Source organism: Antechinus flavipes, chromosome 1 (genome assembly GCF_016432865.1).
Source record: "Antechinus flavipes isolate AdamAnt ecotype Samford, QLD, Australia chromosome 1, AdamAnt_v2, whole genome shotgun sequence".
NCBI lineage: Eukaryota > Metazoa > Chordata > Mammalia > Dasyuromorphia > Dasyuridae > Antechinus > Antechinus flavipes.
Genome location: NC_067398.1, coordinates 43260726 through 43404904, shown reverse-complemented (window position 1 = coordinate 43404904; position 144179 = coordinate 43260726). Strand labels below are relative to the sequence as shown.

At 37.6% G+C, this 144179-nt stretch overlaps 2 protein-coding genes across 2 annotated transcripts; both read right to left on the bottom strand.

The window, feature by feature from the left end:
* Nucleotides 1-38630: 38630 nt before the first annotated feature.
* Nucleotides 38631-72256, bottom strand: EDEM1 (ER degradation enhancing alpha-mannosidase like protein 1). Its single transcript, XM_051981307.1, has 12 exons — nt 71384-72256; nt 64395-64467; nt 60260-60363; nt 56209-56380; nt 54514-54697; nt 53318-53492; nt 51929-52049; nt 49231-49401; nt 46660-46733; nt 45943-46039; nt 43374-43577; nt 38631-42803 (listed from the first exon to the last, which is right to left on the bottom strand). The coding sequence occupies exons 1-12, from the start codon at nt 72226-72228 to the stop codon at nt 42714-42716; spliced, it is 2310 nt and encodes a 769-aa protein (XP_051837267.1). The 5' UTR covers nt 72229-72256; the 3' UTR covers nt 38631-42713.
* An 8819-nt stretch (nt 72257-81075) lies between these two features.
* ARL8B (ADP ribosylation factor like GTPase 8B) lies at nt 81076-130058 on the bottom strand. The gene is made up of 7 exons (XM_051981294.1): nt 129707-130058; nt 92317-92397; nt 91472-91545; nt 90532-90625; nt 88014-88081; nt 87260-87330; nt 81076-83390 (listed from the first exon to the last, which is right to left on the bottom strand). Exons 1-7 carry the CDS (start codon nt 129827-129829, stop codon nt 83341-83343), a joined length of 561 nt encoding a protein of 186 aa, XP_051837254.1. The 5' UTR covers nt 129830-130058; the 3' UTR covers nt 81076-83340.
* Nucleotides 130059-144179: the final 14121 nt, after the last annotated feature.

Genomic DNA, 144179 nt, shown 5'->3' with positions numbered 1-144179 from the left:
AATAGTAGTAGCAGTAAGTAGGAATAGTAGTATTAGTAGTAGCAGTAGTAATAGTAGTAGCAGTAAGTAGTAGTAGTAGTAAGAGTAGCAGTAGTAGTAATAGTAGTAATAGTAGTAGCAGTAAGTAGTGTAAGTAGTAGTAGTAATAGCAGTAGTAGTGGTAATAATAGTAGTAAGAGGAGGAGGAGTTATAGTAGTGGTGGTAGTAGTAGTAGTAGTAGTAAGAGTAGTAGTAGTAATAGCAGTGGTAATGGTAGTAATAGTAATAGTAGTGAAGTAGTATTAGCAGTAATAGTGGTAGTAATAGTCCCAGTAGTAGAGGTGAGAGTAGTAGTAGTGGCAATAGTAGCAGTAGTAGGCGTCAGTAATAATAATAACAGTAGTAACATTTATTTAGGAGTTTAAGCTTCACAAAGTGTTTTACTTATTACTCATTTGATCCTCACAGCCACTAGAAGTAGGAAGAAAGGAAGCAACCATTTAATTAGTGTTTTTGATGTTTTGGGAACTTTCATACCATCCTTATCCTGGTGTTATCTTTATCCCCATTTTACAGTAGAGAAAACTGAATAAATGACTTGTCCAATAGGCTTCTGAGGCTGTATTTGAATTCACGTTTCCTGATGACTCCCGGCCCTCTCTCCTCTTCACCATTTCATTGCCTTTAACAGGAAGGGATTGAATCAAAGGCTTTCTGATACTAAGACAAGCTTGAAATTCCCTGAGCTCTGCCATTTGTGTGGGGGTATACATACATATATCTATATTAATTGGCAAGAAATGTGGCAAGTTCTCCCTCACTAAAGAGCCTAATCATTTTTGCCATTTAAGAAAGATCATGCTGAGGCAAAGTATGTGTTTTTATGAGAATTTTTATTAGGTGCATTTAAGACTCATATTTACTCATAGAGTCTGAGTGCTAACAACTTCAAGATTATCTCATATTTCTATCCTAAGTACACTGGAATTTTAAAATGCCTAAGGACTTTCCTGACAGATAGTGATAGCTTTAAGAGCTGTTACATTGGCACATTCTTTTTATTACACGGAAAAAAAAAGCAGTGTCATTCCAGTTGCCTGGGCGGGGGTGGTGAGAGAGACCCCTCCTTTTTTCTCTCTCTTCCCAAAGTCACCACTCAACCACCAAGGACATAGCACTGGCCAAAGACAAAGCAATTATCCCACAAAATCTGTGCCCGGGAGATGGGGATTAGGGGAAGGGAAGCTGACCACTCTATTGAGTAAGAATAATTAATATATATATATAGACGGTTAAAGTTTGCAATCTGCCAGACATGTTATCTCATTTAATCTCATTTAACCAGGAAGAGGGTAAATAATTGCCTCTGTTGCCTTTAATGTGTGTAGAGATAATTGCCAGGCAAAATCCATTCTTAAACACACACATACACACACACACACACATATATATATATGGAGAGAACAAATTGAGTAGACTAAAGCAGGGAGGAAATTTAAATCCTATTAGATGGGCATTCCACTGGAAGCTCTCTTATGTAAGTTTGAAGACAGCCTGAGTCTTATATGATTAAATTAATTCTAACCTGTTTATTGATTCCTTCAATAAATATTTATTGAGCTCCTGCTATGTGGCTGGCACTATAATAGGCACAGTGGTGTTTCAAGCCTGCCAGCTCAACCATCCTCGGTAATATTGCAGTTAATAACTGACACCAAATTACCTTCTAGTTGTTTGAATTTGGGGATGGGAGGACAGGAGAAGAAGGGGGACAGAAAAACCTATGTTTACTTCTCTTAGCTCGAGGCAAAACAAAAAGATCATTAAAGAGTTGTTGTTTGGTCATTTCCGTGATGTCCAACTCTTCATGATCCCATCTGGTACCTTCTTGGCAAAGGTGCTTTAGGAAGATCAATTTGACAATTAAGTGAAGGATAGACAGAAATGAAGAGAAATTTGGGACAGGGAAGTGAACCGGTATAGTCTTGCGATAGTCCTAGCCCAGAGTGGTGGCCATATCATGGGAGAGAAGAAGCCATATACTAGAAAATGTTCAAATGGTAAAATATACAAAATGAGGCAGTTGCTAACTTAGGTAAGGAGAATGGGATGAGCAAAGATGAGCACTCACTGATCTGAACAGAACAAAAAAAAGACCACTTGCCACTTACTTCTCAAGATCATTTCACAGATAAGGAAACTGAGGCAAATAGTATTAAGAGACTTTTCAAGAATCACACAGCTAGTGTCTACTGCCAGATTTGAATTTAGACACGAGTCTCTAGACCCAGCACTTTACCCACTGCACTACATGAAAGAATAGTTCCCAATAAACAAAGATTGTAGAAGCAGCTTTCGGATTATTAATAGAGTAAGATCTTCTTGATTCAAAATCTGTCACCAATTCACTACAAATACTGTAATGAGGAATGGCTTTCTATCACAAATAAAGAGGGACTCTGTTGGTTTTACAAAGAAAAAGATGTCACCTCCAATGAGCTGGATTGCTGGTAAGATTAAATTAAAGAAAGTAATATAGTGTGTCACTCTCAAGAATGTCAGTGAGAAAATCCAGACCCTCAGAAGTACCAAAACTAGTAAAAGCCTGTGATCCACTCAAGGAAAAATAATAGATGGGTCTTTAAATAGTCTTCTTTTTGTCTTTTTTTATTCTCTCCTGTTCATCAGGATCTTTCCCTTCTCCATACAATAGTCAAGAAAGTTTTGTCAGTGCAAAAAAGTTTACAAAAATCTGGTAAGCACTAAGGATTCAAAAGTATATATATATATATATGATTCAAAAGTATATATATATATAGGATTCAAAAGTATATATATATATATATATATATATATATATATATATATATAGGATTCAAAAATATATATATATATATTCCTTGCTCTCAAGAGGCTCAGTCTTAACAATTTTGTACAAGAAGATATACAGAAGTTATTGGAGGAAGTCTCCAGAGATGGTGCTAAAATTAAGGAAGACTAGGAAAGGCTTCTTGCAAAAGTAATATTTTAACTGAAACTTGAAGATAGCCAGGGAACCCAGGAAGTGATGAAGGAGAGATATCAGGCAGAAGGGACAGTCCAGGAAAGGAAATGTTTGAAATGTCTTATTCAAGAACCACCAAGAAGGCCATTGCTGGGTCACAGAATAGGGTAAGTAGGTAGAGAGTAAGATGGAAGAAGATTGGCAAGGTAGGAAAGGACTATTATGAAGGGCTTAAAAAGCCAAATGTGGGTTCTTTTTTTTTTTTTTACATTTGACATTCATATGGAAGTAGAAGGGAGCAAAACATGGTCAGACCTGTGCTTTAGGAAGATCAATTTGACAATTAAGGATAGACAGAAATGAAGAGAAATTTGGGACAGGGAAGTGGACCGGTATAGTCTTGTGGTAGTCTTAGCCCAGAGTGGTGGCCATATCATGGGAGAGAAGAAGCCATATACTAGAAAATGTTCAAATGGTAAAATATACAAAATGAGGCAGTTGCTAACTTAGGTAAGGAGAATGGGATGAGCAAAGATGAGCACTCACTGGTCTGAACAGAACAAGAAAAAGACCAACTTAGCTACAGCAGAAGTCTTCTGTTTGAGAATATTGCAGATAAGATGGCAGAGACAGGTTGGGAGAAGATTGAAGATTGACTTACTCTTGCCACTTCCTTTGGGATGTAAATTTTATCTCCCTGAGCTTCTATTTCCTCAATGTAAAATAAAAAGTTAAATTGGATGATCTCTGCGGTCAGCTCTAAATCCATGATCAATCTATGAACATCAAAGCTAAAAATAAATGAACTTTCTCCTGCAGGTTAAAAAAAAAAAAAGGAACAATTAGAAATTGACTCTGTTCCAAATTCATTATTATGTTTCCCTTTGACATGATTCCCAGGCACAGATCAGATACTGTAGTGAACAAGTTTTCCCACATGAAGTCTGCTTTAATTATAACATAATGACAAAATGTTAGGATTTTGAAAGCAGGGTTTACAATGAGGAAACAACCCAGTATTCAGATTGTCCCATTGGGCAAGCAGATACAAGACAAATGCTAAGATTACACACCAAAAACAGCATCCAGAAGAGCCATTTTTAATGTTTCCCCCTACTGATGTTTTATTAAATCCCAGCAGTTTTTCCTCCCTCAGATAATTTACTGGTTAATTATTTTTATTGTCTTCCTTCCTCCCTCTGCCCCTCCTCGAATTTGCTCCCTCTCTTTAATCTTGGAAAGTTAGAGGCAAAGGGAACAGGGATATATGGCAAAAGCAAAAGGCAATAGTGGAAAGCGTAACTCTGAGATCAAATATTTATGCTGCAGCAGGCAAGCAAACTGATGGTAATATTCAAAGAACCATAAATCATTTGGAGAGGAAGGAAAAAGTGATCGATGCATAGAATATAATATGCCTTCCATCACGTGCTGGCTGCCGAGATACAGATTCTTTGCTATTCTAACTATGATCGCTTCAGAATCTGTTTCTCTCTGACCATTTCCGTCCCTCCCCAAGCAGCAGAGATGGACAGGGTCATAAGACTTCCACAAATCGATGACACTGTAGGAATGAGTATGAAGGCTGGTTTCCAACACCCTCCTTGGACTTCACACAGGAGAGAGCAGAAACAGCATTTTGTATCTCAGCCCCAGCACATGAAGGGCCCCTGCTGCTGTAACATGATTAAGAAATTGATTGAAGTCTGAGGGGATGGGGCTTTTCAAAGGCTATACATGTTCAAATTACAGATTTCAATAAGTGAGCCTTATGAAAAATTAAAGGCAGCCGACTGACTAATATTTCACATCCACAGATTACCCAGCTAACAGGAATAGCAGGTAACTGGCATCTATTACACAAAGAGAGGAAAAGATCGTGAAAGCTTTGACATCTCTTGACTATTAAGGTTTCTGAAAATCTGGCTTCAGAAAGTTTTAAACCATACATTCATCCAGACTGATGGAAAGCTTGAAACCTCAGCTTCTTAGGGTACTCTAGGCTTATAGAACAAGCATCTCTCAGGATAAGTCTGCATACAAGTTGCTAAGAAGCAGGAGAAAAGTCAATTCTGGTTTTCCACCAGATCCTTAATTTTCCCTAAAAATGGCCTGTTCCTTTCTGAGTGAATATGTCACATAAAAACAACTAATCCTTTCACTGCTGTTCTTAAGTCAATAGGTCTCTTTTTTTTTTTCAATCACTTGATTTTTCAGAGCCTTTTAAAATATTTGACTGTAATGGAGGAAAAAATCTAAAAGAAGTTTTGGTTAAATGATTTGTGTTCAAAGGAGCAAATTTTATCCATATGTTTACAGAATCCTCTGCCTTAATAAGCCTCCACTTTCACAAGCTTTTGCCCTTGGAATTGAAACCTTTTATGTTTCATGTTAACCCAGAGATGGTTTCATTATGTGTAAACTTTCCAGGTCTTCTAGAAGACCATGCTGGAATTCTATGGCTGAGGATTTTAATTCTCCCATGTTACCCCTTATTCTTCCTCATCTGCATTTTTGTGGACAACTCATTACCCATTAGGCTCTATGGCATCAGATTTGGTCAAGGCTAATGATAGATGAGAAACATTGTCTACATGTACTCATGATTGGCAAGAGGGGAGGAGGCGAGGTGGGGAACTGCAAATATAGGTAGAATGTTGAGACCCTTTAAGATGTCAAGATCAAAATAAATAAATAAAAATTAAAAGGGGCAGCCAGATGGCACAATGGACAGAGCGCTGGCTGAAGTAAGGAGTTCTTGAGTTCAAATCTGGCCTCAGATAGTTAGCACTTCCTGGCTGTGTGACCTTGGGTAAGTTACTTAGCCCCAATTGCCTCAGCAAAAAATAAATAAATAAATAAATTTAAAAATATATATATCAAAACCATAGTGTTAATTTTCTGACACCTGCAAACATTCATACATACACAAACCCAGGTGGGTAGTCCCACGCTGCACCAAAGTCACAGATAAATTTCCATAATCTATTTCTTTTTTTAGAAAGAAGGAGCTAAATAAAAGGAAAAGCCCATATTCCGTGCTGTTTTCAAACTTATTCATTCAGAAAATGTGGTCTTTAAGACTCACAGTAAATAATTACTGAGTATTGGGGGGTTTATTGAGGAAAATAAGTGTGATATGATCCAAGGAATATGGTTACAAAGTCAAAACTAAAGACAATGAAGCTCATCTTCTATACCCTAGCATCCCCTCTTTATCTTTGTGCTGTGTCCCATTCATCCTTCCTCACCCTCTACCCCCATCCTCTACCCTTGGAAAGGTACAAACAGCTGACAACATAAAGTGCTTCCTCCCCATGGGTTTCTCTGTTGTGGAGATGATGGCACCTGAACTGACCCTTGAAAAAAATTAGTGGTTCCAAGAAGCAAGAGTTTGACGAGAGGTTTTGAGAAAGCTAGGGATGTTTGGCAGAAAATATCATGTTTGGAGAATGGACAGTGGCCAACTATGCTTAAATGTGAAGTCAAACAAGGGTAAATAATGTATAATCTGCCTGGTGAGAGAGGTCAGAGTCAGATTGTGAAGAGCGTTTGAATACCAAACAAATCTTTATCCTAGAGGCAATAGGGAGTCACTGAAGTTTCTATTGCAGTAGAGAGACATGATCAGGGATGGACTTTTAGCAGTTATATAAAGAGTCAGATGCAAGAAGAGCAAACAGGAAGATCTGATAAGGGACAAAAATAGGATGGTGGCTACTTGAGTAAAGAGCAGGAAATAAAGGAGAAATATGTTAAAACAACAGGTCATCTCTGTTTATAGAAGGGCAAAATATGCGGATCTGTTCACTATGTGTTTTCTTATTGTCTTTTTGGTTATTTGTCACATTAACATTTCCCTATTCAGGGGAATATGATACTAGCAACAGAATCTAGGTGTTTAAATGGGATTTTTGCAGTAGGGAACAATGTGGAATCATTGGAAACACTATGTGATCTCCAAAAGGCAATTCAACCTGATCATTCCTTTAATTCTACACTTGGTTTATCTGTTTTCAATATATACAGGTTAATGGGTGAATATGATAATTTGCCCCCAAAAGTGGATGTTATAATCTAAATAACCTAGATTTTTCATCCACTCTGTTTTTCCACTTTAAATGGTTCAACTAATCTTTTTTGTACTACTTCAGATCTCATGAAAGTTTTGCAGTGTTCTAGGGCTATAATGTCATCTGCAAGTGTGTGTGTATAGATAACCTCAACATCAACAGAAAATCTATATCCTGCCTAGATCTTATACCAGACACCTTCCATGAAATTGGCAAGCACTTTTAGCAAACATTAATGTCCCCATTAAACTTCTCATTAATTACAAATACTCAGAAGGTCATTAAACAAAATCAGATTGGTAAGTGCACCTATTGTAGAGTTTTGTATGAGTTTTATGTACTCAGAAGAGGCATCTTGACTGGAGAAAACCTTCAAGACTGCATTTTGTTTTTTGTTTGTGTATAATGTTTTCCTCAAACCAACAAACAATAAACAGAGCAGGCTCTTATATTTTCTGTACCTCTCTACCAGTTGAACAGTAAATAATGGACCATAAAAGTGTAGTCCATTACAAAACTCTTTTGAAAGCCTATAGATTTGCTTTTTGTGTTTTTTCTTAATGGTATCTTCTGCCCAATGGCATTCATAAAAGTAATGATGGTATGAGAAGATACTGAGTTTAAAATACACATGAACCTATGAAACCTAAGACTATAAAAAAAATTGACTCCTCTTTTTGTTTAGTTCTCAGCCACAATCAAATCACCCATTCTTCCTTTTCCCCTCAGACTTTGTTGTGAATTCCTAGGTTTAACACTGTTCATTCCTCTTAAACTTCCCCCAATAGCTGACCCTTTCCCACCCATTAATTTGCCATCCCGGTTCCTAGCATTGGCTTTGCTTATTGGGATGCTTAACTTCCAAATTGCCTACTCCGGGACAACTTTGCTAACCTTATCTTCACTCCCCCAAGAAACAGAAGCTGTGATCAGCACCATGAACAGCATTCAGTCAGAACTGACCATGGGTATATGGCTGAAACAACTTTTTGCATGCCAGGAAAGACCTCCAATCCTACAAATTAGAGAGAATCAATAAAAACTTGCTTGTGATCTCCACCAGAGGCTATCAGAACTAATCTCCCAGACTTTTATAGTAATTTGGTAACTTAAAAGAAATTTCACAATAGAGACAATGCTCAAAGAGTAAGAGGAAATTTTAAAAGATGCCATAGGTAGGAATTGGCAGTGGGGCAAGAGTAACAAAGGAAGGATGCTACCAGGGCAGCAATTGACATCTCCAAATTAAGGACAAGAAGAATGAATATACCAATGCTCAATGTGACAAGTGAGGGTTAAGGATTATATAAGGAGGAGCAGGTTCTCCTTAAGGCAGCTGAGCAGCAAATAGAAAGAGTACTTTGGAACCCAAAGTTCTGAGTTCAAAATCTGAGTCTGCTATTTACTCTATGACTTGGGGCACTCACTTAGCTTTCTAGGCTTCAGTTTACTAATCTATAAAATGAAAGGATGGGACTGGATGATCTCCGAGGATTCCTCTAATTCCAAATCTATGATTCTGTGATGGGTTTCATCTCTGCAGTCACAAGCAGGGAAACACTAAGGATTGGCTGGCAAGGCCAAAATAGAGAATAGAAGTTTGTAACATGGACATTTCCAATATTGAAGATTCCAAAAAAATCAGGGCATATTTAAGGGCAGGTCCAGAGTGTAAGTAGAATCTTGGTCCAGTAAATCTCTTTACAGAGTCTAGTGCAGTTTACAGTTGTGACTGTAGATATAAAACATCCAGATTAGACAGAGAGACAGACAAAGCCTGACTAAGATCCCAATCAGAGGATGCTAGTGATCACCTTTATGAATTTCTCCAACCAGGCTATGAGCCTGTCTAGCCTCAAGGATTCCTTTCTCAGCATATCCAATGAACAAAATTTGAAGACTTCCCAAACAAGCTGAAAAGTGACTATGATTCACTACACACCAATCCTACCAATCAAGGAACTGAATGATTCCAAGAGAGATGATACTCCATTGTAATAACTTTTCAGGTACTTTCACTCAAGACATCCAGTGGAACCAATGAGTTCTGGTAGATTGATTTGTAGAGCCCAACATATACAGACTTGGATGAGCTGTCTGGAGTCAGGGAACTTGAGTTTAAAATTTGAGCAAATTACTTAGCCTCGTAGGACATCATCTTCCTCATCTGTAAAGGAGTTAGACTAGAAGGTTGCCTTCTAACTCCATACTCACAATCCTATGATCAGGAATCCGGTCTGCAGCTGATTTCTCACAGCTCATTAAATGGTGCCCCCAACCCAAGATCAATCCCAACACCCAACCAGAGAGGCAACTGATTTCTTGGGAGCTATATCCACCTTTACCTGCTGAGTCCTGCTCTCATTCCCCCAAAAAAATCCTTAAAACTCGTATGAAGCTATGACCCAAAAGTATGACCCAAAGAGTATAATTGGTCAGAGGACTAAGCACAATCAGTCAGAGCTCTGTGGCAATTAATTCTCAGTATACTCAGTCAAGGGCTCCAAAGGGCAAAGGAATAGCAGAGTTCTATGCTGAGGGAACTACTGCTACAATCCCACCTATATTAAAGTTCTGTTCCTTCTCCTTGCCATGGAATCACCAGGATGTCAGGTACTTCAAGTATAGACTTTAGCAAACTCAAGGGCTTCCTTCACATCTTGCACATGACTGTCCCAGAGAGCATAGGAATCTCAAAGGTAGCCAGAGGTCATGAAAACCCTCAACAACCCCCAACTCAATTGGGACCAATATTCCAAGATACAGAACCTTTGTGATTTACAAATGGGAAACGTGACAAATGCTCCCACACCTCCCAGACAAGATCACACTGCCCTTTCACTACTAAAAGCATATCTTCAGTGCTATCTCTATTCCCTCCACCAGCCCTGGGATTGTGTGATAATTTGTTTCTTACAACCCCCAGGGCCCTTGAGTCGCAAATGTTCACTGACTAAGACTACGAACTAAGCACTCCAATGATCCCTAGTGGGGAGGGACTTACAAAGAGGATTCATCTCCCCATTGTATCTTTATAACCCCATGGAAAAGCACTGAGTAATGATCTTTGATAGCTAGCATTTCTACAGCATTTTAAAGATTGCAAATCTTTATCATATTTGATATCATCACATTTGATCTTCAAGATAACCCTAGGAGACAGACATTATTATCCCTCTTTTTACAGATGAGAAAACTGAAGCAGGCGGAAGTTCAGTCACAGAGCTAGTTAAGTTTCTGAACTCGTCTCCCCCTTATTCTAGGTCCAGAATTCTATTCACTGCACCTTTATCATTCTTTTGAAAACTTGTTCTTTTCCAAGTATCTTGAGAACAAATAGTACAATCATCACTGGGCTTTGAATCAGAAGATTTGTTCTTGAATTCTAGCTGTATAATTTTTATTATGGAGATAGGCCACTTCAAGTTTCAGTTTCTTCATCTATAAAATGGGGATAATAAAACTTAAGTTGCTTACTTCACAGGATTATTGTACCTTATAAAACACCATTTAAGTATGAGCTAATGATATTATGATTCCATTTATTCTTGAGTGCCTTTAAAATCATGTTTCTTCCAGCATGGATTTCTGCTGCATGGACTTGGCCAGTTCCAACAAAAATTTTGACTTCATCTTCTTAAGTTCCAACAATATTTCTCCACAAAATCCATTAGACAAATAGTTGGTAGAGTCCAGAAGTGATATTCTCACTGTTGCTATTGACAAGAATAGATCTTTGTCGAGGAAAAAAAAAATGAAACAAAAAATGAAACACCGCCATCCCCACCAACAACAAATCTATTCTATTTTACATCTGTGCAGTATCATCTACAGAAGTCCTCGTTTATCTGGATCACACACCATAATTCAAGATTCTTCAATCACCTTATTTCTGATGTTGAGCCTCTCTACACTTAGGTAGACTGGTCCTTGGATGGCAAAGAGTTTTTCACCATCTGGTGTTCAAAGGCCCCACCAAAACTTGTATTCCACTGACAGATGCTACAAGAATTCAGGATTAACTCCACATCACAATTAAGCATAAGGTCAGAATTTCATTTAATAGGAAAAGCAAAATTAACCTTGTAATAAACTAGATCATCAAAGACTTAGAACTAGAAGGAACTTCTATACTCCTATCCTATACTCCAATCCCCTTTTTTACAGATGAAGAAACTAAAGTCACAGAGATCTTTAAAAGCATTTTTTGTAGTCTCAGTGCTTAGGACAGTATCAAACCAGCTCCCTTTCCACTGCACCATACTGTTTCCCTTGAAGATGTGCCCTAGTAGAAGGAAAGTTGTTCCCTTAGAGAAACCTAATTAGGTCAATGTTATTGAGAAATATATTGAGTAAGGGCAGCTAGGTGACAACAGTAGATAGAGTGTCAGGCCTGGAATCAGGAAGACCTGAATTCAAATCCTATCTCAGACATTTATAGCTGTGTGATCCTGAACAAGTCACTTAACTCTGTTTGCTTGAGTTTCCTCCTCTGCAGAATGAGCTGGAGGAGGAAATGGCAAACCATTACAGTATCTTTGCCAAGAAAATCCCAAATGGGTCCATGAAGAGTCAGACACAACAGAAATGACTGACTAAACACATTCTGGGAAACAAGGAGTAAGTGAAAAATGGTGAGTATAGCCTACTTCCTCCCTGACTTTTCTGTAGACTAGAATTTCTCATAGAAATTCTCTAAGGAGAAATTCTCCAAAAATCAATAAATGGACAAATGATTCAGGCTCTCCCTGCAAAGAAGTTGTATTTAATTCAACAAATACATATTAATCACAGCCCATGTGCAAGGTACCGTGTAAAATTTGAGACTATAAGATTTTTTAAAATGGCATAATATGTATCTTCAGGAAGCAAAGCAGCATGGTAGAAAGCAAAATGAGAAAAATGGAAAGACATCCAAAAAGCAAAGAGAAAATAAGAGGGTGATCATTTTCATCTGCTATAAGGAAGTGTGGGAGACCAAGGAAAACTTTATATAAAGAGTAAGATTCATGAGCTAGGCCTTTCAAGGAAGAGAAGTAAAAGGAAACATGGAGATGACATGGAATCAAAGGGGAAATAATAAAATCAAAGGACAGCTCATAATGAGCATACCTGGTGCACAGAATGACTGGAAGGTGTGGTGCAAAACAAGGCTAAAAAAATAGATTGGATCTGGCCTCAGACACTTAAAACTTCCCAGCTGTGTGAACCTGGGCAAGTCACTTAACCTCAATTGCCTCAGCAAAAAGAAAAAGAAAAAAATAGGTTGGAACTAAGTCATGGAGGGTCAGATTGGGAGGGAGGGGGGAGTTAAGCTAGTAAATTTTTAATTTACCCAATAGTAATGAGTAGCCACTAAGAATATTTGAACAGGAAAGTGACATGTGCATTAGAAATATTATTTTGACTCCTATGTGAAGGTTGGATTAGAGAAGAAAGAGCTCTAAGAGAAAAAGACCAGTTAGGAAATTATTACAACAGTTAGAGCAAGAGATAAGATATCTGCACTAGGGCAATGACTATGGGAAAGAAAAGGCAGGAACCGATATGAGCAAGTGTTATGCCTGAATAAAATTATTATAGCCCCTCCTTTTTCTTTGCCATTAGGACTGGGAGAATTGAGTCAGAAAAAGAAGCCTTATCTCAATCTTTAATGAGATAATTTCCCATCATTTTGCAGGGGTCCTCAAACTTTTTAAATAGGGGGCCAGTTCACTGTCCCTCAGGCTGTTGGAGGGCTGGACAATAGTAAAAACAAAAACTTTGTTTTGTGGGCCTTTAAGTAATGAAACTTCATAGCCCTAGGTAAGGGGGATAAACATCCTCAACTGCTACATCTGGCCCGCAGCCCTAGTTTGAGGACCCTTGATTTTGAGTATTGTCCCTCACCTCACTGTCTCCTGCCCTCGACCTTCTTATCTTGACCCTTATCCTGTCAGGACTAAGTTATGGTCCTCTCCAAGACTGGCTTGTCTACTCACCCAATGTCTTTGCCCTCCCCCCTTATCTGCCTTTGTTCCCCTACAAAATTGTATACTCAGGCTATATATCCTGTTTAGCTAAAAATCCTATAAAAAGTCCCTGCTTCAGTCCCTCAGGACCAAATGCTTTGGACAATAGTCCAAACTCTCCACATTAACTGTGAACACATCCAACCACTCTGGAGAGCAATTTGGAACTATGTTCAAAAAGTTATCAAACTGTGCATACTCTTTGATCCAGCAGTGTTTCTACTGGGCTTATATCCCAAAGAGATCTTAAAGAAGGGAAAGGGACCTGTATGTGCCAAAATGTTTGTGGCAGCCCAGTTTGTAGTGGCTAGAAGCTGGAAAATGAATGGATGCCCACCAGTTGGAGAATGGCTGAATAAACTGTGGTGTATTGTGGAATATTATTATTCTGTAAGAAATGACCAGGAGGATGATTTTAGAGAGGTCTGGAGAGACTTACTTGAACTGATACTGAGTGAAATGAGCAGAACCAGGAGATCATTATACATGGAAACAACAAGACTATACAATGATCAATTCTGACAGATGTGACTCTCTTCAACAATGAGATGATTCAAACCAGTTCCAATTGTTCAGTGATGAAGAGAACTATCTACACCCAAAGAGAGGACCATGGAAACTGAGTGTGGAACACGACATAGCATTTTCACTCTTTCTGTTGTTGTTCGCTTGCATTTTATTTTGCTTCACTTTCTCTTGTGCGGCACAATAATTGTATAAATATGTATGTATGTATTGGATTTAACATATTTCCACCATGTTTACCATATATTGGACTACTTCCTGTCTAGGGAAGGGGCATGGGGGAAGAGAGGGAAATTGGAACACAGGGTTTTGCAAGGGCTAATGTTGAAGAATTGTCCACTCATATGTTTTGAAAACTAAAAAGTAAAAAAAAAAAAAAACTTTCTACATTAAAAAGATTAAAAATCAATCTCTGCCTTGCTTTAGTTTCTCAGGCATTATGCAAGTTGGGGGAAAAGAATTGACAGGACTCAGTAACTAATTTTGTGTGAGGGAATCAGAAGCATGGAAGATGATGAATACCTATTTCAAAGCAAGATATCTGGGAAGATGGCAAAATCTTCAACAGAAAAAAGGAACCGTAGGAGAGAAATCGGTTTTGAGATGGCAAGTGGGTTTAGTTTTGGAAACCCTAGTTTAGATGTTTTAAGAGGAGAGAAGTGAAGAGGAGACAAGAATATAGTAAGAGAGGAGAGGAAAAGGGAGAGGAGGGAGGCTGAATATAGAATATTTTCACTTTTGAAATAAAAGAAATGTGAGCCAGTGATGGAGTGGTCAGAAAGGTAGACAGAGATTCAGGAGAGAACATAGTGATAAAAGTCAAGGAGAAGAATGGAACCTCCTAAGAAGGAAGTACTTGTTCCAGTGTCAGCTATCCCAGAAAGGTCAGGGAGCATGAGGACTGAGACAAAGGCCCTGGGTTTAACAATGAAGAGATTCATCAGTGCATGGCCTGAACCAGAACCATATCCACAAGAGCATTCTTTTCCTTCTGAAAGATCAAGCGACCCCAGGCTCTTCAGAGCTTGAACTCAATAAGCTAGGACTGGCCCACTGCCCCTCACCCTTAGAGACCAAGGAGCCGCAAAGATAAGACACTAGAAAAAGCAAAGCTCCCACGAAATTTCACTCCAGCACAAGGAAACTTAAGCATACATTTAATTTTTTTTAATACAGCTCTTTATAGGCCACCAGGTCTGGAGAAAACATAGTGAAAAATGAGTATATTGTATTGCATTCCTGATCCTACTGCTGACTCTAGTGGGATTAGAGGTAATAAACCTCTGAGATGGAAGATTGAGTTGTAGTTGCTGAAACCCTCATTTTATTTAGTTACAGATAATATGTACTCTCTCAAAGTCACTTTATTGTTCTTCCGACATCTTTTATCCAATTCAGGAAAAGGTAATTCCAGATCTGAAATGCAGTGACTTAGGGCCAAAGTTGCCCTCCCCAGGCCTCCACACCTGGGGCAGCCAGTCAAATGAGAAGAAGTCACTGTGCAGAAAGAAAGTGGCACGGTATTTGGAAACTGGGCCTTCCCATAAGTGGGGACACTGATTTGAGATGAAACCTTTCATTCCACTTTCCAGGTAAGGCATTAAAATGTAAAGCCTCCTGGGAGACATAACAAATGCATTTAAACTCCCATTCAAGTACCAAATGCTGACATAGGTTTTTCACTGAGGAAAGGAAAAGGATAAAGACCCTGGGGGAGGGATGAAAGAAAGAAATAAAAAGGCACAGAAAGGAGAAGCCGTGACTATAACCTTTAGTCTAGAGAAAATCTAGAGACATAATGCTGCTGCTGTTGTTCAGTTATGTCTGACTCTTCATTACTCAATTTGAGGTTTTCTTGATCTTTAAAGATATTGGGATGGCTTGTCATTTCCCTCTACAATTCATTTCCCAGATAAGGAAACTGAGGCAAGACAAGGCAACGTACTAGCTGTCTTCAAATATCTGAAGGGTCCTTGTTAGGAAGAGGGGAAAAAAGTGTATTTAAATCATGGACTGATTTTGATTCGATAAATATTTATTAAATACCTACTATGTGCAAGGCACTGGGGGTTCAAAGACAAAAAACATGATAGATCCTGCCCTCAACAAACTTCAAGAATCATTGTACTAGAAGAGGGGGGAAAGACATGGATTTAGAAATGGAAGGCTCCTGAAGCAGAAGGTGCTGGAGCCAGCTCAGACTGGAGCAGCTCAAGGGTAAATTTTGAAAGTGAGCACTTTACACCTCATCATTTTGTTGACTGTCTCCACTTAATAAAGTGAAAAATATGCTTTTCAGAGAGTTGATTGTTAAACATTTACCAGAATACTCTTGTTTTAAATTTCTATTAATTCAACCCTTCTACTTTACAGAAAACCAAGACCAGAGAGACTAAGTTTCAGAGATAAGTAGAAGCAGAATCAAGATTTGAGCCCAGCTCTTCTCATCTGAAAGCCAGTGTTCGGTCCATTAAAACATACTACTTTGTCGAATGTGGGAATATGTCTAGAAGAATGGCACATGTTTAACCTTTATTGAATTGCTTGCTGTCTTGGGGAGGAGGGAGAAAGAAAAATTTGGAACACAAGATTTTGCAAAGGTGAATGCTGAAAACTATCTTTGCATGTACTTGGAAAAATAAAACACTATTGAAAATAATAATAATAACATACTGCTTTGCCCCACACATTAGAATAAAGAACAATGATTAGAAGCTGCAGAGAAACAAATTTCTATTTTGTATAATGAAAAACTTCATGACAAGTGGGTCTTCCTTAACCCCTCTTAATACTAGCTTTTCTATTAATTCCATGTATATTGTTTTGTATATATTTCTTTGTATGTTGTCTCTCCCAGTAAGTTAGTTACTTAAGGATAGGAATTGTATTTTGCTTTTCCTTATCCTTAGCACTTAGCACTTAGGCACCTGACACATAGGCACTTAATAAATGTTTATTGATTGATTGATTTACCAATCCAAAAGCAAAATGGACTATCTCAGGTCTGCTGCCAGAAAACAGCAATTTCCCCCAATGGCTGTGTCTTATACATCCCAAAATCTATTGGGATATCTAGATTCCTAGAATCATTTTAGGATTTGATCATAGTATATCTACAAAGCTGAACTTCCAAAAAATAAAAAAAATAAACAATTTTGCTCCAGAGAGAGAGGTTTTTAATGGGAATCATTGGCATGTATATAATCGAGTAATTCTTAGCTTGGTGACAATCTATTTTTAATTGAACTACAAGTGTTAGGCCATTAAATGAATTATTAATTCAACAACAAATAAACAATCAAAACTGATTCCTGTATCTAAAAAAAATAGAGAGAATACTTAGTAATTATCCTAAATATATAAGACATAACAATTCCCATAAAGAAGCATATAGTGGAGTAAAATATCCAACCAAAACGAAGCAAAATCTGTCAGGATATGACATGACATGGCATCCTCAATTTCTGGCAGAGAAAGAAGGAGAGAAACTGGAAAAGGAAAGACTACAAAGCCAGAGCTCTGCTGTTTGGCTTAGCTGGAAGTTTTGACAGATCCAGAAGAACAAGCAAGACCAGACTGGGTTGGAAGGAGGCAAAGAAGGTCGCCCAGGAACTGTGATGCTTCCAGATCACTGAAAGGAAAGGAAAAGCAACACATGGAGGTCCAGGGAATGGGGAAATATAGAAATGGAGCTACCAGGCTCTTATTCCTGAGCAGCCAGTAGAAAGAGACAGAGGAAGCAAGTCAAAGAGCCAAAGGACAGAAGTCCTGAAAGACTGACTGCTGCTTCCGATCAAACTAGGTCACAGGCTCTCTAGGTCACAGGCTCTCGGTTCTTTTTCCTCCCATGAGAACCCAAGCTTATTCTTAGTTCTACCCTACAAGAAGAAATAAATTGCCTATTACAAAGTCTGTCTGGAGTCTGAATCCTGGCTCCATTCCTACTAACTGTGTGATCCTGACTCAGTCACCTAAATTCTCTCTGTCTCCATTTCTTTATCTGTAAAATGAGAGAATTGGGACTCAATGGCCTCCAGGCTCCCTCCAGTTTTAGATCAATGATTCTACGAAGAAATGAAAGATAATTGACTCCATTCAGAAACAGAAAGCCACCACCTCAATCCAGATGATATGAATAAGTGGGGAGCAAAACTCTGGATTAATCAGCCAATTGACAAATATTTATTAACCATCTACTATGTGCTAGACACTGTGCTCAGCACTGAGGATACAAAAACAGGTAAGAGACAGTACCTGCCCTCAAGGATTTTATAGTTTATTGGGTGAAACTCCATGCAAATAATTACAAAACAAGTTCTATATAAGATAAAGAGGAAATAATTAAGAGAATGAAGGTACTAGAAATTAGAAGTGTTAGGGAAGTCTTTGATCACAGAGGGGTTTTTAATCAGGACTGATTTAAATTCCTAATAACAAACTGTCCCTAGTTGTGTGAGCCAATGGGTAACATCCTATACTGTGAGGAGCTAGATATGAAAAGTCAGAAGCGCCTTCCTACCACTGTCATTTCCATTCAAACAGTTGTCAACTGCCAACACCATTACCAGGCACAGGAAGAACTGAGAACATACTAGAACACGATGGGTAATAAAAATAACAATAATAATTAACCTTTATGTGAAAAAATTTAAGGTTTGCAAGGTACTTTTATATTTATTGTCCCATTTGACCTTCACAACAATCCTATATCATTATTATATCCATTTTACAGATAATAAAATGGACTGAGAGGGACTGAGCGACTTATCCAGGATCACATAGCTAGTGAGGTATTCCTGACTCCAATTCTAATTCCCAATCCTAGATCAGATCTCTCCCTAACAGCAGAAGTCTTCAAGCAGAAGCATCACTTATCACTGATGTTATAGACAGTCAGTCTATATAATAACCAAGTTATTCTTGGTCAGGTAAAGCTTAGACAAGAGGGTCACTGAAGTGCCTTCCATAACTTACATTCTAAAACTCTGTGAAAAATTCTGATAGTACTTGGTTTCCACCTCACATCAACTTATAATGCTCAATTTAATGATACCTATATGTAATAATATTGCCTCCCTTCACTAAACTAAGCTCTGAGGGCCCAGATCTTATTAATCTCTGAGTTTTTCCTCATGCTTAGTATAGTGCTTTGCTTAAAAAAAAAAAATAGCCATTGAAAATGGCTGTGCATCCACCATCTGCTGAAATGGGCCCCAGAACAGAAACTTAAACTGCCAAATTTTCCCTCTTTGCAGGGACTGCCGCTGTTCTAGCTACTGAAATGTGTCCGTGGTGTGACAGTTTTGACAGGCAAAGTCACAACTCCTTAGCAGGATGGAGATTTAGCAGTTCAGCCTCTGAAGTTGCTCTAGCAGATTCCAATTATGATTTCTATTAGCTTACAAGGAAGGATTCCTGTCACTGAGACACCATTGCAAAGTAGCATCACATCTTTGAGTGCTCCAACATTTTGGGCTGTGGAAGTTGGCCCTCTTATAGGTCAGAGGCAAACGGAATAGTGGAACCTAGCCTAATGAGGTATCATCCTCCTGGAGCTTAAATTCAGAAATGTCAATAACAATATCTTTTATTTGTAAGATTTTTCAAAGTGCTTTTACATAAACTTTTTATTTGAAAGGAACTTTAGAGGACATGTAGTTGATCAATCTCATTTTACTTTTGAATTTTATTATGTGAAGCCCTTGATGAAAATCCTCCTCCCATCCCTCATTGCTGTGGGTGACCCTGGATTTGGGAAAGCTCTGACAATAGTACATAAACTTGGGAGGTTCCTGCCAAACTGGAAAGTCCTTAACTAGAGCCCTAGTACAGCCTGAGTCTGCTGTATGAGAACCAGCATAGCTTTCTTAGTTTGAAGGACTTATCAAGTTCTTGATAGGACTACATGGCTTGGTACCCACTGACTGTTGTCTCCCTTGCAAGGCTTGATTTATGCATCCTATTTTCTCCATCTCCTGTAGTAACGATATCCTTTGTGTTGATGATGTATGACGGGAATTTGAAGTTTCACTCTTTTGCAATCAGTCCAGAATCTCAGAGCCTGGAATCTCATGGGAAATGTAATTCCAAAATCTGGTCTCAGACACTTAACATTCCTTAGCTGTATGACTATAGGCAAGTAACTTAACCCCAATTGCCTCAGCAAAAAAAAAAAAAAAAAAAAAAAAAAAAAAGAGAGAGAAAATGTAGTTCCAAATCAGATGAGTTATACTTGGTTCACAGCATTGTGAGAAGTGAAGGTTTTATGCCTAAATAATTAAGACAAAGGAAGTATCAGAAATGAAATTTCTGAAATAAAAAATAATTTGGGATATAGTCAAAACCAAACTCATTGTGACCACTTATCTCCCTTTCCCAGGAGTGGAAAGTTACTCATTCATCGTTTCTAATGTCATGTCACCTTTTCCATGTAGCCTTTAAAGATGTTCCAAGATAGAACTGAGACAAAAAATGATCATGGAACTTGACAAAGGAAAAAAGGATCTAGGAGTTTTCTGTTGGATTAGTTCTCTCTCATCTTTCTAACCTTCAGAAAGAACAGGAACAAACCACACTAGGGGAGGCATTATGGCAGAATAGACACAGAACTGGACTTGGAGGTAGGAAAATATGAGTTCAAATGCTGTCTCAAAGACTTAATAGTTCTGTGTACCTGAAACCTTTTGTGTCTTCATTCTGTAATATAAAATAATTCTATTTTATTCTATAAAAACACATTCTATAATGTAAAAAATTAAAGTTTTAACTTGATAGATTTTAAGATCCCTTTCAGTTCTAAATTTCTGGGACTTTGAACTAAGGATACATAAGTTAACTTTACAAAAATTCCTAAGAATCTATCAAAAGTAGACAGAGGGGAAGGGAGGGATGTAAACATGGATAGATGGATGAATGGATGGATAGATAGATGATAGATAGATAGATAGACAGATGAATGGGAGTGTGTTCAAAGCAGCTCTGCTCTGAAGAATACATTGTGGAAAATCACTCAGCTACATTTGAATGGTGACAGAATCCCTGAAAAAAGCAAGTCATTCACCTCATTGGATCTATCTCCTCCTTTCACAATGGGAGGAGGATTGAACTAGACTAAGTTCAACCATTCTTCCTCCCTTGAGATGTTGATCAGATATTCATCTTTTTTTAATTATTGTATTTCTTCAATGATTTCATTAGTCAACAAACAATAAAATGAAACAAAAGGGGATTAGAGAAGATTCTACATGTATCCTCTAAATTTGTTATATGTATAGTTCAATGGTTGTTATTTATACCTTTAAATGTATAAAAATGTATATGTTAATGTTAACAAAATCATACAAATTAAAAGTGAAGACATTTGCTCTACTTACCATCACTACCTAGAGGAAATTAACAGATATGAAACCCAAATCCCAAAGCTGCTTCAACCCCTTCTGGGTTCCAACATTAAAAGAGAAGATACACATTACAAATTTCAGAGAGAATAAGGCTCTGGGAAGACACTAACACGAGAAGAGCTGGCAGTCTTCATCTTGTCTTTACATCTCCAGCTTGCTACCCTAGACACTTTGGGGAATTTCCCCTTGGATGAGATCTGGAATTCTCTCTTGGTTGAGCTGTTACCTTGCTCCCAATGAGAGGGTTCCTTCACTCTTTATTGTCTTGTACATATTCTCCTAGACAGCATAGTGGATAGAGTATAAGGCCGAGAAAAGACTTGTTTTTCTGAGTTCAAATCTGACTTCAGATTCTTATTAGTTGTATGACTCTGAGCAAGTCACTTAATCCTGTTTGCTTCAGTTTCTTCATCTGTAAAATGAGCTGGAGAAGGAAATAGAAAACCAGTCTTTGTGGTTTTCTTTGTATCTTTGCTGAGAAAATCCCAAATGGGGTTATGATAAATCATTCATGAATGAAAGGCTGAATAACAATATTCTCAAATGAAAATTTTCTCTTATTTCTGTTTTGTTATCAACTTAGATAAGTGAGATTTTTTTTTTAACTATTCACTATGTGTGTTCACTGTGGAAATGGTATTTGGTGGGAAGGGATTCAAACTTTGAATTTAAAGCTTGTGTCTTCTTTTCTCCATTACAGAAAAGCAATCAGAAGTTGATCCTGAACCTGAAAACCACAACCCCTAGAGTAATGCTATCTAAGGAAATACATAGAAATACTTCTTGTTGGAATCCTTACTAACTGCTAACTAATTAGAGTTGATCTAATCTTACAAGAAGATGTTTTGGGCCAGAACCTGAAACAAGGTACTAAGTAGGACTAATTAATACAAGGCTTGTGTTCACACCTTTACTCATTGGAGTTCACAAGTATGCCAGCTTCACAAAATAAATTATGAGTTCACACCTCCCTTGAAGCTCTTTGGGCCAGAGAGCACTATGGGAGAAAACCTATGATCCCTCTCTCTCAGATCCCACAATTCCTCCCTCTTGGATAAAAGAAACAGACAGAGGTTCTTGGACAGATTTCACCGGAATGACATGAAGAGTGGTGCTGGCTCTGGAGGCTGAAGAAAGTAGAGGCAGAAGCAAAGGACAAAGCGGCAAGAGCTCTTGGAACCAAGCAGAGAGATAGGCCTCTAAGCTAACCGGGCTATGTTGGAGATAATAAAAGACCTGAACTTTTATCACCTGGCTGCGTTTTGAGAAGAAAAAGCTCACCACATTTTGGCGCCCGAACAGGGACCGATTCAGATCCATCTGAACTAGATCACCACAACTTCTAGCTTAATAATCCCTGTCTAAGAGAAGGGCAGAATGGTCAACCTCTGTCCTTCCCTTACTTTTCCTCCTGGCAGGAATTGGATACTCTTAAAAAAAAATTGGGGGAGAAGAGACTAGAGGTATTTATTCTACCTCCCTTTAAGCCATACAATGATACCCTTATGCTACATGAAGTCAATTTTACAATAGATATGCTATAGTCATTACAATGAGGAGACAAAAAGAGCCCAGAAACTCTTTCAGCCAGCAGATATGCAGGCTTCTTGGTAAAGAGTAATAACAGACTGAAATATATATTTATTTATTTATTTATTTATCAAGTACTCCAGAGGAATATGATGGAAGATTATTAATTGCTTTATTCATAACACGGTAAGACACTGAAAGGGAAAATATTAGTCTGTAGTAAAGTTGGAAAAAGACTCAAAGGGACAAATGGAAGTAATCTTAAGGTGCATTTGAAAGGACTTAGCAACTAATTGGACAAGATAATGAGGGCAAGAAGAGGGAGCAAGAAGAGTAGATGACTCTAAGTTACAAACCTGGGTTGCCTAGGATGATGAAACCACTAAGGGAAATAGAAGAAGGATGGGCTTCAGGGGGAAGATGATTAATTTAATTTGTAATATGTTGAATCTGAGTTATTGATGGGACATCCAAGTAGATACATCCAACAGAGTTTTGAAGAGATTTGGGGGCCACTTATGTTATTCTACCTCCCTTTAAGCCAGAAACAAATAGAAATGGATATATAGATATAAAAATCATATCTAGGGATGATCATTGAATCCATGGAAATAAAAAAGATCAATAGCTATCTTGTGCTAACAAAATAACAGCAGGGGAAGTATTCCAAAGGGCACAATAGAAGCAATAGCCAGAGAAGGGGAAGGTTGAGCTGAACAAGAATAAGACTATAGGGAGAAGGGTTTCCACCAATTGATTCACATCCTACTTCTTGACTAACTGCAATAATTAGACAGGTGTACTGGGATAGCCCAAAGATAGTTAGCTAGAGAGAAATCATGAAGGATTGTGAAAGTACTCTAAGAATAGCTTTCGATATTCAAATCATATGGTAGAGAAGCATATTTTATAAAACAAACAAAAATTTAAGCCATTCATCACGAGTTTTCTCTTCTCCCCTCTTCCTCATCTCACATCACTCAGATGTCTTCTTTTGTTTCTGTATCACCTGAAGAAGCAATCTTAATCGTTACCAAGCCAATCCTTTTACTCATCCCCTCTCCTTCAACAGATTTCTCGCCTCTGACATCTCTACCATATCCCTAATTTCAATCTTTCCCTGACTACTGGCTTCTTCCCTACTACTTACAAACACCCTTGTCGCCCTTGTTCTGAAAAAACCTTACTTGATTCTTGCATTCTCACTATCATCCTTTATCTCTCCTGCCCTTTATGGCTAAAATCCTTGAAAACATCATCAACAATAGGTGCCTCCACTTTCTTTCCTCTTCCTCTCTTCTTAACCTCTTGTGATCTGGTTTGCAACCTTATCACTCTACCAAAATTGCTCTCTTGGAGGTTATGAATTCTTAATTGCTAAATCCAATGACCTTTTATTTCTTCTTTGATACTATCTGCTTTCTAGGTTTTCACAGAGCACCTTTCTATTCTTTTTCTCCCATACCTATCAGACTTGTCCTTCTCAGTCTCCTTTGTTATATTCCCATCCTTTTAATTTTAGGTGTCCCACAAGGTTCTACCCCCTTCTCCTTCTATCTCACTTTACAAGTAGATCTCAACACTTCCCATGGATATAATTACCATCTCTAAGGTGACAATTCTCAAATCTATCTATCTTGCCCTAATCTCCCTGCTGACCTCTAGTCTCATATCTCCATCTGCCTTTCAAAAATCTTGAACTGATTCTGCTATCTTTGTCAAGTACAAGTATTCACAATTATATAAAGGGGAAAATTCAAGGGAAAATATTAAGCACTTTATTTTAGAACTTCCATGGATCCTAAATTTTCTTTCTTGATCCAGGTCTCAATTGATCCATATCTTTAGTCCTATATAATTTTTGTCTATATTCTTCCACAGATCCTCCACAGAGGGTCAACCTAAAATGTTGGAGAACTTTCTTTGGGACACTTTACATTTGGAGGTAGAACACTTAAGACTACCATTTGTTATCCCTTCCCTATGATACTGTCCTTAGTCCAAAACAGAACTCATTATCTTTCCTCCTAATGTCTCGTCCTCTCCTAACTTTTCCTATTACTGTCAAGGGCAATATCATCCTCCCAGTCCCCTCAGGCTGTCAATGTCAATGTCAATCTTTGACTCTTCACTATCTCTAGTTACCCCTATCCCCAAATCCAAGTTGTTGTCAAGGTCCATCAATTTCACCTTCGCAATTTTTCTCAAATATGCCCCCTTTTCTCCTTCAAACCTGACATTACTCTGGTTCAGACTTTCACCCTCTCATGCCTGGACTATAGCACTATCCCATTGGTGAGTCTCTCAGACTCAAATCTCACTCTATTTCAATCCATCCTACCCCATCCAAAGTGATTTTTCTAAAGAGAAGGTCTGACCATATCACCCCCCCCATTCAATAAACTCCAGTGATTCCCTGTCATCTCTGGGATCAAATACAAAATCCTCTCTTTAGCAATCAAAGCCTTTTTTTACCTAGTACCCTCTTGACTTTCCAGTATTCTTATGCCTTACTCCCTGCCATGTACTTTTTCATCAGTGACACTGGCCTCCTTGCTGTTCCATGAATAATACACTTCATTTCTTGATTTCTCTGCTCTCCTAGAATATTCTTGCTCTTTATCTCAGCCTGATGGCTTCCCTTGCTTCCTTAAAAATCCATCTTTCTACAGGAAACCTTTCCCCTTGTCTCTAGTGCTTTTCCTCCATAAATTATTTCCTGTTTATTCTGTTTGTAGCTTGTTTGTCCATTTGTGGCCATGTGGATAGCACAGTAGAATAGAAGTTAGATTTAGAAAAATCTGAGTTCAAATCTGGAAGGAAATGGTAAACCCTTCTAGTATCTTTGCCAAGAAAAGCTTAAATGGGATCATGAAGAGTCGGGCAGGACTGAAATGAAGAAACAAGAAACTTATTTGTATCTATCTACTCCCCATTGTTTCCTCCATTAGATTGTGAACCCCTTAAGGAACAAGGTTGTCTTTTAGCTTTCTCAATCTCCTGTACCTAGCAGTGTTTGGCACATACTAGTCATTTAAAATATGTTTATTGACTGTCTGGTTGACTATATGTTATCTTATTTGGTCTTCAAAACAACTCATTGAGATAGGTGCTACTATTAGCCTCATTTTACAGTTGGACCAACTGAGGCAGAGGTTGAATGACTTGCTCAGAGTCACACAGCTAATAAATGTCTAAGGCAAGATTTGAACTCAGGTCTTCCTAACTCTAAATCTCACATTTTATTCATAGTTCTAACTAGCTACCTGTAGGTATAGAGTCTAAGGGAGGATACTCTGAAATCAGTTTGGAAAAATAGATCAGAAGCACAGTCTAAAGGAATTTAAGACATAGAGTAGTTTATTTTCTCCTCAAAATAGTAGGGAGGCCCTGGAGCTTCTTGAGGACATAGTGACATAAGTAGTCCAGTTCTTCAAGAATATCAATTTGGCAGGTGTGGAGGATGTATTGGAGAGGGGAGACTGAATAAAGACCAATTAGGAGGCAATTATAACATTTGTAATTGTAATGTTTGAGATTTATAATAATTATAATTATAACATAAAGGTGATAAGAGTTTAAATTAGGATACTGACCTTATGAGTAGATTGAAGGGAACAGGTGTAAGAGACGCTATGAAGATAATATTAACAAGATTTTAAAACTGATTGGATAGGGATGGAGTGCTTGAAAGAGAGTAAAGATCAAGGCTTATTTTAAGGTTGTAAGTTTGGGTATATGCAAAAGTGATTGTAGCCTTGACAGAAATAGAAAAATTGGGAGGAGGGATATTGAAGGGAATAGATAATGGTTTGTTTGGGGGATATTTTGCATATGAGATGCTCGGCACATCCAAGTGGAGATGAGATGCTCAAGCTCAGAGGGAAGATAATTAAATTCTAAATATGCAGATTTGGGAGTTATCTATGTAAAAGTGATAATTGAACCCATGAGAGTTGATGAGATCACTAAAAGAGAATCTCAAGAGAGAGAAAGGCCATAAAGAGCCCTGAGCTACACCAATACCCAGTAGTAAGTCAGAATAATCAACAAATGAGACTGAGAAGAAATGATCAGACTGGTAAAAGGAAAATCAGGTGGGAGTAGTTATGAAAACCCAAGGGAGAGCAGATAGGAGAAGGAAGGGGAGATTATGAGAGTCACATTTTGCAGAGAAGTCTAAGGTCTAAGAAAATGCCATCCTATTTAGCAATTAAGAAATCATTTGCAGTTTTGGCAGGAATAGTTTAATGGAGTACTGAAGTCAAAAGTCATCACAGTTGTTTTTGTTCTCTGTTCTCGAATAGAACCATGATATCAGGGAGGTGATAACATACAAGAGAATTGAAATGAAGTGAGGAAGAGCTGTGCAACGAGTCACTGTTCTCATTTTTTCCTCTGGAGCCACTGGGTCCAATGACAAGATATAGATCAGGATAACTGGAGATGGTTCTGGATGCAGTGGGAGCAGTCAAAAATCAGATTGCAAGCCATCCATACCAGTAATTCACATTTTCATGTACAATACTCTTCTGTATGATAGGTATTTGGAAATGCCCATTTCACATATTGTGCTTGCTAAGTTCAAAACAGAAAAACTCAAGTCAGACTTTAAAAGGTTGAAAAGTCAAGTCAGATTTATAAAGGATTAAAAAGTAGAAAATGAAGGCATAAGTATAAATAGCTCTTTTGTCTATTGTTTTTCTATTACATGTTTCTCAATGGTTGGCTTTTGACAGGTCCATGACACACTGCAGCCATGACAAAAGGAAAAAATCCCTGGCTTCTAATTTTCCCCAACAAACTGGCTTAACAGAAGTACAGTTATTTGTCTATCCAGATTACCTAAATAATTGACTTAATGCTGCTTTGCTTAGACAAAGGTATGGCTAGAAAGGAAGAACACTGTGATGAATCAAAAACCCAAGAGACAGAATTTCTGATAATTAATAATCCATTTATTAATTAGGCCAGTTAAAAATAAATGGATGGTCCATGGTTTCTCTGATAACCAAAGGCAAAAACATGAAGAGCCTGGAAGCTTTAATGTACTTTTAGAAAAGGTGTGCCCCTGAGAGGTGAAAATCATTCTTGATTGTGAACAATTAATGAAGGAATGGGTAGATTAATGAGGACATGGGCTTAAAGTGTTGGGTTTCTCTTGCTAGGAATGTGACTTGATCATAAGATTCAGCAACCTCCAATAATCTGGATAAGGAAAATTCATCTCCATCCAGACCATTCTGGTTGGTTTAGTCTCTCATGAGATAGGTCATTCTAAACTCCAATGGAGTTTACAATGGAGGATACAAGGACTTTGGTTCATTGTTTGGGGGATCGATTCTATTTACACTCTAAAACAAGGGAAGGTCTCCTAGTTGGGTGGGATCCTGCCCAAGATTGAGGAGCATGTTCCTTGGAGGATTTAGGCAATCTACATCAATCATGCCCTTCAGAAGCTGGCTGACTGACCTACAGAGATTGGTCCCTGAATGAGGAAATTTTTAAAAAGAAAAGCTTGAATCCTAAATGTGATTACTAGTTATTAGTTGATCATTATCCTTTATTTTCAAAGAGGACCAAAATGACTTCACTGCTGGAGTCAAGGTACAGTGTGTCTGACTGTGGCTGATCAGACCAACAGGAGCTCAGAAGGCTGTACCAGAGGCTGGGGACAAATCATCCATATGGAGATGTCTCTAAATTTGCACATTTCATGTTTCTTTTGAACTACTGCAATTCTGCTTTGCTCTTAAGAGCTTTTTTTGATGCAGGTACACCATGCTGGACAGATCTGTACTAGTCTCACAATTGATTCCCAAGTTCTTCAGAGAGACCTTGGATATTAAAATAGAAAATAATCATTTCTCTCAAAACCATATATAACCTCTATATATAACATACATAATCTCTCTTTTGCATCCCAGATCTCACCCTTTATATTTCCTTTTTCCAAAAGCTCCTTCCAAAGGGTTTGGGAGTGAATTAGGAAGTCAAAAAAGAATGATCTGATTTTTATGGAAATGTTTTGCATAACTTTATATGTGGCTTCTCACTGTAGGGGGAGAAGGGGACAGGGAGAAAGGAAGAGAATCTGGAATTCAGAGTTTTAAAAACAAATGTAAAAAAAATTGTTTTACATATAACTGGGGAAAATAAAAATGTTAAAAACAAAAAAGAGTGAACTGTATCTCATCAATCTGGCGCAGGGTGAAGACATCTGAAATCAGTGTCCCACCAAGCATTTAGCACAATGCCTTAAACACACTAGGCACTTTATAAACCCTTTCCTTTCCCCTCTTCCCATTCTTGCTCCTATCCTTAAGTGGGTGGACCATAACTGCCCATCTTTGCCCTGGGGCTTTAAGAATAAGAGAGAATTCCCTATTGGGTAGCACAAAACTATGAATTTTAATGGTTTATGGTTAAAATCCCTCTAGAGCTATTTTGGGAAAGTACAGCCTGGTGCAGCTCATGAACTCTTCAGACTAATATTTCTTGTCTACATTCAAAATCGAAGGAAATGCTAAATTTCAGCAAGAGGTTAGTGAAAATAAAGATACAACTTCTCACTTCTAAGTTGATGGACCCTATGAAATCTATACATGAATCCTTCAGAGATCTATGGACCTCCATATAAAAGAATTCTTGCACTGGATATTTTATACTCCTTTGTCTTCAACGATATCATATTCTCAGAGTTTTCCTCCTGCCCTCCTGTGTACCTTTACTAATTACTTATCCTCTTTTCAATCTATAAAATGGATATACCCAACTCTCAGTCCTACTACTACTCCTATAAAAATAATATAGGGGTCCATTGGTGTGGGAAATTACATATAATATCAAATTATTTAATGTAAACATCAATTTTGCTAAATAATTTTCTTTCCCTCTTTTTTTTCAACTCCTTATTATAAAAGATGGCTTTCTAGGAGGGAGAAAGGGAAAAAGAGAGAGAGATGTAGGTTATGTAAACTATATAAACAAAAGATAGCAATAAATTCTCTTTTTAAATATCAGACTAGTCACAAATCACTTCATTTAATTCCAGTCACATCTAACATACTTCCTCAGCTCCCATAGAAATCAATGTGACAATAAATTGAGTGTTGGATTTGGTATTATCACCTCTGACATGTACTAGCTGTGTTACCATAAGCAAGTCATTTAACCTCTCTAAGGCCCCAAGTTCCCCATCCAAAAAATATCTATAATAATAGTATCCTTCTAAGAGGCTTGGAGTGAGGCTCAAATGGCTTAATGTGTATAAAGTATTTTACAAAGTGCTATATTTTGTTGTTGTTCAGTCAAATTGTATGCAACGGTTTTCTTGGCAAAGATACTGAAGTGGTTTGCCATTTCTTTCTCCAACTCATTTTACAGATGGGGAAACTAAGACAAACAGGACATACAGCCAGTGAATGTTTAAAGGCAGATTTAAACTCAGGGAGAGAAGTCTTCCTGACTTGAAGCCTGGAATTCTATCCACGCCACCTAGCTGTCCCAGAGTGCTATATGTATCACTTATTTTTCAGTCCAATTCATTTTATTCCAAGCCAAGAACATTTTTGGCCAGATTAAAATCAAATCAGCCACCTGAATGCTGAAATCTGTAAAAAGATCATGTTTCTTCTTTTCTAACAAACCTGGGTGACAAACTCACAAGTTAACTCTGGCTCATCTACCAAAGCTTGAAAATGAGCATACCCACCCTAGGAAGGGGTCAAGCAATTTTTATCAAATAATGAATATTTTTAAAATATGATCCTGCTGGAAAGGCCTTATAAGAATTCAGTGTCATTATCATTGTTACCATTATTCATTTTTCAATTAGCATAATGTGTCATCCTTAGCCAAAGTGGTAAAAGACAAGATTCCAGAGGACCATGAAATTGCATTTTTGCACACTGTGTTTTAAACACTGCCAACACAATCTATTACCACTATACCATTCGGTGGCTAAGTTTAAAGAAGGACAGCATTACAAAGAATGAAGCAATAGTGGTCTCTTGTGGGAGAAAACTGTATTTGCCACTGAAATGCAAAAAAAAAAAAAAAAAAAAAAAAGACAGCCTGAGCTATCTAAATCAGAGCTTCTTTAATTTTTTCTGCTAGCAATCCTTTTTCATCAGAGACTTCAAGTATATAGGTATATAAAATAGGTATCCAAATCAAATATTAACTGATAATAAGTCATAATTTTGCAGCCCCACATTCACTTATGTAACCTCATATAGGGTCGTGACCCACAGTTTAAGAAATTTTTATCTAAATCATAAGAACATAGAGCCATAAGATAATCATTCATTTGAACCTGGAAAGAGTCTTGGAAACTTTCGAGTCTAAGCCTTGAATTTTCCAAATGATGAAATTTAGTCCCAGCAAGGTTCAATAATTTGTCCAAGAACATATAGGTAATAAGGATCCAAGCAAAGACCCCCTTCTCACTCCAAAGCTAATAAGGGTCTCTTTCTTTTATACAATGTCTTCTCTTCACTTTCCCGTTTCTCTTTCCTCGTCCCTTTTTCCTTTTCCTTCCCCTTTTCCTTCCATTTCCTTGTCCCTCTTCTTTCTTCTTTTCTTTTTTCTCTCTTGGACTAAGTATCTAGGGACCACTCACAGACCCAGTCCCATTACCAATCAACATGGGAGTTTTGACCTGCTGTTTTCCCACCTGGGCTATTCCCTGCTCCTTAAGCCAGGACATACCATATTAAAGCCAGATTTAGTACAGATACTGGATTGACTTTAGCCTTTAACACAGCGCAGAATTCCTGAGTTTAAGCGATCTACTAGCCTCAACCTCTGCTAGAGAAGGGATTAGAAGAAGGCTATATTTCCACATTTCTACCCATATGATAAAAGTGATCTTTTGCTGACTCTTGTATTGGCTGGTCTATTTATCAGACCAGTCAAAATTAAGGATCACTCAAAACCATTAGTATTGATAAATCTCTTTTCAGATAAGCAGGACAGATTAAACCCCTAGTCAAGTGATATTCCAACCCAATTTGACTCAAGAACATTTAGCCAAGCATAAGATGTGTGTGTATATAAATCATGGTTCAAAGGAGGCAGAGATAGCATAGTAAAACATCTCAGCAGACCAGCTAAACCAGGTTAAGATAATAACTAAAACCTATCTGTGAGTTAGGGGGATGTCCACCACAATCATGTAAAGACTTCTCTAAATGGGCAGATGAGAACAATTTGTGCAGATACTAGGGAGTGCCTAGAGCTTGGTCTGTACATTGGTGATTCTGAAGGAGAAGGAAAGGTTGATTACTTTGTAAACTCTGTTCACTTAAATCCAACATATAAACACATATCAAGATCTCACTCCATGATACCATGGAACCTCTTCAAAAACAAAGGACCAACATAATAGTTCAAGTAAAAAATAATCACCGAAAACATGGGAACAGATGGCATGATGTTCTGGTGCATAATAGGAGCTTAATAAATGGTTGTTAGCTGACTGATTGACAGATTATATGGCCAAACAAACATAGAAAAAAGCAAAGGAAAAGAAAGCCTTAGGGGACATCCTTCCCCCTTAGAAGACAGGAAGAAAATCATTGGAGACTGAAAAGGTGGAGAACCAGAGAGAGCAGTGTTATGGGAGTAGGAGGAAAACCCTTCAAGAAAGATGAATTAATAATAGTATAACATGCTGAAAAAACATACTCCTCAAAAAGGGTGAGGACTTGAATTTAGCAATTAAGGAGATAAAACTATGAATTAATGAGTATTCACTAACCATAATTATGGAAATAAAGGTACATTAACAGCAACAAATTCCAGAATATATAGAAAAAAATTTTAAAGAGGAAGGGGTGCCATGGAAACAGATTTTCTTAAGTTAACATAAAAATTTATACATTAAAATATTTAAATTACAAGTTCAGAGCATACATAAAGAATCTTTTACGATCTTTTTTGTTTAACTGAATTTCACTTAATGAGTTGATTCAAAATCGTTGAGGAAATAAGATTTTTTTTAAAGGGTGAGCTAAATCAATGTCATGATGAGGGATGGGGGGATAAGAGAGAGACAGTCCAAGTATTCTATGGTACAATCCAAACAAAAAATGCTCTAAAGAAAAGTCCTCGGCACACTGTGTTGACCCTCTATGGAGGAGCTATGGAAGAATACAGACAAAAAGGCAGAAAAAAACCTGCAAACTGGACCATTAAAGCAGATCTCAGATCCATAGAAGTCCTAAAATAAAGTTCCTAATTTTTTCCCTTATTCTCTTTTTGCCTTGATCATAGTTGAAGATACTCATACTTCCCATTAAAATTAAATTTTTAATTTCAAAAAAGAGTTTATGAAGACCTGGGATTGAGAAGTTCCCCAAAAAGAATGAGAATTGGTGGGGGAAGTTGAAACAGAGGATAAGCTGTTTTCTGTAGAAGTGTACAGGTAAAAAAGAGGCAAGAGCTTGGCTAACTACAGAAGGAAACAATACAAATAGGCAATGTGGTGAAGTGAAAGAAAACTGGAGGATCTGGGTTTGAATGTCAATTCCCCCATAACTTATCCTCTGGGCCTCTGGAGTTTCCACATTCATGAAATTATGGAGTTGGATTCAGTGGCCCCTGAGATCCCTTCTGGACTTCAGCCATTATGACTTTTAGAATTTGGAATGTGAGGGTCTAGATTTGCTTCCTGCTCTGCCAATTACAAGCTGAGGGGATGTTGGTCACTAGACTTCCTTAGGCTCCAGGTTCCTTCTCTGTGAAATGAGGAGGTGGAACCAGATACTATTATCCTTTAAAGCCCTAAGACTTCATTCAGAAGTTTGTATTTATTTTTCTTATTGTTTTGGATAGAGGAAACCAAAAAATATTTATAGGGAGAGGAAAGGAATCAGTAAGAAAGAAGAAATTGAAGATAAGGGAATGGGGAAGGGTTAGGGAGCGAAAGCAATGGAAGATTAAGCAAAGGCTCAGAGGACATGGAGAGGGTGGAATCAGGAGCAGCATGTCAATGTGGCCTTAGCCAGGAAGAAAGCCAACTCCTTTTCTAAAATTGAAAGAGAAAAGATCAGAAGGAAATTACCTTTTCTACCTTGTTTCATACTGAAACATGCTTTTCATATACCCCCAGTCCCAGACCAAAGCCTAATCTCTATTAGTCTAAATGTTTGTTGACTTCTGACAAAGTATGGAACTGAGAGATACTGAGACAGAGAAACAGAGGAGAGACACAGAGACAAAGGAGAGACAGAGAGAGACAGAGACAGAAGCAGAGACAGACAAAGAGATAGAGACAGAGAGACAGGCACAGAGAGACAGAGGAGCAATAGAGACAGAAAAGCAGAGGAGAGAGAGAGACAGAGAGAAGAGAGACAGAGAGAAAGAGAGAGAGAGAGAGAGAGAGAGAGAGGAGAGAGAGGAGAGAGGGGAAAAAAGAGAGAGAGGAGAGAGAGAAAGAGAAAGAAAGAGGAGAGAGAGAGGGGAAAAAAGAGAGAGAGAAGAGAGAAAGAGAGAAAAGAGAGAGAAAGGAGAGAGAGGGGAAAAAAGAGAGAGAGAAGAAAGAGAGAGAGAGAGAATGAGAGAGAGAGTGAGAGAGAGAGAGAGAGAGGAGAGAGAGAGAGAATGGCTTCAACGTTCTCAGTAAAGTGAGAGATGGATCATTTGCTAGGAATAGAGGCTGCTACTATCCCAATAATAATCATTACTACTAACTTGTCCAGTCTCTTAAGGATTTTGACAGGGTAAGAAAGAATAAAGTGACTGCTCCTACATATAGGGTCCAGGAAGCCTTCTCTAAATGATTTTTGCCAACCACCAATTCCATCAAAGCTCCTTTCCCTCATCCATTTCTCTGATCACCTGGAACTTCATCATCTCATGGTTAGTAAACTTCCAAAACACACACATTTTCTCTCTATGTGTGTCTTTCTGTTTTTGTGTCTGTATGTCTATCTTTCTCCTTCTCTGTCTCTCACTCGGTGTGTGTCTCTGTCATCTGTCTGTCTCTCTCCCTGTGTCTCTGTTTCTGTCTGTCTCTGTCTTTCTGTCTGTCTCCTTGCCTCTGTGTATCTGTCATCTCTCTGTCTCTCTCTGCATGTGTCTCTCTTACACACACACACACACACACACACACACACACACACACACACACACACAAGCTCACTGAGTCCATTAATTAGGAAATCAAGGCCCAGAGAGATCACAAAGCTAAGAAGTGTCTGGGGGAAGATTTCAACCTGAACAAGCCCAGCATCCCAAGCCCTATACTACACTGTCCTTCTCCATGAATTCCATGAACAGATAAAAAGGAAACAGAAACACAGAGAGATTTAAGCTATCTGCCCTCATCCCAGTAAGAATCTTGGGCCAAGTCAAGGCCACAATAGTAGCAAGAGTGATGGCGGCGCCTCCTGAGCAGGAAGGGTTCCATTTTCTTAAACCTTTGGTGACAAAAAGATCCTATTTGGAATAACAGAGAAAGAGAACTCTGGGGTGGGGGGATGAGGTGGGGGAGGGTAGCCCCAACCTGTCACTATGGGAATGCAGCTGTGCAGAATAATCCTCTCCATCAGGGAGACAGTCTGGTACAATGAATAAAAGTACAGACTCTGGAATCAAAGGACCTGGGTGCAAATTCCAGCTTTGCCACTCACTACCTGTTACTTTGGAGAAGTCCTGTTTACTCTCCAGAGCTTAGTTTATTCCACTGTAAAATGAAGTAACTGATGATTTGCAATGTTGACTTCCAGCTCCAACTTTGCAATCGTTGCTTAAGTATTTACTCGGCCTTGTTTTTATAAACAGAAGCCAATGATGTCCAGCCAAGGGAGTAGGTGGGTGGTTCAGGTCCTTTCCAATTCTAAGATCCTGAGGCCTCCCTATCCAAACCACAACGGAACAGGAAACCACTTTTTAAAATGTCTGTCAAGTGTTTACTCAGTCTCTGCTTAAAAACCTCCAGTGATGAGGAAATTCACCACCTCCTGGGCCGGCTAGCCTCTTCTACTTTTGGACAGCTCTTACCGATGGCACTTCTCCTTCCGTCAGTCCTTTTCCAGCTAGAAGGCTTCCTAATTTCATTTTCATGCATTTAAATAATTTTCCAGGATTTGGATTTCCCTAAGAGTCAGAGTTTACTTAAATGAGTCACAAGGCAGGGAGTAGAGGGGTGGGAATAGAGGGAAACATGACATTTTCATCCTTAAAGAGAGCAAAACAAAATTCTTGGCCAGGCAAGCTTCTGGGAACTCTTTTAAATAGCCAATTCAGGGCTATTATCTCCTTTTATGATAGTTTTTTCTATCATTTAGCTAGAAGTCATTTCTGGTGTCTCAGGAGTTCTTCTCCGCTACTCATTTTTCCCTTTATAGAGAAAGCCTCATTATAATCAGTTAATTTATCAGTTTGACTCAATTCATAAATCTCTGCTACTCCCTGTGAAGACCAGACTTGCTTAATGACTATCTAGGAACTTGAAGGTATAGTCAGATCCACGTTAGAACAAAATTCTCACATTAATGAATGCACAAAGAACATTCAAATACATAATTCTATTGTTTATTAACTCTTCAGGAAAATTATAAAGGATATTCCAAGTCTTTGGGTTGTTTTAAAACATTTGAGGCTTTAATAGCTTTTCTTTCATTCCTCTACTCTATTTAAAGCTTTTAAAGGGTTAATAGCTTTAAATGATCCCAAGGCTTCTGGCACACCCTGTACTTGAAAGTCCCATGTCATGACAAAGCTTCATTAGACTGAAGAATGTCATGACATTCTTCAAAGAATATGTCACTGAATCCCAAGCATTGGGGAGAATGGCTTTGATTTCATACTCCCAGGGACACAGGTTCAGCCAGAGCTACAACCAGGATGGCTCTGTCCATCCAAGATGCCATCAGAGACCATCTGGTACAATGCTCCCAGCTAGTTCTTTCCTAGATGCTGACATAGGTGTGGATGGGTTTTGGGGAAGTAGGTAGAACCCAGGAAAGGGTGAAGGAGCTGGGTTATAGGTCAGTAGTGGAAAAGGGCCAAGGAGGAAAGCTACCTCTTTTTCAAATGTAATCAAACAATGCCATCACCACTCTACCTTCCTCTGTATGCCCTGATGGCTTTTGTTCCCAGTGAAAATGTCTCTAGTAAACAGCTCTGGATGAACTACTGGCTTAATGGTGTTCTAAACAGCCCACAAGAAACAACTCTACCTTGGGAGTTTTTTGATGGGAATGCGTCAAAGCAACTTCATTGTCGATTTTAGGGACAGTAACATGATTATATTTTGTACCCACAAAATGGGAAGCAGTTTTATATTCCAAAGAGATATTAAAGAAGGGAAAGGGGCCTGTATGTCCAAAAATGTTTGTGGCAGCCCTTTTTGTAGTGGTTAGAAACTGGAAATTGATGGATGCTCGTCAATTGGAGAATGGCCGAATAAACTGTGGTATATGAATGTTATGGAAAATTATTGTTCTGTAAGAAATGAGCAGCAGAATGAATACAGAGAAGCTTGGAGAAACTTACATGAACTGATGCTGAGTGAAATGAGCAGAACCAGAAGATCATTATACATTTCCACAATACTACATGAGGATCAATTTTGATGGAAGTAGCTATCTTCAGTAATGAGAGGATCTAATTCAGTTCCAATTGATCAATGATGAACAGAAACAGCTACACCCAGTGAAAGAACACTGGGAAATCAGTGCAGACTGCTTGCATTTTTGTTTTTCTTCCCAGGTTATTTTTACCTTTCTAAATCCGATTTTTCTTGTGTAAGATAACTGTATAAATATATACACATATATTGTATTTGATATACTTTCACATGTTTAACATATATAAGACTGCCTACCATCTAGGGGAGAGAGTGGAGAGAATAAAGGGAAAAGTTGCCACAGAAGTGCTTGCAAGGATCAATAAAAAACTATAATAAAAAAAAAAAAAAAAAAAACGGGAAGCAGTTCAAAAGTGCACAGGGTTGGGCTGCAGAGGGAGTGTAAGTGCTGATGTAGCCACAACTTCAATGGGAGGCATGGCAATTAGAACCCGAGTCTGAAAGTCATCTCTCATTCACTGCATCCCTATAGATAGATGCATTTCCTCATTTGTTAGGTTGATGGACATCTTTAAATCACTTCCCATTTCTAAGACCCTTCGATCATTCTTTGTCTTCATGGAATTGACTTATCTGAAACACAGTGAAGTAGATTGAAAGTTCAATCTCTCACCACCTTGACAGATATGGGAACTGAGGTTCAGAGACATTAACTTAAGGTCACACAGAATGTGAATCCAGATTCTCTGACTTAATCTAACCCAGGTATTCCTCACTGCAAAACTTAAGCTTGGGCCATTGATGCCAAGAAAAATAATCCAATTATTCACAGTGAATGGGAAACCAGCTAGACTCCTGGTCTGGGTGGGACTATGAAGCCAAATTGTTTAAGGAAGGAGGTTGGTCTCTCTTTCCCTATTCTGTATTTTCAACCTGTTTTCCTAGAAGAATCTGTCAATCTCTGAGTGATCAGGATCACTTCTTTGCAGGAAACTAGGTCAGAATAATTGCAAACAGATGAAAAGGACTGAACTCAATCATAAGCAGGTGCCAGCCTCAATGTTCCTTCCCAATGAAGGACCCCATTGGCAAGGAGTGAGTTGCAGGCGTGAAGAGCCAACCTCAGATTGCTCCAAGATCTAGTCAAATGCCCTTGCCGAAGCAGTGTAGTGCAGGCCTTGAAATGTGCATCAGATTTTGCTGTCAGGCTCAAGCTCTGGCTTTTACTTGCCTCATCAGTAAAGTATTGGTTGGATGTGGGGCTTCTAAGGTCCCTTCCAGCTCTGTCCCCTTATCTCACAAATGGGGAAGACAGAGCACAAAGCTGTAAAGGAATTCGTTTACCCAGGACCAACACTGACAGAAACAGGGCCCCTAATTCAGGAGAATGTGGATAGAGCATCCTTGCCCGTGACTATCTCACTTATATATTTTGTATTATTAGCATTCAGCATCAGTGCCTGGTACATATGAGGCACTTAGTAAATTATATCAATCTGACCCTACTTTTAACCTTAATTCCAACTTCAATATCTTACATAAAGATATGTATGCACACACAAAAAAGATGACAACTTAAAAAAAATCTTTTAATGAAAATTGTAAAAATTCTAATAAATTTCAAAGAGCAAGATAGTCTTCAGGATATTTATAAAAGAACATTTGGTCCTTTTACAAAACAAAAAAGCTCCCCTTTAATTTAAGCCCATTTCTTATTTACATAGATTAAACATATCATTTATAGTTGCAAATTATATTGCACATTAGAGTGAGAAGCACAACAGACCTGTTTATCCCAACAAGTCGCCCCAGCCGTTTTCAGTTCTCAGTTTTGTTTTTCTAGTGCATAATAAATTAAAATGTGCCCTATGTTTTGCTATTTAAAAAATAAAGAACACCTTCCAAAATCCTTCCTCCCCTCCTCCCCTCAAATCTTAAGAACCAAGAGTTGAGGAATGGGGCTGAATTGGGAAGTGCCATGGCTACCTGACATTTGACCAAATTCACATTCATTTCAAGTGCGGTCACTATTCAAGGCCTGCTCCGCGGACCCACTGGTGACCAGTGTATACCCAATTTGATCTCATCTCAGTTGGCTTGCCTAACACTTATAAAATGGGGTCACAGGGATTGAATGATCCTTTTACTTCTAGGAGGGCTCTCAATTGTAAAGCAGAGGCACAATGGTGGGAGTCAGAGGACTGGGGGCAGAGGAGAGATGATTATGGCAAGCATGATGGGAGAGCTCCTTTGACCTAGCAGCAGACTTTCAAACCTTCAAATTAAAAAAATTAAAAAACACACCCCTGGAATGCTTAAATGGAATAGATACAAGACATCAAGATATGTGCATTCAAAGCACAATGTGAAGGAAGACTTGACAATTAACCAGTAACTGGAGTTGGAATGATAGGCAAGGCTACCTTACATTCCTCCCCTCCCACATCCAACCCTCATGGAGTAAAAAATTACTTATTGGTTCTTTTAAACTATGTCCATTAAAGCATCCAAATTAGACAATTACTAAAACTTTTCTTCTTAAGGAACTGCATATATTTTTCTTTAATCATTAGTTTTGTAGCATGTATATTTTTTGGGTTGAGGATGTTTTTTTTTTTTTTTAAAAATAAAGAGAAGTCAGCTAAAGGTTTCAAACACCTACATCCTAAAGCACTGTCAAAACTAAGAGAAGAAGGGAGGCCACTATTTTAAGCAGTTTGGAGACAGATTGACAACATGAGGCCCCCAGGCAATATCTGATATTTGGAAAGTTTGATGGCACTGAGAGAAAATCTAAAAATGCAGTGAGACCTAAGTGAAGGTCAGTGCACTTGCAAAGCTGGAAGACATCTTTAAAAAACAAAACTAAAATAATTTCCACCTTTTGGGGACCTGACTTTGGCCACATGAGGTACAAGAAATGTACACTATAATACTTTGGGACAGAGGGCAGAGACACTTACAAAACACTTACAGACGACTGAGTGAGAAGACAAGACACCAGTATGGAAACCACTGGGTTATGTCTATCACGTGGTTGCCATTAGCCACCATGCTCGTGATGGCCACCTGTACAGAAATATTATGTGCCAGCATAATCAGCATGGCTACGTGAAAAAGATATACAACAGCATCAGTCCTCTCTCGAGCCAAATCAGCAAGAAAATGCCCTCCCCACTAATGACTTTTCTTCTGAGAGCTCTCTTCCACTGGTGATCCCATGTCACCATCAGGTTAGTGACCATCACAGCATTTCTACTTGCTTGTATTGCCACTGACCAAAGTAGAAAATGAAAGCTCACTTATATTGCCTCATTTTTTAAAAGCCTTTAGAGATTTGATTCTGCCTTCCCTAATGACAAACCAAGAACCACCACTAGTGTCTTCCGAGATCAACATTTGGGCCTAAACACTTAGGATGTTTGGATTTGGTTAAGGCTGGAGAATGAAGCCATTCACCAATCTGCAATAACACTCATAAACAAAGGTGCAGTCTTGGGAACTATTTCAGGATTGGAGCATTTAAGTCCCTGAGTTGCATAAATAGCTCAGCAGAGGAGGAGATCATAATGTCAGGCATAGATTCCGACACCAGGAGAAGAAAGGAGGTGTTAGGCTAGAGTGGTGAGAAAGGAAGACATGCAGAAGAGAGATCTGGAAGAGGATGTTACAGTGGCTGTCTCCCACTTTGGGTCATGGAAATTTGGGAAGCAGCAGGGACAACCCCAGAGGAAGAGAAAGGTGGTTGTTCCAGTTCTTGCCCAGAGAAAATCCACTGTCTGCTCCTCCTCAGTGCCATAAAGATTTAACTTAAAGTTGGCTGGAGAAGGTGTAGGAGGAAAGGTGAAAAGGGAAGGAAGAGTTGAATATGTTGAGTCACGGGAAAACTTTTTTTTTTTTAAGCAGAGTATAATAAATGAAAGCTTGATCTACAGCAAGTAACTGCAGAAAGTAGTTCAGAACAGAGTAAGGCTTTTGAAAATTAAAGTAAAAAAGAGCAAAACTTTTTTTGTTCTTGCTTTTTTTAAAAATTATGTCATATATAGTAACAAAGGGTTTTAAAATGAGATGATGGGCTTCTGAACCACAGTATTAAAAATATACAAGAGTTGGGTTTTATAGCTAATTAAGAAAACAAACATCTAAGACTTATAAAACTTGCCAAAAAAAAAAAATATTGAATGAAAAATTCCCTAGTTGGTTGATAAATTTGAGGGTTTAGGTAACAATCTGTTTCCCTCTGGAAAAAAAGATAAAGAAAATTTTTAGTGGCCAACAGTGACTAGGTAGAAAATACCAATGGTTCAGAACATGACCTCTGATGGCAATACAGTTTTCAAATCAGCTAGCAGAGTTCGTTTCTAGTTTGAGATCATTAATGACAAGCTTGATTCAATTCATGAAGGAAAAACACTACCACCAGAGTTTTCTGTTTCTAACAAGAGGAGGTTTTCACTCCAAAAGTTAGTCTAGTTTCCTGGTTACTTCCTTCCCTGAAATGGACTATTAAAAGGTCCATACTATCTATTTCTTCACCACCAAAAGCCCTTCCTAGGTAATAACAATCTATCTAGTCTTTCACTGTTTTATTCCTGCCCTGCCTAGTTCTCTGGCAACATCATGAGATCCTAACACAAACTGAGCCTGCTAGAAAGTAGCAGCAGCTTAGATTTTCAGTGACCCATAACTGAGTCATCATAAGGCACTAACTGAAAATTTGGACAGAAAAAATGCCCAAACCATTTAAGAGTATCATCCTGGTCATTTTCTTTCCCCATTTCCATTCAATGAGTACTAGAGATGAAACTGAACAAGGGGGAAAAAAATATATATATAAGATTTTTATAACCCAAACATAGTCAGGATAAAGAAGCATGGCCAGCAAGCGTGACAACAATCGAAACACTTGAAATCATGAAAATCCTAGGAAGAGCACTGGGCAATTTTGCCTCACTGCAAAATTCTGGGACTACAGAAGTTCTTCTGGTGAGTCCATGTTACATTTGATTTTAAAACAAGGTCTTTTCTTAGTTCCATGATGTGATCCTTCAGAAGCCATTTAGAATTCAGACATGGCAGTAATGATTAGTGAGGGTCACTAAGTATACTGGTGGCAAAAGATGGGTTTTCTTTTCTTTAAAAATAAATGTAATCCAAAAATCAAGGCAGACAATAATGGCTTACTGATGAGCTAGGAGACAGCCTCCTATCCCACAAGAGAAAATATTGCTGTTTCAAGAAAAGAAGTGATTCCCAGTAAACCCTTCTGCAGAGGGATCTTAGTCACAATCCCATTATGAAAAGGTGCTACACCAGTGGCAGCCACTCCTCAATACTTGCCTTCCCAAGCAGTTTATAGTAAAATCAAAGTGGTCATTTCAGCTTTACTCAGTGACTACAGTGTTCAGTAAAGGGATAATCTCTCAACTACTCTTGATTTCAAATCTTAATAAAGAAATACAGGGGACCAATTTTGGTTGTGTTTTGAACTGGAGAGAATAATTAAAATATGCAAGAACAGAGAGCAAGTATGTTGCTGGTCGGACCTGCCACCATCTTCATTATTCAGGGCCAGACTTTTGTAGTCCTCCTTCCACTTCAGTTAAAACTCTGTATTTGTTTGTTTAAACATCACCACTCAAGGTGATAGTTCAAATCAAGCCAACCATCTGATCAATCTGTCTCATGTAGACACTCTTGAGGGGCAGAGAATATCTTCTCTCATCAGGAATACGATTGCACTAGAAGGAAAAGAAAGTTTGGGAGAAAATTAATTCTGAATTCCAAATCCTAGCCCATCAGTCCTTCAGGCAGCATGATTGGCTGTGTAATCTTACCCTTCGGTACAGAGAAGCTAGAGAAGAGATAGCTAATGTACTAGGCAGCATAAGATCACATCACAAAAAATGAGCTGAGAGGGATTTTAAAGATCCTTGCATTTCAAAAATAAGGAAACGAAGGGTCAGAGAGGTCAGCTTACCTAGCTCATATAACTAATAAATGACACATATGGGAAGAGTAGCTGGTTCCTTGACTCTACAATAGAAACTGAGATGGCAATTTAATTGTCTCGATTGTTTCCTCCTTAGCCTCCACCAGCTGGCTCTACACTGAAATCACATTTCAAGTCTCTTCCTTTTACCACTCTGACATTTACACGCCTATCCAAAATTTAGAAATTGTATGTTAAAAGCACTTAAATAGTTGTTATAGTAATCACTTCTCTGTCCCTCCCTCCTGCAATCTTCTTAATAATTGTCCTCACCAGTATTTTTTCCACCTTCCAACCTCATTCTTTTAAAAATGCTTACATTTAGGCTTGAATTGATGACTTTTAAGTCCAAAGGTTTGGGTCTAGGCACATGTTTTTCTTCCTGGTGCTCCCCTCCTTCTTCCGAAAAAGACTTTTTCCAGGGAGCGTTCCGAAGATGTTTGTCCACAGACACAATATGTCCTTCAGTAGTAAACATGTATCTATTTCCAGACTGGTGCACTGGATTTTCTTCATCGAACAACTAGGGAGAGAAAGGAAAGGAACAGGATACAATCCTGAGGAAGAAAGCCACACTCCCAGAAGTGATTTAAGTGTGGACTTCCTCCTTCCACAATCAACATAACGATAGGGAGTTTTTTCAGGAAAAGATGATAGCATAAACATATACTGCTGAGAGTGTCTTCTGTGAATCTATGGCACTAGTTTATTTTATTTATTGCAGAGGACAATCTGGAGTTGGTCACTCATAGGGAAAAGGCAGCAACATGATATGCTGGATGATCATGAGGACTTTATTGAAGATGATCAGCTTGACCAAGGGCAAGAGTCAAGTGATCTCAAATTCACCTCAAGTTCACAAACACTTGAGTACTGAAGCACTGAAGAAGGTGCTGGGTGATAGTGGGACTCAATGGAAAAAACACCACCCCCACCCCACCAAACACACAAATACCTATAACAGCAGCTGGCTAACACTAGTCTACACCACAGAAGTGGCAAGCAAAGTTAGTGCCACGTGCAGTTTGAGGGAGGAAAGGAGCACAAGATGAATAAATGGGAAAACTTTTTAGAGGAGAAGACAGTCGAATTAATTTTTATAGAGGATGTGTAGCAAGGGCTCACAGAACACCAGAAGCAAAGACATAGAAATGTACCAATTTATATCAAGTTGTTCAGCCTAGTTAAGAGTGTTTAAGTTAAGAGAAGGAAGAGGGAAGCAGTAAGAAAGAAAGCAGAGAAAGTGAAGTGGCCATTAGAGTCTAACGTTGATAAGTTGGCAGTTAAGGGCCAAAAAAAAGGCTTTGAGCAAAGGAGTAGCATGGACAGATTCACGTACAAGGAATGTCAATCTGACAACCAAGGGAGAGATCTATGACAGAGCCAGGATGGCTGATTAAGTAGCTCCTGCATTAGGCTAAACAGGTGGTAATGACAGCCTCCATTCTGGTAGCAGCAGCAAAAAAAGGAAGGGGGGAATGCATGCAAGATGGAGTCTACATGATTACATAATGATTACAGAAGAGGTTGAGGGAAAGAGAAAAGTAACAAACTGAGCAGTACAGTGACAAAAAGACCACAAATAAGAATTGATAGGCTTAAGGGAAAAGATAAGCATGATAGTGGACATGTCCACAGGACATCCAGATAGATATGTACGTCACTGAAGGGAGGAGTACAAGCCTTAGACAATGGGTCCAATTTGGAAATCAGATAGAAAGTATTGAGTATTGCCAAGGGAAAGAAAGGGAGGAAAAAAGTCACAAGTACACAATTTAGTATTGGAAGCCTATGGCTCAAACTGCTCAATTCAGACTATTTGAGACCCAAAGAAGGTAACAGCCTGTCCAAGGTCACCTCCCCCCAACCTATGTCTTTGGGACTTACTGGGGAATGTACATGGAGGTAACAGAATGGCAAATGAGTACCAGAAGAAGTAGAAGAAAGGAACATCCATGAGAGAGCAGTCAGTGTCAAATGTTGTCAAAGGTCAGTAAGGAGGAAAACTAGGGGGAGGAGGACATTAGTACTGGGCAACTGGCAACCTCTGCAAAAGGCATGGGAACATAAAGCAGGCTTTAAGATATAAAGGAAGAAAAGCATCAGGAAGAAAGCCCTTTTTCTAAGAACCTTAGCAGTGAAGAGTAAGACATGACAGAAGGGCCAACAGAAGACTAGAATTAGAGAAACCTTAGTATATTTGCAGGTATGAGAAGACTCCAATAAAGAACAAGTTTTTTAAAAGTATTGAGAGAAAGAGGAAAACTACTAGAAAAAAGCATGTGCTCAAGGTATAGATAGAAGGATAGCTCTGCCATTATAACCTATTTACCTCACTAAACTGATAAGAAACTAGAGACTCAGAGAGGATAAGCTATTTGTTCAAAATGATTGAGTTAATTTGTGGCAGAGCCAGAACAAGTACCCAGCTTTCCAAATTTTTGCTCCAGTGAATTTAATTTGAGTGTGTGTGCGCGCTTGTGCACACGTGCACACAAATCCTACCTCTGACTTAAACATTTGCTAGCTATGTGACCCTGACCAAGTCTCTTAAATGTTTCTCATCTACAAAACAAGGATAATCACAATATCTTTTTCCCAGGGTTATTGTGAGGATAAAATGAGATAATATTTATAAAGCACTCTTCAAGATTTAAAGCACTATATAAATGCTAACTGTTATCATGTTGTATATGTTGGGGGAGGGAAATAAGGGAAGAGGAAGAGTTATAGAACAGAAATATAGAATAGAAAATGAATGGATGGCTGGGTTGTATGTCTTCAGCAAATTTAAAAATGGGCCAGGAACCAAAGAAATGTTATGAACTGATCTAAGATTTCTTGAAAATGTTGTCATTAAGCAAATGACTTATGAATGCAATACATACCAGATACAAGTATTTACAAGTCTCACTCAGAAAGAAACTTTCCATCCGGTCCTCTTTGGATTTGTCTATGACATGATGTAATGTAGCATAACCACATCTGCAAAAGAATTGTGCTTTCAATCAATCATTCTCTCTACCTAGTAAGTAAAATAAACTTTTAAGATAACAGTCTTCCAAGAGTCTAATATAACCAAAGTCCACATGGGAGTTTAAATGCTCTCGATTCTTGTTTAGAAAGAGCAGTAAACATACTAATAGGCTCATTGAATGCCAATGAAATGCTCTGCAATACAAACAAGACCCTATTTCATTTTTGGCCTCAAATCTTAACTGTAGTTACAAAAGATTTTTTTTTAAGTCATCTAGAATTTGACTGAAGAATGGTAATTAGCCTGTAATTGCAAGCAGGTTATAACTTGCAGAGTAGCTACCAACAAGATGATGCTTGCAGTCAAAATTGGAGATTTTATACTATGAGAATGAGATATTTAATAAACATGTTAAAAAGAAAAAATTGAAGCCCAAAGTCACAAATCTGGTCAATTCTGAAGCCTATCTAGGAACCCAAGTCTCCTAACAGTGCAGTATTCTTTCAAATATACTGTTTGTCTCCCCTTCTATTTTCCAAATGCAATATAAAATAACATTTCAGAGACCAACTTAAAGCAGAGCCAAAAAGTAGCCAACAAAGAGAAATGAAGAAACTGTAAAACTTACTTGACTTTTGTGTACTTTTCCAGGCTCTGAAGTATATCCATTCCTACATGGAGATAAAAAGGATTTTTGGTTGCCTAAAAAGAAAAAAGAATAAGGAATATAAACTAGCAAAAGAAATAGAAAAATCACCTCAAAACATATATCAAGAAGCCTAGAGCATTAAGAAGGGTGTTACTAATGGTGACTAAAGAAAGGTAAGCACAGAGCAAAGTTAATGTTTTAGAGTTCTTCAAGAATAAATGACACAAAAGTAGAAATAAAAAGAAACCAATGACAAGACTATCAGTTAAAAATTTATACCTTTACTTTTTGCTGATTAAAAAAAATTCAAAAAATTTAAGGGAATGGTGAATCATTTTTAAAAATGAAGATTGCTTTTCTTTCTGTTAATAAATTGATACCTCAAACCAAGACACCAATCATTACCTTCTTCTCCTCCTCTCTTTTTCTTCCACTAGGGAAAAACATCTAATATTCCACAGATGCGGCTGGCCTTCCCCGAACTAGGCAATGACTTTTAGACATGTGTATCCTCAGATACATATAAATGCAATACATTGGATTAAAATTGTAGCAGGGGTGACATATCGCTCTTAGTGACCAATAACTTCAAAATAAACATTGCATTTATCTTCACACAAGATTCCCTAGTCTACTTCTGAAGAGTTATAGGAGAACATTTGTACAAAGAGAGGTACACTCATGTACTGTTGGTAGAGCTCTGAAATTATGCAAAGTGATTAAAATGCCTATACTCTTTTTTTTTTTGCTGAGGCAACTGGAGTTAATTAAGTGACTTGCCCAGAGTCATACAGCCAGGAAAAAATGCCTATACTCTTTAACACAAAGATTCTACTGTGATACCTCTCCCACAGAGATGATTGATTTAAAAAAAAAAAAAGTATCCACATAGAACAAAATATTTATAGCAGCATTTTTTGTATTAGCAAAGAAATAGAAACTAACAGAAGCCCACCAACTGGGGATGTAATAGAATATTACTGTGCTAGAAGAAATGACAAATGTGATAAATACAGAAGCACATATTTAAATGAACTGATGATGAGGGAAATAAACAGACAAGAAAAAAATGAATTACACCAATGCAAATTGGAAAAGACAACAATCATAAAACAATATAAAATTTATGTTAAGAGAATTACAAAGACTGGGCATGGCACCTAAAAAGAAATGAAAAGATTTCTTCTCTCATTACTTTGCAAACGTGATACTACATTTTACAGTCACATTACATGTACTCTGCACATTACTTAACTTTGCACAAGTGTGGAACACCTATTATGAGTATTTTCATATTTTAAAATGTATTGATTTTTCTTGCTGATTCTTTTTTTCCTTTTTTTTTTTTAAATTATATAAAATGGTTCTGTGGGAGAGGGACAGCAGGTTTTAAGGGGAAATTTAGGTGATATAAAAAAAATTTCAATAAGATTTAAATAAAAACACTGCACAGGAATACTCTAGGATTCCTTCACAATCAAGGACACAAGAAAGCTACAATTAGTTTTCTCTGTCTGAATACCTATCTCATGCTAGAACATAATAATGTTATTTTAATCTTCTTATTATCTGTTAAAGACCATGCCTAGGTGAAGGGGCAGGTCAATTCTCTGAATTGACACAGCTATGAATCATAAACTTGAAGGAGTTGAAAAGCAACCTTCGCAGATGATCCTTGTGTATTGGGAATGAAATAAATTGGAGGCAAGAGGGAAGAGGAGAAAGGTCAGAGAACACAACTGTCTCTCAGTCTCCTTGTATCATCCACTCACATGAAGAGATCCATTCTACAGATTTGAGTTAGACTTCCAGCAGCCACTGGCAGGCGGTTCCCATATTACAACAACTATCAATCAACAAATATTTACTGAGGGCCAAATTTCCATGTTAATTAAATATTTGGTGCTCTGTAAATACTTATGGGTATATGTGTTTATTTTTATGGTGCATTTGTATGTATAAACACACATACAAGCAAACATATGGCAAATCTGTGAGAAGAGCTCTTTCCATCTACCCAGTTAAGCCCCAGAGAGTTATTTAAGACACATAAAGGTTCATTTGTCCAGGATCCAACAAATGTTTCAGAGGGTAGATTTGAACTAAGGTTTTCCAATTCTAAGCCTAGCATTACATCATTCTATCCAATATAATACATCATTCTGATACTCTCTCTGTGCATATCCACACACAAAGAAATCATATATATATATCTCAAATCATGTATTACATAATTATTATATATGAGATATGTACACACATGTCCCACCACAAATATATATTTACTTACACATACACACACACACACACACACACACAAAATGTAACCCTGGACTTAATGCAAGTCACTTACCCTCTAATTAAAACAATAACACACAGACAGAGCAGTTATGGACCTACATTTATAAAGGGAGTTTCCTAAAGCAACAAAAACCCCAGGCTAGACCATACATAGTTCAATAATATTTTTACATGTCTACTATACAGATATGTAAATGTGAACACATACACACATTTTTTTTTCTCCTACTGTTAAATGAACTTGCATACCTGGTAAAGGAGATAGGTTGACTCCACCAGCTCTGGCCTCAGAGGATAAAAAAGGACATCCGGGGCCTGGAGTTGCCAGTTGTATCGCTCGGGGAGGGCGCCATATCGCTTCCAGATGGCATAATAAAAGGCATGGAGGCAGATGGCATCTTCCACATCCCCTATTAATACCTAGAGAAAAGATTGAGAGATAATTTGATGGGTCACTTCCCAAAGGATAAAGCTCTTTAATCTTATTCAACAGGAGTTTCTACTCTGTAAATTTTGCTGTAATTTATCTACAGACATAGCAGAAGACACATTGCCAATGAGGATGCTAGATTAGACATATGAATAAACAAAATTATTTGATCTATGCTTGCTCATTTCATTAAAGAGTTTTAAAGAGACCAAGAAGTTTTCAGAGGTTCTATAAATGGATGGAGAAGCACTTCAATTGCCTGTTATTGAAAGAATTCAAAAATTAAATAGGCCAGCCTGTGGAGTAGTTTTGAGCGTATCTGAATGTAAGAGCATTCGCTATTGCAGGGAGGAGGTCATTTCAAATAAAGTCATACTGTGAGTGAAATTCACTCTTCTGAACCAACAAGGAACTAAGAAGCCATCTGAAGTCTCCACCCGGTTCCTCCCTCATGACAAATGGTTTTACTGCAGCCGATTCTTTGAGCCTGTTTCTGCAAACCTGCCTCCTCTCAAGTCTCCCTGGAAGCTCAGATTGGGGCAATTTGGCTACAAAAGCTTCCAAAGAGTATGTGACAGACAGAGGCTTCTACATACTTTAAAGAAAAACAGCGTTGGGGCTGCCAGGTGATACACTGGAATAGAGCACCAGCACTGAATTCAGGAAGACCAGAGTTCAAATCTGGCCTCAGACACTTAACACTTTCTAGCTGTGGGACCCTAGGCAAGTCACTTAACCCCAATTGCCTCAGGAAAAGAAAGAAAAGAAAGAAAAAAAAATAGCCTCAGCACATCATGACCAAAGGTTTGCCTTTGAGAAATAACAGATGACTTGATCAAGAGCCAATGAAGGAATAAGGAAGCAGCCTGGCCACATACTGCAAGTGAGGGACAATTGATTCATGACCCAAATACTGAACTGGACAGTAGGAAAGATACCTGAGCAAGGCTTCTACCAAGTTGAATGGACCCTCTAGGGAGGATCAGCAGAAAGAAGAGATAAGAATTGCTTCTGATGATAACCCAAGGAGGTCCGGGGTTGGCACCGCCACAATGAGAAGAAGGCTTGCTACTGTTAACATAGCTATGATTTCATCTGGGAACAGAGCTCCCAACACCAATTAATGCAGGTTTGCACTGGCTCTAAATTTGGGCTCGAGTCCTCTAGGGCACTGAGAGGTTCAGCAATGTGTCCCTAGTGACAGTCTGTGTCGGAATGAAACTGAACCCCAAGTCTCCCCGACTCAGTGCAGCTCCCAATCCACTACGCAATGGGTGAGATTATAGCTGTAGTGCAAAAGTGACAGGACAATGGGGACCATCTATAAGTTTTGCTTTGGATGGCCTAACTACTGAAAATTAAGGATTATAAACTAAAACCTACTTAAAAAGGAATTCCCGATTTTCGAGTAGAACAGGAACAAATATATGCCTGGCACACAGTAAGTGCATAATAAATGCTTTTTTAACTAATAAATAGTATTAGTCTTAGAATCTCAAGCACTGAAATCACAGAAGCAAAACTGTCCCTCTGCTGCCCAATAGAAGCCTCTTAGGCCTCCCCAACAAGTAGCCGTCTCATCTCAGGTGACCACTCTCAGGATTGGGTAACTTATAACCACCTTTACAGAGCAGCTAAAGTGCTTCAATTACCTATGTGGATATCTTCTTCCCTTCACCACTCACCCATCATTTCTAATGGTTCTGCCCACAAATCAAAGTACTCTAAATATCTGAAGAGTGATCATGCTTTTGGGAAATAAGTGACTATCCAGAGGTGAGCACTGGAAATTCAGTCTTCTGTGGAAACACTTCACAAGCTGGCCCAATCACATAGTGTTTACACATCTGTGACAATATGACCAAAGATATAGTAAATCTGATTATCCAGATCTCATTACCTTATATTCTGGAAATTCTCCTGTCTCCTCTCAATCCCTAAACACACTGAAAGGGAAAGGGAGAAAGGGAAAAAGAAAGGGAGAAAGTGAGGAAGGAAAAGCAAGCAAGCAAACAAAAAAGAAAGCAAAACCAAGAAAGCAAGTAAGAAAGAGAAAGAGAGAAAGAAATAGCAAAAGCAAGAAAGCAACTATTTCTAAGCTCCCTAGATACCAAGTTGCATATACAAAATGTTAGTTTCCAAATCCTTAGTCATTGTAAGGCAATTTCCTCACACAGATTGAGGCCTGGAAAAAGACCCTAATTCAGAAAGGTCAAGGTCACCCACTGCATCCCATGCCATCACTAGTCATCTTGACTTATGTTTTGCCACTGGACTTCAAAGCATCTGGAGGAGTGAAGCCAAAGACTATAGCTTCCTAACAGATCTGTGTTTGTATTCCAGCCCTGACATTCTTAGGCACAAGACATTGGCTTTAAAAAAAAAAAAAAAAATTGACCAGAACCTAAACAATTCTCAGAGGTCATTTTCCTGGAGGCATCAAATCAGTCCAAAGAAAGGAGCATTCGCTACTCTAGATATTCCTTTCTTTTCCAAGAGAGCTCAGCATAAACCTACCTGCAATCCAGGGAAGAAGGCCTGCAAAGAATCGATCCACGTATTCATCAGCTGCCCACTAAACATGTTCACATTCACATAGAGGGGAGGGTCTCCTTCACCTTCGTTACAAGCTTCCCGGCTACAAGAAGAAACAAAACAGACAGGGCTTTGGTAGGTTACGCCATTTCTTAAAGGGAGATACTAGCTAATAGTTAATTTACCTGTTTTCCTTTCAAAAAAAAAAAATGCCCTTTTATAACTAGCTATTTGTGATCACTTTCTCTAGAAAAAGAAATCCAGGGCAATGTAAATGCAAACTGGGCTTCACCCACAAAGGCGGGTTACTGCAGTCCTCCCAAGGCAGATTCTCTTTCTAGCTCCAGGTCTACCATGAATTACTTGGATGATCTGGAATCAGGACAGATGTTCTGAATCTCATATTCCTCAACTCTAAAAATTCTAGAATTGAAGGAGGACCTAATGCATGTGTCCAATAAACATTTACTGAGTTAAATGGAATAATCCATGCTCCATGGCTTGGACCCAAAGAATATGCTCTGGGAGCAGTGTGGTATACTAGACTAGAATCAAAAAACCTGAGTTGTGGTTCAGGTTCCTGAACAAATTAACTCTGTGACTTGAGAAAATAATTCCACATCTTTAAGCCTCTTAATTTCTTGTAAAAATAAAGAGAAGGTGGACTATATCATCATCAAAAACTCTTTTCTATGATTCTATGACTGCAGAAGCAAAGTTCAAGTTTGTTTCCATTCCTATAAACAAAAAATTACCATTCTTAGTAGGTCACAGCATCATATCCTTCTTACAAATAGAGTGATTTAAGAAGAAAATCCTACAATACCTAAGATAAATGCATTATGAGCTCAAGAAAACATCAGGTACCACAAAGCAGACTGTGGAGTCAGCCAGGGTACAGACAAAATGATACATGTGGGCCAAGGAGAAGGACTCAAGGAAGAAAGTCATTACATCACGGAGAAAGGAAGGGAAAGGCAATAAGCATTTATACAGCACCTATTATGTGCCAGGAACTATGCGAATAAGCACTTTACTAATAAGCACTAATATTACAAGTCAGTTAAATGCACCACAGCAATAATCTCCCAAGATGCTGGACCCATATAATAGTAATAAGCACTTTTGTAGTACAGAAAGAGAAAATGTGATAGATCATATAAATGGGGAAAGGAAATGGGGGGTGGGAGGGAGAAAGAGGAAGAGGATGAACAAACTGGAAAGGGGTGGGCAAGAAGAAAGAGAAACACAAAAGGGGTTGAAGAAGGGGAGAAAAGAATGCAAACAACTTGAGATCTACAAAGTAATTTCAAAAACACCTCAAATTTGTTTTTGCAAAGGCCAAAAGAAATGGGCATTAGATAAACCTACCCTCTTCTTAAATAGCTCTGAATACTCCGATAGGCAGCATTAAACATCTCTAGGTCATCATCTTCTCCAAAGAGAATGTAAGATTTCAAGAGGTATTCATAGAAGGAATCCAATCCAGCACCGAGGCCACTCTGCTTTCCAACCCAGTGGCCTGTTTGGATGTTCACAACATTCCCTGAAGAAATATACAACATAGGACATTTCAAGGTTTCATTATCAAGCTTTTCTACTGCTCAACTACACATTTGTTATATGACTTATTAGAAGTAACCCCAATTTGCAGCCAGTGAAAGAAGAGGGAAAATCTTGATTGTTAAAATTTAACTCAGTATGTCATAGGGCAATGAACACTGAAATTGGAATAAAGAACCTAAGTTTAAACTCTAGCTCTGCTATTTGTGTGATGTTGGGCAAGTCCAATTTCTCTAGACTTCAAATTCTTCATCTATAAAATGAGTCAGACCAGATGACCTTGGAGATCCATTCCAATTTTAAACCTAGATCCTAAATCTCCTATGAGGTACAGCCCTAATTCTCAGCTCTTCAGAACAAAAGAAAGACACCAGGTCATCGATCACATTAGGCTACATCAATACATATAATTACAACTGGGAGTATGAGACACAAGAGATAACTAATTTTTTTCAATGATGAGCTATGGTTAACAAATATTCAGATCAAAGAGGACAGAGACTATACACTAGAGGAATATTTTACAAAGCAAAGCATAACATTAGAAACTAAACCCATTTCAAAACTTCATCTTGACATCTTAACACTACAAAATGCGCGTGCGCACGCGCGCGCGCACACACACACACACACACACCTCCTTCGAATTTAATTCAGTTTTGTGCCTGAGGTTTGGGTTTTTCCCCAGAGGAAGACACCCTTGGCCACCACCAGTATATGTTTAAAACCTAATTTTGGACACACAGAAAATTTCTTCAGAGGCACTTCTTTTTATAGCGCCCTCATTTATGAGTCAGTATGATTTACTTTTTAAAGAGAATGTGCAAGAGTGATATCCATTCAGAAGAGAGTCCTGACAGATCTCTTGGCGATACTCAAGACAAAAATTTAAAAGAAAAGGAACTAGAGGGGAATCTGAAAGGATTCTTATTCCTGAGAAGTGACAGGCCCAGAGAAGGGGGAAATTAAAGGCTAAAAAAGGGAAGGAGGAGCAGTAACCGCACCTAAGAGCCCGGTGTCATTGCTGCGCAGATTCCAAAGGGCCTTCACTGCTCGCCTTGCCACCCACTCAAATGTCGAGTCCCCCAGCAGGCGGCTAAGAATCCCAAACTCCACCAGCAAGGAGCCAGCTCCAGCAGTGCAAGTCTCATTATTGCTGTCAGGGGGAACACCGCTCTTGAGATTCACCTGGAGACAGAACAGCACAGGGGCTGGGTGGGCAAGCCCACTCAACAAGATTGTGAAGAGTGTGACAGAAAATTACGAGAAAACCCCAACTCCTGATCCACTGAGCTACGTGTCCCTGGTATCCACCTGCAAGACCTCTTGAAACATCAATCTCTGCAAACTAAGCTATTCTGAACAAGATCAGAACCCACACTAATATTCAGTTTTTAAGAAACCATGAACTTTTTGTTCTTTGTGGGATTACATGCCCCAGCAGCCACCTGCATCCTCTACCCAGTTCTGGTAAATCAATCTTATTTTGCATAAAGGAATATTCTTGGTATGTATTCTTAGTTCTACTAGAAAGCACCCTCTTTGCAGGTGATTCAGCCCCTCTAGCCAGAACAAGTATAAGACCCCCGGAGATCAGGGGCATCCCAAAGAAAGGAATGGCTTAGCATCACACATGACTGCACCCCTTTCCTTGTGAGTAGGACTGAGCAATTTTGACTATTTCTATCCTTGCTGTGCTGAAGTTGCTGGCTGCACTCAGACTCTAGCCTTAGGTGGTCTTCCTCTTCCCTAAACTTTGCTTTGTTGATAAACTGCTTGCTAAAGCATCAGCCTTGCATTTCATGGGAATTCTGAACCTCTCCAGACTTTTCCCAAAACACCTGCTTACAGTTCTGGGTCAAAAGAGTATCACTAGGAATGTGTACAGGCACAATCAACATTTATGTGACCCAGGGAAAGGCCCCAAAAAGATAGTTAATGAAAAATCTAGATGTCTACATCATTAATGAGAGGCATTAGGGGAAACCAATTCAGTGTCACTGGCTATACCACATCACTGCAGATGGTGGTTTTTCCATAGTTATAAGAGATTCTGAGCACAAAAGTGCAGGACATTCAACACTATTTCATCACCAGCCAGGCTCCAGGCTCTGGCAATTCTCATTGATACCCAAGGGTTTGATTTGCCCTCTAGAGGAAGCAGCTCTGAACTGGAATGCAAAAAGGTCTGTTTGTATTTAAATCAGCAACGGTCCAGTGTGCAAGCCACAGCTGAAAGAAACTACCCTTAAAGCCTTAGTTTCCATATTTGTAAGCGGAGGAAATCTGACCAGATGGCTTCTAACTTCAGCTTTAAACCTATAATCTGTTGAATTCACTCAGCAACTTTTATGTAGAACCTAGTGTATGTAGGATTATGTTAGGAGAGTCTAGAACAAATAAGAGACTGAAATGGAGATCCCTTCCTCAGGAGGCTGATTATCTCGTGAATGCTACACTGTAACATGAAATGACTAAAGGACATTCACAGGGCAATGCAGGCAAACTTAAACTATAGCATCTGGAAGGGAAAAGTCCCAGATCTATTACTCCAAAACTACTCTGTTTCTTTAGTCTGCTCTCTCCATCTCCTCCCTCCTTCCCATCTCCCCAAAAAAGGTTTCAAAGAGTAGAAAGAATATTTCATTAAATAGATAGTCTTCAGACTGTTTTTAGACAATGCAAATAGGTTCACCTACCCGAGGATAGGGAATTCCAGTTTTTGTATTTTCAAAGGCAGGAAGCAATCTCAATGCCAGATCCCGAGCCATATGCAACAATTCATTATCATAATCCTTAATTGTCATGTTACCAAAGGGTTGTTTGGAGTCAGTTATTATCCTATGGGCAGAAAGGAGACTTCCGAGGACCCTATTATGAATAAGAAAAGAAAAAAAAAAAAAAAAACAAAGATATTCTCATATTATACATGCGAATATATTTATAACTCAAAAGAATTAGATCTTAGTTCCATTCCCTGTAAAATAAAGTGGTTAGATGGATGAGGTCTATATTCCCATGGTGAAATCTGTGATCAGACTCAGAATAGCAGAAGACTGCATATTTTCACAGAATAAGTGCAGAATATCATCTGGAGCCAGAGGAATGCACTTGGCCACCATCTCTGGACATCCACTTCAGTCCTAATGAAACACAATAATGGTCTGTGTCACCCAAATAGAGAACAGCTATTTTATAGGAAGATCACTCAAAGGTGCCTTTATAATCCTGATTATTTAAATGAATGAGATTGACCCACTTATGGGTTCCAATTATTCCCTGGACTAAATAACGAGCATTTAAAGTGACTACATCCCAGGCACTGTACTAGGTACTAGAATTACAAATATTAAGAATGAAACAATCTCTGCTCACAAGGAGCTTACAATCTAACATATTTAAATATATAGAGAATAAGTAGAATCAAATACAAATAAATATAGAGAAGAGGGGAGACAGTATATCCAGAAAGACTTGACAGATGAGGTTGTAACTTGAGCTAAGTCTTAAAAGAAAAGTGATTCTATGGAGCAGAAGTGAGAGGGGAGGACATTCTAGGCATGAAAATGTACATGGGAGTAGAATACTGTATCTAAGAACAGAGAGGTCAGTTTAGCTGGAGTAGGGGAAAGGAAATAATGTATAATGAAACGAGAAACCCAGGATATGAAAAGGCTGTGAAAGGTTCCTAAGGCCAAAAAGAAGAATTTACATTTAAGCTAAGAGTAAAAAGATCCATCGGAGTAGAAAATAGGGAGGGGAATGGTCAGATTCGGACAACAGGGTGAAAAACAAGTTGACAGAAGCAGGAAGGACCTGAGATAGGAAAACCCATTGGAGGGCTATTGCCATAATTTGAATGAATCACGGTGATGGCCTGGTGCTGCTGTGCGAGTGGAGAGAAGGGATCAGAGGGAAGAGGCTTCTAAAGGCAGGAATGGCAAGATCTGACAACTGACTGTGTATGCAGCAGAGTAAGAAGCCAAGGACAATGCTAAGGTTAGAAAACTGGAAGACAGGAAGGGTGGTGGCACCTTGACAGAAACTGAGAAGTTTGGAAAATGAGATGGTTTAGGAAGAAAGTCAATGAGTTTAGTTTTAAACATGTTGAGTTTAAGATGTTTTGGGGAAGTCCAGTTTGGAATGTTCAAACGGTAATTTCTGGTGAAGGCTTGAAGATCTGAGGAGAGAGTATTATTTATCTGTGAATCCACTACATAGAGAAAACATCAAACTCATAGGAGCTGATGGTGTTATGATGTGTAAAAGTGTGGCAGGAGAAGGGTGGGTGAAGAGAAGAGAATTGGGGTACACAAAGAAGGGGCAAGATATGGAAGAAGCAGCAAAGAAGACTAAGAAGAAAAAGTCACATAAAGTAGGAAAAGAACCAGGTGTGAATAGTGTGATGAAGTTCTAAAGCTGAGATGCTTTCAAGAAAAGGATTATCAACACTGTCAAATGCAACATCGAAGTCAAGCAAAATGAGGACTTGGAAAAAGTCATTAGATCTCACAATTAACAAATCATGGAACACAAAAATATTATTTCAGTTGAATTTTGAATTTGGGAGCCAGATTCTAAAGAGCTGCTGAGGAATAAGTGAGAGAAGAAGTGGAGGCCATGAGTGTCAATGACTTTCTACCTAGAAATTTGGTAAGGAAAATGAGGAAAAAGAGAGGACAATAACTATCCTTTAAAGGAGACAGTTAGGATTTTTAAGCACTAGTGAAGGTTTTTCAAGTCAGGTGAAGACCTGGGGAGGTTTGAAGGCGAGGGATGATTAACTCACAGGTAGGGAGGGAGAAGTGGAAAAAAGGTCAGAGTAGATACCATGAGAAGGAAGACTTGGAAGAGCTTGAAGGAAGTGAGATAGGAAAACAATTAAAGAAGAATAAAAGGATTACCTTGCTGCAGTGAGGGTTCAGATGAAGCTGAGTAACTAATTAATAATGTACCCAAGTTGGCACAAGTGTGTAATTTCCTCCAGCTCTCTTCCCTAGCATATTACAAGTGGGAGGAAAGGAAGCAGATGGTAAGAATCGCCCAGAGCTGGAATGTGGCAAAGGAGGAGCAGCAACAGGACAAGGAGTTAATAAGACAAGGAGCAGAGAGATCTGGGAGTTGATAACAGTATGCAACAGGAAAGGTTAACAAGGGGAGAGTGACAAGGAGGGGAGGAGGGGAAAGGAGTGAAAGTGAAGTCTGACCAGGAGGGGAATAACCAGATGAACTGGGAGAAGAGAGAGTGGAGGCATAAGGAAAGAGAAAAGGACAGCCAGAGGCAGAGGAAAGTTGGAGGTCTTGATAAAGGAAATGAAGGACACTTCTCAGCAAGGTTGAGATCCAAGCTATGACCACCCTACCACCACCTCCCCCATACACACAGGATGAAAATCATGGAAAAGGATTGTAGGATTGAGAAGGTCCTGAGGATTAAGGAGACTGAGAAGCAAGATAGCGGATGGATCTGAGGGAACATCAATGAATGCCAAAGATCCCTCCAAAAAGGGAAGAAATAGTAGAGGATAATAATCTTTTTTATTAAAAAACTCCTAGTAGAGCAATAAAAATTTATCTTTCTTGAAGTGTTAACATATTTCCTCAAAAATTAAGCTCCTCCTCTTTGGAAGGATTTAAGTATTCAAGAAAAACAGAATTATGTGGCCAACTTTAAAAAAATAGTCTCCATCACCCAGGGCCCACCTAGGGGGATAGGTTTGGCTGATAAGCAGTCAATATCCCCTTTACCACTGGGGTCTACTGGCCATTAAAAGGGAAGGGATGAGGAAGGGGAGACGGAGAGAAGTCAGAGAGAAGAGATGAAAAAGAGATTTCTGAAGAGATAAGCGTTTTCAAAGTTAACTGGCATAAAGCCAGTAACCCAGTGATTTTTCAGAATGGAAAAAAAAAAAATGAAAAGGGTACTTTTAATCAAAAAATAACAACTTGACAGGGTACAACATACAAGGAAAAGCAAGTCCAGAGCCTACAGTACTCCTTAAAGATAAAGAAGGCAATGAACAATCAGAATTCCCCTTCTCTCAGGCTCAAAAAGCCAAGCAGACCAGGGGCCAGTCGGAGCTCTGCGGCAACAACAGATGTGTCATTTCACCTCTGTCAAAATTCAGTTTCCTTAATTATGAAGTGGGGATTTTAATACTTGTCTACTATCCAGGGATGTCATAAAGAAATGTCTTTGTAAGCCTTAAAGCACCAGAAAAATGAGCTATTATCACAAAAGGAAAACAAGACTGGTCATCAAGAGATGCAATCTAAATCTGGCAATTCTTCAGTGAAATAAACATTTGTCTTTAAGAAAACAAAGAAAAAAACATTCTTCTTATTCCACATTTAGCTACTTTGAAACTTTTGCTTACCATTTGTCTAAATTATGTGAACTTCTGTCACTTCAAAATGAGACAGCTAGGTGGCCCAGTGGTTACAGCATCAGGCCTGGAATCAGGAAGCCAAATCCAGCCTCAGACACTATAATCCTGGGCAAGTTACTTACTTGCTATTTGCCTCAGTTTTCCCAACTGTGAAAGGGGGAAAATAACAGTACCTATTTTTCAGGGTTGCTGTGAGAATCAAATGAGATATTTGTAAATGTGCTTAGCACGGTGCTTGACACACAGCAGGCACTCTATAAATGCTTATTTCTTGCCCCTTCCCATCCCCAACTTTACAACTGGGGGCACCTTTGATTCTACAGACAAAAAAATTTCCTCAGTCAATCTTGTTTATGATTACCTGATTGTGGCCTCAAAGACTTGGACTGTGGAGTCTTTGTCAAATGAAACTGTGTTGATCACTAATTTCACTGCCTTCTGGAACTCTGATGAATTTCCCATTATCTTGAAAGAGGAACATAAAACATTAAAACCGCTTAAAATGAAATGGAGGCTGCAGATGTTTTAGACAGTTGGGCTACTCCCACATAAGCATCTGGATGTGGTGTTGCAATCCACCCAGGCAAAAACAAGAAGCTGAAAACTGCAAAGGTCCCAGTTATATAATATGTCCTATCAAGGAATAAATTCATCTTCTTGGGAAACCCAAGCCCTTTTTCCAAAAGTCAAAGGTACAAAATTACTCTCCCTTTCCACCCAACCATTCCCTCCTACTCAAGATCAGTTCCAACAAAAATGCATGGCACATTGAGTCTACAAAAAACAAATAAAACAAAATAAAAAACTTAGCATTTTGCTCCTTTCTCCATAAATTCATTTATGAGCTTTGTCTACAGGATTCCAAATATCTAGTTGATGATTTCAGAAATACATCATCTCAAAGAATGGGTGGGTTCTTTGTTTTTTAACTTTTTATCAAGACACAGACATCACGTCACTTTGGTGTTTTATGTTGTTTGGAGTTTATTTGTTTGGTTGGGGGTTTTGTGTACCAATCAAAATACTTAATTCCTTTTCTTAAAGAGTAATCTATAGCAGTCATTTCAAGTTGGTATAGAATGAATGGAAACTAATTCACTTTATCAACAATTGTTTTCAAATCTGGAATCTGAGAGGATAATGGGAAGAGAAGTGGTACACAGTTGGAGGGCTTAGATTCAACTCTTAGCTGGAGAATGTGGAATAAATCACTTACACTTTTTTTTGTTTCCTCATCTGTAAAATGTGGATGATAATATTTGTGTTATCAATCATGTGGGTTATAATAAGACAAGTACTTTGCAAATCCTAAAGTCCACAAGGTTATAAACTTTAAAATGTTATATAGGAATTGTTATCATTGTTGTTATTATTTTGCATTACTGTCTACTTCTAATTCAAGACAACCATCTTCTCTCCCATAAACTTTTCCTTTGACTTAAGCCATGAAAGTGACTATTCTTTTCTCAGATTCTGTTCCTGCAGTAGTGTCAAACAGCTTTAATTAACCATGTCACTGCTTTGGTCCATTCTCCCAGAAAATCAGGAGTTTTCTAGAAGACAGCTGGAATCAGAACCCAGAATCTCCCAATGCTTAACTCCTTCCCTCTTTTTAAGGACCATGCAGCATGCTGAAGGTTGCAACAGCATCCAGAGGAACGCTCAAAACTTATTTGTGACATTCCTATGACATAATGGTTTGACTATTTAACACACTGTGCATGAAGATCACCCCAACAGTGAAACTCTGCAAAATAAGGATCATTTTAAACATGTAAAGTCCCTATGTTCTACAAAGAAAGCCACCTAAAAAAATCATTGATTTCTTTTTTAGAAAGGATAACTTTTGTAAGCAGATGCAGATCTCTGCAGTATGAAGAATCTTAGCAAAAGGACTCAAATTCAAAATTGCTCATCTAGAGAAGTCATCATCCCAGGAGGTTCTGAGTGGCATCTCCTCTATAAATCACTTCTCAGATAATTGAAATCAGATGAAAATAAAGACCAAGGAAGTCACAAGGAACTAAAAACAAGAAGCCTTTGAGTATTTTGGGAGACAAGGGGGAGAGGAGGTTCAGTAAGTTTAAATATATAAATTACATATTTATATACTATATTATAATAATATACATATTATATATAATTAAAATATATTATATTATTATAATACAATATATAATAATATGATAAACAAATAATTTAAATATATTTAAAAATATATTTCTTAGACTTAACTGATGCTAAGTGAAGTGAGTAGAACCAAGAGAACATTGCACACAGCAAAACAAGATGGACTTGGCTCTTTTCAACAATGAGGTGATTCAAGGCAATTCCAATAGACTTAGGATAGAAAACACCATCCTCATCCAAAGAGAGAATTATGGAGACTGAATGTGAATCAAAGCATAGTATTTTCATCTTTTTTGCTGTTGTTCATTTGCTTTTTTTTTCCCTTTTCTCAAAGTTTTTTTTTTCCCTTTTGATCTGATTATTTTCATGCAGCATACCAAATATGGAAATATGTGTAGAAGAATTACACGTTTAACTATATTGAATTGCTTGCTGTCTAGGGGAGAAGGGAGAGAGGGAAAAAAATTTAGAATACAAGATTTTGCAAAAGTGAATGCTGAAAACTATCACTGTATGTATTTGGGAAAATAAAAAGCTATTATAAATTTTTTTAAAAGATTACTAAAAAAAGAAACTAGAGAAAAGTATATATTTCCTTCTTCCTTTCCCTCGAAAATCATAAGATTTACATATGAATAGCTAGCATTTATAAAGCACCTACTATGTGTCAGATATCGTATTAAGCACTTAACAAGTATCTTTCCATTACATCCTAATAACAACCCTAGAAAGTAGACGCTACTATCATTCATACCTTACAGATGAGGAAACTGAGGTCAACAAAGGTTAAGTAACTTGCCCAGGATGACACAGTAAAGTGGGTTTTGAACTCATTTTCCTGACTCCAGGCCTAGCATTCAATCTACTACACTACTTAAATGCCTCAATCAATCATTCTCCGTGGCTAGAGGCACAATTGATAAAGTGCTAGACCTGGAGTTAGGAAGGTTCATCATCCTGGGTTCAAATCTGGCCTCAGACATTACGAGGTGTGTGACCCTGGACAAATCACTTCATCCTGTTTGCCTCAGTTTCCTCATCTGTAAAATGGAGAAGGAAATAACAAACCATTCGAGTACCTCTGCCAAGAAACCTCTAAAAGGGGTCACAAAGAGTCAGGCAGAACCAAAATGACTCATCAATTATCTTATTTATCTCATTTAATCCTCACAATAAATCTATTAGGTAGATTTTAAAATGTGTCAACCCTATTGTATTTTTTTGTAGATGAAATGAGGCTCTGAAAAGCTAACAGAATTCCTTTTTGGCTCATGGTCACACAGAGGTATACATTAATACCCTAATTCTCTGACTCTCACAGTTTACCTGATACTCAGTAATGTGGCCCTTTCCAACCTTCAACCTCTGATGCCAGGAGTAACTGCCCAATTTGACATTTTCTCTTTGTAATATGTTGAAAAGGAAGGCAGCAAGCTCTGAATAATGAACAGCTCAGGGTCATGTTTAATTTTAAAAGATACAAAACTAAAATCATCATGGGTACACTGGTTCAGTAAAAGCAGGTCAACAAGAGTGGAGAAGGAAAGGGCTACCATAAAGGGAGGGAAAACTAGAACAGAGAAGCGGATGATTCAACAAAAGGATTCTGTATTCTCCCAATTCTCTCCCACCTGGCTGGATATTGGACAACTTTCCCCAAACTTACTAAACCCCAAAAGCTAACACACAAGACTAGATCAAAGGAAGACCTTCTTATCATAAATTAATAGAGAATAGAAAGTGGTACTTTGGCTTTCAGATGGCAAACTACTCCTGGAAATCATGTCAGAGGATAATCCAGCTTCAGAAAATAGGCTGAGAATATGGGAATCCCTGTTTCTTTCTCCTATTAAAAATATTTCTATTCTATCATTTAAAAAAAAAAAAAATAGCTGCTCTATTACTATAAAAGATGAGGCCTGCCTGAATAAAGATATCCTCAGCCTCAGACATGATTGTGCCCAAACTTAGGATTATCTGGTTTGTCCATTTGTCTGTTAATGGGTAGTTCTTTATGTAATTTTGAAAACTTGAAGAAAAGTCTTTTCTTAGAACTTCCTTATCAAAGCACAAAAGAAGCAAGCAAAGAGAAAACGGTGATCTCTCAAAACCTAATCTATTTAATTGTTAGCATGTTCCATATTCTCCTCCCCTTTGAAAAATCAGTTTTCAATTTCTCCACTTTCTCAGTTCCAAAAAGAGCAACAATCTGAATGCATTATCTTACACTGCTGCCTTATGTAGCTGTCATCTTGGATGGTTTTTTCTTATACTTAAGACATCCTTTGGAAAGAAATAACAAAGATACTACTGAAAACCAACTGATTAAATTAGAAATTTTTTAAGTAGTTAAGTTAGCCACTTACTGCAAGTGTATCCAAGGCATCCACCAGGGTTAATGAATAGTTTCCTAGAACATCATTGATGTTCAAATTTGAACTGAAATAGAAACAAAATGAAACATTATAAAAGTCGTGAATGGTATCTTATATTCATATAGAGATTTATACCTAAGATACAAAACATTTTCATACATTATTTCATTTGATAAACACAACAACCCAGTAAGGCCAGTAGTGAAAGCTCTATTGTCCCCTTTTTACCAAATAAAGAAAACTAAGGATCAAAAGAATTAACTGACTTGCCCAAGAATATAAAGTTGGAAAGCAACTGGACTCTAAGCCCAGGCTTTTGATACATAGAATATTTTGTTTTCTTTCCAGATGGTCCATTCTGCATCAAGTTAAGCTAGATACTTCAAAAGAAAAACCAAAAAGTGCAAGTCTCTTCCTGCCAGGCCATAGGCTGGTTCACAATGCTAAATATTTTTAAAACAAGTGTCCATACCAGCAGTACTCACAGTTAATCAACTCTGGAGCCACATTTGAAGGCTGGTGGAAAGAACACTAGACAGCGAGTCAGGAGACTAGCAATCTTGTAGTTCCAGGTCTGTCACTATCCCTTCTTTGTGAACTGGGCTAATCAATGGACCTCAGTTTCCTTATCTGTAAAACAAAAATGGCTAGACTAGGTCTCCTGGATCTCCTCTACCTCCTATGCTTCATCATCACTATGTGTCTATTACATTCTCTAGTCTAGTACAATATTCAAATGCAGAAAATTAGATATCTCTAGCTAATTACAATGAAAGAACCATGTACGTATCACTTTAATTCGGGTATCCCTAATCCACATTTTAATTTCTAGCATGAAGAAAGAATAACCTCAATGCTGTTTCATCCAGAGTGGTACCATTATTCTTATTATAAAGATTTTTCAAAATTAAAGTGGCTTAATGGAGAAAAGATAATAGATTGTTGCTGGAGTCCCCCATCTAAATGGATAAGGTATAAAGATTTAATAAACATTTGCTGATAATGGCAAAGATGATCTAGTACATTAGATTTTCCTTCGCTCCCTTCTCTAATTGCCTGTTCCTGGATACCAAGAAGAGGAGGTCTGATCTACTGATGCAGACATCCCCATCCATTTATACAGCCGGCAGACTACAATCCATTCACTTTGTTATCCTCCGCACTTCTTGTCCAACTCCTACCAAAAATTTCCACAAGCACACTGAATGCCTTCCTCATCCCATGGGGACCAATGGAGCTCCAAGTTGTTCATCTGTTATTACTGCATCTCACTTCATGACCAGCCAACCTTTGTTTCTAACCATTTTATGTTTCTCTGATGATCTGAAAAGTCACTAAAATCCTCCTTTGGTGCCTATTATGGTAGAGGTTGACCCTGGAAAATCAACAGAGTACAAAGTCTGGTTAAGTGACTTCCCCAAGTCACCCAGGGAGCAAGCAATAGCAGGGATTCGAATTTGGGTTTTCTGACTCCCAATTCAACATTTTTTATTGTATTAGAGATCAAGCAAAAAAGCTAACAGTTTTAGTGTGCCACTAGCAGAACAAGTCAGGAGTATAATCAGCACAAAGAGAGCCTAAACTAGTACAATCTTAAGCTAAATTAATAGAAATGTCTCATGCTACCAAAATTAAAGAACAAATCCCTCCTATGGATTAAAGACCAATGTTTTCTGAACACATACTGTGGAGTTGGGAGGAAGACCTTAGGGTTATGGAAGAGACACTGAGGGTTGTTTGGAAGCATCTCTAATGTCAAAACAGAAATAATTCATTTGGTAGTGTTCAGTGTGAGGAAAGCAACAGCTCCCTTTATCCTGATCAGGCCATGTCTAGAAAATGACATCCAGGTCTGAGCACCACTATATATATAAAGAGCCCAAAGGAGGGTGATCAAGGTCGGACCCCATTTTCATTGGAGAATAAGTGAAGGAAATCAGAAGGTTTAGATTGGGGAAAAGAAGTCAGATTAGAAAAGGAGGTCTGTCTTGAAATATTTAAAAGGCTGCCTTGTGGAAGTTGGGACAGAGACTTGTGAGTTATGAGAAAGCAGATTCTGCTACAATCAAGAGACCTGTTACTTCATGGGAGAAGGAAATGATCCTTCTACCAAAGGAGATCACAGACCCTCTGCCTTATGAGACTCTTCCCTTCCGATTTTTGTTTTCAGTCACATCTGGTTTGCTTCACGAAATGATAAACACTTCAAAAGGCAAGAACCTGATTATCTATTTCTGCAGTACAGACTGGACTACACACCTGCAGGGAGTACACTGCTTCCATTGATATTAACTGACTAAACTATTAAAATCTGGAATTGGGTTTGCAACTTGTGTGTGTGTGTGTGTGTGCGCGCACACACATGCACGCACATGTGAATTTTTATAGCATTCAAATTTGTTTTAGCTTTAACAATGCTTATTTTTGTCTTTGTATCTCCAGTGTTTTAGTCCACTGATTGCAAATAGTGGGTTTTTAATAAATGCACGGTGCCTTGAAAAAGAGAGAAAAACATTTTTGTCTGAAAAATAATTCTAAAATGATTTGTCATCTTAATGAGTACTGACTAACAAATAGATCCTCAGCCTCAAGAGTCATTCAGGGGTAGAGTTCAAGTCCTACCTGTGACAGATACTGTTCCTATGTCCCCTAACCAATCCCTTAACTCTGAGCACCCCCCAAACAAGAAATGGTAGACAATGTACTGTTAGAAGAGCTTCCTGGGCAGGGCAGCTCCCAAGACTGATAAAACCAGTCTCAGTCCAAAACTGGTAAAAAAAAAAAAAAATCAACCAACAAAACTAAGAGCTTGCAATGTCAAAGTATTGGCACAAAGTATTAGAGGCAGGGACTGGGGAAAATGTGGACATGTTCAAAATAGTATCCTGGTCTCAAGTAGTCAGAAGCAAGAAGACAAAACAATAATGAAACCATTAAAGGATATAAGGAAATGGAAAATTAGCATAATTGGATGTTAAAATATGTGGTCCTTAAGTTTTATGAGCTCGGAGGAAAAGTGATCTGTGAGGAACAGTCAGAGAGGAGCATCAGGGAAAAATTGGATGAATTAAGTTTTGAAGCATTTGTAAGGTACAGAGGAATAGGGAAGACACTGCCCAAGCAAGGAAACTAGCCTAAGAAAGGTAAGTGTGAAGGGATCCTCATTTAACCTAAGACTTGAACAAGAATCCCTGGTCTGCCACAGCTTGAAGACCTCAAGAGGGGGAACACAATGTCTTCTGAAACAGTCCTTTCCATCTGTGGACAACTCTCATTATTAGGAAATATTTCATCATATTAAGCAGAAATCTATTTTAATATGCATTTTTTCACTCACTGTTCCTAGTTCTGCCCTTTGAAGATAAGTAGAATAAATCTAATCCCTTTTCAAAAATTTTGAAAACAATCATCTCCCTTTAAAAAAAAATTGCACTATGGAGGCTGGGGGAAGGAAAGGGTACATAATTCATAGAATATGATCAGTAATGAAATTACAAATAAATATTTACATAATTCATACTGAAAAAGTGTCTAGAAGTATTACTTCAGTATCCAAGACAAACAGAAGCATAAGAATAAATTCTGTGACAAGGGTTTAGTTTCATTTCATCTTTGTATTCTTAGTATCTGACCTGGCGCTTGAATGAATCCATCAAGGATCCATGATTTATGAATTGTGAGTACTCCCTCCACTTAATGGATAATTACTCCTGAAAAGAACAGTGGCTCTACTTCTGATGCCTAATACCTCAGTGATCTCAGGTCTTGACCTCCCTGGGCCTCAGTTACTCCAAACCTAAAAGGAGGAGACTAGACTAAGTGCCTCCTAGGTCCCTGCCAGCTCTAAACAAACAATCCACTAATCCTGTAACTTAGACTTCATTCTTCATAGCCAACCCAGGAAAGAGCCTGCAGCTGATATGAATAGCAGCAAGCCATTCCAGTATGGCAGCTACTGCCTGTCTTATGCTTCGGGATTCTGAAGCAGCCCAACAAGTCGTGTCACAGTTAAAGGAAGTTCATGTTTATTTAGTTGGATGTATATATCTGTGTTACGAGTCATGTGAAGTAGAAAAGAGTTTTGTTAAATGATTAGGGTTTATTAGTATCAACCCTTCCATTCTTCCTAGCTCTAACAGATAAATATCACTGAAAATTCTAAACTACACATGCCCAGTTACAGATTTTTAAGAGATGATGTTTAATTTTGTGCTTTAATGCTGTTGTTCTTTGTTGTTCAGTCCTATCTTTATGAGCTCATGGACCATACTGTTCGTGGAGTTTTCTTGGCAAAGATATTGAAATGGTTTGCCATTTTTTTTCTCCAGTGGATTAAGACAAATAAGTTAAGTGATCTGCCCAGGATCACACATCTAATAAGTGCCTGAAAGTCAAATTTCTTGAGTCTTGACCCAGGGTTCCATCTACTGTACCCATTGCTGCTTCAATATTACTGTCCTTTTAAATCATTTTTAAGTTAAAAAGAATGCATTCTAGATAACAGCTATGTGCATTTTAAGAAAAAAATATGAAGCCTTATTATTGGAATACAAATATGCCTTTTGGGGAGGGGAGGGGAAGGTCTGGATAGCCCTATATTGAACCTCACTCTTCCTACAAAAGTCTTAATGCACATTTCAGAGGCCAAGTTTTTTAAAGAATCAGAAATGAGAAAAAAAGGCCCTTCCATTACTCTGATCATGTGACTGCATGCAAAGACTAACAGTCTTTTAAATGAGAGATTGGAGAAAAGAGAATTCCAGTGATGACCAGCAGTTTTGAAGATAGTGTTTGATCCTGGATGCCAACACTACTAAAAACTATACTACAAGCTACGCAACTAACTGCTCCTTAAAAACAAAACCAATATATAACCACTTTACCAGTCAACAGAACTATTCTTCCAAAAAAGCTATATAAATAGTTCATAATAATGCCACATAACATATAATCTTAGAGACCACAGAATGTTTGAGCTTTTAAAAATCTTGGAGATGACAGAATGTTTGAACTGACTTATAAAACTTCAGAGACCTAAGTCCAACTCCTCATTTTACAGATGGAGAAACAGAGTCTCAAGGAAGTTAAAAAAAAAAAAAAATTGGCTTACGCAAACATTACTTAACTGGTAAAACCTGGAGCAAAATTCAAGGATTCTAAATATATTTGCTACTGACCTATAATTTCCCACTCCCTCTCTAATTTTATTCCCATAAAAATTCCATCTGATCTTAACACAGGGAGATTTAGGGAACTAGGGGAGGGGGAGAAATGGTCCCAAGGTATTCTACTCCTTACGAATAAAGATTTGAGTTTTTGTCTTTGTGAACTATCCCCTTATGTCCTAATCTAGTACATACAATTCCTGGCATGTACCAGGGACTTAATAAATACTTGTTGAAGGAATGAATGATATCCTCCTGAGATAAAAGTGCGAATCAGAAAGTTTATTAAGTTAATATCTATTTGTTCTAGGTCCACAAATTCAATCATTCAAATCTCACCCCAGCTTAAAAGGGTCAAGTCTCCAGAAGTTTCAACAAAACACATTAAAATTCAATCAAGTCTCTCTCCATACTCCCATTAACTGTAATTGAAAATGTTTGCACATTTCACTTCCCTTTCCTTTTATGGGGAGGTCAGAAGGGAAATAGAAGTTGATATTAAAAACAAAGCCTTCATTTTGACCACTGAAAAAAGGTTTCTTCACATTCTTCTACTATCACCCTCCCCCCATGAAAAAAGTGAGAGAAAAAATAAAATCAAGTATGATGCATTGGAGTTAGACAAGATAAATAGCTTTGTTCCCTACACCAATTTCCTTTCTCTCTGATCATTCTATCTGCTAGCCAAAAATACCTTAGAATGTCCTGGTTTTGAAGTCATCATGGAATTTAAAAATAACTCTCCATAACAATTCAAGTGGTTAATTTTTAGATAATAAAAATATATATGTTTAAAGCCAGCTCTTCTGGAATGGACTACACAGAAAGATTATTCTGATTGGTTCCACTTTATTTTTCTAACTCATGGGATTCGAAAATGTAGGTATTAATCCCAAACCTACTAAGCCTACAATTCACTGGCTCCAGAGACTTCTCAAAGGCAGCAGGTAGCATCAGCCTATCTCTCAGGTTGCACTGGAGAATATAAATGAAAAGGAACAACCTCAGCAATCCATAAAAAAGTAGCTCCTTCTGACCACTCGCTTGGACAGCTTGCTGGCAATGGCAATAGTTGCAGATAAACTAGAAAAGACCTTTGCATCCTCGGACTCTGGAGTTCACAGGAGTGAACCATGAACCTCCAGCTCTGAGAGGGTAACGCTTGGGAGTCTGCCTCCTCCCCTCTGTGTGTTCCTACCATATGGCACTTGGAGATGTCATCTAAGGGGGGAGTTTTTAAGGAAGCCAAAGTGCCAGAAGTCCGCCCGCTGAGCCACCTGGGGGTCACAGTGTTCTGCTAACTAGTGGTATTGAGCACAGAGGCTAGTCAGGTGCCTAGTTCTGGGGAAGTCCCGCTCACATCCTGACTCATCACACCCAGAGTCTCAGAAGGAAAACCACGTCCTCGCCCTACCGGAAGGCTGGACAGAGATAGGGTCACTTTCCCCCGGGGCGAGATTCAGGCCAAGCTGAGAAAAAGGGAGCTTTCCGCCTCCCAAGTTTTCCGGGACTATTAAAATGGGGAGGAAGCGAGGGATATTTCACGAGTGAGTGGTTTGACTGCTGTTGTAACAGAACACGTAGGGATGCCCTTTTTCTGGATCGGGTAGGGAGGCACCCCGGCCGGCAGCTCTGAGGATCGCCAAGGAGGCTCGCAGTGCCCCAACTTTAACCGGGGGTGGAAGGGGGGCTGTGTGCCCAATGGGGCAAAGCCTGGGCAGTCCGCGCTGCGGCCAGAGAGCCGACCCCTTTACGGAGGGGTTCCCAAGCCCCCCGTTCTCCCCAGATCGTCCCCGGCCCTCCCGGAGCACTCACGGGTCCCCGCGGTCCGGCCCCCGACCCCGGCAGTGGATGGGGTTGAGCTCGTCCTCGGGGAAGGCGTGCGCCATGTAGTTGTCGTAGCCGAAAGCGAACATGCCCCGGGCCAGGTCACGCATCTGCGCCCGCAGCTGCGGCGGGAAGGCTCCGCTGTAGCGGCGCTCGTACTCGTCGCCCCCCGCGCCTCGGGCCCGGCCGCCCAGCAGCGACGCCCAGTACGACTTGGGGCACACGCCCGACGCCGCCGGTCCCCGCGTCCCCGGGCCCCGCTGGGGCCGAGGCTGCCGCCCCGCCTGCGCCCGCCGCGGATCCCCGAGACCCGGCGCCTCCAGCCAGGAGGGCTGCGCGGAGGAGGCGGCCTCGGCATCGGCGGGGCCCCTCAGGTACTGGAAGCCGAAGCTGATGGGGAAGCGCTGATAGAAGCCCAGGCTGGGGCCCAGGCCGAAGGCGAGCCACAGGGCGCCGTGGAGGCCGAGTCGCAGCAGCAGCAGCCCCAGGACCAGCGACTTCCATTGCATGGTGGCCCGGGCTCCGCGGGCATTCTCCCCGAGCGCGGGGCCCCGCCGGCCCAGCGAGCGAGCGAGAGGCGGAGGGACCGGCGGACGGAGAGAGCGAGCGAGCGACGGAGGCAGCCGGCCACCGACCCACCGAGCCTCGAGACGCCCCGACCGTCCTTCCGACGGCGCCGCAGCTACTTCCCCTTTAAGGGACTCCCCCGTGACGAACCAGGAACTCGCGCGCGCACGGGCGCCCGGCCCAGCCCTCTCCCAACGCCCGCCCCCAGGGGTCCGGCCCCGCCACAGGGAAGGCGGGGCCCGACTGGGGATTCCCTCCGGTTTCATAGGCCCAGCCGAAAGTCTGTAGCCTCGGCGAGATCCCGCCCCCTTAAAGGGCAGCGCTACCGAGAGGGGCGGGGTGGAATGCGGGGACAGGGTTGTCGTGGCAAGTTGTGACCACTCGGGAACTTCCGACCAATGGCAGCCGGGCGGGTGGAGGCACGCCCCAGCCTATCTGCTCCAGACTCCAGGGAGTCCGGGACGCCCCTCTCGAGGTTGGTTGGAGAAGCGAGGCTACGGACCTTAACATCGCCGCATTATCCCCTTGGGGTCCTGGGTGAAGAGGTGGAACCCCCGCAGGTTGACGTGGGAAGTAACTGAGGCTCTAGGGTCTTGGAGCTGACTTTAGGGTTTTCCCCGCTGGCTAAGCGTAAGTCTGGTTGTGAGCTCGCACGTGCTGGGATCTTCCTGCCTGCCCCCTCTGCCTTCCCCAAGCCGGGGATTTAACTAACTCGGAGAGACTCCACGCGTAAGAAATGGGCCGGCGTCGGATCCTCCCCCATCTGCTCCAATTTCACCCTATCCTCCACTTCGCTGTTCTAGATCCGGGCTCGTGGGAATTAAACAAGACTGGGAGGAGCTAGGGCAGTCACACGTGGAAGGGGCTACTCGGGCAAGTAAATGAAAAACTCTTCTCCCTCAGAAGCTGGGCGGTGAACGTTTCACCTTGTGCATCGGTGCTTCGGTGTTCAATAATTCCTACCTCTTCCCAGCTTGCTCCCTTCCCCATCATCATAGTCATGACCTACGATATTTATACAACTCTTAGTCCTGAAAAGTACAGGTTTTCTCTCCTGTGATCCTCACGTAACCCCATTGTGTGGGGTCCCATGGTTTTCGGTCTTGTCAGGCTCTGTGACCCCGTGGGGTTTTCTTGGCAAAGATGCTGGACTGCTTTGCCATTTCCTTCTCCAGCTCATTTTCCATATGAGGAACTGAGGCAAAGCAGGGTTAAATGGCTTGGTCAAGGTCAATAACTAAGAAGTGCCTGGGAGCAAATTTGAACTCAGGTCTCCTAGACTCCAGGGGCACTGTCCCCAGCACACTAGCTACTATTATTATTCCTATTTTATAGCTGAGTAGAAAGCTCTGAGCTGGAATTAGAAGTAGGTTAAGAGCCTAGGGTTTAACAACGCTAACCTCTGCACCACATGGGCTGGATCCGTGGTTCCGTTTATCACAGAGGAAAATCTCTGAATCCTTCTGGCTGCTCTGCCGGCCGCAAATCTATCCTCTTAATTGCCCGTGATCTTGGCTCTCACTCCCCTACTCAATGAACTCCAGTGACTCCCTAACACTTCCAAGACCAAATATAAAATCCTCTGCTTAGCGTTCAAAGCCCTTCAAACCCACCTCTCCCTTCTCTCCCTTCTTTATCTCTCCATTCCCCTTCCTGTCTCTCCGCTTGTCTCCCTGTTTCTTTGTCCCTGTCTCTCTGTCTCTCTCTGTCTATCTCGCTGCCTGTCTCTCACCCTAAGCATTCATATAGGATCTACCCTGTGATAAACACTTTAAAAATATCACCTTCATTTGTTCCTCACAACAGCCCTGAGAGGGAGATGTTATTACCCTCATCTTACAGTTGAGGACACTGAGGCAAGAAGGTTAAATGACTTACCCAGTCACAAGGCTAGTGACTGAAGCTAGATTTGAACTCGGGTCTTGCTGATCCCACATCCTGACATGCTACTTTGTGTATGTTAGCTATTAACATTCTTGCTGCCCTGGGCCGGCCATCAGCTTTGCAGTGGCTGTCCCTGTGATAAAACACCAAACTGAAATCTTAGGTTCAACCTCGCTGCCCTGGCACTCCTGGCCATGCTTGGCCACTCAAACATGGCTGCTCAGCACCTACCAAGAGAAAGAGCACTTCAGCAAAGGGCCTGGGTTCAATTCCCAACTGTGTCAAGATAGGGACTCGGGAAAGCCACTTCATATTTCTTTATACCCGTTTCCTTATCCCTTATATGCGAAGGCTCAATTGGAACATCTGTTCTACATCTAGAATCAAACATGCGAAGCTAAATGCTTTTAAAACTAAGGACAGAGTGAAGAAGATACAATGATACTGAAGTTATGCTGAAAGTCATTTAACAATGCCTTATTAAGCTTTGATGCTGTGCCAGGCAGGAATATGTGCTGGACTAAGTCAGATTAGCTCCATTAACAAGCCCAGCTCAGGGAAGTCGCTCTGATTCTCCAGATTTTCTTCAGCAGAACTTCAGCTGTCGAACTAATGCTTCCTCAGGTCTCTTCAGGCTGCAGACTTTGGAGATCAAAGGGATCCCAGAACCCTGGCCTGCTGAGTGAAGTGGTGACTACAAGAGGAATGATGGGGTGGGGTAGGGTACATACCCAGCCCTACTCTCAGGGTCAAGGGCTCCTTTCCTAGAGTGCAGCAGGGCAAAGCACATTCTTCTGCCCATTCTGTTGTAACCATTATAGTCCTATAATAAAGCATGTCTTACTAAACACTAAGAGTACGTGCCACTCCCTCTAGAAACTTGGTCCTGCTGATTTATTATACATCAGAGGGCCTTGACTCTGGATTTATAGGATCCACCCCTGCTAGAATTACAAAGGCCAGGGATTTTAAAGTGCATCATCATACCTTTTTGCCGGAGGATTCTTTATGATGTGACTTAAATATAACTTAAAATTTATATGGCATCCAAAAGACAGCAGCTAAATACATTCATGACACAGGAGTCTAGCCTCATTGGACGGCCAGGCTCTAAACTATATCACCATGAAAAGAATGCTGGACTTGTACTGAGGACCCAGCTCTATCACTTCTTCTGTGATCTTGAACAAATCACTTTAGTATCTCAAGGCCTCAGTTTCCTTATCTATAAAATGAGAGAAGATGGATCAATTGATCTTTAAGTTTTCCTTCCAGCTCTAAATCTTTATGCTCATTCAAACTGAATAGTAGAAATATTTCTCATATGTAATTCATAAAGGTTGGGGTTTTTTATTTTGTTTTTTGTTTTTTGTTTTTGCTGAGGCAATTAGGGTTAAATGACTTGCCCAGGGTCTCACAGCTAGGAAGTATTAAGAGTATCTGGAGCTTTGAATTCAGTTCCTCCTGACTCTATCCACTGGCCATCTAGCTGCCCCAAAGCAAATTTTCTGTTTTATTTAAAGCTGCTTAAGAGATTTATCTTAAAGTTGGTGGAATTGTGAACACATCCAGCCATTCTGGAGAGCAATTTGGAACTATGCTCAAAGTTATCAAACTGTGCATACCCTTTGATCCAGCAGTGTTTCTACTGGGCTTATACCCCAAAGAGATACTAAAGAAGGGAAAGGGACCTGTATGTGCCAAAGTGTTTGTGGCAGCCCTGTTTGTAGTGGCTAGAAAATGGAAAATGAATGGATGCCCATCAATTGGAGAATGGCTGAGTAAATTGTGGTATATGAACATTATGGAATTTTATTGTTCTGTAAGGAATGACCAGCAGGATGAATACAGAGAGGACTGGCGAGACTTACATGAACTGATGTGTAAGTGAAATGAGCAGAACCAGGAGATCATTATAAACCTCAACAACGATACTGTATGAGGATGTATTCGATGGAAGTGGATCTCTTCGATAAAGAGATCTAATTCAGTTTCAATTGATCAGTGATGGACAGAAGCAGCTACACCCAAAAAAAGAACACTGAGAAATGAATATAAACTGTTTGCATTTTTGTTTTTCTTCCCAGGTTATTTCTACCTTCTGAATCCAATTCTCCCTGTGCAACAAGAGAACTGTTCGGTTCTGCACACATATATTGTATCTAGGATATACAGTGACCTATTTAACATATACAGGATCGCTTGCCATCTGGGGGAGGGGGTGGAGGGAAGGAAGGGAGAAATCGGAACAGAAGTGAGTGCAAGGGATAATGTAAAAAATTACCCTGGCATGGGTTATGTCAATAAAAAGTTATTTTAAAAAAAAAGAGAGATTTATCTTTAGGTTGAACATTTCCCTTACTTTTTCTTTTTCTTCTTTGGGCTGGATAATTTGAATTACGTCTCTTGCACAGGGTAACACAGCTAGAACATGTTAAATATCTGAGGCCAGATTTGAATTTAGGTCCTCCTGACTGCAGGACTGTGCTCTATTCACTACCATCTAGTTGCCCCAAAGTTGGTTATTCTTAAGGGGAAAAAAAAAAAAGCTAGTAGTGCTCTACAATCCCAACTAGGTACTACCTCAAAATTTGGATTCAAAGCAAAAAAATGTTGGCTTCTGAAATTTAAGCCAAGATTTTCTAAAATGGACTGTATTGATCACATGCTCTTTGACTGGGGGAGAATTATTTTGTAAAATAAGAAACAGTAGGAAGAAAATAGCAGAACCAAAACTAGAACCCAGGTAATAACTATAATAATAGTTAGCATTTATATATTACCTACTACATGCCAGGCACCGTGCTTTTTAAGTATTATTTCATTGGATTCTTGTAACAATCCTGAGTAGATGCTATTATGATCCCCATTTACAGCTAAAAAAACTGAGGCAAACTGATTAAGTGACTTGCCCAACATCATACAGTAATAAATGCCTGAGGTTGGATTTGAAACCAGTTCTTATTGAATCCAAATGCAGTACTCTTATCCACTGTGCCACCTAATTGCCTCGAAAATGTCAGGTGAACTTTTTATATATGCTAATCATTTTAGCATCATAAAACAGGTCTTCTACCTAACCTAAAACTTATGTAAAATTAGCTATAATTTAATTATATAATATTCATCATGAGATAGAATTATGTATATTTATCTTGTATTCCTTTATCTTATCTTGTAATCTTTTATTTAAAAATATACCAACTGATAGGACCAGAAAATCCTAATTACTGGAATAATATTCTGCATAATGGAGTAGCGATGACTGAAGGCTCTTCCTTAGAGCCTTATTAAGGTACCCTTATCAGATCATTCATTCTCTCTGGTTGGACCCTTTAGACAACCAAGTCAGCTTACCACAGAGCTAATACCAGAACTAGGACAGACGTACTGGCCAGGGTACAGAAACCAGTAGAAACCAGTCAGAACTATAAATTTGAGTTCCTCTTTGATTTCATGAACTGGGGCAGCCCAAATCCATTCTTCAGAGCTTGATTATCCCTGCAGAAAGATGAATTCCTAAGCATATAAAAGATCCTGGACTCATATTAACTCCATCCAAATTGGGTGTTTCAGGTGGAGTGTAATGATCCCAATCACCTTAAGTTCAACATAAAAGGATTAAAATTGATCCTACCAGGAGAAAAGGGATAAGTGCTGTGAAAGAAATTCTGATCACATGGTACACACTATTTAGACACATTGCGCTAGGTAATAATTTCTAAATCTTTTTTTTTTTTAATATGAATGGTACACTCCCTTATTCTACTTTCTACAAAGATCCCAAGGAGATTAAAGCAAAAATACGCCAATAAAAGAGTACCTGACTTTTAGCAGGCTCTATGCAAATAACTATTTTTATTATTACAGAATGGCTAATGAATAATTAGTGCTTAGTTATCCATGTAGCATTAATGTAGAGATCTTAAGTAGATAGATTACTTGGACTTAATTTGAATAGTGAAGAGGAAGCCAAGAGTTGAATAAATAAAAACAGGACACCATTCATTCTCCTCCTCCTCTCTCCCCTACCCCCCAGGAAAAAAAAATTAAATGACTAAATACTTTGAAAGAAATCAGGTAAATTTTTGTTGAAGAATGCAAGTATAAAAGCTGATCACTTGAAATGCAAAAAGTGGTGCTATATAATTGTGACTTGCTATAAAATATTGAGGAATGAATATCAGAGATTTTAAGGTTACAAAAGACCTAGCTGCTGATTATCCCTGCAGAAAGATGAATTCCTAAGCATATAAAAGATCCTGGACTCACATTAACTCCATTTATAATAGGCAAAGCCTTGGATAGTGTCCATTGTCTACTATTCATATTACAAACACAAATCTATGTTATCCTTTTTGATATTTTGAAATAAAGCATTCTTATCCATTTTCCTACCATCTCAAAAGTAAAGTGAGGGATCAGAACCTACAGAACCTCTTTTTTATAAACTGCTTCCTAACACATCCAGCCATTCTAGAGAGCAATTTGGAACTCTGCTCAAAAAGTTATCAAACTGTGCATACCCTTTGATCCAGCAGTGTTTCTACTGGGCTTATACCCCAAAGAGATACTAAAGAAGGGAAAGGGACCTGTATGTGCCAAAGTGTTTGTGGCAGCCCTGTTTGTAGTGGCTAGAAGCTGGAAAATGAATGGATGCTCATCAGTTGGAGAATGGTTGAGTAAATTGTGGTATATGAACGTTATGGAATATTATTGTTCTGTAAGGAATGACCAGCAGGATGAATACAGAGAGGACTGGCGAGACTTACATGAAGTGATGCTAAGTGAAATGAGCAGAACCAGGAGATCATTATATACCTCAACAACAATACTGTTTCAGGATGTATTCTGATGGAAGTGGATCTCTTCGATAAAAAGAGTTAATTCAGTTTCAACTGATCAAGGATGGACAGAAGCAGTAACACCCAAAGAAAGAACATTGGGAAATGAATATAAACTGCTTGCATTTATTTTTCTTCTCGGGTTATTTATACCTTCTGAATCCAATTGTCCCTGTGCAACGAGAACTGTTCGGTTCTGCACACATATATTGTTTCTAGGATATACTGTAACCTATTTAACATGTAAAGGACTGCTTGCCATCTGGGGGAGGGGGTAGAGGGAGGGAGGGAAAAAAATCGGAACAGAAGTGAGTACAAGGGATAATGCTGTAAAAAATGACCCTGGCATGGGTTCTGTCAATAAAAAGTTTTTAAAAAATAAAAAAAATTAAAATAAAATAAATAAATAAACTGCTACTTATTTTATACGTTACAGGGAAAAAGCTCAGACCATCTGAGGATTAATTATATTCATTCTATGTTACAAATTTCTGCTGTGAGCTAGCAAATTGCTTAGGGAAAAAACTGACAATTTAAAAAAATAACAGACCAATTAAACATCCATTAAACCCAGTTAAAGTATTGCACAATAAATATTTTAAATACAATATTGTACATATTGTGTTATAAATACAATATTGTATAATAAATACAATAAAGTGTACAATAAATACTTCTACCCTTTTGCTTTTATTAGAGTTTAAAGCTAGATATATTTAAATAAAACAGCCTAGGTAACTTTTTTTTTTCTTTAAATCCCTACAAAGTGAAACAAGTGGTTAATTCTTTTTTCTGCCCTAGGACATAGTCCAAATATCTCCAGGGAAATAAGAGATCTTACTTGGAAAATAAACTTAAAAATTCTAGAATTTTAGAATGAGAGTAACCTTGTTTAACTTGTCATGTTTCAGTCAGAAAATCAAGACTTAGGGCAGGTTAACTGCATGAAATACTGGAGGAAATACAAGCTTTGGAGACAGGGAGCCCAGTTTCAGATATAAAGCAGCTGTTTAAGGCTAAGCAATTCACAACCTTCTGTCTGGGCTTTACTTGGAAAAAAAAATCAAAATATATTGATATAAATATATAAAAATACATATTATAATAAATTTATATTATATATACATAATATCTATAAACATAATATATATCAACAAATATAATAGCACCTATCTCAAAATAGATGCTGTGTAAAGGGCTTGGCAAACCTGAGAAGCCATGTTTACGAGCTATTTCCTAAAAATCCCAGGGTCAAAACAAAAGTCCATGTTTCCCTATTCCTAGTCCAAAAGCTGGTACTCTATATATTACCCTGATGCTTTAAGATTTTAAGGATGTGCCTTTCTTCCTAAGCACATTAACAGATATGTAAATATGTAAACTCACTGTTTTTTTTATTTCTCTAGTCATTTTCCCATGGCTGGTCAGAGTCAGCTGAGGATCAGATATAATAGCAGTTGCATGTGTGAGCAAAAAAAGAGATTTTACATGATGGCCTGTTCTATGAGTAAAAACCTGCTTGGTTTCCAAATGGAGATTGGTACATGGTTGCTTACTTGATCTAAGATTTTACTCAGCAAATGCAAACCTAACTATACTGTTGCAGCTGAGACTGAGAATCCTGTTGCTATTTACAAGTTTTGGTGGCTTCTCTGTTATCCTAAATATGCCAGGTGGCTATTTTCTTGGCTTTAAATAGCATTTGCTTACTAGCAACAAGTACTGAAAACATCTACTTTTAAACAATTGCCAATCTCTGAATAAGAAATGACTAGGGGACATATTTACTAATTATCAGCAAACACCTGCAGTGAAGCATCAGGAGGGCGAGTTCTTTGGATAGGGTAAGCTTCCAGAACTGAGTTGGGAGTGGTCTTGGAGATTAGTTCAAGGGAATTTTGTGTGTGTCAAAGGGCTATTGTGAGGATAAATATTATTTGTAAAGTACTTTGCAAATCTTAAAACACTCCATAAAATCTATCAGTTTTTGTTATTGTAGATCCCTCTGGGAGTCTGGGGAAACCTGTAACCCCTTTATCAAAAGCATTTAAAATAACTGAAGGAAATGCTAGATTTCAGTTAGACATGGGATGAAAGGGGAGAGAAAATTTCTCATCCAAGTCCAGAGAAAGCCCTGCACCAAATCTAAACATAGATGGAGGGAGGGAGTAAAACAGGGAGGGACTCAAAAAATTAAAAAAAAAAAAAAAAAAAAGGGGGGGGGGGGGGAGGAGGGAATGGTGTCATGGACCTCAGATTAGGAACTCCTCATGTAGTCCAAACCACTCAATTCACAGATAGAAGTATTTCCCAATTCAAAAATCACACTAATATTACATACATGGAAGAGAATAGCAACAGCATGAAAAAGAATCACAGCATCAATTTGGTGGGTTATATATTTTAAAAGGTTTATTTCGATTTTTATTGGCCTACAACCCAATTTTTTGGAGGGTTAACAATCTTTCCAACCCTGGATCTCTGGACCTTGTGTTAACTGTGTCTTTACATCCTTTCTTCAATAAAGTCAGCATCTTCCATCATGATTCACATTTTGAACAATTCAGCAAGTTAAAATTGCTAATACAACCCTTGAAACGCAAGTTTATTGAATTAAGCTGAGAAATGCAGTAAACAGACAGATGCATCCACCTAAATAAAAAAATTCACTTATTTACAAAGTTCAATAACTATGTAAGTTTTCACATGCAAAGGTTAATAAATGCACAGGGAAACAGTTGGTAATAGTAGTGTCTGGATGCCTTAAAATGCTGAAAAGCAATGATTTCGACACAAACACTTCAAGTTTGGCTATAGGTCAGTTAATAAAATGTGACCTGGTCCCCACGTAGAGATTCACGCATTTTAGTTCAGTTTCCTCCTTTTTAGGCACAAGCAAGTTGCTAAATTAACTGTCGCAAATCATAGTGAACATTAAAAATGTTCAACTATAGCAGCAAGTTAATATCCCCATATCTAACAAAACCCGACCCCCATAGCGCCAAAATCATCCAGAAAATATGCAACATGCTTTAAATGGGGGGGAGAGGAGGGGACAAAAAAGACAATTTCATAAAGTCCCAATTTTTCTCTTAAAAAAAAAAAGTAAATGGAGAAAAACCAAGTAGTGTGTGTGCAACATGGTGCAGTAGTTTGTACAGAATATTAAGGCCATGGCAGTCTATAAATTAAAATGGGTACTTGTTAAAAGAAGTCATTGTTGACCACACTTTGAGTGCTCAACGATTTTGGAAATGCACTGTCTATATTTAAGTGCTGCTAAAAAAAAAAAAAAATCACACACAGTGTGAGGCAACACATAAGCAGGTGTACCAGAGAGTTTTATCTCCTACAGTGGTCTACATCAATATTTTACGAATGGATCAGAATTAACATGTGTGTCCCTTTAAATATACAGAGATTACTAAGCTACAAAAACATGTCCATTTTTAGTTTTAACCCACCCATTTCTACCTTATAGAAGTGAATCAATTAACAGGATCAATTAATCAGCTCTCTTGTGCTTAAACACCTGTCTCAGACGACCTACAACCTGTCCACATGGCGCATGATTACATTACAAGAGCAAGCAGGTCTAGAGTTGTCACAATAACCAAGATGTCTGGGGAACCAGGCAAAGTGGTACCAGGCCTGAAATAAGTAAGGGAGACAAAAACGCGACAATTTTTATAGGGATCTTTTGTGCTGAAAGTCCTACTATGACTGGATACAAAAATTCAATAGTTTGAGAGTCATGCACCAGCACTGATTTAATGACATGGAGATAGAAAAACATACAGGGCTTTGAACAAAGTAACATTCTTTGTAAGTTATTATTTTACTGGAATGTTCTAAACCCTTGAAAGTTTTTGAGAAAGTCAATTCCCATCCCCTTAAAAAAGTGTTAAACCCAAAAAAAAAAAAAAAAAAAAAAAAAAATACAGGTAATGATCTGGACAGCTACAAAACAACATGCCTTAGTTTCTCCCCCCCATTATAACCACTCTGTATGTGGCTTTTAAGTATCACCAGAAAAGAGTTCATTTCTAAAAATCCCTGGATAAGATCTCATCAATTGAGAAGAGAAATAGTGACATTGACCTCAATGAGCCTTTTGTGTCTCCTTTAGACAATTTCCATTTCTATGGCTTAAATATACATTTCACATGCATGTGTGAGATAAGACAAAGAAACAATAGGCTTCTATCCCACAGGAGTCAGGCTTAAAGGGTTTCTAAATACTGTAGGTGGTGCTAGAATCCTCATGCTGTCTCAGTATCAAGCTACTGAAATCTAATTAAATATCATAAACACTTGCTGAAAATCAATATAAAAATCTGGCCAGAATGACCCAAATTGAAATATGCAATTTCCTTGATTTAAGATGGCCAAGATTGCTTCAACAGCTCTGTGTGCTGTTTGTGACAAGCCTTTTTGTGCTGACTTTATCATGACAACTCTAGGTGATGCTTTGTGACAGGTGAAGGATACACGTCTCCAGCAGTGCACAGGAGAAATTAACTCAGACAAGAGGCCATTTCTTGGATGTAGGAAGGACCATATTCTGGGTAGCACGTCAGAAGAATGGACGACAAGTCTGGGATCACAGCCAGCGGGGTGGGGGGGAACGGGCTCCAGGGGTTGGAGATCTCAGCTTCTTCTAGATTTCGAATGCTGAATAAGCCACTGAAGAGTGATGTCTAAAGGGACAAAGGGGAAAATTGTGGTAAGACTAACAACAGTTAAATAAAACATTTAAAGAACTGACTGCAAAGTACAAGAAAAAGCATCAGAATATAGGAACAATCAATGTTGTAAAAAAAAAAAAAATCAAAGCTAAATTAGCTAAAACATCTAAATTCAACTTTTACGACCATGAAGCAAAAGGGAAAACAGCATATGAAATCCTGACTGGGAGATGCTTGTAACACTTTGCCTGCAGTGTGTCAAGGAGGAGGGGTTAGCTTGGATAACTTGCTTTGGGGGTTGTGGGGGAAGGGAGGTAATCAGGATCACATAGCTAATAAATATTTGAGACTGGATTTGAACTCACATATTCTGGATTTCAGGGCCCATGTTCTATTCACTGTACCACCTAGCTGCCCCCAGGTCCTACACTCTTGAGGAAACTCTTTGTGATTACAACTTGTAGCTATCCCCTTAACAAGACATTATGGAATTCTGCCAGCAATTCGGCTCACTAGCCTGCAATTTGGAAGACTTATTCTTTCCTCTTTCTAGCAAATTGGGAAATTTAGCCTTTTCCAATCTTGCATAGTATTTTTTATTTTTGAAACACCAACAGCTATAACTCAATAATCACATCTCCAAACTGCTTCAACAACCTAGGAAGTAGCTATTTTCTATCGGGTACAGGTATATTCAGATATGAATAAAGACAAAACAAATGCAAAATATACTGAGAGAAACCTCATGGAGCTTCTCTATATTTTAGATTTTGCTGGACAGTTGTTCCAGATTCCAAATGCATAATATACACATCTAATAATAAATCTAAGCAATAAGGATACATCCTAAAAAAGACTAAGAACCAAAAACTTCATCTTCCAAAATTAAGTACAACTTCTATCCCAGAAAGGGTGCCCAATAAAAAGTATAATCTGTGACACGAATATCTCAAAACAAGATCCTAATTACTGGGTCCTAACTCCCTGGTTCCACAGATATGTTCCAGTTCTTTGACAGTAAAGGTGAACTGTTGTCAATAAGACTCTCAAAAACAATTCTTTTTTTTTTTTTTAGTAGCTTTTTATTTACAAAACATATACATGGGAAATTTCTTCAACAATGACTCCTGAAAAACCTTCTGTTCCAAATTTTCCCTTTCTTTCCCCCACCCTCTTCTCTAGATGGCAGATAGTCCACTACATGTTAAATATGTTAAATCCAATATATGTATACATATTTATGCAGTTATTTTGCTGCACAAGAAAAATCAGATCTAGAAAGAAAAAAAAAACTGAGAAGGAAAACAAAAATGCAAGCAAACAATAACAGAAAGAGTGTGTGGTCCACACTCAGTTCCCATAGTGCTCTCTTTGGGTGTAGATGGCTCTCTTCATTACTCAACAACTGAAAGAAAGAATCCATACAATTGAGAATTTCCATTTAAGGGACATATCAAGTCACTCTAGATTTACTGAGCACCTACTCTGGCTATATCCTTGTCACTAAGCACTCATTCAATATGCAATCATGGGCAAAGAACTTAGGTTCAAATCCCACCTACGTGTCAGTCAATAAGCATTTTATTATATATATATTTTATATATTTATATATACATATACTTATATATATATATATTTGTTTTATATATATATATATTTTATTATATGCCTACTATGTGCCAGGTACTGCTAAGTGCTTGGTTAATTATTTCTCCTTCATGAATCTCAACTTTTTCATCAATAAAATGAGGGAGTTGCATTGAATTCTGAGATCCCTTCCAGTTGGAGATCTGATCCTATGATCCTATGACAGGGTAGAACCTAAATGATCACTAAGGTTCCTTTTCCAGTTCCAGATACCTACATTTTATATTCAAAGTGGAATATTGAAGTGAACAGAATATTTCATGCACTAACCATGGAAGAGAAACGGGAAATAAAAATCTTCCCTTATGATTAATAACGGATACATACTAGGCAAAACAGAAGTTATGGGTTTACATAGATGAATGTTTTTAAAGGTCTCAGACATTCAACTTCTAATGATACAAAGCTATCTGTCTTATTCAATAGCTACAATGGATAACTGAGATGAAAATGTGGCAAAAAATAATTTGCCTAAGGAATGGGGCAAGACTACCTTAATCAAATGGTTGAGTTTATCAATTTTTCAATTATTTTTTCCTACATTTATAATCACTGAACAGAGGACAAGTTCATTTGTAATCCTAAACCTAGGAAGAGTAAGAAAAATCAGATATATACATCCTGAGTTATGAATGGCAAGAAGAAATAATACCCCAATGATGATTTTGTTATCCCAGAAATAAGCCATTAAGACCAGGATTAGAAAAAATGCTCTACTGACATTCTCTTAGGAAAGAACCAATCTAAATCCATGAAATATGATGTGCCATTAAAAAAGTAAAGCATACTGAAATAAAGAATAAAGATGTTAGGATGGTGACAAATGCAAAGAAGCCAATCATTTATTCTGATATGGAACAGAATAGAAATTCAGAGTGCATCTAATGTATTCTGATGGAAGTGGATTACTTTGACAAAGAGATCTAACTCAGTTTCAATTGATCAATGATGGACAGAAGCAACTACACCCAAAGAAAGAACACTGGGAAATGGATATAAATTGCTTGCATTTTTGTTTTTCTTCCAAGGTTATTTTTACCTTCTGAATCCAATTCTTCCTGTGCAACAAGAGAACTGTTCAGTTCTGCACATATATATTGTATCTAGGATATACTGTGACATATTTAACATGTATAGGACTGCTTGCCATTTGGGGGAGGGGAAAAATCAGAACAGAAGTGAGTACAAGGGATAATGTTGTAAAAAATTATCCTTGCATGGGTTCTGTCAATAAAATGTTATAATTATGAGAAAAAAAGAAAAAGAGTGCATCTAAGAATGTTGGTATTTCTCTGACATTATATCAAAGAAATGTCCTAACCCAGTCAACGTGAGCATTTCAGGAAACTCATCAGATATTTCTTAAGAGAAATAAAATGGCATTCTTATTTACAAAGAAGCCTTAAATTTTAACATTAATTCATTTAGGCCCTAAATGAATTTAAAATAAAGTTTCTAAACAGAAATCAGACAAACCTTATTGACTCTACAAATAGCAAAACACGCTGTAATTTGCAAAACATTTTCATATAGCCTATCAGATGTAATTAATACCCAGAAGAATCCTGAAGACTTAAAATGAAAAGGGATATAGTAAAATAGTAAGTAGTAAAAGTAAAAAAAAAGTAAAGGAATGAGGGGAAAAGCCCAAACTTCCCTGAGGGCTACAAGCAAAGCTAACAAATCATCTCTGGACCATTTCTGAAACACTATACAGTAATACTTTTGTTTACTAAATAATTTCTTGACAAATTAGTTTAAGTGACCAAGTATTAATAAGTGAATATTCAAGCACATTAACCTAGTGGGTATTTCTAGCTTATTGCTCCCAAAGAGTGCTAATATATTACAGCAATATACTCAGTTTTAGCAAGTGAAAAATTTTTAGTACCTCCCAAACAGTCTTTATAAATAAAGACTTTATTATAAAGTCTTTATAAAAACCTATTTCAAAAGTAGCATTTTAATATACAGCACAGTTGGATACCAATACCAAAAAGACTACGACAATAAATATCATGCAACATCTAACTGTATGGCTTTGCTGAGTTAATCTTAGTTGGGGAAGAAAGTTTAGTGATGTAATACTCAATGACAAGGAGCTTAAAATCTACTCTTCATCATTGGGGAAAGGAGGAGACAAACTGTATATACTTAGTCTATAACAAATAAAGAAAAAAATTACAAAAGCAAATAGCAAATAATTCCATGAGAGATGCTAGACATTACTTACCTATATTATCCTTTTCTTTGCAAGAAATTGAATAGCAGCAAATTTCTCTGTCCTGAATAGCAGAGAGATTCCTAGAAAAAACAAAATTTAAAAATATATTTGGATTTAAGAACCAAGTCTGACTGCCAATTTTGCTTAAGTACTTGTGTTAATAAGTAGAATAAAGAGTGAGACTATTCTTTAACACTAAGAATGCATAATCATTTATGATATCTCTAACAAGCTAAACATTTTCAGATACATGGATAAAGCCACTACCGCTACTAGTGCTGAATAAATCCAGAGTTTTAAACAATTAAAATAATACGCAAGAGAACACATCATGGAAGATGAATGAAATAGCACTATGCTCAAAGAAATGAAAAATATAGGGAATTCAGAGAAACCAGGAAAGATTTGTATGAATTAATACAGAGCAATGAAAACAGAACCAGAAGAACATACTAAATTACTAAAATAAATTAAAGCAACACTAAAAGGAAGCCAAAGTTTGCTTTTTTAATTTGGCAATTAAGTTTCAGAATCAGGTTAATAAATGATAAATCTCAAAAGCTGCTTTTCCAAAGAGAAAGTAGGGAACATTATCAGATGTAGTCAATTTTGTTTAATTCTTTTGCTATTTTCAAAGGCCAGTTCTATGATGGGGAAGAAAAATGTCAAGAAATAAATCACTAAAATAATCATCAATAAAAGGATGCAATCAAAATGAATTTGATACAAAAGAAAATTCCTTTTAAATTGTCATGAAACATACATTTTTTCAATTAGTTGTTTCTCATCCAAGGCATTAGGCAGGTCTCTCTTGTTTCCAAGTACTAGCACCTTTAAAAAAAAAAAAAAAAAAAAAAAAGGCGAGATTTCAAATGTTAATAGAAGTACCTTAAATATAGTGTCAACAAAGATGACCAATCTCCACAGAATCTGATACTTAGAAACATTCGACTAAGACCCACCTTAACCCTTCTGATACATGAGACATCTGTAATCCTGATACTTCATGGATAGTCTTTCACATGGAACATTAAGAAATGATTCCCACCCAAAGGACTCTAAAATTGTGTTCTATTTTCTGTATTCAGCTTGTAATAAATTTCATTAGCTTAGGAATTTTTCATAAAAATCAGTAAGTTCAAACTATTTCAGTTAAGCCTAGAAATATAAAATGCTCATAACTTTATAATCTATACAAAGCTATTATACAGAACATATATATATGCATATATGTATACCTGTATATAGATGTACTAATATGTAAGTACACATGTACACACTTTCTTTCTCTCTCTCTCTCTCTCTCTCTCTCTCTCTCTCTCTCTCTCTCTCTTTCATATAAAATCCCCCTAATGGCTCCAAAGTTAGAATAATCAGAAAAATAAAGCAGCCAGCCAGAGCTGGAATCTTCAGGGAGAATACTCAAAAGAGTTCCTTTAAGGGCATCATGACAGTTCTTACTTTTCTGGAACATAATTCCTTGGTTGGTTCCTAGATTGCTTCCTCTATTTTCACCATCACTCAACAAACACTATTCCTCTGAAGTTCACCTTACCATTAAATTCAGTCCTGACATTTTAACCATGACATTTCATGCCCAGCTCATAGTATCCCTTTTTATAATTCCTACCCTTACAATAGGGGACTTTGAAGATGGACATTGATGTTTTCTGAAATTCTGCTAACTTCCCAATTCAACTTTCCAATTTCCATGATGCATTTTCCCACTCCATGTTGGCTACATAGAAAAACAGTCATGCCCTTGATCTTGCCATCACCCACAAGTGTCTTTTACATATTAAAGAACTCTAATTCCTTTGTGCAATCAATATTTTTTTATTCTTTTATATTGTCCTCAAACTATTTCTAAATCTATTATTCATCCTCACAGTCACCTTGAATCCTTCCATGCCTCAGTACTTTCTAGACTATCACCCATGCTCTGGCTATATCTTCCTTCCTTAAGTTTGTCTGGATTCCTTCAAGATCCAGTTCAAATCCCACCTTGTGCTGGAAGCCTCTCTCCAATCTGCCAGTGCCTTCTTCTTTGTTTATTCTCTGTTGGAATTTTGTATAGACACTTACATATATGTTATCTTCACCATTAGAATGAGAACAGATTCTGTTTTTCCCTTTCTTTGTATCCTAACCTTAGCATAGTGCCTGGCAAATAGCATGGCATATAGTAAATGCTTAATAAATACTACTTGCTTATTTGATGGTAATTGTCTTTTGCAACAAGATCGGTTATTTTACATTCAAAATCTGTAGCCTGGATATTGGCAACTCTCACTCTACTGATTCCCTTCTCTTCTCCTTATTAGACTAATGCTGCTTTTTTAAGCTACACTTAAAGAAGACCAAGCAAGGATGATGAGATCAGAGCTGGGAGAAACCACTTGATATCCAATCCAATTCCCCTGACTCTCTTGCCTTCCCTGCTCTCCTTAAGCTCTCAGCATCTGCTCAGACACGCCTCTTCTGCCACACAAGCACTTTCTACCAGCATGCCTTCTTTGTGAACACTCAATATAGAAAGCTCCTCAAACCTAAGCCTTTTTAATGAAGGCTTAATGGATTCACCAGAATCCTGCTTAATATCAAAGGAGAACTCTTCAACTTCACACACCAAGTGCCCCCGTTAAATAAATTTGTGACTACCCATTGGCTTTATTTCAGTCACTAACTTCCAAGTGCCTATCTCCTAGGACAGAGCCCCAACAGCAGCCTCTCACTCACATACTTTTTATCTGTAGTCAGATTAACGCCAGTCTAAACTGAAAACTTTGAGTCGGGGATACTACTTCATTTATTTCTACTATCTTCTTAAGCTCACATAGTGGGCATGTAACAATTGTGAGATGAAGAAAACTAACAAAATTCTACCATGCCTGATTCTCTATTCTTTAAGCCCACAGCAGATTTAAAAGCAGCAAATTTGATAGCAAGAGTAGAACCATTTCTCCATACTGTCCTGTGTGACAGTCAACCAGAAAGACTACTGTTCAGGAAACTCTAGTGCTACCCATTACATCTCTCTTACTGTCTTATAGTCCTCCTATTATATAACAGAAGATGAGAGTTACCGTCATGATTTCAATATATAAAACCATTTCAAGTCATAAATATGGCTTCTTAAGCCAAATACAAACCAGTCTCATTCATTATGTTTATACCTTGTATTTTAAGCAACAGCTTCTTCCCTTCCTAAAGAGTGATCTCTATTTCAAATGCTAGTGAATGTGCTAACTATAATCAAAAAGCAAATTTCTCAGACTTACTGGAATGCCTTGTAACTGTGGTTTGTCCAGAAGATTATGCAGCTCATTCCGAGAAGCTTCAATCTTTTCACGATCTGCAGCATCCACCATGTAACTTTAAAAGTTCAGGGCAAAATTCCTTAATAATAATATCTAAGAATCTTACTTTCTTTAAAAAAAAAAATTGGTCCCATAGTTCAACCTCAGACCAAACTATTCAGGGTAGGGGGAAGGGAGTGAAGAGGGGAAGTAGACAAGATTAGAACTGCCCAGAGAAGCGAAGAACCAGGGCAAAAACCTAATATTGAAAAAAGATTAATAATGGCTATCATTTTATAGTGTCCAGCATGTGCCAGGTATTGTTCTAAGTGCTTTACAAATATTTCACTTGTTCTTCAAAACAAGTTTGTGAGACAGGCACATTTCACAGTTGAGGAACCTGAAGTAGACACATTAAGTGACTTCCCCAAGATTGTCTGGGACTGAACTAGAACTTGGGTGACCTTGACTCCAGATCTATCTGTGGCAACACCTAGATGCCTAACAGATCTAAAACTTTCAAAGACACTTAAATGCACCCAATTAGTGGCAGTTAAGATCATAATTGTCACTTAAAGTTTTTAATCCATAGTTTTCTTTTAAGTAAAAGTTAAATATGATAATAAAGCCATGTTTTGACTTTAAATTTTAATAATTCAATTAAAATAAATTATAAAAAAAAAACTTTTAACTTAGTGGTCCCCACCCACAAGTAAAAAAAATAAGGAAAAAAAAAAATCTCTCTTTCCACTGGACTTGTAAACTCTTCAGAGGATCCATTTTATTCTTTGTGTCTCAAGGACCTAGTCTACTTGGGCACAGAGTAAATACTTATTAAATGCTTGCTGATTGAGTGCAATGCTACAATGAATTTGTCCAAGAGAACAAATTGGAAAAATGCCCCTGTCCCTACCCCACTTACACAATTGCATTAACTCCTCTGCAGTATCGCTCCCACATGCTTCGGAATCGTGGCTGCCCTCCTATGTCCCAGATCTTTAACCAAAACAACAATTTTTATGAGGAACATTTCAAATAACAGAGAGAGAAAAGATAGAAATTTTCAAAAGCATTTAACAATTTCTTAGGAAAGGCAATACCCATCCCACCCTCCAAAGAAAAATTTGTTTTCAAGTTTTATGAACACAGTAAAATATCAGATAGAACTTTTATCAAACAAGACTTGAAATAAGTGGTTGACCACCATGTGGAACACCAGGAACTCAAATTCCCAAGCATTCCCAAAACATATCCAAAGAATTCTGCCTTCTAAATCAAAGATTAACTTCAATCATTTTGAATCTTAATTCTTTGAAAAATATGATTAAACAAAACATACCATTCAAATCACATTAAATCACATTCATAGTACATTTACAATACTTGAATGTATACTATCCTATTTGCTAGTTTAAATACTAATAATAATCAATTTAGATTTGTAAAAGATTTAGCCCATAGAAACATTTTAACATTAGAAAAGTAGCACTTCGATTTTGGAATACTACTACTATTACTATTACTACTACTACTACTATTACTGCTACTACTACTACTACTATTATAAGCAGTTGTGGCCTAGCCACTTAGATACCTTTTATAAGATTTTAACTCAAAATATATTTTCCAATTAGCAAGTGATTTAAAGCTTTTGAAATATACTTTGGAGACTCTAGGATTAAAAGAGGGTAAAAGAAACTACCTCCCCTCAAATCTACATCATAATGACCAAGGACTCTAAACACAATCAGTATGACTTTTACATACCTTTATTGTGACGTTACCTTTAGTTACTTTCCTCATGTTAAAGCCCACTGTTGGGATCATATCTTCACTGAATTGACCTGACTGAATAAAAGAAAAACTATGCATTAGACAAATCTGAATTTATACAAATTACCTAAGCATTAAAACCTTCCTTCAATCACTCTAAGTAATACACACCAACAATATCAGTTTGTTTCAAAAATAACATTTTTCATATTCACTGATTTAAGTGTCATATTAAAAACCCACTTAGAAAAAGAAAGGAACTACTCTAAAGATCAATTCTTCTCTAAGACTGACCTAGGGTCAGGTACAAAATTTTGCCATAGTATTATGACTTACCACAACTTACCACAAGAGAAACAAAATAGCTGGTGGATAAATGAATGGTCTCTCATTTGATTGATATGGATGATTGACATGTTGTTATTAGTCCTTTAAGTTGTGTAAGATTCCTTGTGACACTATTTGGAGTTCCCCCCCCCTCAAGAGATATTAGAGTGGATTATCACTACCATCATCTCATTTTTATAGATATAGAACTAAGTGAAACAGGGTTAAGTGATTTGCCCAGGGTCACACAGCTAGTAAGTGTCTGAGGCCGATTTTGAACTCAGAATGATGAGTCTTCCTGACTCCAGGCCCAGTGCTCTATCCACTTTGCCACTGAGAAGCCCTAAAGATTGTTGTTAGCCAAAGCCAATAATATGAATTATGTAATTGTGTATAATGCCTAATAAAGTAGAAAGGGTTCCGGACGTGGGAGTGAAGGGAGACTTGAGATCAAATCCTGACAGCAGTTAACTATGCAGGCCTCCACAATCTGTAAAATCGGGGAAATATATGCATAACTCCCCTCAGAGGTCTTGTAACTTGTGAAATGCACATAAACCTTATCTCAAATACCAACAAGATCCTAGAACACACTGAATTCCTTGTTATCAATCATATTCCATTGGCAAAAACTCCCAAAGATGATTTTAATTCTTCTATTACCCACTGACTAATTCTGGGAAAGCTTTGTCAAGATACTATATTTTAATATCACAACATAAGTTTAAGTTCAAAGTACTTTCATGTACATCTTATTTGAGATACACAACATGCCTGCAATATAGGCAGAAGAGGCACTATCCCCATTTTATAGAAAAGATCCACGGGGGTTAAGAACTCAAAGTCATGGGCCAGAGACTCAGCAAAGCTTGGTCAGGAATCCAGGTCTGATTGTCATGTGGCCTTTCACAATACTAACTGTGGTAACTGGTCTGGATTGATGTGTCCCTGCCCTCTCCAATTTATCATCCACAGACCTGCCAAAGTGATTTTCTAAAAAGATATACCTATGAATTCCTTTTAGGGTTCTTACCTCTGGAATCAACAAAATATTCCTCTGGTATTTCAAGCCCTTCAAAACCAGATCCCATCTCCTTTTCAGCCTTATTGTGTGTCTCTTTGTCCCCTTCATTCATGTTATGATCTAACTAACCTAATTCTCCTAGCTGCTCTTCACACATGACAATCCACCTTTTGATACCATCTTTATACCTCTGCACAGATTACATATCCCATTCCTAGAATGCATTCTCTCCTCAATTCCACATCTTGGTTTCTTTTAAATACAACTTCGAAGATGAGGCTTTTTCTGATTCCCTAGTTGCTAATGCCTCCCCTGCAAAAAATTATTTTGTTTATACAAATAAGGATAACACACACATATATGTACACAGGTATGTGTATGTATATATCTATAAATATCCATGTTTCCCCAATAAAATGTAAGCTCCTTGAAGGCAGGGTTCTCATAATTTATCTTTGTATTCCCAAACCTAGCAGATACATAATAAATTCTTGTTGATTGATTAGATCTGTAATTAAAAGGAGAAAAGTAAATAGTGTGTGTGTGTGTGTATGTGTGTGTGTGTGTGTGTGTGTGTGTGTGTGTGTGTGTGTGTGTATTTCTCATTTATCCAACACAATCAAGGGATCCGTGATTTGATATCATCCCAAGGAAACATATGATTAGATATGAGTTGGAAAGTACAAAAGACAAAAAATGGACAGCTCAAGTAAACTCAGTGATGCAAATAAAATACAAAAAACCTAGAAAAATGCCTTTAATCTCTACATTAAAGAGCATAAACAACCTAAAAGTAAAGAAAGTATAAACAAAATATATGTCCTCTAACTGGGGGATTGTGAAACCTATTTATGGCACATGAATTAAATAGAATATGACATTCTACAAATAAGTCTGCATGAAATTCTTCATGAACATGGGAGGACTCATGAACTAATGATGTAAAGTGAAGTAAGTAAACCACAAAAAATATATGCAATAATTACAATATGGAAGGAGAAAAAAAAAGCAGTAGCAGCAAATCAAAATTGAATGCAATGTAATTATAACTAAAAAAAATCTAATCCCAAAGAATGAATATGAGAATATAATCCCCTCATTTCTCTGTACAAATGGGAAACCATAGAGGGAGAACACAGCATATATTGATGTGCTGATTATTTTGTTCTTTATTAAAAGGAATAGTCAACCCAGTGGATAAAGGGATAGGATGACAGGAAATAAAGGTGACATCAAAACAAATGACAAATTTATTTATTAAGAATTAAAAAAAAAAAAAAAACACAAAGAACATGATAAAGAATCACAAGATCTGATAAGGTATGGACAAACTGAGTTTCAAACCAATGGTGGAACATCCAGCCATTCTGGAGAGTAATTTGGAACTATGCTCAAAAAGTTATCAAACTGTGCATACCCTTTGATCCAGCAGTATTTCTACTGGGCTTATACCCCAAAGAGATACTAAAGAAGGGAAAGGGTCCTGTATGTGTCAAAATGTTTGTGGCAGCCCTGTTTGTAGTGGCTAGAAAGTGGAAAATGAAGGGATGCCCATCCATTGGAGAATGGTTGAGTAAACTGTGGTATATGAACGTTATGCAATATTATTGTTCTGTAAGGAATGACCAGCAGGATGAATACAGAGAGGACTGGCGAGACTTACACGAACTGATGCTGAGTGAAATGAGCAGAACCAGGAGATCATTATATACCTCAACAATGATACTGTTTGAGGATGTATTCTGATGGAAGTGGATCTCTTCGATAAAGAGAGCCTTAATTGATCAAAGATGGACAGAAGCAACTACACCCAAAGAAAGAACACTGGGAAATGAATAAAAGCTGCTTGTATTTTTGTTTTTCTTTCCAAGTTATTTATACCTTCTAAATCCAATTCTCCCTATGCAACAAGAGAACTGTTCGGTTCTGCACACATATATTATATCTAGGATATATTGTAACCTATTCAACATGTAAAGGATTGCTTGCCATCTGGGGGAGGGGGTGGAGGGAGGGAGGGGAAAAATCGGAACAGAAGTGAATGCAATGGATAATGCTATAAAAAATTACCCTGGCATGCGTTCTATCAATAAAAAGTTATTTAAAAAAATAATAATGGAGGAAAAACTTAAGTGTGATGAGATCAAATTTAACTAAATAATATTCAATATCACTGTATTATTGTAGTCAGACTGAGATCAGGATATCAGATAAATACACTTTTTAGAGCTGTTTCTAAAGAGATTCTTCACTGCTTCCTCAGCTAACTAGAGCTCTTTTTTACTTCCTATTAAACTGTTCACATACAGACAGAACAGTTATTTCACAATAACAGTCATATTTCACAATAACAGTCATATTCATCAGTCAAATGACCTTCCTGGTTCTCATCCCTGTTATAATTTGCTAGTGGAAGAAAAAGTTATATTTTTATCAAAACCTTTCCCTATGTCAATTTTGAAGCCTTAATAGCTAATATATGCCAATAATTTTGACAGAATAGGTTGGTTTCACAAATAACAAATTGCTTAATCACTTGGAGAAATCATTTCTGCTTACATAAGGTGATCTTAAACTTCCTTTTGTTTGTATCCAGATCCTTCTCCCACCATCACCACCACACAGCCAAAATGATTCTCCAGTCTCCCAAATCTATATGTGAAACTAATGTATTGTTGATCGCTTTGTCAAACAGTCCTACTGTTGGGAAAGCAATTTGGTATTATATGGGCAAAATTACAAATTTGGTCATACCCTTTAATAGTGACCACATTCCTAAGTTTATATATCCTAAGGTCAAAAAGACTCATTTTTATAAAGCTACACACAGCTTTTATAAAGCAAAGAGCTGAGAACTGTATCCAACAATTTGGAAATAAGTAAATAAATTTTAATATAGGAATGCCCTGGAACACTACTGCACCATAAGAAATTATAAACGAATTATTTTTTAAAATGTGGAAAAACTTGCAGAAAGTGATGCAGAATGAAGGAAGTAACAGTCAAAATAGTATACAAATTGATTACAACTGGGAAATTAATATTAATCAGCAACAAAACATGTCAAGCTCATTTGAATTAGAGCATGTACTCCTTTTAAGAAGCAAGAAATTACAAAAGTGAAAGCCCTACATGTACTATCATCCACAACTATTCAATAATGCTGTTTTTCTTAATTTTTCAAGATATATGCTTTATTTCAGGTTTGTGGATTGATTACTCATATCAAAACAATCTAGCAACTTTCTCCAAGATACTTTGTTTATTTGTTTGTTTTGCTGAGGTGATTGAAGTTAAGTGACTTGCCCAGGGTCACACAACTAGGAAGTATCTAAGGCCATATTTGAACTTAGATCTTCCTCAAGGCTGGTGCTCTATTCAATGCACCAACTAGCTGCCTCCCAAGATATTTTAAATAGAGAAAATCTACTTTTACCAACTCTCCTTGTAAGCATTTTGAAAATAAATTGAGGAAGAAATGGAGCATGGAAATTTTGTAAGTTACAATCCTTAGACACTTCCTTCATATTATTATATTCATGAGTTCATTAGATAATTTCTTCCTCTAAACATTGTTATGTGAAAGCTAAAGGTGACTTTGAATTTACCTGTGATAACAATGGCATGCACAAGTATAAAAATTCAAAAATTAAGTTACATTTGTTTTTGCAAAGTATCAAGAATTTATTAGTTCATTTCAGAAGAAATGATAAGAGTGGAAAAGGGGCAGGTTTTGGATTCAGGAAAGTTGGGTTTAAACCTCATCTCCTGTCAGGAATGAGTCCTCTGGCCATTGGCAGTGACTTAACTTGTTTTGTTAACAAGTTAAGTCTTTTTCCTTAGGGGTTTTTTAGATGCTTCAGATTCTCCATTGACTGTGCACTCAATGCAGCCTCAAAGGTTGAGATGCATCAGTTCTTTCAGACTTGTGCAAATTTTAATCTTAACAATTAGCACCAAGAAAACACAAGATCCTCCACCAGCCAGCACCACACCATCCATCCATAGAACCATCAGTTTGGGCAAATCCACAAATTCAGACCCACTGGGATGTTTTTGGTCCTCAACTTTGATGACTTCTGACTAAAGTCTGTCTCTCCCAATTCAAAGGCAGTCTAGGTTTCATATTTAATTTCAGGAAGCAGAAATGGTTTTTCTCGTTCAGAAGTATTAAGCATCAAAAAGAGAACTAAATTAGTAGCACCCTGCTACATTTTAAGCTCCAATTCATCTTAGCAGTTGCAGGGATGTCCACAGAGATGATGAAATTGCCAGAGCTAGCCCCGCATTTAGAAAACATCAAAGGAAAGTATAAAAGAGCTATTAGAATGCCTACCAAACTGAAGGTCTACAAAAGCCTCTGTGCTGACCCCCTTGCCTGTGAAACTTGGACAATATACCGGTGTCATGCCAGGAAACTGAACTGCTTCTATCTGACGTGTCTTACGAAGATTCTGAAGATACCTGGCAAAATAAGGTCCTTTATCCAGCTTAACTGCCAAAGCATTCAAATCCTACTGCAGAGAGCACAACTCTTCTGGACTGGCAATACTGTTCAAATGCCAAATGTATGTCTGTCTAAAAAACTATTTTATTAAGAATTCACACAGGGCAAGCGCTCCTATGGAAGTCACAAGAATCCACATAAAAGCACTCTCACAGTCTCTCTGAAAAACTTCCGAAGTTATTATGTGACATAAGAGATGCTAGCAAAGGAGAGCCCAATATGGTGTGCCCACATCAAAGGTCCTATACACTAAGAGCAAAGAAAACTTGCAGTAGCTCTAAAGAAATATGAGATGTGCAAATTTAGAGACATCTCAACTCCAAATGTTCATGTGGAGTATTTGTGCCCCACTTGTGGTAGAACTTTCCAAGCTCATATTGGTCTGATAAGATGACATTTTGGTCCTCTTTAAGAATGAAAAACAACAACCAAAGGCCATTAATTATTATTATATTTAACAATGCCAATAAGTTGGCCACATAGGTTCACAAGTAATTTCTGTAGCAAAATTTAGGCTAGGACTGTTCAATCTTTAAACATTCCTTTGACATTGCATGTTACAATGAATTTAGTAGGTTAAAAAAATTAAAATTTTCATAAGAACTTTTTTTTAAAGCAGAAAAATTTATCTTACAACTATTTACATGCATGACTGCCATTTAAGTCACACTATAAAGATAGTGAATGCCTATAGCTAACAGCAATATCTGCCTAGCAACAAATTCCTTGATAAAGAATTCTTCCAACTTAAAGCTCCAACTATGAGCCAACCTACTAATCAACCTTAACCATTCAAGAAAGTTCATTTTAAATGACAGTCTAATGACCTAATTCATGCTTCATCCTACACTACAACTCTTACCTGAAGAACTACTGACATTTAAAAAAATGCACCTAGTGTCTGAAGAGACAATGATGGCACAGGAAATAGTCACTTTTAAAGTAATAAAATATTTAAATATTTATGCTTTCTCAGATATTTTACACTCATTGTGAGGCTTAAAGGTTATTTGCCCAAAGTCAAAACACTACTAAGTTGCAGAATTATGACTAACCTAAGTTTCTGGACACTTTCCTTAGCCTGTGGCAATAACTGTCAGACAGATCCATTGGGTGTGCTTCTGGTCTTTGATTTGAATACATCTGACTGAGATTTATCCCGCCTAAGAATAGTTAAAGCCAATTCAAAGATAGTCTAGGTTTCATAATAATTAACTTCAAGAAGCAGAGATATTCTTTCTAATACAGAATTATTAAGCATCAAAGAGATTACTTACTAGATAAACTGCAAATTTTTTTTTCCAAATCTCCCACAGATCAAGGCATAACTAAATACTTGAGAAGTTTGTCGAACATCTAAACCCTGTAGTTGATAACAGATCATTAACTTTTTTTTTCTTTTGAAGAGACCATTGATTTCATCCAGAAGGGAGCTCCTGAGGATGGATTACCTGGACTTACTCTGTGACTTCCTTCTAGAGAGATGCCATGGGGCATGAGACCCAATGATATATGTCAGACTCAAATCCAAGTCTTCCTACCAGGAGTTGAAGATGACTTTGGCTTCCTAATCACTCATTCCTACCCCTCATTCTTTAACAAGGGCATTTCTTTTAACTAAGCATTTTCTCCTCCTAAGCAGGTCATCCCAAGTCTGATTAAAACAAATCTGGCAATGGATTGCTAATGTTTACTAAAATTACAACGAATTAGCGCAGAACTCTGCGTTTCATCTCTGCCTCAGTGACTGTACAAGTCCCATCACTGGAATGCACTCCCTCTTCTCTAACTCTGAATCTTTAGTTTCCTTCAAAGGTCAACTAAGATGCCACATTCTCAAACTGTCCTGCATTTCTTTATCTGCTGGGGTGATATGTCTTCGGTGCCTGGCACCTATCAGGCATTTGGCTGGACCTGAAACTAAAGACTAACTGGGAACTAGAACACCCAGTCAAATTCCAACTCTGCCTCTTCCTACCAGTATGATTTACAAGATCAATGAGCCTTCAACTTTTCATCCATAAAATATAGGAGCTGGTTTGGAAGATTTCTAAGATCCCTTCTAGATCTAAAATCTGCTTATCCAAGTATGCCAGATTCTATAGATGAAATATTTTTAACATAACAAAATGCTACTTCATCAGCTAAGATTCAATTTATCTGATAGCAACTTGTAAGCAATTTAAATGTTGCTTTTTGGCATTTTGACTGCATTTTGCCTTTTACATTTTGTTCTTTTTCCTACTATCTGGACACCATTATTGTAGCAAGGGATATCTAGAATAGCAGAACATTTGGTATGACTTGATAATCAGCCCTTAAAAAGTACCTCCCATACACTAATATTCTTCAAAGGAGGTACCTCCTAACCACTAATACTCCTCAATATTGAGTTGTGAGCACAGTCTAATACCTCATGTTTTATAAAGTTGTGGTTTTCCCCTAAGAGGAAGAAATTACACTAAGCTTTATTACAATAAAATTGGTTTTTTTAATGGATTACTTATAATACTTAAGTGTAAAACTTAATAACATCTATTTTTTTTTCAATATAAGCTGAGTTATCTTTGTTATAAGCCTATTTAGTGAAATAGTTTCTGGAGCTATAAAATCCCAATAATTTAAAGAGTCTATATTCAAAATCCATGGTCAACATACAAGCAAGCATATCAGCAAGTTGGCGAATATAGGGTAGAAAAAAATAAATCTAAAATCATGTCTTCATGACTCCCAACAACCCTCATACATCGTAAAGTCAAGAACAATTCAGAGACAATTGATCTCTGAACAATAATCATTATGAAAGTGTTCTTTCCCCCTTCTATCATGAATTCTATCTTCCTAAAATGTAATATGTAAAAAAAACACAAATTATAAGGAAAATTGCAATCTGTATCATGGCTATGAAACTTCAAGCCAAGACCAAAATACAATAGAAGAAAAGCAGCCTAGTTTCCATTGGGAGCTGTTAAAACAAGCTAGGTGCTAAAGATATAATTATAATTTATCTTAATTCCTTTTACAATAAAAATAGAAATAACATCTAGACTGGAAAGGAACTGAAGAGGCTTTTAACCCATCTTTTTCACTTTACCTGTCACACAATAAAAAGCATTAGAGGCAGGATTTGAAACCAGAAATACAATACCTCATAATCTAGCCAACCCACCCCACCCCTTCTTTTTTAGGTATACCTTAAGTTAAAAAGGACTAAGTTTGTTGAAACTCATACAAAAATTTTACATTTCATGGAACAGAGGTGACTTTTGGTTTCCTCAAGGCTATTTTAACAGAACAGAAGGTTGAAGAGTTATTATTAAGCCAAAAAGCTAAGAGCTGGCCAAATCAAGTTTAAAGATGTTCATCACTTCCAAGGTAAATGAAATTTCAACTACAACTGTTCTCAGAAATCATTTGGCATGCACACGCGTGTGTGTGTGTGTGTGTGTGTGTGTGATGGAGATGGCAGGGGAGTTGTTCTATCAGTAAGTGAAATCAGCCACATCAATGTAATCACAGAACCTTGAAATCAAAGTAATCTGAAAAAAAAAGTGTTAATTAAATGTAGATTATTATAATTCATATTATTATTTAATTATAATTTGGTACCAGGAACAACAGTGACCTCTTGAATATTTGTATCTATTTGTTTGAGATCACTCATTAATTCTATGTAGATTTTGCTTTGGTTAGAGATAAGGTTGTAAGTACTAAGTAAGAAGGGAGTTCCAAAACTGTAATGTCTGAGAGAGATGGCAGGAGATAGATATACTTCCCTTATATCAGAAAGCCTATTAACAGCATTTCCCTAACAATACTAGCTAATTCTCTATAAGTTTTTTAACCATAGCATCTTTCAGAGTAGAGATACAAAATGGCAACATACTTTTCTAACCCATTCCTCATTACTGAATTACTCAAGATAAGAGATCCTCTTCTGATCATGGAATCCATTCCATAGAGCACTCATTCATTCAACAAGAATTTATGAATCACATTATATGATGCTAGTTACTGAAGACAGAGATAAAAAGCAATACTTGACCTCAGGGAATTTACATTTTTTGAAGGAGAAATATGTAACTAAATAAAGAATAAATACAAAGACCTTGTCATAATATTACTTGTTAGTTTAATTCAATGTTAAAAAAAAAAAAAAAAACAACCCTGCATTATCAAGGAGGTTTAGTTACTCAAAAAAAAATCTCACAAAACACTTTCAAGTATAAATAGATGAGTTTATTCTATATGATTTCATCCTTTACCTTGACAATTATAAAAGGTAATAATCTTTATTAAAATAAAAGGACTCTATTCATGATCCCTAAGGATAACATTATGAAAAAGACCCCCTACTAATAAATTGTACATATACACATTCACACACATTTAGCAAACTATAGTTTAGGGGATAGAGTGCTAGGTCTGGAAAAAAAGGAGAACTGAAAAATAAATCTGACCTTAGACATTTACTAGATGTATAATTCCAACCAAGTCATTTAACTTCTCTTTACCTCAGTTTCTTCATCTGAAAAATGGAGATAATAGCAGAATCTACCTCCAGAATTGTGGTGAGGATTAAATGAGAAAATAACTATAAAACACAGTAGAGTAGTATAGTGGCTAGCAAACAATAAGCACTATTTTTGTTTGTCCTTTACTTTTAAAAAGGACCAATGATAATACAGGGTGATGTCTTGACTTATGCACAAATAGGATTTAAGTGAGGCAAGACTTGCACAAAGTCATCAGCTTTTCTCTTGCTGAATCATCAAAATCCAGTCAAATAAGCATTATATAAATGTTAAATGTTATTACTACTAATACATGCTGGCAGAAAAAAATGAATACAATAATTTACATAAAAACACAAAATTATTCATTCTGTCCTCTAGCAATCACTGGAATTACTGCTTGCAAAAGCCCACCATCTCTTACTGTGTCCACTTCACACTGAAAATTTACAACTGTTTGAACCCAACTGAGAATGCTTTCAAAATCCTAGCATGATTTGCTGCCTCTACTTTTCACATTATTGCCATGTTTCCAGGTAAATCTTATAAAGGTTCATTTCTTGAACAGTTACAGTTTGCTGACTAGATTTTTCTAATATATATATATATATATATATATATATATATATATATATATATATATATATGTTTTTATATTTACGGGTCATCTCATTTGGCAGACATCTCTTAGGTATAAAGAAGGAAACACAATTCTTGAAATGACTTACTGTCAGTAGAAACCCATAAGTAAAGTAAGCACCTATGTGTAGACCCTTTTTATTGTTTTCTCAATGCTCAATCATAAAAATCTGACATGATTACTCACCTGTATAATATTATCTCCTTTCCTCCTTGGGGCTAATAGTTCCCAGGAAGGGCCTGATCCCCCCCCCAAGTTCTGTCATCCCTTATTTCTTTTTTGCCCACCAACTTTTCAAGGTAGCCACTAATTTATATACATTGAGATAAAGGCACCTGGCTCTTTTTTTTTTTTTTAAATAATAAATGTTTAGTTAGATTTGTGTGTGTGGCCTATTCCAAAAGGCCATTTGATTTTAAGCAAAAATTCATTTGTTTAGCGAATTTAAATTTCATCACTACTTTATACAATTGTTCTCTCAATACCCTCAGTGAATGGGCTATTTTGTTTTCTCTTAAAACTACTCCATTCTGATCAGAATAATTTATACAATGACAATAATGTAAAGAACAACAACTGTTAAAGATTTAAGAATATTGAACAATGCCATGACCAATCTTGCCTGAAAAAGACTGATGAATTGCTTCCCATCCCTTAAGAGAAAGGTGCAGAACAAGGCACACATTTCACAGTTTCCAAACAGTTATTTTTGTTGCAAACAGAGTTTTTGATGTGATTGCTTTTTTTGTTTGAGTTTGTGTTTTGTTTTTTAGGAAATGAGGGAGTCATAGGAAGGAAGCAAGATTATTTTAAAAGTATCAACAACATTTTTAAAATTCACAGAAGCTAATAAGTTCAAAAGAAGTCACAGATAAGGTAGTATTGGTAATGCCATATTAAACTGAATATATATACTTAAAAAAAACTGTTCACTAGAAATTCATAAATTCATATACATTATTCATCCTTTTTCTTTATATTATGGAAATGTTAATGTCTGCTGATGTCTGTTAAGTTTATCATCATAAAAAAAAATCTCAGCACTATGGATAGGTTGTAATATATCTAACATACAAACTAATTATTGATCTTTTCTAACAAAGAGGTAATTATAAAAAAAAAAAACCGAAAGTGATACAACTTATAAAATCCCCTCACCCTAAACAAAGGGAACACATTATGATACTTAACCATAGATTTTATGTAGTTTTTTATCTCAAACTCCCTTAAAATCTTTGCAAATTTTCAACCACTATTTTCATCTCTAATATTGTAACTCTCTGCTCCAATAGTTTTTAAAGCTTTTTAAAGGTAAGCCATGCTCAAATCGAACCCCCTTATTTATAACTATCACACAGAATGTTTCCCTGACCCCACTGCTTCAGCAATACTGTTTACTTGACCATATATTATGTTTCAATTGCTAAGTTCCAAAAATCCACTACTTTCATGAATTGTATAAGCAGACATGGTGCCTTCACATCATCATACATCCTAGAGTTATAAGGTTATTGAGTTATAAAGGTCTCTGAACACTCACATTTTTGACCTAGAAGACCCAAACACTAAAAAAGAAAGGTCCTCACACTATAGAATGACAGTGTCCAATTTGTGGTACCCAAAGTGTAATGTGAACCAAATTTAACTCATTTGGAAACAGTTAACAAAATAAATAAAAATACAATAAAGTATATATGTTCCATTTTTTAAATGACAATCATAAAATAATTATAAAAATGATTAATTTATTACCATGTTTACCAGTCCTCATTTGTTAGTACCGACATTTGTGGCAATTATTGATTTTAAAGGAATAATTTCCCCTCTCAAATGTTTAGTTATTGATTATTTTAGAAGAGGCAGGGAGATAGTAGGTGGAATAGGAGATAAGGGATTTGTCTGATAATCTGAAGGTTAATTGAGAGGAAGCCCTGAGCAAGAACAACATAGGAGAAATTCAGTATGGCATGTGTCAGATTACCACAAATTTTCAGCACATTTGGAAGCCAGTGATCATAACTTAATTTATAAGCACATGAGCCACACAGCTAACCATCCTAAGTTAGATTTAAGAATTCACAGCCAAAAGAAACTGGAAACTTGAGTGGATGCCCATCAAGGAGAATGGCTGAATAAATTGTGGCATATGAATATTATGGAATATTATTGTTCGGTAAGAAATGACCAGCAGGATGATTTCAGAAAGGCCTGGAGAGACGTAACACGAACTGATGCTGAGTGAAATGAGCAGGACCACGAAATCATTATATACTTCAACAACAATACATTATGATGATCAATTCTGATGGACCTGGTCCTCTCCAGCAATGAGATGAACCAAATCAGTTCCAATAGAGCAGTAATGAATTGAATCAGCTACACCCAGCTTAAGAACTCTAGGAGATGACTATGAACCATTACATAGAATTCCCAATTCCTTTATTTTTTTCCACCTGCCTTTTTGATTTCCTTCACAGGCTAATGGTACACTGTTTCAAAGTACAATTCTTTTTGTACAGCAAAATAACTGTTTGGACATGGATACTTATATTGTATTTAATTTATACTTTAACATATTTAACATGTATTGGTCAAACTGCCATCTGGGGGAGGGGATGGGGGAAAGGAGGGGAAAAATTGGAACAAAAGATTTGGCAACTGTCAATGCTGTAAAATCACCCATGCATACAACTCGTAAATAAAATAAAAAAATAAAAAGATTTCACAGCCAAGCTATTCTTTTTGCAAACTGCAATCTGGTTCCAGTGGGGAAAGTAGAAAAATGTTTATTACAAAGAATTTTGTGATATTTTTAGTATTTGAAGGGCTATTGGTAAAAAGTAAAAATGACCATTTTTCTTTTTCAGAATAGCTGCTATTCTGCACTGTAGCATTATATAGCATTGTAGATTATATAGGTGCCTGTCATTGACAGGCACCTTGAAGCAGCACACACATTGCAAAGGTATGGATCCTCCTGTGCAGTACTAAAATATATGGGAGAGGACTCCCCTCCACCCCACCCCCACCAGCCTTTCTTTCTAAGTAGAATGTCAGATGCAAGCCATGTACTAGAATTAGTATATAAATTAGGCAGAAAAGAGACAGTTATTTCTGAAAGGAAAAGCCAAAACCAACATGCATAGAGCAGACCTTCCCAAATAGGCTTTATCTTTCTTTGTCTCTCTCTCTAGTAATCACATTCTGAAATTCACTCCCTCACTCCAAGCAGTTGAAGGAAGGCTTCATGACCACCAACTTATTAGAATTCTGACCTTGAGGTTCTTTTAAACACAATTTGTGCAGATGATCTCTAATTTTGATTCATGAACCAATGAAATCCATTCTGTGCTAAAGAGTATGCAGGAAATGATATTTTGTTGTTTTTATAGTCAGGTCTTCACTATAGGTAAAAGGGATTAAGAGAAAGAGTCTTTAACTGCATCTTATATAAGGTAAGAATTATACATTTATTTGTAACTAGAAATATAAAATTGTAAATTATTTGTTTTAAAACAAAGCAATTTTAATTTTATAGGAAAGGTATAAAATTATATCTCATTCTAAGAGAAGCAAGAAAAGATCCATATAAGAGCAACATAGGATTTTTCAGATAAGTTGGGAGCAAGATATTTCTTTTCTGAAGTAGAACACAAGATTTTATCTTTAATATACTATTAGTATCCATAAGGACTATAATTTAAAATGCTATCGTGAAATAAATACATTGTTCTGAGGATGATCAATACTAAAAAGAGAAGATAAATTTAGAAATGTTAAATCTATATTTCAAAAGCAATAAAAAATATTTACAAAAATCACTTAAGAAAGCAAGTGCAGAACATTAGTCAGAACTAATTATGTTATTTAAGATTTCATAACTAACATTCAAAGTGTTTTAGTGAAGGTGATTTTGTAAAGAAATGTATGGTGAAATTCTTTGTATCAAAAAGGTTTCTCCAGATTTCATTATCATAAAATACTGTTACAGAAAGAATTAATGAAATTGCCATTGACATCATGAAAAACTTAAATCATAACTGAAAAATAATCAGACTTTTTTGATTGTGGTCTAGGTATCAGAGGTGAGACACAAGTGTGAGTGAAGAACTGCTTGATTTCTCAAAGTGAACACATTTTTAAAAACAGTATATGGATTTGTAGAACTATAATGGTCCATTATCAAAACTAATGTGTGTGGCAACGATATGGCGACAGGGAAAACAAATGAATCAGTAGTTCAGTTACTGACTGAACAGAATGAAATTGCTCCTGACCGCCTTAAACACCAGCAAATGAAATGTTCTAAAGGAGCTAAAATGGAAACTCTGTTCAAGTTTTTCAAGTGTATTTTACAGGTTCTCAAGGACTGAATCAATGATAGTTTTATTCATTAATCTTGGAAACAAAGTAAGCAGAAAGATTTAATTTATTATATAAAAGTTGGCTAGCTTTACAATTGTTTTCACACATTTGTTCTTTTTCAGATTCAAATAGCAACATTAAGGTACTTGACAACTTCATTATGAAATCAATTTTTTTTTTAAGAATTGAAAGGTCTAAAGGGGAGTCACTAGAATAATTTAATAAAAACTATAAGATTTGGTTTTCATTGTAGGTATTGGGAGCATTTAAATGACTTGAATTTAAAACTTCAGAGTCAAAACATCACAACTGCATTTGCTAGAATTCTTACAAGGTGCTAAATCGTGGAATTGAGGAGACAATGGTTAAATCTAATTTAGCATGACTTAATCCTACAACAAATAATGGTTTCCTAGTGATATAATGATTGGAGTATACTCAGTGTGCAGCATATAAGCAAGAAGCTCTCAGGGCCAAAGAGCACTCTGGGAGCTTCAAAGCCAGGATTCAGTTGGGAGATTCAGAAGTCCAGGAGATTCTAAAGCCAGGATTCACTTCGGGAGATTCACAAGTCAGGATTCAGTCAAGGAGTTCCCACAAACCCAGAGAGAACCAATAAGCCCACTGTCTCGGAGGAGGAGTCAGATCCATTCGATATTCCACCGTTGTGCTAGCTGGAGGCTTTGGATTCTGAGGAAGCTAGAGGCTGAAGCTGGCAGAAGCAAAGAACTAGCAACAGGAACTCTTGGAACCAAGGAGAAAAATAGGCCTCTAAGAAAGTTAACTGGGATATTTTGGAAGAGACAATAAAGGACTAGACTTTAACACCTGGCTGCATTTGAGGTGATTATTACACGGAACTGAAACTAAGGCTGCCTCAGAAGCTCCCCAAAGAAATCTGCTCCCAGAGAACATTATATTTTAGAGAAGAGAACATTACATTCATTAAAGCATTTAAGCTAAAACTTGGTCCTTGGGAAAAGAAATTGATTGTTTTTTAATTTTCCTATATATAAAAATTATCAAGAGTCATTTAGGTCTTCTAATTTCAGCAAGTGTCTCATATATTCGGGAATTACAATTTGAATGTGAAAGCAAATATAAAGAATTCAAATGTGTGAAAACAATTGTTTCTCATTAATTATCATTTGATGTTGAAAATAAAAATATCATATTCAAATAGAACCTAATGAAATTCAATGAAGCAGCACTAAAAGAAAAAGTATAATGAAGTTATTATTCCAAATTTTTATACTTAGCTGTCAATTCATATTGTTGAAATTTTATATGTCTGTTTCAAGAACCTTAGCAATATGCTTGGTGATATATACCTAAGGGACAGTTATTTTCATCCCTGAAGAATATTAAAATTTCATATGGGTAAGACAATCAAATAAGCATTTATTATCTACATGCATTTGACAAACTACATTTGATTTAAAAAAACATAGTATTTGAAAACTGAATGATAAAATAATTTCTTGTAAAAGATGCCAAATTTCTATCAAATAATCTTAAATTAATTTTCTTCTTCTTATAGTGATATAATTTGTAATAACTTTCAATCTATTGGATATAAAACAAAACTGTATGTTTCTTTTTTCATCACTAATTCCTACCTGATTTGTATGCATGTAATAAATATAAATGCCCATAAATCCTAAAAACAAATTGCCTAATAACAATAGCTAATATTTACATCAAATTTATTGTATACCAGACACTGTGCTAAACACTTTAAAATTATTATGTCATTTGATCCTCACAATAACCTTTAAAGGTAGGTACTATTATTATATCCATTTTAATTATGAGGAAACTAAAGAGCGTTTAAGTGACAGCCAGAGTCATATAGCTAGTATCTGAGGCCCTAATTCAATTCAGTTCTTCTTAACTCCACTCAGATGCTCTATCTACTGTGCCACCTAGCTGTTCCTATAATAATTATAAAAATGACTATAAATTAAACTGAATAATACAAACTTGCCTCACAGTAATAATATTTTATACATTAGTTTTATCTAATTCTTTTATAATATTAATGTAACATATTAAGAAAAAATAAATATATAAACATATGATTTCCAAAATCAATATGCAATCTGTCTGCAGAGAAGAATAATTATTTACAGTTTAGTGGCCTCCATTTTTATTGGAACTTGACATATCTGCTAGTAAAAATTCAGTTTTATTAGTTGACAGTAGATCACTTTCAACATACTAATAGCCTACCTATAGATAGTTATGGAATACTAATTGACTGGACAGTAATCAAATGCCAAATTATAGTGTCTTCAAGATACTACATTTGCTCATCAGCCATACACAATCATACTTGCTAGCACTACAACAATAAGCCTATCATGGGATAAAGAGACTGAGGGACAAAATTGTTTTCTAAAAATTGTTAAATGTTGGGGCAGCTAGATGTAGATAGAGCACCACCCCTGAAGTGAGGAGGACCTAAGTTCAAATTTGACCTCAGACATCTAACACAGATCCTAGTGTGATCCTGGGTAAGTCACTTGACCCCAATTGCCTCAGCAAAAAAAAAGAAAAAAAAATGTTTTACAAAATCAAAGAATTTGGAAGTTGGAGTTGAAAGAGTCCCTCTGGAGCTCTCCAGGTTATTACAGGACACATGACAAAAGTGGTTTGTTACGATGCCTCTGCAAGATATCCAAGAAAAAGGAAGGTACCAACTTTTGCAGGAATTTGGTGCTACTTTTTGATAGCTATAATTAATAGGATTGTTTTCCTGACATCAAACCGAAATTTATTTCTTTGAAATTTTTCTCTATTATTCCTAGTTTTGACCTCTGGAACCTAAAAAACCAAGATCAATTAATCCTTTCTGCACAGAGCTCTTCAATATCTGAAGACAGTTAACTATTCTCCACTACCTCTACTACCCTCCCTCAGTCTTTCAGGGTCTTATCTTCTCCAGGCTAAATATGCCCCAGTTTCTTCAACTAGTTCTCAAGAAAACATAGATTCAAGGTCTGTAAGCACCCTGAATGCCTTCCTCTGGACACTTAGGTTTGTCAATGTTCTTTTTAAACTATAGCACCCTGAAAAAGACAACTCAGCTGAGGACAGAGGACACTGGGACTATCAAAACTCCCTATTCCTGGAACTTCTACTTCAAAATGAATTAGCAATTTTTTGGCTCCAATATTATATGTTGGGCTTACAATTCACTAACATTCAGATCTTTTTCAAAATAATGACGAATCCTGCAGTTGGAAATTTGATTTTTTTTAACCCATAATAAGACTTTACATTTATCTTATTGAATTTCATCTTAAAAGATTCTAGACTCCCAAGTTCTTTTGGATCCTGTCAAGCTTTTATTAATTATATCAAGCCAATTAAATAAGTATGCCATCTATATACGTATTCACATCATTGGTAAAAACATTAAACAATATGGGGCCAAGTCCAAATTCCTTAGGTACTGCGCGGGAAATCTCCTGCCACTTTCATATCAACTCATTTACAACTACTTTCCAATTCTAGCAATCCAATCAGTTCTGAGTCTTTCCAAATGAATTATTTAGCCCAGTGGTCTCCAAAGTAGAGATCATGGAATGACTCTAAGGAAAGTGGCAGAAGGGGCTGCTTAACCCATGGGTGATGAATTACTAGAAGATGTGAAGACAGGTCATAACTCACCCTTAGATTTGTTTCCAACACAACTACAGTTTTCTGTGGATTCAGTAGATTGGACTTTTTAGGCAGGAAGGGTATTAAGTTAATTTGATCCAGCTACCTTCTCCAGCCAAATGCCCAAGCAAATTTCTATTCTCCCTTCCCTCCCCCAATCCCACAATGTCCCCACATTTACCCCTGGATCACAATAGTGGCAGGCTCTGTGGTACAGTAGTCAAGAAGTCAATCACATCACACTTTTTTTCATTTTTCAATGAGACTAAGTAGCACAGAATGAGCAAATGTAGAAAGATAGCAATTCTAGTATTACTTCCCCACCAAAAAAACAACCTTCTTCTGGAATTCTCTACTTAAGGAAATCACCATTCTTCCACTATCTCAAAAGCTCAACATGCTTTTTATTCCTGACTCTTTCTACAAATGAAAGTGCTCTCTTCAAAGCTACCAACCTTTTTTTTTAATTGCCAAATCCAATTGCCTTTTCTAGTTCTTCATATTTCTTGACATCTCAGCAGCATTTGATCATTCTTTCCTCTTGGATATTTGCCATCTCTTTTCTAGATCTCTTTTGATCGTCCTTCCTTGTCTGACCACTCCTTCTCAGATTCCTTTGCTACATAGTCATCCAATTATGCCCCCTAACTTGAATGGATCCCAAGTTTCTATCCTAAGCCCTCTTTTTTTCTTATTGTAAATTCACTTTCTTGCTTATTTTAATTTAATTATTTTATATAATCATATAATCATTGGTTTAATTATTACCTCATTAGAGGTCATTCCAGATCTACAGCTGCATCTACATCTACATCTACATCTACATATTTACATCTACATCTACATCTATATCTGTATCTATATAGTACTAATCTTTCTCCTGAATTCCAGCCCCACATCACAAACTGCCTAATAGGCATTTCAAACAATGTAGGAAAAGAAAGTGGAGAAGAGAGGGAATGGAAAAAGCATTTATTAAGTTCCTCCCATATGCCAGGCTAAGTGATCAAATGAGGAAAATACCTCATTTGATCCTTACAACAAATCCCCATGTTACAGATGAGGAAGCTGAAGTAACTGTCAGTCAAGTAACTTTCCCAGTTTCACCTAGCTAGCTATCACAATATCTAATCAGTATTGGAATTTAGATCTTCCTGACTCTAGGTCCAATATTCCATCCATTTAGTCATGTAGTTGTCTTTGAATGAGCCATAGGAATCTCAAACTCTATAAGCTCAAAATACCACTACTTACTTTTCTCTTCTCCCAAATACCATTCCTACAAACTTCCCTTTTACTCACATGAGTAAATGAATATACCAACATCCTTCCAGTTAATCAGGCTTGTAACCTTTTACCCTTGATTCCTCACCTTTCCTTGAGTGCACATATCTAATCAGTTGTCATTTCTACCTTTCAAATAGTTTTCACATACCTCCTCTCTCCTCAAAGTTGCCACCCCAGCTCAAGACCATATTACCTCTCACTTGCATTATTGTAAAAGCCTCCTAATTGCTCTTCCTGACCAAGTAACTTTCTGCTCCAATCTCATTCTACACAGAATTGCCAAAGTGATTTTCCTAAAGCACAAGTCTAATCATACAATTTTACGACTCAGTACACTTCCAATTATTTCCATATAATTGTTTTAATTTATTTTCTATAAGTTTTATCATGTATTATAGCACATGCAAATCATTATAAATAAGTAGATACATAATATTGGTGTTATTTGCAGAAACTTTTTACTGATATACACACAATTCAAGTTCAGAGACCACTGATATCCACACTACTGTCTTCTCCACAAAGATACTTTAGCAATGCTTTGCTAAACTCTAGATCAACTATCGCCACAGATTTCCCACGTCTAGTAATTTAATAATCTTGTTAAAAAAGAAAATGAGGTTAGTCTAGTTTGACCACTTCTTGACAAAGCCAGTAGCTCTTCATAATAATTACTGCTTCCTTTTCTAAATGTTTGCCAATCACCTCTTAATGATATATTCTAGGATTTTCCCTGGAATTAAAGCCTAACTAGCTTATAGTTTGCCAACTCTGTTCTCTCTCTATCCTCTCTCTCTCCCTTTTTTCCCTCCCTCTCCCTTTCCTTTCTCCCCTCTTTCCCTCTTTTCCTTTCCCTCTCCCTTTCCCGCTATCTTTAAAGACCGGGACATTTGTTCTTCTACATCCTCATATTAGTTCTCCTATTTTCTGTAACCTTGTTGTAATCATTATCAGCAGCTCAGGGCTTTTAGTCCCTGAAGCTATGGATCCCTGGGGTCAGGTGACCATGTGGTCAATTGTGCTCTTATTATCTCTCCTTTCTCATTTTCAGTATCAGTCCCAGTTAGTAATCTTTGTTCAGTCATGTCCAGGACAAAAGTAATTCTCCTTGGCAAAAAACAGAAGCAAGATCAGAGCAATTCTACCTTCTCTTTATTGTTGGTGATCATCAACCCATTGATAAAGCTCTGCTCTATTCTGATCGTTCTCACAATACCACCTTAAAAATCCTTTTGTGTTGATCCTTAGCATCTGTGCCAGCCAAGACTCCCGCTGAGATCCAGCACTGCTGATACAGCATTTACTGGCCACATCCTTAAGATTCATTTTCTTTTACTTGCTTTGACTTCATCCTTGCTACATTTTTGTTTTAAATCCAAATTTGTTGGGTCAGTTCCCTGTGTATCTGCATCATCAGTCTCTCCAGAAAATTTCTATTATCCCTCCTCATCAGAATTCAGTGCAATTTATGAAATATCAAGAATGTCTCTTTCCTCACTAGCTTGGCTGCATCACTTGGGTCTTGGATTGGTTTTGTGACCTAAGGAAGCACAGATTCTTACACATATATGAGAAGGCCCATAATGAGATGTAGCCTAGCAAAGGAGGAAAAAACCAGGCCTCAGAGCTGAGAAGGTCTGGGTTCAACTCTCATCTCCAGTACATATGACTGGGCAAATCAAGTAACCTGTGGGTGTTCAGTGGAATTACAAAGCAAATTCTCTAAGGCTCAAAGTTAAATTTAAATTAATGACAGGAGTTTCCTTACCTGGAAAGTTTGCCCTATCAATGAAAAAGGTCCTACAGAGAAAAATCCAATTCTATTTATGTAATGAAGAGACACCATACTATGCTATTAAATGAGAAGCATAATTAAGAATTGTCAGTACAATTCTCAAAGAAATTAAAACTATTTATAGACATATGAAAATATGCTCCAAATCATTATTAATCAATATTTGCAGAGAAATGCAAATTAAGACAACTCTAAGATACCACTACACACTTGTCAGATTGGCTAGAATGACAGGAAAAGATAATACGGAATGTTGGAGGGGATGTGGGAAAACAGGGACACTGATACATTGTTGGTGGAATTGTGAACACATCCAGCCATTCTGGAGAGCAATTTGGAACTATGCTCAAAAACTTATCAAACTGTGCATACTCTTTGGTCCAGCAGTGTTTCTACTGGGCTTATACCCCAAAGAGATACTAAAGAAGGGAAAGGGACCTGTATGTGCCAAAATGTTTGTGGCAGCCCTGTTTGTAGTGGCTAGAAACTGGAAAACGAATGGATGCCCATCCATTGGAGAATGGTTGAGTAAATTGTGGTATATGAACGTTATGGAATATTATTGTTCTGTAAGAAATGACCAGCAGGATGAATACAGAGAGGACTGGCGAGACTTACATCAACTGATGCTAAGTGAAATGAGCAGAACCAGGAGATCATTATATACATCAACAACAATACTGTCTGAGGAGGTAGTCTGATGGAAGTAGATCTCTTCAATAAAGAGATCTAGTTCAGTTTCAATTGATCAAGGATGGACAGAAACAGCGACACCCAAAGAAAGAACACTGGGAAATGAATATAAACTGCTTGCATTTTTGTTTTCTTCACGGGTTATTTATGCCTTCTGAATCCAATTCTCCTTGTGCAACAAGAGAACTGTTCGGTTCTGCACACATATAGTGTATCTAGGATATACTGTAACCTATTTAACATGTAAAGGACTGTTTGCCATCTGAGAGAGGGGGTGGAGGGAAGGAGGGGAAAAATCGGAACAGAAGTGAGTGCAAGGGATAATGCTGTAAAAAATTACCCTGGCATGGGTTTGTCAATAAAAAGTTATTAAAAAAAAAAAAAGAATTGTTAGTAGCTCAATACTGCATTCCTTTTTGAATTACTGAAACAAATTATCTCAGCATAAATCTAGTTGCCCATCTACTAGGTAGAAAGCTGGTTAAGAATATTTGACTATCAATATAAACAAAAATCCACACTTTCCAACCCATCTTATTCCTCAAAAGCGTTATTGCCATAAATGTGGCAATTTACTAATGAGGCTGAAGTAAAAAATGTGGATTTTTAAGAGTTAGTATAACCCTTACTAGACTTGGAATATACAGATACCATCAAAAGCCAAATCAAAGTACAAATAGACAAGTTAAAATATATACAGCACACAAACCACAAATAATCACAACCACTTTTTTAACTGAATGAAATAACATTCATTATGCTTAGTAATTGAGAGAATCAAATGTTAAAAAAACTAAATTATGCCAACACAAGTTCTGAGCTTCTCTTCTCTGAAAGTGACCACTTAAAGCTAAGGTCAATGTTCTTGGTGGACAGATGACCCCTAAGACCAAAGGCAAGGCAAATTGTCACCTCTAACAACCTAGCACAGAATCGGGTCACCAAAACTCAGCTCTCAATGTATGTGTAGATAGGTTAAGTGACAAGAAACATTGTCAACACTGTCATAGCCAATAAAAGGTACAATTATAAGGGAGTTAGACCAAATGCTTTACAGTAACTGATTATATCATGGGCTAGTTCTTTTTGAGTAGTAAGCAAGAGGATGCACAAGAAAAGAATGGAAGCAGCTCTACAGAACCAAAAGCAATTACAGAGACGACCATAAACAAACCAGAGGTGAAATGAAATTAGGAAGAATGCAACAATCTTCCAGCTAACTAGGTTCAAATGGTAAGGTAATAAGTGCTATAATCTAAGTAGAAAGAATATCATGAAATGTAACACATCAAATATAAAGATCTAAGACTTGAAAAGAAACTCAGGGGAGAAAGCTGTTAATATTTTTCCAACCAGGCATTCCATGGGGTATTAAAAAAAAAAAAAAAAATCTCCCTATAGAGGGACTTTTGAGTCACCCAACATTTAGGATAGTAGACCAAATGGTCTAGTTTATCAAGCACTCATCATGTGCCCAATAATGAGAAGTTTGGGCCGAGGATGATACATGGCTAGATTGCCAGTTTCGTAGCCTGCAGTGGTTACATCTACTAACACCAGGGTTTGTTCTGTTGATTGACACCTGTCCCTCTGCAGACTTCCAAAAAATTTCACTTTCTTATGTAACTCTAAACATTTCAAATAAATCATTTCCTGTTCTCTGAAACAAAAGTTGTGATTGATAATCCATCATATTAACATTGTAGGTCAATAATACACGTATTATAAACTTTTTTTTTAAGTCACCGGAAAATGAAATCCTCTGACCCTCTTTTGAGGATCAATATGCTGTTAAAAGATGGTAAAGAAGTACTGATAGTTGTGGTATATGCATATTATGGAATATTATTGTTCGGTAAGAAATGACCAACAGGATGACTTCAGAAAGTCCTGGAGAGACTTACACAAACTGATGCCGAGTGAAATGAGCAGGACCAAAAAATCATTATACACTTCAACTACAATACTATATGATGATCAATTCTGATGGACCTGGCCATCCTCAGAGTCCAATTCTTTTTGTACAGCAAAATAACGGTTTGGTCAGGTATATTTATTTTGTATTTAACTTATACTTTATATTTAATATGTACTGGCCATCCTACCATCTAGAGGAGGGGGTGGGAGGTAAGAGGGAAAAATTGGAACAAAAGGTTTGGCGATTGTCAATGCTGTAAAATTACCCATGCATATAACTTGTAAATAAAAAGCTATTAAAAATTTTTTTAAAAAAAGGAAGTACTGATAGGAGTTGGTCTAACAGGGACATGGGAGTAAAAATATAAGTATGGGACAAGAAGTCAGGAAGACCTGATTTTAAATATGACAGGCAAATATTTATTTATAAGATGGGTGACTCTGGCCAAGTCACTTCCCCTCTGTCTGCTTCAGTTTTCCCCATTTATAAAATGGAGGTAATGAACTCCTATGATGGTTATGAGGATCAGGTGAGATCAAATTTTAAAAGCTCTTAGCAAACATTAAAGGGCTAGAAATTATCTAGAAATGCTAGCTATCTCACCTTTCCTAATTTCTTTTCTAAAATATGCCATTTTAAAAGGATAAAAATGATATCAATATGTGCAGGCACAATGCAAATTACCAAATTTGCTTTAACTGAAAGAGGGCTCAATAATGACAGAACTTAATCCAGAACTTAAACTCCAAGAGCAGACAACAGAGAACATTTAAGCCAGAAAGAGTGATGGATAACACGCATTCATGCTGTCAGTAGATATCAAATTCACAAACATTCTAGTTTTTCTCCCTACTAACTAGAGAGACTGAGATAAGGGGATAGAGTTTCTTAAGATAATAAATCTTCAAATCAAATCAAATAAATCATTTCCTGTTCTCTGAAACAAAAGTTGTGATTGATAATCCATCATATTAACATTGTAGGTCAATAATACACGTATTATAAACTTTTTTTTTAAGTCACCGGAAAATGAAATCCTCCTGAATTTCCTGCCTCCTGAAGAGTCTCATAATTTTCAGTATGACAATTTTTGTATGGTGTTAGCAAACAGGTTCTCAGTAGTTAAATGAAAGACATTTCTACAGTGACTTAAGATTTGTAAAAATATTCACACACACACACACACACAAAATCTCAGTTAAATCTTGTAAATTACACTCTGATACTTAGAGAACCCCAGAGATTCTACCAAAAAGTTATTAGAAACAATCTACACCTTCAGCAAAGTTGCAGGATATAAAATAAACCCACATAAGTCATCAGCATTCTTATATATCACTAACAAAACCCAACAGTTAGAGTTACAAAAAGAAATTCCATTTAAAGTAACTACTGATTGTATAAAATATTTAGGAATCTATCTGCCAAGGGAAAATCAGAAACTTTATGAACAAAACTACAAAACACTTTCCACACAAATTAAGTCTGATCTAACCAACTGGAAAAATATTAAATGCTCTTGGATTGGGCGAGCAAATATAATAAAGATGACAATACTACCTAAATTAATCTACTTATTTAGCGCTATATCAATGAGACTCCCAAAAAACTACTTTGATGAATTAGAAAAAATAACAACAAAGTTCATATGGAAAAACAAAAGGTCAAGAATTTCAAGGGAATTAATGAAAAAAAAAAATCAAATGAAGGTGGCCTAGCTGTACCAGATCTAAAATTATATTATAAAGCAGCAGTTACTAAAACCATCTGGTATTGGCTAAGAAATAGACTCCTCAGGTCAAAAAGAGAGAAAATACACTCCTTTTAATTTGGGAAAAATTAAAGATTTGAAAAAGGGTTGCACTCTTTATGGGGCTACATCATCTTATGTGAAGATGTTACTAGATAATTTGTCTTATGAAATCCTAACCCCAAATGACTGGAAATCCATAGCGAGAACATGTCTAGAACCGGGACAAAATTTATTGTGGCTTTCAGAGTTTCATGAATTATGTAGGATTCAAGCCCAACGCAATAGGCAAACAGGAGCTATTGTACAAGTTGCTTTTGACCAACTAGCTGGTCAAGGTCAGTATGCAGAGAGTTCAGAACAGATTTATTATCCCATAACAGTGTATGAGCAAATTTCTAAGGCTGCAATAAAAGCTTGGAGTTCTCTTCTTGGACAGAAAGATGGAAATAAAGTTTTCACAAAAATAGAGCAAGGTCCCAATGAACCTTTTGCAGATTTGTGGGACGTTTACAAACAGCTGTATTAAGAACCATTGGAGATAATGCAGCAACAGAAATAATGACTAGACATTTGGCTAAGGAAAATGCCAATGGGGTTTGCAAAAGAATTACATGGGGGCTAGACAATGATGCTCCTTTGAAGGAGATCATAAGACGCTGTGCCACAGTGGGCACAAATGCTTATTATACCCAAATTATGATGAATATGGGAAGACAAGGTCCTTCTTGGAAGAGGAATTCTAGAGAAACTCGTCGATATTTTCAGTGTGGAAAAGTTGGACATCTAAGAGCCCAATGTAGAAATGGAGATAAAGTGAGAAGACAGAGTGAGAGAAAACCCAAAACACCATGTCCAAAATGTAACTGAGGCTTTCACTGGGCCTCTAAATGTATATTGACCCAGAGGAATGAGAGGCAGGACCCAGCTCCAAAGTATCAATCAAAGGACAGGTGGGGCATGATAGCAGCTGAGGTTACACCCAGAGAGCCTTTAGAAATTCAGGACTTTGATGTCATCAACCAACAGAAAAGCAATCAGGATTACAGTTGGGAAGAATACAGGCCTTTTAAGACAACAAGGCAATATCTAGTGCAAACAGCTCCAATGTAATTACCAGATGATGAGGAGAAATCCCAAATTTGGTAAATAGAAGGGAATTAGGTTAACTACTTGGGGAAGAGGATCTGCTTATATTTCCACAGATGGAGAAAGAATCAGATGGCTGACAATGAGACTGTTAAAAGGACTTTTAAAATCTTCAGGAATCATTGGATTTCCTAAGACAAGATGAGACTGTTTTAGTTCTTGAAGAACCAGCAAGAATCATTGGATTCCTTGAGATGAAAAAATTTGTTGATGAGACTTTTGCAGTACTTCAGAGTTTACAGGAACTATTGGATTCCTAGCACATGAACTAATGGACAATGGAATCCTTTTTGGACTATTTCTAGGACTTATGGACATTTGTAAATTTTCAGGATGATTCATGTTATTTGTTACATTACTACTAGCCTGTGTTATATTGCTATGTGCTTATGTAAATTATATATAATGCCTCCCATATTGATGGATTTATGTATAGCATGTATATCTGTTTCAAAGTCTGGCCCATATTCATGGATTTATGTGTACCCGTTTCAAGTGAGCCCCTTCAGAAACCCGCTAATCTGATTTGACTTCCTATTTCCTTTGGTGTTTTCATCTCCCTTCCTGAGGTGTCAGGGAAGGCGTGATCACCATTTTGGGGGGTTCTCACTTCCTTGAGAAGTCAGGGAGGTCATGACCATCCTATGTTCTAAAACAAAAGAAAGGGGGAGATGTTGGAATCTTTATAAACTGCTAACTAATTAGAGATGATCTAATCTTACAAGATGTTTTGGGCCAGAACCTGAAACAAGGTACTAAGTAGAACTAATTAGTACAATGCTTGTGTTTACACCTTTACTCATTGGAGTTCACAAGTATGCCAGCTTCACAAAGTAAACTTTGTAACTTTGTGGATTCACACCTCCCTTAAAGCTCTTAGGGCCAGAGAGCACTATGGGAGAAAACCCATAATTCTTCTCTCTCATATCCCACAATTCCTCTCTCTGGTATAAAAGAAACAGACAGAGGTTCTTGGACAGATTTCACCGGAATGACATGAAGAGTGGTGCTGGCTCTGGAGGCTGAAGAAAGCAGAGGCAGAAGCAAAGGACAAAGTGGCAAGAGCTCTTGGAACCAAGCAGAGAGATAGGCCTCTAAGCTAACCGGGCTATGTTGGAGATAATAAAAGATCTGAACTTTTATCACCTGGCTGCATTTGGGAAGAAGATCACCACAATTATTAATCAGAGAAATGCAAATTAAGACAACTCTGAGATACCACTACACACCTGTCAGATTGGCTAGAATGACAGGAAAAGATAATACGGAATGTTGGAGGGGATGTGGGAAAACAGGGACACTGATACATTGTTGGTGGAATTGTGAACACATCCAGCCATTCTGGAGAGCAATTTGGAACTATGCTCAAAAACTTATCAAACTGTGCATACCCTTTGATCCAGCAGTGTTTCTACTGGGCTTATACCCCAAAGAGATACTAAAGAAAGGAAAGGGACCTGTATGTGCCAAAATGTTTGTGGCAGCCCTGTTTGTAGTGGCTAGAAAGTGGAAAATGAAGGGATGCCCATCCATTGGAGAATGGTTGAGTAAACTGTGGTATATGAACGTTATGGAATATTATTGTTCTGTAAGGAATGACCAGCAGGATGAATACAGAGAGGACTGGCAAGACTTACACGAACTGATGCTGAGTGAAATGAGCAGAACCAGGAGATCATTATATACCTCAACAATGATACTGTTTGAGGATATATTCTGATGGAAGTGGATCTCTTTGATAAAGAGAGCCTTAATTGATCAAAGATGGACAGAAGCAGCTACACCCAGAGAAAGAACACTGGGAAATGAATATAAACTGCTTGCATTTTTGTTTTTCTTCCCGGGTTATTTATACCTTCTGAATTCAATTCTCCCTATGCAACAAGAGAACTGTTCGGTTCTGCACACATATATTGTATCTAGGATATACTGTAATCCATTCAACATGTAAAGGACTGCTCGCCATCTGGGGGAAGGGGTGGAGGAAGGGAGGGGAAAAATCGGAACAGAAGTGAATGCAGGGATAATGCTGTAAAAAATTACCCTGGCATGCGTTCTATCAATAAAAAGTTATTTAAAAAATAATAATAATAATAAATAATAAATTACACTCTGACATTTGTAGTATAAGTATTATTTTACAGATGAAGAACTGCCTCTCTAGAGGGTTTTGGTGACTTTCCCATGAATACAGCTTTATCTCCAATATTTCAAAAACATGAAATTATGTAGTTAACTTGTCATTAAAGCAAGTCTCATCCTCTCCACAACTTAGTAAATTATCTTCATGAATTGCTTTTGTTGAAAATATCCATCATCTTTCTGATGGAAAGCCTCTCTTGCCTTGGCCAAACTGACTCCTTGACAACAAATTCAGAATTCTAGCTCAGCCACATCATCTGCTCTCAAAGCACACACCTTCAATTACCTACACCCCACTAAACAGGATGCTCAGGCATTACCAGAATAAAACTTCAGCACAAAGACTACAAAAAATACAAAAGTTGTTGACATCTATTTAATATCCCATGAAATAACTGTCTTAAAGTAGTTGGGGTTTTACCCCCATTAAAATCTAAAAATTATTCTCTTATTAAGAGTTATATAGAAAACAAACACAAAAGCCCACTTCTCAGGAGAATCTAAAAATTCTACAAGTAGGCATCTCCAAGTGCCTTCCTCTTTTTTCTGTGTGAATGATAAAAAATAATCTATCTTGGGTACTACTGCTGGCACAAAAACATTTATTAAATAGAAAACTTAACCACATTCTACTTCATCTTAACTTCTCTTTGAAAGAGCTATGACTTCATGGCCAGTGTCTGAAATCACACAGTACTGATATTCTGATGATCAATGATTTTACTAGCAAAGATTTTTCTCCTTCCTAAGGATACCAAATGAGAATGAGTATAAATCCTCCAAGTGAAGTCATTACTAATAAAGTCTTAATTAGTTGAATTATCAATTACTTTCAAATAAAGTTGGCAGATTAGAGTTTAAATCCCTTTTCCCAAATCTTCCCGACTAGAATGAGAAGAATGAGAATTTTCAACTTCCCTACTTCAGTTCAGAAAAAATATCCATAAAAACACATTATTATTGCAATTATACCTTTTCTAATAATAAATATATCAAGTCTTATTTTATCCTCTAAGATAATCAAATTCAATGTATAATTACACACCATATACAAATTACTACCGCAGCCTTGAAATATAATTTGTCTATCTTTTGTAAATTACCCAGTTTATGATGGTTAGAAATTTCTGAATTAAAAATAATCCAATTCATAAAGCTAAAAGATAAACGCATTTAAAAAAACTAAACTCTCAAGAGTAACCAATCTGAATTATTCTCATTAATTGTCCAACATTTCCCAAATATATGTTTTCAGAGAATTTTCACATGCTCAAATTTTGAGACTCAAAATAAAAATTCCTATATGCTTAGAGCAACTCTACTTTAACTGGCAAAAAAAGTCTTCAGTAACAGCTAGCCAAAATCATCTTTGCCAAACACCTTGTAATGTACAGAAATTAAGTTATGGTAATGCAGATTCCTCAGTATTAAAAGACATTTTTCATCCCTTTATGTGAAGAAAAACTTCCAAATGCAAAGATAGATCTAGCATCTGGGTAATTCCAGAAGTTAATTAAAAAAGGAAGGAGAACAAGAAATAGTAATTTTTTAAATAATACATGAATAATAAATAATACATTAAAAAGTATACAAAAACCAATTTTTAAATTGAAAAACAAAACAAAAAGATCTGTCCAATGCAGGACATCAAAGGGAATATCATCTTGTTGAAAAAGGTGGGTCAAACGCTGAAATCAGATCCATACACAAGAGCCATCCATATCTAATTTAAGAAACAGAGTAAGCTTAACAGCGTAACAAAATGGAGTACTTGTGTTTTTACTTAAAGAAAATGACTTAAAAACTTTAATTTAAAACCTAAACAACTCGAGCCTAAAAACTTTAATCCAGAACAAGATTTTAAAACAAGTTCAAATATACCTTGGAAAGTAGTATTTAAAGTGCATAATTTAAATCTAAATGCTTATATACACAATTCTATGTTTTTTCTCTTAATTCAGAAGAGAAATACTTTCTATTTACTATGTTTCCAGTCCAAATATAATAATTTATTTGCAACAGTCAAGTAATAACCTAGCCCAAGTAAAAATAATACTCCAGTGCTCTTTTATCACACTGATGTGGGTACAGATTACAACACATCCATGTCTTCTCATCCTCTTCAGCTCCTTTGTTAAACTCCCCATAGCAGATCCACCCAGAGGCTGGGTGGTCTTCCTCTACATCTCTGTATTTTGTGGGAACACCCATGAAGCACATAGGCTCTCTATACATTAAGCTTCATCTCAATACATGATGCCCCCTCTTTTTAAGGTGTATAGTTCTGAGATATTTTTCAAGAATTTTTCTGATGTACAATTCTTCAATGGTAACATTTTACAGCTTGTTTCTTTGCTCCCCATGGATCTCTCCACTGACACTCAGGGACCCACACTTTAATCATTCACAGATTATGGAACTGCAGCATTACCATTATATAGCATTACCCAAAGATAGTAAATAAATGATTAGTTTAATAATCTCAAATATTTTTCAGAAATGAAGTCTACTTTGTGAAACTGTTTGGAATTCATCAAAAATTATAATTGCTGTTATTGTAAATACCCAAATAAATCAGCATCCATCAAGCAGTATGAAGTCCGGTAAGTAGTGCAGAGAATAAACATTAGGGTTCTGAAAGAAGAATTAGCAAAGTCTAGTCCACTGATAATTTTAAAACCAATTAATCCTTACATAATGTAGTATCACAAAAACTAGAAAGAGTAAGCCATATTTACACAGATTGCCTATCAGTTTAGCAAAGAAATTGGGGGTAAGGTGGGAGATGTTCCACTTCATAGCCCTAGTTTTATTAGTAGTAAGTTTTAGAAGAACCAATTTAACACAGATAAGGGATAGTGTCAATAAATTCAAAAATACTTACTGCTCTGCTACTGGGCTTTCTCCCAGAAAAATAAGCAAATTTTACTCTAAAATTCCAAAATGTACAATGACAACTCTAGGCTAACATTATAACAGCAGACTCTGATCACCTAAATATCCTAAATACCAATTTTATTTCCAATAGAAGCCAGGAATTTTTAACTGAAATTCAATGGATGATCCGTTTGATTTTTGATGGTCCATGTGATTTTGGGCAATAAGGAAGGTACAAACAGGCTATGAAATAATTTCGTTAAGGTAGTAATTTTAAATACAATAAAATCCTTTTTTTTTTTTAATTTAGGTCTTTGGTTTTACTTATAGACTGGAGAATGTCAGTACAAAAGAAAGGCCAGTAGATGAATAAAACTTGAGCTAAGACCCTTGGAGATAAGGGCTGTTTAATTGTTGCCTTTGTCTTCCAAGAGTGGGGCACACAGAAGTCCCAATACCAAAGCAGAGTGTGATATTTCCTAGGTAATGCTGAAAGATGCTTGAAGATAAGTGACATAGTCCTTGTCTTTAAGGACCTTCCACTCTACATGGAAATAGGCATATAAACAAAAAGAACTATAAAATGAAATAAAAGAAAAGTGCATAAAAAGCATTGAGGGGGCAGCGTAGTAGTGGCTGGAGAAGAACCTGAGCTCAGCTGGGGTCAATCCCTTTCTTGTCCAAGTGTATAATCACAAGAGTTGGACTGGGCCAGGCCTTTTTAACCTCTCTTATGTAAAGTTCTCCTCTGCAAGTCTGATGAAGCCTAATGATGCCTTCCCAAATATGTTTTTAAATGCATAAAAAGACAAATACATAGTAATGCAAGGGAAATCAACGTCATTTAAACTGTTATTAAAATATTGAAAATACAAGTTCCTGGATCACAGGTTAAGAACCCCTGCACTAGAGGATTTCTAAGGTCTCTTCCAGCTCTCTACATATTCCCCCAATTGCTATGAGAGGAAGACAAGTTGAGGCTGAGGGTTTCAAAGCCCTCAAGCTCCTCACAGCAGATTCCAGGATACCCAAAAGTAATAACATCCTGAACCTCTCAGAAAAGCCAACTGCATCTTATATAGATGAAGAGTACTCCATCAAAAGATTTCATTATTTATCTCTAAATCTGTACATGTCACTTAATAAAGATTTTCCTTTAACAATTGTTTTTGTTAATCACTTTTTTATGAAAAAATTGAGCAAATATTTAATCTATTATTGTTGCTTTGAGGATATAAAAGTAACACAGTAACTCAATATATTCAGTAAGTTTCTATACATAATATTCTAATAGTAACGACACAGTCTCTTCTGGTCTCTCTAGGCTTCTCACTAACGTTAATCAAAGGATCTGAAATGTCTAGATTTATCATATGACAGAGATTGTAATGAGCAATTTTATCTAAATCTAAGGATTTAGAGGGCAACCAGATGACACAGTAGATACAGCATCAGATCTGGAAGGGCGGTCTGAATTCATATTCAGCCTCAGGCACTAGCTGTGTGATTCTGGGCAGGTGGCTGTCTGCCTCAGTTTCCTCATCTGTAAAATGAGTGGGAGAAGAAATGGCAAATCACTCCAGTATTTTTGCCAAGAAAACCCCAAATGGGATCATGAAGAGTCAGACATGGCTGAAACAACTGAACAACAGTAGTTTAGAAAGCAATTCTCTACTCCAATTAGTTTTTATATTTACCTAACACTTCACAATATGCTTCTCTTTAGCACAAAAGCATAAACAAATGTTATATGAGTTGTCAGAATCAATTGGAAAAGAATGTTTGAAGGCTAATGAAGAAAGAAAACTCTTGACAGTTCAAACTCAGAAAGTCACAGACACAAAATCTCTTTAGATCTCAGCAGGAAACTTTTGCTAAGATTACCTCAACACCAGTACTTATAGAAATTTATAGAATTTCTAGGGTACATAAGGCTTTTCCATCAAACACACATCTCATAAGAGATATGTGAACTCCATAAACTTTCAAATAACAGAAGAATTCTAATTAAATGGAGATTACTCAACATACATCACATAGATCACATCGTAAACAGAACACATGATTTATTGTGCAATATAACTGCTTAAACATAAGATTTTGCATTGTCTTTGAGTTTAGGAGTCTTTCATTTCTTAATACCTTCATTAAGAAATTCAGAGATCAATAAAACTTCTCTGTTTGAAGGAGAATTTCAGTTTCTAAGTTCTGAATCTCCCTCTGATTCTGAGGTTTTTAATCTAAAGTCCATTAAATAATTTTTTTAATAAGTATATTTCAATTTAACTGCTTTCCCTCTACAGTCCTATATATTTTATTGTATGTATTTAAAAACATAATTTTGAGGAAGGAGCCCCTAAACCCATTAGATTACCAAGGGGTCTTGCCTTTAAAATTTGTAATAAAATAAAGATTATGAGTATCTCATCTTTCAAAAAGAAATTACTTTTGTTAAAAAGATTACCAATTATTTTGATTTGACTGAAAGCTATTTCAGAAGCTAATGATTCCAAATGACAATTAGCTTCAACTAAAGCATTTAAGTCTTGGGAGAGGCAAGTATTTAATGCAGGATTGATGAATTAGAATAAACATTCAGTTTTCACTAAAGACATAGTGTCTAAATATCTGCATTCAAGTTTGAAGATTTTTTTTTAAAAATCACAGTAGAAATAAAGAGATATCTAAAGTTTATTTTTAAGTGTTTGAAGGACTACATACTTTTTTAAATAAGAATTTGAAATAAAAATTCTAAAATTAATTCTTGATATTAAATTTCACACTTAACATGAAGTTTAGTAAGGTCTTCTTTCTTTAGAAAAAACATTATAATATATTTAACTTATATTTTAACATATTTAACATGTATTGGTCAATCTGCCATTGGGGAGAGGGGGTGGGGGGAAGGAGGGGAAAATTGGAACAAAAGGTTTTGCAATTGTGAATGCTGAAAAATTACCCATGCATATATCTTGTAAATAAAAAGCAAAAAAAAAAAATTTTTTTTTAAAGAAAAACAGTCCAGATTTATCTCACAATATGGAACATCATTCATATCCAAAGAATACAGAATATCATTAGTACTCAAAAAAATAAAAAGTTTTCAGAAGTGAAAAGGCTTTCTTAAGATTTCCCAAAGTTATCAGCTTCTTTGACACAAAATTATCACTTGAGTACCATGCCTTTCTGCAAACCATTAGGAATCTTTTTGAAAGAACCCTCCCCCCCCAAAAAAAAACCCTCCAATTGTCATGTTACTATCACAATAAAGTTAGAATAATCAAAAGAATCAAAAAAGGATTAATTTATTTTCATCTGGCCTAATGCTGCACTTTTTTGGTTACTTTTAATTTTAAATTTTGTGCAACTATCTACTCAGTAACTTAAATGTTTGCTCATCTTTATTCATTAAAATATATATATACGTACAATAAACAGTGGTGATCATCCCAAATTTTAAAAGTAACTTCTATTACTCTAAAATAGCTTTTAAAAAGTGTGAGCGTTACTCCTGGAAATAGTAATTCCCTCAAAGGAGTTCCTATGTTGGGGTTTTAAAGCATTTCCTTAGGCTTCAATTTCATAGGCTATATATTTGAATTTACCAAGTGTTAATGCTTGCAGTAACATGGCAATGGATTCGAATGATTAAGAGTCACAGGTTACTTGGCTTTTCCAACATGAGAGAGGAACTACTGATTCATTCCTGGCCAAACCAGTTGAGCAGCTTGCCTTCTGTCAAATGGAGACATTTCTAAAGCCAGCTGAAAGGTGCCAGGTCTACTACCGATCTCCCCGCAACCTCAAGGCCAGGACCCTAACTTCCCAGCCCTACAAGAATAACAGCTGACACATTTCTAAGTCTTTCTCCTTTCAGCACCGCTCTACCTTTCCCTCCCAAACCATAAACTTTACAGCAGACATAGAATCAACACTAAACAGTTACCCCAAGGACTACTCTGAGGAGCCCCCCGAAACCAGCGGAGTGATAGTCAGCCCCGTCCCCCCACACACACCCCTTCTCCTTCAGGTCAGCACCTACACCCTTATTCCTCCAACAAACTGGCAACAGTTACATTTCTGTAGATAAGAATTTCGCAGAATTCGTGTTATCTCCCTCGTTTTGACAAATAATTTCCACGAGATTCGAGACCTTTAAACTCACGGGGTTCCCCCAATACTCTCAAATTGACTCAATATTTTTCCTGGCTTTTCCTCCACTTTCGGCTGGGACTCCTGTCCTCTCCGGCTCCCTTCAAGGTCCGGATAAAAGCCCTTCCCGACTCTCTCGGCTAGCTACCCAACTGACCACACTGTCCACCCAAGTTGGCAAGAGCCCCCGCCCTGTCCCCCGTCGGATAGTGGGCAGTCTTCTGCTTTTCTTTGTAGCTCTTGCCCATCCCAGTGGCCGGATGGCTCGTAGTAGGTGCTTAATAAATGCCGAGCCGGACCGCCGGCATCTCTCCCCGCCACTCCCACAGGCCCGAGGAGGACAACAGCCCCCAGAGTTAAGTGAGAGAAGACAAGGATTAAAGGGATGCGGGGGTCGGCCCGGGGACACAGAGGAATGGGAGAGTCTCCCCCTCCCCCAGGTAACCATCCCCACGGAGAAAGCGTCTACTACGCGCCGGGCGTGGGAGCCGGAGTTTCTACCGGCCTGGCCAAGCGGGGAGGGGGAGTAGGGGCCCGCCCTGTATCCGTCTCTCCGGGGGGCCTGGCGGGACACTCACCGCGATGACATTGACGAAGGTGGTCTTGCCCGAGTACTGCAACCCCACCAACGTCAGCTCCATCTCTTCCTTCCAGAAGAGCGAGCGGAACCAGTCCAGGAGCCGGGAGATGAGCGCCAACATGATGGCGAGGGCGGGCGGCTTCCACGCGAGCGACACGGATCCCACACGCCAACGGCTCGGCCGGCCCCGGGAAGCGACGCGGACGGGGACGGAGACAGGGACACAGACAGGGAAACACGCAGAGGCGGCGGCGGCGGCAGCGGCCGGAGCCAGGAAGCCGAGAGAGCGGTCATATGACTCGGCCTCCCCTCCACGCCCCGCCGGCCTGCACGCACGGCAAGAGCGGCACGCCTGCGCCGGCGAGCCTCCCTTGGAGCCTACAGCGGCCCCTACCGGACGGCCTGACACGGGAGGCCCGAAAGTCCTGCGCGCCCCGCTCCGCCCCGCCCCTCGGAGAGTGTCAGAGCGCGAGCTCCTGTCAATCATCCCATGCTAACTCCCGCAGGGGAGCTGAAGCTCCCTTGGTTCCTACGCTCCTTCCTTTTTTGAAGGCGGAAGAGTAAGAGGCGGAGGAGGAGAAGTAGGAGGACTTCCAAAAAGCCAAACTGCCCAGCATTCTTATGTTAGAGCCATAATGCGTAGCTTTTTTTTTATGTTTTTTTAGAGCTATGGCCAATTTAGTAACTTTAGGGACTTCGTTCCAAATTGCATCCAGAATAGCCGCACCCATAGACTCTATCCTGGGCCGCCTCCAGTCTGGCCACAGGACCCTGATGGCTCCGGAAGGGAAAGTGACCCCGGAGACTTTGCACAGCCCTCCCTCCCTTAAACCCGCTGTCACTTGCATGTGGTGCCATCATCTCCTTGGAGGATGAAGGGCTACTCACAACAGTCAGCGGACACTTCCGGGTACCTATGAATGTTTGTTACAAGGTTTTCTTTTTCTCTTTTTTCAGGAGACAGGGCGGGAGGAAAGTTTGAGAGGAAGGAGAAGGTAAAGCACGGGAAAGAAAAAAAAAAAAACTAAAAGGTCCCCCTGAGTAATTTCTTGTTAATAGAAAATATTTTGGAGAAATGGAATAAAAGAGGCCATCAAAGAAATGGAAAAAAAAAAATACAGTTCTCTTTTCCACAGCTATTTCTTAGTATTGAAAAAGCTGATATTTATATAGTGCTTTAAGGTTCCCAAAGTTATGCTATTATATTATTAGTCATCTGCAGAGTTATTTGCTAATGATTTGCCCAAAATCACTCACAAAGCTAGTAAGGCAGGATTTAAATCAAATCCTTTTGAATTCTACCGGCTCGTGCCACCTACCTGCCATTAAAAAGTACTGGACTGTAAGAAACCAGAGCCCCTGACTTCAAATACTAACGTTACCTACCCTACCCTGTCCCCCAGCTAGATCTGTTTGGGAGAATCCCTTAAATTCACTAAACCTTCCTTTCCTTACTTATAAAAATGAACTACTCTCTAACATGTTTCCATACAAAAAAGTTATAGATTGGCATTAGGGGAAGGAGTTTCCACACCGGGAGTATGGAAGTGAGGAAATCACAGGCCCAGATTCCACACTTCAACCTTTCTTCTCCCTCAAAAAAACAAACAAATAAACCCCCTCAATCCCAACCCCTGCAAAATAACTTACATTATCTACTTCATGGTGTTTTACAACCTTTCTGGAAACATGTGATGTATTCTAAATAGTTTGCCTTTCCTTGAGAAAAAATACAAGGCACAAGGTAGCAAAGCTTTGTATTTGTTTCCTAGAGGAAAAGAGCAAGGTAGAATGAAGCAATGAAAATTCCCCATATAATGTTATTATTGCTGCGATCTGCCAGTGGTACAGTGGAAAAAGCTCTAGTTTTAGAGTCATGGCTCCTATGTTCAGATTTTAATTCCAGGGACGGTTAAGTGATAGAGTGATTAGAGCACCAGCTTGGAGTCAGGAAGCTCTGAGTTCAAATCTAGCTTCAGATACTTAATAGTTGTGTTACTCTGGGCAAAGCAGTTAATTCCACTTGCTTTCCTCCCCCCCTTCCCCTCCTCAAAAAAAAAAAAAAAAAAAAAAAGTTTTTTAATTTCCCTGCTTACTTTCAATGGCACATTAAGAATGTTACCCAACCTCTATACATTTGTAAAATGAAGGGATTAAACTAAACAATTTGCATAGTCCCTTTTCTAAATCTATGGTATGATTTAGTCAACATAGATCATCATTACATGAATATAAGCAGATGCTGCCCTCGAGGAGTTATATTCTACTAAAGGAAATTAATCCTTAATTAACGTTAGTGACCTGGTGTACATTTTTCTTTAAAAGAAATAACTAATTATGAATTCATCAAAAATTCAACAAATTATGCATTGGTGAATTTATTAACCAAATGTAGGTGTTAATGCTGGAATAAATATTAGATTCTGATGGGATTTGTATAGATATCAAATATTGGGATTTGGTCATGTGAAGAATTTCACAATGGCCATTCTCTTTGACAAAAGATGGGTTTATTTAGGAGAAGAGGTTACAGACAAAATGAAGTGATATGATTGACACTGGGTAAATATGAAAGAGTTGGGAAAGCATATAGTTAGCAAGGAAAGGATTTTTAACAATTAACAATGGAAAAGACAAGTTTCCTAGTGGAATTCACAACTAATCAGGAGAAAGGAAATACACCATGAATTGGGAATATACCATTGACTTGCAGGCTAGATCCTAAAAGGGGTTTAGCATTCTAAAAGAGTTAGTTATAAGAAGAAGAAAGACACCATGAGACATGAAAGGAGAATAAGAATAGAGATACTATATGACATGGGAGATGTAAGAGGGGAAAGACACCATGAGGCAGAAGGCTATGGGGGACTGTGAGGGATGTAGAAGACCCTTACCCAAAATGACTACTTAGAGATCACTCAGTAGAAGGCAGAAAAGTTGTTTATTGAAAACCTCTGGAGGATGAGCCATCCCATAGCAAGATAAGAAAGAGAAAGCTCGTGGTAGGAGGGCTAAAGAAGTAGTAAAGATACATAGCTTTTATACAAGAAATTACATCACAAGTAAGAGAGCATTGAGAAGGGGAGGGGGAGGCATCTAATTGGTTGTTGCTATTCGGGGAGATTGGAATGGAAGGTTTCTGTTTCCCTAAAATCTCCTGATTTCTAGGAAACAGAAAGTCAGGCCTTCAGGCTTAATCAAGCAGACAGTGGTCCAGCTAATAGACTAAATATTGATAAATGTCAAATACCAATAAATGTCATCAGTTCAGGTTAAGTAAATATATTTCTAGCTGGCCAAGGCTCAAGTATATATGAGCCTGCACATATTTATACAGGTCATAGGGGAGACACAGAAATAATAAAATACAGAAAAAGAATTCATACATTCCTGTAAGTTCTTCACCTTATCTATTCCCCACAGGGACTAACTCAAAAGGGGTTCAGCAAAGATGGCATGGGCCATGAACAGATTTATAAAAGAAACTTAATTTCAGGAGTTTGACATAACTTGGATTTCTGGCTGGAAACAGCAAGGTGGGGCTACCCACAGCCACCACAGAGGATGGAACTATAAGATTGACTGAACTCCATCAGTACCCTTCTTGCTTGCCTCAGGGAATAATTTTATCAGTACTTTAGACTTTTATCAACTCCCCTTAGTTACTCTGAACCTCATCTGATTCTACCTAATCAAATGCCATCATTTTATAGATAAAAAGCTGAAGTCCAGAATGATAAAGGAATGTGACCAAAGTCACACAGGCAATGAGTACTAGAACTGGAATTTGAAATTAAGTTCTCAAATTCCAAGTCCAGGACTCTTTCCACTACCATTTGCTGCAAATTTAACAAATATTGATTATAGTATCATTGAATTTTAGAGCTAGAAGCAGGCGTATGCCAGTAAATGTTTAACAATTAGTTCTCCAGGGAATAAAATGAATCCAGGATACACTTTTAAGTTGAATCTACTATATCAACATTTTCTCCATCACTCTCTTAAGTCGGGACAATCAACAAAATGATAATTCAAGCACTGATTTTTGGTATTTGTTATTTTGAGGGTATAAATGTTCACACTAAATATTTAACAATGGGCTCTTGAGGACAGTTTTAGCATACTCCTCTTTATAAGGGATCTTGATACCGTCATACCTTGTAGACTTGATCCCCCAGTCCACACAGCCCATACTGATAAAGGAAGCTCTACTAAAACGTACATGACAGGCCTCTGCCTGAATCCTCCAGTAAGAGGAGCCCCACAAATTCCCAAGGTGACCCATGCCACTTTGGACCTGCTTTAATTGTTAGGAAGTTTTTCTTGTCATCAGATCCTTTGCTGCAGCCAGTCTTGCTTATCCAGCGTTGCACTTGGTTCTTTCCTGTGGGACCAAGCAGAATAAATGCAATCTTTCAACAATAGTTCAACTATCCAACATCCACCTTTAAATCTGGTCCTTATCGGCCTTCTTAAAAGAAATAAAAAAGGGAAGGGGAAAATTGCATAATAATATACATTATGTTTAATACACATTAAACATAGCATATATGTTTTATATATATAACAAAATGTATATTAATTATGTATGTGAGTATTACATGTTAATATATATTAACAAATCATAAATAAAAGTGCCTTGATAAAAATCCTATTCAGATTTCTCATTGAGATTGTGAGGTGCTCTAGGTTCTTATAGATTATGCTAGAAGTGCCCAAGTTCTGAGCTCTAGCCTACCAGAAAGACTATTAACACCTACCTAACCAGATTGTGAGACTATGGCCCTATCTGGCACAGTGGAGAAAAATGGTGAATTTGAGGCCAAAGGATTGAGTATAATCTAGAGTCTGCTATTTATTATTACATACTGGGGGAGGGGAGTAAATTCATGCACAGAACTCCCTGGAGAATGTCTAAGAAATGGCTAAGGCACTTTCTCCAGAAAGTCATGGTGTTGATATTTATGTAAAGGATGTCCCTTGTGATGGACGTGTAGACATCCTATAACTGCTTGTGGTCACCTAATCCATGGTAGAGAGGAAGCTCTTTGATTGGCTACAAAGACATTTTAAAAAGGCCTATTAGCTTCAGTTATTGCTTCTTAGTCCACTTTTGTTTTGGGGGAATCCCAGTGACACCCAATGAGATGTCTATCAGGGCTATCAGGATAAAGATGTTTAGCATAGGTCTATAATAAATATTGATTGATTGGAAGGCTCAAAGGCTTTCCCCACTCTGAGGCCATGTGGCCCCAGAAATGGGCTTCAGAACTTTGGTTTTTCTATTCTAGGTGAAGGGAGTATAACTTCTGCTGTCTTGGGAGCTGTGATAAGAATGGAAAATGTCTCAACTTCCTGAAAATCCAGGATTCCCATTGTCCCACTAGAGCAGGGAACAGTCTTTAGGAATGACCTCAGGCCAACCCATAGCTAAGACAAAGATTCATCAGGCAGAGATCAGGCATGAATTTGATGGAACCAATGTTCTATAGAAACTGAGCTAAGGTAAGCCTACTCCCCAGAGACCAGTATGGTATCCGGGAGAATATCTGGGAGAATATGCTCCCAAAATCTTGGAAGAAGAATGCTTGTACATTAGTTCTTTGTAGTAAAGGAGATATAAAAATCAATCACTGTGATACATTTAAATTTAACTTCAGCGCTAGGCACCAGATCCTAATAATGCCAGGATCTAACTTAGAAGGGCTTGAGTAGAGAGAGAAGAATCCTTGACTCCTCAAACTAACCCAGAACCCTGAAGGGTGGGATGTAGCAAACCTGACTTTGAGAGAGAAGTACCTGTAATTTATTAGCCAATAATTAGCCAATTAGACCTTAAAGAAGTCACCATAAGTGCAACTATCAGGAGGAAAGTTCTATTAAGTAAGGATCAACCTAGGTGAAAACAAAGAGGTTCAGGAGATTAATTATTTTAGTCATGGAGATCCAGACTTCCAGACTACTTAGAATGTTCAAATGAATCCATTATGAATGTCTTCTTCAAAAACAGATTCAGGAAATCATGGGCCTGGTGGGATGCTAATGACATCATGAAAAATGAAATTGAAATTAACTATGTCTAAACAGAAAATGAAAGATTAAAGACAACTATCATTTCAGAATCATCCATCTGTGCAATAAGATCTTTCATTGTTTTGTTAAAATATTAAAGTATATGCAAAATTGGAAGAAAGAATCAAGAAAAAAATTTGCAATTATGAGAGTTCTGATTTGATCTGTTTAAATAAGCTCTATTTGCAAAGGAAAAAAGTTGGAAATCAACTATGTGTCCAACAACTGGGGAATGGTAGAACAAATTGTGATTTCTGAATATAATAAAATGTTGATTACAGAAGAAAAAATGAATTTGAAAAAATTGCAAGAAATGGAAATTTTTGTATGAATCGATTTGGAGGGAAAACAGTAGATTCAAAAGGAAATTATCTAAACTGACTGCATTATGTCAACAAAGACAACGTTAAATAAGGATAAAAATCAGAATAAATAATACAGTACTGTTATGGACCAGAACTTGAAACAAGGTGCTAAGTCAGTGGGATTGATAGAGACAATGGTTATATAGCATAGTGCTTAACAGACTCTAGTTCAGTACATGTACTTAGTACTTACTATAGTTCCACAAGATTCACACCAATGATGAGAGAGGATAAAAGCGCAAACAAGCTCAGCCAGGATGAGAACTAGGGAAGACCAGAGAAGTGGTGGTAGTCCTCCTGCTTCCCCACAAAAACCAAGACATATTGGGAGGACCTCAAGAAGCTGGCAGAAGCAAAGAAGACAGGACTGGTGGTGGGAACCAAGGAGAGAGATAGGCCTCTAAGAAAGCTAACCGAGCCCCAAGAAAGGAGACAAGACTTGAAAAGAGACAATAAAGTGTCTGCACTTGTGATTACTGAACAGAAACTAAGGCTGCCTCCACAAGCCCCCCAAGAAACCTGCTCCCAGAGAACATTACACTTTAGAAAAGAATATTACACAGTACAAACAGGTTTCTTTTTAACAAACAGTAAATGACAAAAGAGAGGAACTCTGTAGGTGGATTAGGGCCAGCATTAGAGTCAATATGTCCCAACTTCAGGTCCTCCTTGGACACACATTAACTGATGTTGGTGGGAACCAGGTGGACTCACAAATGAATTGATGGAAAAAACAGTGTCTTACACAGATGAAACAACAGGATCAAACGAAACAAACAAAAACAACAGAAGTGTACTGTTTGTGTGCTTACTAATCACAAGAGGACCATGGGTGTTCAGGAAGACGAGTACCTCTGGCATGATGGCTGTCTTCTCCTTTTCAGGAACACCTCCTACTTCTGATGTCCCAACTCTCCCAATTTTCTTTTCCCAGCTCTTTCTAAGCTCTTTCTAAGCTTTCACAAGTTCTTCACATTCTGCCTACTAAGAGCTCCCTTCAATTGCCAGGAGTTAACCAATGTTCCATACAAGTCCAATTTTTTGTCTTTCACACTTTTGCAAACTCTTGTAGCTCAGCTCATTCATTATCTTGCAGAGTTCTACCTAAATCCAGCAGATAGGTAGGGATTTGTTAAACATAGGCTGAATGGAGAAACTACATGGTGCAGGGGATGAATCTAGACTGGGAGTCAGCACAAGTTGGGGTCAAATTCCAATATGGACACATTGGCCATGTGATTCTAGGAAAGTTATTTAAACTCCCTGCCATCTGTAAATTATGACTTGATAGATCCTAAGGTTCTTTCTGGCTCTAAGTCTATTATCTTATAAATTAAATTAATTTACCACTCTCCAGTATATGGCATTTTTCACTTTCCCCATGGGAACAGCTCTCTAGCAGTTGGTCTGTATGGAATAATTACTTTGGAATGTGTCTATGGTTCTCAAACACCCCCAGAGTGTTTGCATTCCATTGCTTTTGTCACTCAGGGCCCGAAGCACTTGCTCTCTAACTCTGAGGGTCTCTAAGGAGTCTGGGAATGTTCTTCTTGAGCTGCTCAAATGAGTGACTATATTCAAAATGACAATAAATCAGTTCCTTCTGCCTCTCTGTCCCCTAGTACTTGGAAAGTGTAGTGAATCCTCCCCTTGTAATAAGTAGCCTATCTCCATTAGATCTCAGGGTTCAAGGGAACAATTTCTCTCCATTTCTTCCTCTATCCCTAAATATCCTTTGGGACAGCTGGACTAAATTATTGAAATTACTACAAAGCTGCTTCTCTAAAAGATAAGGGAGGGGCAGAGACACTTGTTTCCAAGAAGAACTATATTTGGGAGAGAAAAAATGTTGTATTCCCTGATATAAAAACAACATGAAAGCATGCAATCAGGCAGAAGTACAACCAGAAAAAAATAAGTCAGTTAAAATGTGTACAGATATATATACATATATATTTATATAATACACATATATTTACCTAATGTACATACCAAATATACATTTATATTTGAATCAATTCGCAAATAAGCATGCATTTATTAAATAAGTATATAAATGGTGGCATTGTACTAGGTGCTAAGGGTGCCAAAATTGTGCCTTCAAAGATCTTCCATCCTATCAGGGGAAACAATACAAACATATTCAAGATGCACACAACATAAATATGAGGAAATTTCTCAGAGGAGGGAAAGAGCTAGAGAGATAAAGAAGGCCTCATGCAGAAGATGGCATTTGAGCTGAGACTTGACATAAATAAGAGATTTTAAGAGACAGGGGGAAAAAAGTAGTATATTGTGAGGTGGGGAGTTGGGGAGGGAGCAGACAAAAGTTCAAACATATAAGCAAATGTAGATGCATTAAATGTAAGTGTCTATTTTACAGATGCTAGAAATGAACAATGAACCATATCCAGAATTTAGTTGCAAGATGAAATTTGACTAGATTGTATTTGAGAAATTGAAAAGAGCAATCCATTGTTTGCAAATTACTTACTATCATAAAAGTCCCCGTGTTTAACACCAATATTTTCTTGATGATGTCATGTGGCTGCAAATAGTGGACTGCTACAGTCTCACAAGAATCAAGATTACCAGCAAATCAATGGTCAATGGAATAATTTATAGAAGATATAAGTAGACTCTATAGCTTACTCATGTCCAAGAAGATCAACAAAAGTTCTGTTATTCATGAATCAAGAATGAGAGCTTACAAATAGCCAGCCAGAGTAGTACTCCAGAACAACACTGACATCTTAAAAGAAACAGAGGGTTGTGGGTATATACTCTATAGTAGATTTTTTTTAATAACCTTTAGCAAAGCTTTGACTGATCACAAAGGCCCTGGAAGTTGTAATTCTTCCCAGCTTGGAAAGAGAGGACTTTAACACAAGATGAGGATTGGAGGGGATGGGAAGAGAGGAAAGAGAAGGAAAGGGAAGAAATTAAAATAAGAGAAGAGGAGGAAAAGGTTGGGGAGGAGAGGAGAGGAGAGGAAAAATGAAAAGCAGTGGCAAGTCCCACAATAGCAGCACAACTGTGGCAGCCAGTGGCCGCAACATTTGCAGTTCCCTTTTTCAAGACCAGAAGAATCTAAATGTGTGCTTTTTTTAAAAAAAAAATCACAAATTGAATTGCTGAAAGAAAAACAGATGGAAGGAATGAGGAATTGATATTTCTTACTCTTTCCTGTCTTACTGCTTAATTGCCTTATATTATTCTACCAGAGAATGCATTTGATGGATTTAATATATTTTTTAGAAACAATTGTGTTTGATCCTGCACTCTGTTGCTTGATCTCCCTTTCTTGGAAACTTGAAGGTTCAGTGGGAGCCACTTATGGTTAGAGGACTTTTGTTCTCCAAATGTGGGCAAAAGAGTGAGTTGCATCATGACATGAGCCGCATCCAAGAGCAGAATCACTATGAATGAAGGTTATTTCTTTTGTTTGTGACTTGTTAAGTGACTTGTGTGTTAAGTGTTACTGTTAAGTGTCTGAGACTGGATTTTAACTCAGGTCCTCCTGATTTCCAGGCCAGTGCTTTATCTACTGTGCTATCTCGCTGCTCCCAAAGGCTATTTATTATGATAAATCTGCCTCATAGTACAATTGCAGAAAAATAAAAAGGCAAAAAAAAATATATCATTGAAAGAAATGTCCCCATAGTTGGTCAAACATTCATTAATGTATCTAAATTCATTAATTTGTCTAAGTTAATGTATCAAGATCAAAACCCCATCTGTCTTAGGAATAGGAGAGAGAGAAGATGGAGGCAAGCTGGGAAGCAGAGGCACCTATACTCCCTACAAACACCACAATAATGTCTTTTTAATGCTCCAGAACAATGATTAAAACAAGCAAACAAAATCTGCTATCGATTCTTCCTTCTTATCCAAAGCTGCACAAAAAGTCTCTCAGAATGCTGTGGAAGTGCAGAGCAAAGACAAAGCAGGGGAGTGGGAGGGCACAGTGCAAAGGAACCTGGTCCCACAGGCAGGGTGGGGGTCCCAAAGCCCCACAGATTCTGAGCACATAAGGAATCCCAGAGCCTTCCAAAGCAGCAGAAGATGGATCAGAACTACATCCAGGAAGCCAAACTAACAAGCATCCAGGAACAAGAGGGAGATAACAAAAGAAATACAGTCCTTTGTGTTATCTCTGCTGATATCGCTAATGTTTTCTTAAATTGCTATCAAGGGCCTTATTGGGCTCTGAGCCAAACCAGAGGCCAGGCACTGGATAAGTGCTTTGTGATTATGACAGCCATAAAATGGGGCTACAGGGCACAGACGCCATGTATCCAAATAGCACTGGGTCCCCTTTCTAAACTCTGAAGAAAAAGCGGAGAATTAAATCTTGCTTTTCTTAAGAAAAACCATAGGATGTTAAAGTCTGAAGAGAATTTAGAGGTGCTCTTGAAATGTGATAGATGCTTTATAAATGCTTGATTACATAATTCTTGTCCAATCCCAAGATTTTGCAGATGAGAAAATTGAGGCTGAGAGACATTTCAAGCCTGAGAATCTAAGATAACAAATTATATAGAACATTCCTGTATATCATAATCTCCACGCTGCCCAGCTCAAATGGGTACTTAATTAATGCTATTTTGATTGATTAGTGGGTTCATTGATTGAAACCAAGAAATCTTGGCTCTCAGGCCTCTGTTATCTAAACTCCTAGTTGATTTGCCCTATCCAAGGTGATAATGGTTTTGGCTAAAGACCAAAGCAAGTTTGATGTACCCCACATGGTCTTATAGACATGCTGTCATCCTAAAGGCATCTTAAAGGGACAGCACACATACCTTTTTTGCCGGTGGGACCCTGCAACTTGCCAAATGCTAAGGCACAAAATGTTTTATTATTCAGGGTCAGCACTTTCTGAATTGGTATCAATTTTAGCTAATCTTTTTGCCACCTAGACTCATGGTCCTTTGCCAAGAGTTGTTCTACTTTTAAAAGAAAGGATGATATTTCAGAAATATTAGGGAACAGCATGAAACTTTTCCAGTGGCAGATATTGAAATGGGGCAAAGAGTGTTAAATGAATGAAAGACTAATAGAGTTAGAGGTTTATTTCTTTTATTTTCCATCCCTCCTTCTCTATGGCCTACAAACTTGTCCACGTCTCCCCATTCTTAAAAAAAAAAAAAAAAAAAGACTCCTTGCTTGATCTTTCCATCGTCATGATTGTCCTAACTCTCTTACATCCTTTGTAGCTAAACTCCATAAAAAGGTCAACCACAATGGGAGCCTTCCACTTTTTCTTCTTTCACTCTCTTCTTAATTCTTTCTTATTTGGCTTTCACTCTCATCATTCCTCCAAAACCTCTCTCTCTCCAGTTTTCAATGATCTTTTAGTTGCCAAATCCAATGGCCTCATTCTGCCTGAGCTCTCTGCAGCCTCTGACACTGTAAGCATTCTGTCTTCCCTGATATCCTTTTCTCTCTACATTTTCCAGACACCACTTTCTGCTGCTTTCCCTACCTATCTGACCATTTCCTTTCTGTTTTGTTGTTGTTAGATCACAGCCTCTAACCATAGGTGATCCTCAGAGGGTCCTGGACCCTCTTCGCTTCTCTTTCTTTACTACATGGTGATCTCATCAGTTCCATGGGTTTAATTACCATCAATATACTTATAATTCTCAAATTTATTTATGCTGCCCTAAATTGTCTACTGACTTCTAATGTCACATCTCCAGCTGCCTTTAAGACATTTCTACTGGATGTCCAGCAGACATAATAAATTCAATATGTCAAAAACAGAACTCATTATCTTTCCCCAAAACTCTCCCCCCCTCCCAACTTCCCTATTACTATCAAGAGCAGCCTCATCTTCCCAATCCCTTAGGCTCACAAGTCATCCTTGACACTTCTCATTATCTCTCCCTCCTGTCCCACTATCCAATTTATGACCAAGGTTTTTTGGTTTCCCCTTGGTAACATCTCTTTTTACAGATAAACCTGTGATGTGAGCTCTTATCATCTCATATATATTATCTCAAATAGACTATTGTAATAGCCCAATGTTATGGGCCAGACCTCTGTACTTGAAACAAGGATTCTTACAAGGTGCTAACTAAGGGGAATTGTTAATACAATGGTTATCTAGTTTAGCATGATGATTAATAGTTCTCTAGTTCAGTGTGATTGATTTAATCTTACAACAAATAATGGTTCTCTAATGATATAATGATTGGTTTATACTCAGTATACTGCATATAAGCTGAGATATACTCAGCCAGAGAGATTGATTTCATCTCCCACCTTTGTGGTGGCTGGAGGCTGGAGCACAAGCTCTCAGACTGAGACAGACTTCAAGACAGAGACCATGGTAGTGGTCCTCATGCCTCCCCCACAGAAACCAAGACATATTCCAGAGGACCTCAAGAAAGCTGGCCCAGGCCCCAGGCAAGGATTAGACTATAAAGGAGACAATAAAGAATTTGGACTTTATTCCTGGCTATTCTCATGATGATTACTCTGCTGAAACTAAGGCTGGCCCAGAGACCTCCACAAAACCAACAAGAATACTACAACCCAAGACTGGTTCTGCTACAATTCTTTCCCCATTCCAATACATCCTCCATTCACTGATTTTCATCCATCCAAAATAGTTTTCCTAAAATGTAGGTTCAACCATGTCACCCCCTTATTCAATAAATCCCACTGGTTTCCTATTGCCTCCAGAATAAAAAACAAATTTTTCTACTTGGGATTCAAAAAGTTTCATAATCTAGTTTCCTCTTTCTTTCCAATCTTTTTACAATTTCCTCCCCAACAGGTACTCTTCTATCCAGTGGCACTAGCTTTCTGTCTGTTCCACAAACAAAATATTTCATCTCTTAGCATTTCCTCTGGCTTGGAATCCTCTCTCTCAAATTTTGCCTACTGACTTTCCTGGCTTCCTTTAAGGCCCCATTGAAATCCTGTTGTCTACAGGAAGCCTTCCCCAATCCCTCTTAATTCTATCCTATTCCTTCTACTAATGATATAGTAATCCTGTGTATAAATTGTATATATGCTGTCTCCCCCTTTTAATTGGTGAATTCCTTGAGAGAAGGGATTGTCTTTTGCGTTTTTGTGTATCCCCACAATGCAACAAAAGAACAGTTTATTATAAAAAGAAATAAAATGCAAATAACAATAAAATATGCTATTCCTATCTGAGTAACCCTAAACAAATTACTCAGCCTTTCCCTGCCTCAGTTTCCTCAAATGTAAAATGAGGATAATAGCAGCATTTATCCTTCAGGAATGAGATATAGACTTGTATTACTGTGATGTTGAATGGTTTGCCTTGGATTCAAACAGCTATCATTCAGTTATTTTTGGAATTATATTTCAGTACTGTTTTGTTTTTGTTTTTAACCTTTTTATTGACTATAAGAAGTACTTCAATTTTTTAAAAGAAATTCTTACTCATAATTAGGGATTACCTGAATTAAATTCACCCATTCTTGTCCATATATATTCACTGACTCCCAAGATAACAGTGGTTAATTTTTCCATTTCCTGTTGAAACACATCCAGTTTACCTTGTTTCATAGATCTTATATCCCAGGTCCCTATGCAATATTGAGTTTTACAACACTGAACTATCCTTTCATCATCAGATTCATCCTCAACTGAGCTTTCTTTGGGCTAAAGCCCAGCTGCTTCAATAGTATTAAAGCTACTTGTAGTTTTCTATACTCTTCTTCAGTAGCATATTGATAACTTCTGATCTGAGGGCTTATCTTGTATTATCATCTCCTTTGTTATTTTAGTATGGATTATGTGGTTTTCTTGGTAAAGATATTGGAGTGGTTTGCCATTTCCTTCTCTAGTGGATCACTTTTTGTCAAAACTCTCCACTATGATCTGTCCAGCTTGAGGACATAAGTAGCTCATAGTTTCATTGTGTTACACAAGCCCCTCTGCCACAACAAGGCAGCAATTGGGAGTCACAGTAAGATAGGGAGAGATATTTCTTAGGATCCAAGGCAAACTATTCAAGTCTATGCTCCAATCACTGATGCCAAAGAGGCC

Excerpts from the sequence above, each read along its gene's own strand:
- EDEM1 (XM_051981307.1), bottom strand. The coding sequence starts at position 72,228 with ATGAAACCGGAGGGAATCCCCAGTCGGGCCCCGCCTTCCCTGTGGCGG. Across the intron at positions 64,468-71,383 it reads GGGCCGGACCGCGGGGACCC|TTCAAATTTGAACATCAATG; the intron begins GTGAGTGCTCCG and ends TTTCTATTTCAG. Across the intron at positions 52,050-53,317 it reads CAGAGCTATTTAAGAAGAGG|CCGGGAAGCTTGTAACGAAG; the intron begins GTAGGTTTATCT and ends TTCTTCTTGTAG.
- ARL8B (XM_051981294.1), bottom strand. The coding sequence starts at position 129,829 with ATGTTGGCGCTCATCTCCCGGCTCCTGGACTGGTTCCGCTCGCTCTTC. Across the intron at positions 92,398-129,706 it reads CCTTCGTCAATGTCATCGCG|TCAGGTCAATTCAGTGAAGA; the intron begins GTGAGTGTCCCG and ends TCTTTTATTCAG. Across the intron at positions 87,331-88,013 it reads AAACAACTAATTGAAAAAAT|GAATCTCTCTGCTATTCAGG; the intron begins GTATGTTTCATG and ends TGTTTTTTCTAG.